Consider the following 122611-nt stretch of genomic DNA (forward strand, 5'->3'; position numbering starts at 1 on the left):
AAGAGGCCTAAGCTGTTAGCAGTGCTGTAAAATCAGCGCTGCTTGCGGCAAGCGATCCAAAGCTACCCCATCTGTGTCATTCATTAACAGGCACGCATCCGCAGAGAAGGATACGTACGATAAGGACGAGCCCCCTGCTAGTCCTGGGTGCTGGGGAGCAGGTCATACTGCAGGCGGGTAATGCACGCTCCATGGCCAGAGGCACGCAGGCTCCTTCCTCAGCCGTTCTATATAAACAGGTACCATTTCTGATTTTATTTCATCATAACATACAGGTAATGCTCATGACACAACAAGATGAGAAACTCACATCTCTCTGAACCATTTAAACAGCTTGCCATACACCAAAGAACGTTATATTCATACTGAACATGTACACATTTCCCCCCTCACATCCTCCACTTTGCTTTCCAAACTTCTACAAACCATTTCCAGCATTGTTCAGGTACAGGACACTAGTTCAGATAGGAGACAGGGCAGCACCCTGTGCAGGACATGGGGTTAAGGCTTCCTCCTACAGGAACCCGTCCCCTAAAAATACTGAGCCTACAGCTTTGATTCATTCAGGGACTATAGTGTATTGGAAATCACGAGGAGCCAGAAGGCCAGATTTCAGTTCCTCAGAAGGCGATTATTCAAACAAAACCCAAACAAACATATTTGTATGTATAGAGAGAAGGGGAGAACACATGTGTGTGAAGGAGCACAAAAGACAGAAATATTCTTCTGGCTCTAGGGACTGATTTGTGTTAACCCCCATTAACTGATTTAAATCAAAGACATGGGCTTTTACTGAAATCTGGCTGAGAGGAGCACTACTAAACCATTTACATAGCATGTATACACACTCTCTGTGTGTATATACCTGAAAATAGTCGTAATGTAATTGCTTTCACTTGATAGGTAAACAGAGACAAGTGGCAGTATGTTTAATGAATAGCCAAGACCTGACATGCTTTCCAGCATGGTGTAAACCTATCCCTTGCCCGGACTAGCCCTTCTTCCAGCATCTCATACACACGGCACAAACACAGCCTCTGGGTTCAGTTACTCCTGGTGCTGCCTCGCTGTGCCTTTTGCACTTTTGAGGATCAAGTTAATCAATGCTGTAGCTTTCAGTGCTATTTTCAACAGTCCGCTGTAGGAAATTAAAGTCACATCCTAGCCACAAAACAAAACAATGACAAAATCTTTTCCACTTTTCAATATAGTAAAACCTGAGATTTGAGTCACAAACAAGCTAAACTTACAGTAAAAAAACCAAACATAACCCAAGCTGCTGACTTGAATTAGGGCTTCAGTTTGCTGCTGACAAATTTTTTTTAAAGCTGTTGGCCAGGGGTAAGTATTTGTTACATGTGATTTACAGTTTTTCAGCTGCCTGCACTGAAACGGGACAAAACAATATAGTTCCCCACCCCTGCCGACACACACGTTCTCTTGTTCTGAGGGGTGCTGGGGAAGACCGAGATAACACGCGCACAGCTCCCATGGGAGCAGGAAGGATGAAGCTTTACTCTACCTCTTGCGGCAATGCGCGCACGTAAAACAATTTGAGCAGTGGCAGCCGAGGTACCGCACGAATGGTGAGCTGGAGGGGAAGCAGCTGGTTCTCTGTCAAAAACAACACAAGAAGGGCTGTGCCCGATCTCCCATAAAACACTCGCGCCGGCAGCAGGGAAGTGACACCTCCTTGAGCTGGCGTGTTCCCCTGGGGCGGTGAGGGCGAGGATGCGGAACTGGCCAGCAGCAGCGCGGCTGCAAGTGTCTGCAGCCAAATCACGCGTCGGCACGCTGGGAAACCACGACCCTGTGCTGGGATGGAGAACGATGGCCAGTATCGAGTTCCTTAGGAGCTGCGAGTGCGGGAGGTGAGCAGGCTTCCCACTAAAGCTGTCCCTTCTCTAACCCCCTTTCTTTCACTATGAGATGGGATGCTGGAGGTCCCCTTCCGTTTTCCTTGGACAGCCAGCCAGACTTCTCTTTCTCAGATGAAGTCAGCAAAACTATTGAGAAGCTTCTCTTTCCAAGTCCCCATGGTTTGGGTGAGGATGTTGGGATGGAAAAAAACATCCACCTGAATTACCCCCAGCCCACACATGACTGGAACCATATATGGTGAGCAGTTCCTTAATGGTACTGCTCAGTTAAGGACAAAAGCCCATCCCAACTCATTTTTAGCTTTAAATAAACAAAACAAAACAAGAAAAAGCCTCAAGAGCCACCTATTGAATTGTCAATTGGCATGAAAAGGATGGTGCAGTATTGTACCAGCCACTTCTCTTGCACATAACCCTAAGTATTAACCACTCCATATAGCTTAGAAGCCAAAGCAGCTACCCCTCTCCCAGAAGCCAGCTTACTATCAAAAATACAAATACTGCTTATTTTATGTTTCAAAAGACTGGCAGAAACAGTCATAGATATGGTTCATTTGTCTTTTTTAAGAATTGCTGCTGAGCCAACTGAAACACTTGTGCGTAGACAGCTTTAAAAAAAAAAAAAAAATCAAATGTGGCTAGTCGTTACTTGTTCACATTGCTTATGAACTGACTACCAGCATCTGGCAGCCATAAAGCCCTAGTTTATTTTTTATATTTTTGAGGTACTGGGTTTTTTTTTTTTTTCTCTGAAGCAGCTCTCTAGCGAATCACCTAAAGCCTATCCATTAGAACAATAGTTACACCAGTATTTACATTTGTCTGAACTGTCTGTTTAGACCAGCCTTGCTGTAACCAGTCCCTACATCCTTTGGAATCGCTCCCGGTCTCCTTTCTTACGAGAAAAAGGTCTTCCTCCAGAGGTTGGCTCAGTGTCAGGGCTAAGGTGCACTGGTGAGGACATGGGGCATGAGGAGGGGAGAACAAAACTAGCTTTGATGGGTAGGAGCATGCTTCAGTGGAACCAGAGAAAGGGTTTGATACCAAGAGAGCTTCCTTTTTAAAAGCCACTGAAAGGATGTGCAATCCATTGCATATAATTGCTTCCTCTGTCAGGGAAAGATCTGTGAAATGTTCTGCCCTTCTCCAGGAAAGGGGAGGAGAAAAACCCAGCGGTACACTTGGTCTCCTCGGGCAGATGCTCACTTGTCATTTCTTTGCCATATTAATCTAGTCACTGTGTTCACACTTGAAGCCTTGCATTTCTCCCCCCCCCCCCCCTTTTTGCAGGAAGTTTGTTCTTTTCAGATTCACAGGGACCTCTCAAACGCTGGGGGGGCAGCCTGGAGGGGGAAGCAACTCCGATACAGTCACACAAGCCTGCTGCCCCTCAAGACACTTCAATGATTTCCATGCTGCCTGAAAAGCTCGACTGACTGCCTACTTTCCCCAGTTCTTCTCTGGATCTGTTGTCCGACATGATGCTCTCCCCAAACTCCATCTGGCAGCTTCTGCGCTTAAACTGCTTTTCAAAAGAGCTTTCCTCATGCCAGCTCCGCCTGGAGTCACCTCGATCGCCCTGCTTCGCCCTCCTGCGCACAGCACAGGCTTGGTCGCAGCCCGTGGGCAGCTGACTACAGCTGTAGGCAGAGTAAGCAGCGCTGTTCCCGTAGATGGCGGAGGCAGAGTAGAAATGCGAGGACTCGGCTGCAAAATACCAGCTGTTGGTGAGGGACGTAGCCGATGTCTGAGGAGCCAAGATGTCCGAGTGCCAGCCTTTGAGGCCCAGCCCAGCAGCCGACTTCGCCAAATGCTGCTGGCTGGTGGAGAGACCAAACAAGAAGTTCGTTCGGTAGTTGTCTTCCATGCTCCCGCTCCGGTGGAGGGGGTACAGGAGCGACCGCTGAGTGGTGGCACTGCTGCTGGCTCTCCCCAGGTGTTGCCGTTTGCTCTGGCTCTCCAGCTGCCAGGGGTTCTGGGGTTTCTTGGGAGGGTTTGCTTCCTCTTTGTCAGGGCTGGTTTCTGGGGTCTGCTCCGAGACCTCCTGGACAGGGGAGAACTGACACAACTTGCTGCTGCCCTCTAAAGCAGTTGCGTGTTTGTAGTATTCCAGGGTGTCTTCGGAGGAGGCAAAGCCCTGAACTGATGCAGTCACACAGTTGCTACTTGCTGAGTAGGATACAGATTTGATATCCAGAGAAAAGGAGCGCTTCAGCCGGTTGCTGTCTTCCACCTTATCTAGGGAGACGTGCAGTCCATTTATGCCCTGTACCAGTGGGCCATCTTCCAGAGGGGACAAGTGCCCGCACGGTGCAGCGCCGCAGTCCGTCGGCTTCTGTTCCACGATCTCAGAGGCAGCAGTAATGCACAGCTGGTTAGCGGAGAGGCTGCTCTGCCCAGCTTCTGGGACCAGCACGTGCTCGCTGCTTTTTTCCAAATGCAGAAGTTTCAGCTTACTGATATGTCCGGGCTGAGCACTCTGGTTCTTGATCTTTTTCTCAAAGTCCAAAAGCTGGCCCAGAAAGTTGAAGTTGGGAGAAATGGTTGGCCTTTTTTCTTTCACAAATCTGGAAAGAGGGGACAAACAAACCCAAGAATTAATTTAAGGACCTGCTGCTCAGACCTGAGATAACACTAGAGCGATTGTTGTAAATGTTAAAAGCCTAATTTAACTTGTCAGGATGCCTGGACTGAGGTTCAGTCATGAAACACGGATGGAAAAAAAAATAAAAAGGCAGCTTTTAAACAAGATAATGCTGGATGCTCTCAATTCTTTCTGTAGCTTACTTAAAGATGGCTAAAAAAGGGAAAAGAAAGCCTTTTTTTTTTTTTTTTTAACTTTATGATGTCCACAACAAGGTTTGAGTGAATCATTTTCCTTATTTTACTTTACCAGTGGGATCTCTGCTACCTTGGTTTCTGACTGGAGTTAAGAGCTGCTCAAGTTCTGCGTGAACAGCATCAGAGCTCTAGCCAAGAGACCCTGGACTCCCCTGCGCTGCAGAAAGCAGACCACCTTCCCCACCGTTCAAAGGGATGAAATCTCATGTTTCACCTCTCTCATGCTGTTGTTACTGCAGTGAACGCTTCCTACCCTGTTTGTCAGGCAAGACAAAGAGCTCTGAGATATGTTCACCTTATACAGTAAATGTCAGTGATTTCTACGATATGCTGGTATTGACCACTGATACGATCATCAAAAAGAACAACAGAAAGGAGCAAATGCAGCATTAAAACAAAAACACTCTCTGGAGCCCTGTAGGTGTTCAGCAGTAAAGGGCAACAGTATTACCAAATCACTACAAGAGTTAACCTATTTTTGAGTCCTGTAGGAAGCAGCCTGACTTGCAAACGTGTGCCAATCTAAGTGCGCACGTACATACTCAGTTGAACATGAAGAAGGTGCAATGCATACTTAAAATGTTTTCCCAAACCAGGACTCTGAAGGTATGAAAGACTTAAGTATTGTAAGTCATGTCATATACTTCAAAGTTAAATACAAAATCATACTTCCTACCTGTCTGACCTGCAATATAGCTAAATAAGTACTCTCAGCTTTTTACAGGCTGTAAAACAGAAAGCTGCCCAAATCCTTCCTCCACTTGTTTGGTTTTTTTTTTTTTTTAAAAACATACCTGGAACTATGATAAACGAGATGACAAGGGAATTAACAAGGGAAGAAACCTTGAAAAGCTAAATCTAGTACAAACACACATATAATGGATCACTGGGAAAAATCAAATATTATTAAAAATAAAATCTCTCTGGGCATGTGTACAGAAGGTGACTGTGCAGTCATTAAAAACAGCACGAGAAAAACTCAAAGGTGTACTTGTGTGTATGTGTACACACTAGCACAAAAGCAGGCAAGCACATGAAAAATATCAAACAAAACTTGCATTTTTGTATTATGTTTTTTTTCAAGTTGCCAAACAATAAACAGTAGTAGGAATAGCTGAGCTGAGATGATAACCTGGAATACCAGGTTGCACAAACTGATAGTGGAAGCTTCCACCATGAAGTGTAAGACTGTCAAATGGAGAAAACTAGTAAGTCTCCTCTGGAGAGATTCTTTAGCTTGATCTCTTAGCATTTCATTTGGGGGTTTTTATTCCAGTGTGAGCAGCTCACGCACAAGAATTCATACAGTCTTCATTCGTTTTTTTCCACTCAAAGCTAGTTGTACTTGTTATTTGGGTTAGTTACTGAAAGCAAGATCCTTATGGTAAACATTGCGATTTCTGGCCTGTGTTCTGCTAGCCTCTCCAAAACTCTGTTCCTTCCACTTTCTCCTCATCGCAGTCCTAAATTTAAAACTAGCTTTTTAAAAAATGAAAAGGGTATAAGAAAGTCTACTGGATCCCCCTGACAAGTGTTAAGGCTTTGCAAACTTTTTCATTTAAAATTGCACACTCTTTTTTTCCAATTGGAAAACATGCATAACATTTAGTTCTGATGTTTATTTCCCCTGTATATAGTCCATTATACAAAAGAAAAGATTAAAAACATTTATTTCCTCAGATCTTTCACTTCAAGTAACAGTGTCACCTTTTTATTTCTGTAATAGTGTCAGACAAACATTTTATCTAATGACTTCCATTAACTCAGAGAAAAGTATTTTTCTTTCAAGCTTTGCCAACAAGAGATCACAAACCAATGAGTGAAATGTGCTGCAGACGGTTCTCACTAAGCCATAAAAAAGGAAATACAGCAAAATATAACCTAAATTTCACAGTAGTTGTTCAGTATCTACAGTGCAAAGAGAAAAAGAGCTAGGATGATTAATCCTTCACACTCAATTCACACTTCTGGTTAAGAAACGAACTATAATTTAATGCAGAGATTTCATGGAAGAATTTAGCAGCAGCACTTTAGAAGTTCCCTGAAGCGTGTGCATTTTAGAAGTGTTCAGTACTCTACAGCTCTAACCTCCAGACCACTACAGCCTGAGACCAGACAGGTTTTTTTAGTGACTCAAGCTCATACCTTGCACAGTATCCATCCACTTCCACTAATTCATCTGTATTGTCTATACCTGTATAACTGTGAGTTTTCAGCTTCGCCTCCTAACCAAACCTGTTTCACCATACATGTTGAAATTACTGCACAACACCAAACTGTCAGCAGGCTCTAGTAAGAAACTATGGAAAATTTCCAAAGGCAACGGGAGCTGGTTGTAGTTCAGGCACCTCTTACACACCATTTTTTCACTGCATACATAATTATGTTCATCAGCTTAAAAGAAAACGCCCCAGGGAAGTCATTCCACAAGGGAATATCAAATGTTCATCCCTCCATCCTTATCGGTGTTTTAGAGACGGTGGTAGCAAACACACTAGTGATTTTGAAGGTGCTCCTCTCCGCCTGGCTCCAGCACAATTGTTCAAATTGCCTCTGCACAACGCGTGTTACAGCGATGTGTCAGCTGTGCCAATTAGCCTATAAAGCCCATCAAAAAGAAAACCATTTTCTGTACAACACAACAAAGCACTTTTTGTTAAATGAAATACAGAAGTCATGGTAAACTGCAACCAAGCCACCTGGAGTGTAGTAAAGTGTTCACAATCCAAATATAGAAAAAATGGTATTTGAAAGGTTAAAAAGCAGGGGAGGGAAGAGGGTCTCCACAAAAATTCCCTAATGACACAAAGAGCTGATACTTCAAAATACTTTCTCCCAGAGTTTTTGGTTGACTTTAGTAGCAACAAAGCAGCTTGCTTAATTCCTAGACGTTTCACCTGCAGGCAGTTCTTTGAGAGCATTACCAAATACCAAACTGCAGTCAACAGATGCAGCCTAGCATTTGTCATAAGCATGTCTCTTTCTTTAACCCTATCCATTCCATACTCTCGCTGACTTACTTATAAGATACTGTTATAAGCGTGCTGTAGCTGTGTGTGTATATGTCTGTACATACACACACATTTAATAAGCAGTTTAAATTCCAAGTATTTGCCTACTTGGAGCAGAGACCAACATCAGCATTTTGCAGGTGGGCAATTAATATTAGCTGTGTGATGTCTACACAACACCATTAATTTGGTTATGGAGGAAGCCTACATTTAAAAGAGTGTGCAGAGGCCAGGGAACTACCAGACAAAATAACATGTCAGCTTCTACCCTTGGTCATACAATCTTTTATCATTCACCTTAAAAACAAGCCAACAGGCACAAGAATTAGTATAAAGGGAAATTTTCTCCTTACCTGTAAGCTTCATCTAAGGACATATCCATTCTCTTCATGATATATGCAATAGCAATTGTGGCAGAGCGAGATATTCCAGCTAAACAGTGCACTAACACACGGCCATTTGATGCTTTTGCTTTTTCTACATAGCAAAGAAATTGGCAAGTGTCAAACTCGGCAGCATTATACCATGATGAAAAGTTTGCAAAGAAAGCAATTTTATTTAAAATTGTTCCAAACTTCCAAATTAACTGCCAATTGCAAATCTCATGGAAGCTTTAAACAAAAATCACTTATTTTCTCTAGCACTGTACAGCACTGAGTATAGAAAAAGCATGCGACTACACACAGGAAACATACTGCAGTTACAGCATACCGCTTTTTAATACGCACATAAACAACCCTATTTAGATGTCTGGGAAAGGTGATTGTTTCTAATTTTATGTGCAAGTAAAAAGCAAGCATTCATGATGGAACAATTTAGCCAGTTCAAATTTGGCTAGCTCACTTCTCAAAGCTAAAGACAGGATCCATATGTCTAATTTTCTAATTCGCTCTCTGCAGACATGTATCAGGCATCTACTAGGTTGCCAGAAAGCAGAGTTGTGCTCTTAAAAAGTGTCTTTGTTCCGTAAGTGCTGGAACATGCAGTGGCAGAATCTCCCTATGTTATTTTGCTTCTGTGTTTATAAAGTGATGGTGATCATGTATGTAGACCCTTAGGGTATTTTCATACCACCCAGAAAGCATTCGGGTCTTCTCCAGCCAAAACAGCAAGGCAGACACACAAAGGAATCCAGAAACTGTTTTAGAGAGAGAATTTAAATTTTCTTCTCACCTATAAAATCAACTGATTTATCCAACCAAGGCAAAATTTTCTCACAAAAGCTGTCGTTCACAGGCACTCTCAGGAAATGGGATTCTGGAATAAAATCAGGCTTTGGACAAGTATTGCTGGCGTTCAGTACGTAGCCAATATCATTCTGCTGCATCAGCTCCTAGGAAATAGAGAAAGATTAAGCCTAGAGAAGTCAAATGGTACCTTTGGCACATTACAAAGCTAAAAACCAAACTAAAATTCGTGTTGGAATTGCTCTAGTTGTATTAGGGGCATTCTTTTGTGAAAAAGACAACTCAGCTTTTAATTCTTCAACTTTTAATAAGATATCCAGTGTGTCCAACTAACACATGAACTGCAGAGCCCATAAAAACAAGGTTAACAAAGAACAGAAATAATGGTAGAATACCTTCGGCTACTATGAAGCATCACTTCCAAGAGATTTTTTGCTACTTTGGTTTAAATTCTCTCTGTGCAAGCTGGCAACATAACCAAACATTTCCCACATGTAGTTTGCTGACCTGAATATGTGTTTTCCGGACCACATATCTAAGACTGAGGTTGCCCCATAACCGATATTGGTGAGAAATATGAAATGAAATGGATGTTTCCTGCAGTCAACCTCTTCAAGTGTCCAGGTCTTCCTTGTTTCTAAGGCAACATGCAAAATTCACTCAAAACCTTGAGAGAAAGAGCTGAGCAAGAGCTGACTGAAGACCTTGAATTAGACCATCTTCACACAGCATTAACTGCAGTTTTATAGCTCTGCTTTGTGGTTTATGATTTAGTTGTTCATATTTCAGTTTTCAGTCTTTAGTTCTCTTGCATGTCAAAGATTGTCACAGGAACAAGCAAAGAGACTCAACCTGTAAGTCAACTGGGCTTTTTAAATAAGTCAATTTTCATGACTGCAAATAAAAAAATAAAAATAAAAAAAAAGACAGACTCTTCTGCACCTTGCCATACTCTTTGTATTTAGAGTTCTGCAAAGTAGTATCTGAGGCAGTAGGCACCTTAGTGCCAGAACATGTGACACAAGTACTAGAAAACTAGAGATGGCTCTACCAAACCCATCCAGTCTCCTGCAAGTAAGCATCTTGACACAGCCAAGCAATTAAGCAGGTTGGAGTAATACTGATCAAACAACTTTTCTGGTTCAGATACGATTTGGCAGTAAGTGACATGCAATACTATGCTTGGACAGTAGTTACACTGAATACAAACATTGGGGAGCTTTTGGCCAGATTTCTATGGAAACTAATGTCTGAAACTAAACTGAAACGTAAAAAAGGCCAACAAAAATCTGGTTTTAATCCTTTTGCTTTTATACCAATTATACAAAAAAGAAAAGTTATGTCAATCCATGGGAGCAGTAGCAAGAATGAATTCTTACACTGCAGATTTCAACTGGATATCTACCAGTATGAAAATACAGTCATGAAGCCAAATGGTCGCTTCTTCCCCATGTGTATTTTTTCTGCAAGCATAAAGATGCTTTAGTGAGGAGAAACAGGGATATGGCTATTTAGCCAGAACTCTTGTCTTATTATTGAGACTGCTCTGGTTTGAACAAGTGATGTTGAGTACACAGGTACACCACACATATGTTACAGTGTGTATGTAGAAGAGATGAACACACACATATATATGCATGCATAAATTAAATGTTCAGTGAGAACAAAGGTCTGCAGAGGAGAATGAAATCTACATCAGTCATTTGCAGAGGAAAGTGCATAAAGTCCAGCCAGTAATGGTTGTAAACAGGGAATTTACATGAATTTCTGCTAGCGAGCTGAATTTTGTTGCCTGGAGCAAAATGAGCAGCTTCTCCAAACTTTGGATGAAAGTCCCTCACATCAGCACATTCAGAGGTGCCTGAAGGTATAGGCACCTTAACCTAATGAATACACATTATATCGTAAACATACCCATCCAAGGGGAACAGGAGATGACCAATTACTCGCAAAGCAAATCATCAGAAATATAATTTGCAGCAAGAGTGAAAAAAAAAAAAAAAAAGGCTTGATGTGTCAAAATAAGTTCTCAGCCTTACTGCTTCTTGCCCTGCAAGTCTCCTACATCACGCTCCCAGTAAAGCTCAGCTTCTCATCAATGACAACAAATTCCAATGTCACTGACTTCCCCCTCTCCCTTCCTTCCCGTCTCCCCAACTCAACCAGCAAGCTCCCTTCAGCCCTGCGTGCCTTTCATAGCCGACTCCGTCGCACCCTCCTTTACTATATTCAGCTCTCATACACCGACAGACCTACCAGTTTAAAAGCAGGAACGCTGTAAGGAAGTAGGGGAATATTTGGAGTCATCCAGAGAGGGAAGGTATTGGGAACGGGGTTCTTGGCACAGGGGACTGGCTACCACTAGACCTGTGGTATCTTACGTGTGCAAGCCAGACCCCCGATCCCAGCATCTCTGCCTTGCTGTCCTGGCCTACACAGCTTCCCCCTTCCAGGATCCCAAGCTCTTCAGCATCAACTTCCATAAAATAAATATCTGCTTTAGATCACTACGTTGAAATACTGCCCCCAACCAGCTCACCTACTGTTGTAACTGCTTAAAGGGGAGTGAAGAAAAACTGAAATAGCAGGTACAAATGTACATGCGGGGTCATGAACTTTATCATGTCTAAAGGAGAGAGGCGATGAAGGTATCACTAACAAATGGACTGCCATGATGCATGTTTGTTCAGAGTACAGCTAAAGAGTGCTACCACGCTGATGAATTTAGAAGAATAGAAAACCTTATTTGTTTTCTTTAAAGCATGAACACTGGTGGGCTGCACAGTCCAACCATCACGATTCCAGAGTTATGCAAGGTTTCTGATGTGGAATTGATTATTCAAATGAGAACAAGAAGGCTGCAGACGCCAAGTCTGAAGTCTCCGAGCCAAAAAACCACCCAAAAATGTGTTAGTGCTTGTCTTTGAGACGAAGGCTAAAGAAAAAAGTTATGCTTCCTTCTGTTCTGAAGTATCAATCATTCCCTGTGCAACACGCTCCAATGTAATAACCATAACAGTGCCTTCATTGTAAGGCACCCAAGAGGAAGAAGTGAATTACGATGGGAGGAAGATCCAGAAATCCGAATGCTAACAACTTTGTGAAAAGAAGGTAAATGCTCTTTTGTCAGCTTATTTACATTTTATGACTTGTTTAATCTGAAAATTAATGGCACCCTAAAATGTTATTTTGTTCCAGGAAATAAAATCCAGGTCTGGAAGAAAAGAAAGAGAATAGTTATGTAAGTAGCAAAGCAGAAAGTTTTACAGTTTAAATGCTGGTACAAAACATGAGAAGTAAGTAGGAGGCTCATTCAGGCCCATAATCACAACACAGATCAGTTTTCTGTTACGCTAACTTTCAGAACGGACACTATCACTCCCGTGTAGGTTAGAATTTAGTTTGCCTCTCTTTCACAAAGAGCGACAAAGATCTTCTGTAAAAGTAAGTACCTTCTTGCAATGCCACCAATATATCACACTGAGACCCAAAAACTGAAACAAACTTTTCGTTAGAACTTTTAAGAAGACGTTTTAAGAGGTTTTTAGTATTTCAACACTGCAAAAAAATATTATGAACATTTTCAGAATTAAGCATTTAGAAAGAAATCTGTAAAGCAAAAATATATAAAAAAATCTCCTAAGACTTTTCTGAATTAATCAATTTTGCTAAAGGACACAAACCAAGCATTTGTGTTGGCATCTCTTTCATAAATAAAGCGTTATCAGCAGAGGTATTAATGGCAAATAGCGTTAGTATTCTTAAAAGGTCATGAATACAGACTGTCCTGCAACAAGATAAGCACTTCCCTACCCATGCACTCAGAGATAAGCTTATAAAGATCCTGAAAAGATAAGCTCATCTTGATAAAACATCTTTTAATCATCAGGTTGAACAGTAGTGCAGATTAAGAGTTCTTTCTGCAGATATTTTTGATACATTTTAATTTTAGAGAAATCAGTACGTCAATGGAAGGAATCACAGGAACTCACAGATAGCATCTGAAGGCAAAAATAAGGTCAATCAACTACACCTTAATAGTTTTGGGAATCTTACTAGAATTTTTCAGAAAATTATTTTTAAAAAATCTGGACTTGAATAAAAAAAAAAAAAAAAATCTTAACAGAAAGCTGACTTCTTGTCCCCAGTAGCCAACAAACCAGCAAAGCCATTAAACCAGAGCATGCAAACTTAACCACTTACCAGCTTTCTGGACTGTCCTAACAGAGACAGAACTTTGCTACTTATCCCTGGTTTTCGTTTCTTGCCCTCCTCTTTTGAACGTTCTTCACTTCTCAGCTTTCTTACCATGGATTGGTATTTCTGGGCACTCAATGTAGTAAGTGTCATCCTCCTTGCTCTCCCCAATATCCCTGCATAGGATCCAGGCTTCCCCAGAAGCGAAGCATGTTGAAGGGACAGCAGCAGAGATCTGTTGTTCACATTTCTAACATGCTGATGTCTAGCTACTGCTAACTTTTGGTTGAATCAAGAAACTGATTAAACCCAGGAAACTGGGAGTTGCCAATAGTTGGGAAAACGCTGACTGGATTTTAAGAGGTAGACATCATAATTTGTTCCCACAGCTTCTTCAGGTTAATAAAGGTAATAATATTAAGATGGAAGCCATTTTGAATTTTCCACAGGCAGTCACTGAAACTGAAGAGGGAAGATAAGCTACCAACACTAAGGTCTACTTCAGTGCAGTGAACAAATGACATGCTCAGAATAAAGCATTGCCTGCGTTTGTTCAAAGTAAGAGGAAAAAGGTACAAACCCCAAGTAGATCTGAAATCATACGATGTGTATTTCTCCTAAAATGGGTAAGAAATCTAAGAGGTTAATTTAGTCATCAATGGAAGAACTGCCAAAAGATTGACTATCAAGGACGACACCAGGCAGTAAGAACTCACTGAACTTTCTGTGGATTGTATGCTGTCATTTTTGTGGTTCTCCAAATAAAATGGGAAACAGTAATCCTCAATCGTAACTCCCAACAGTATGTAAGGAAGTACAAATCTGACCAACTCCTGGGGGCCTTACATTAATTCTAAAGTATCTGCAGCTGCAGGGCTTCCTTCAACAAGTGCTGAAATAATATGAAATAAGATTGTAGATATAGGCAAGAGAGCCACCACCAGGTCTAAACTCTTTCTGTAGACGGCTCTGCCACACTCAGGGCTCACCAGTACTAATTGCGGTTTTAGCCTCCTCCAGCCTTATAATGAAATTCCTGACTGCTGCTACCACTTGGATTCCTTTCCTGGTAAGGCACACATACTGTGCCTGGGCCCAACACCTATTCACAGGCACCAATTTACTGTAAGGAAAGGGAACAGCCTCTTTCATCCCTCTGGGATTATTCACCACTTAAGAGCCACAGCACTGGAGTTCCAGTCACATCCCAAACGAAGTAGCACATCCCTGGCCCTGGAGGAGAACGAGGAGAACAGGTTGCCCCCTCACTCCCACTGTGACCTCGGATAGCACTTGCCATTCACACATTGAAACAAACAGCGTAAAAGCATCTTTCTAATACTCTACCACTGAAAGCAAGGAGGTTTGTTGTTGGGTTTTTTGTTTGGGTTTTTCTAATTACTTGGTTCCTGCTGTCTTTTGTCTGGGGACCACAAATTACTTTTGTAGTAGGAAAAGTAATAAGCTGCTTTGACACCTGTCATAAGTGAATCAAGTTTGAATTGCTGACTTGCTACCTGGCAGGAAAGACACGGAAGATTTTAAAGGACACAGTAAATACAATGACTGCTGACTATTCCCCATATAAAAGATATTTCTGTGCACTCTATTAAAGCACAATTACCTTCTACATGATTGCTTGTGTGTCAAAAATTCCCTTAAAACAATTGTGCAAAATCTAAAAATAGCCTATTAATGGCCAGACTGGGATGGAGTGAAAGTAGAAGAAACCAGTGAAAAATATGATAACGGTCAAAGCATATGAACTTGATCCAATTATAGGACTATTAGGATATTTCCTGCCTTAAGCTTTATACATGGATAAAAACTATACACATAAGCCTTGCACATAATTAAGGCAATATGCTAGGGCAAAGCACTCCTCCCCTCTCCCCCATCCATGTATTTAATGCCAGCTTATAAAAGCTGTTGGAGATTCAACTAATGAATAGGACTGTCAGATGACATGGGAGGCAAAAGGGCACATGCAGAAGAAGTAATAAAAATTTCCTTGTGAAGGGACCCAAGATGTAGATTGTAAGCAATATGAGTTGATCTCATGGAAGCAAACATCTGTGGATATACATAGGAATATAGAACTGTAGCAATCTGAGACAAGTTCTTTTAGACATCTGATAGTCCAGCACCCTACAAGTGCTATATTTGATGACTTTGCTGACTATTTTAAGTATACCAAAATATCCTGGGCTATTCTTTAAGAACAGAAATTATTAAATGCACATGTATTTAGAAACAGTGAAAGTTTTAGTGCAGTGCTGCCATAAAAGCTCATTTTAAATGACCCCACTGATTATCCAGATCTGAACATTTTATTACAAAAATTTGTTTGCAGTAGTTCCTCATTACACAATTCATGGTATTTAAGTGCTATTTTTTCCAGCACTTGAAGGATATACTAGAAAACAGACAATCTTCCTTTGTCCTACTGTAACCACTGATATAATTGTGTTAACATCCAAGACCTGCCAAAACAAACCAGTCAGAGCTATACACAGGAAAATACCTGACCTGCTGTAATGGCAGATTTGGCAAGTTTCCCGTTGGTTGGTAGGTTCCCGAGGAAGGTACCGTATCGTCTTCTCCGACATGAAGGAGAAAGGAGACCGAGTTTCATATTACATGACACGTGAATTAATTATGTGGTCTGTGTATCATTAGTTGTCACATAGCTTTCCATGGCTTATGCACAGACAGCTATTATCTGTATCTACTTTAGGTGTTTTATAGCTGTAATGATGCAGCATGACAGAAGCATGGATGAAGACACATGGAGATTATATACTCATCCAAGTAAACAACATGACGCCCAGAACACTCACCTTGTTGAGGACATCCCGCTGACACCCAAGATAGAGATGAGGCAGGATTCTGGTGGGGCCAATGTTGGAGACAGGTAGGCAGGGTTGAGAAATGCAAGTAGGGATGAGCGTGGATTTTCCTTCACAGAGACCGGGGAAAGAGCTGGAGAACTCAGCAAATCCACCTGTGAGAGGAACAGTATATATTTAATATACATGCAGTGTTGTAGGCATTGGTGCCCGTTCCAGTTCTCGGAAAGTGGCATTTGTTGCAGGAGATGGGGAGGCATTAAGGGGCAGTAGGAAAGCCTTAACAGAGGAACTGTACGTGTGCCTCTTCCAGAGGTCCCATGACTGTGTACTTGCAGCAGGCAAGGCTTGGCTGTGTATTCCCACTCTGCCTGGAACATTTATTTCTCTCTCTCTCCATTCCTCAGAAGTTTTCGATGCTTTTTCCCATTCTTAGTGATATGGGGAAAGGAGACTTGAAAAAAACAGCCACAACACCCACCACACCAAGAGTGCACACAGCTTTTCCTCTCTGCCCCTGCAAGCTGTTTTCTAAACACCTCCTGCTCCTGCATTAGGTCTATAATTAGACTTAATTAAGAAAAAGTCATGTTTACTCAATTTGGTAAAAGCATCAATATGTGGTTATTAACGTTTGCTTTTAAAATCCTGCATTATTATTTTCTATGCTGCTCCGTAATTAATACATTTCATCCAACACACTGGAAGAGATTTCACCTTTCAAAACCACACCAACCCAAGGCTTCTCCATCTCAGGGGAAGGCTTCACCCAGCCGTGGACTTCCCATGCAGCTCACCACAAGTCTCTCCTCCCTTTACTGCTAGCTGGTTCTTCATCTGCACCAGTTATTAGGCCCCATCCCTATTATGGCTCCAGAACATTTTCATTACTGTTTCCCACCACTGCATTAAACCACTCAGGAAAACTAGAGTGGAATGACTGGTAACACACTTAAATCCACCTAAAATCCCAGTGGCCATCAAAAATGCTCCCTGGCTGTTTCACCAGCAGCATGGCACAGCTGCTATGGAACATTAAGGGAATAAAAAGTGAGGCTGAGACTGCTCTAGAGACAAATAGATACAACCCAGCTCAAGCTCTATTTCTTTTTCTTGCTCGGCTAGTTCCCAGCTTCCCTCCCATCACAAGGGCTGCATTATAAATCTGTGCTACTAACTGTGGTCCAACTGGCCTTAGCCACAGTTAGAAAACAAAACCAAAGAAACCTCCTGCAACAAACTTATACTTTGACAAAACACGTTCTGAGAAAAGCTAGCTAGCTTTTTTCAAGCTGAGCTAAACCCCAAGCTCAGGTCATTCTCATACTTTATCTTCACAAACTAGTCTGAAGAAGAACTGGAGGCAGCTGCTTAAATCAGTATGTTATAGGCTTTTTTTGACTGTTTTCACCATTTAACAGCCAACCAGTAAGGGTGAAAGTCGCAAACTATAGTGAAAGTCCCCAGCTATTTCCCTACATTACAGCACAGAGGCAAGCGGAATTTTAACTGAAGGAAGCTTAATTATAGCCTGTTCAGAACGAGGCACCTTTTTATCATCACAGAAGTGAAGTATTAACATGCTAAATCTGCCAAATGCTATGTTCACTATTATTACAGTTTGAAGATGTGAATTAAAATTATTCAGGAGTAAGATAATGTAATGTTTTGTCAAGGCTTGCATTACCGTTGCCTGAATTATGCCTATTCTTTGGATTTTAAAATCTGTATCTTTAGTAAATATAGAAAAAAACCAAAGTAATAGCCATGTGTGTAACAGCCCATTTCATCTGATAAACAAAAAAGCCAGCAAGCAGATTTCAGCACAAAAGTTTTATGAACAGCGATTCCTGTTCAGTCTCCTGACTTACAAAAAAAATCCAAAAAATCACTTGTCTATTTTGTTAGGCAAGTGATTTTAGACAACCATGACAATGTTCATCAGGAGAATATGAGCGTGAGGTTGGACTGTATGGGACGGGCAGGGGGGATACTAAGCCAAGGCACTGCCCATCACAGAGCCATACCCCAAAGGACTTAGGCTAGGGACACAGTAAAGGTTAGGCTCTGACATTTTCTATTCCTATTAGCTGGGATTCCTCCTCCTTGCTTTACAACCTCCCTGTGTGTTCAGGAGCACAAATGCTGCTTGTTCAACGTCTCAGTCAAATGACAGAAGGAGTTTGCAAAACAATTCTCTCTCATACTTGCTTAATTTTCTTCTGTATGGCATAACGTTTTCCCTTCTGTTATAGGAAGCAATCCTTGAATTTATAGGCATTATATACCTCTCAGATTAAATTTAATGTAAGATACAGTGCCCAGTAGTTCCTTGGGAAATTGGGGGAAGAAGGGGAAATCAAGTATCGGTCTTCGGTTTCATTTGCTTATTCTTTATTTCTTGGAAAGCTTTTTGGCTGCTTTATGGATCCTCTCTCTGACACAGCTGGAAATAGAGAATTGACTCTTCTTCCTTACAAAGAAGCAGCACAAGCAAATAAAAGATTTTACATCTGTGCTTTCTTTGCAAGAGACTACATGGGCAAAGTTCAACAACAACAAAAAAAGAATTTTCCCAACTACCTACAGATTGGTCTCACTTTTGTATGAACACTGCAACAAGAAATTAAGCAAAAAGCTAATATGCAAAAAACCTGAGATTTTGGCAGATGGAACCCACACTCTGTCATCATAAGTGCAAGGAGCAATTTTTAATTTTATTTTTATTCTAGGGCTCTGTCAAGGCAAATTTGAAGTGATTCAAGATTAGATGCTTCAACACTTCCTCTGGGACATTCATCCTTTCAAAGTCATGTTTCTTCTTTCTACTCACGCTTTCCTAGTAACATGTTGCTTCAGTATCTTTACAACATGAATTACAGCGGCAAAACTCTCAAATCGGGTAAGTCTGACATTTTATTACCTATTTTTACACATGCTCCCAAGTGAGCCCTCATTTCCTTTGAATGTATTTTAAGCTGGTATTAGTATCAGTAGTGAAATTACTTGAAAAAGCATGAAATCGGTGACTTGTTTCAAATATTAATCTATCTTCCCTGCCATCTTCTATAACCATTTCAAAAAGTTAGTAGCTTTTCAACAAATCTGGCTTTGATTTATGGCACTCCCAATAGGAAAAACACATTCTAGATCAGCATATGTTGAAAAGTTGTTTTAAAAAAACCCCACAAACAAACAAAACACATACCAAAACACACTTGTATATGCATCCTGCTAAACTACAGATTTCTTCTAGTGCAACAAACATAGTATCAGGGATCTGGAACAACAGCATCCATGCGTACGATCACTGAGCTGTCGTGTCATTATGCGACTAACTTCTATTCTAAGGAACTGCACTCATCGCTATTTGCTTGCATTAACTTACAAAATTATCTATTTTTTAAAATATATAGATATATTAAAAAAAACCCCAGCATGTAAAGATGTGTAGAAAAAAGGTACTTATTTCACGTGTCTCTGTTTTCTAATGCAGATTATGGCCCCCATGAGTCCCCAAAGCTGAAGTGTACGTACAGTCTACATGAGGACCCTCTTAAGAGAAAAGTGCTTTAAGCACTCAGGCTACCTGTACACTTCTGCTGTAAATGAAGCAGACTGTCTTCAAAAAAACAAACTTTAAACATTTGGAAAAATGAATTTAGTCTACAGGTGGGAATGCAGAATAGAAAATTGAGCCTTAAAAGAAAGATGGGATGGGTTTAGTTTCAAATTCCATAATTTGAGGATGACCTTTGCATCAATGCAAATTTTGTCTTTAAATCTCCTTACCTACCTCAGTTGGAATAGGGCTATTGGCAGCACTGTGCAGTTTGTTTTAATAAGAGAAAATACACTTTTCTTCTGGAGCTAGTTTCTAAACACCACCCCTTCTCCCACCACTACTCCAGCCTCTGCAAATAATAAATCAATCACAAAAGCATGTTTAAACTGTGGGGAAAAAATATCTGCAGGTCATTAACAGAGCTACTGGGTTACTAAAGTTTCACTGAAGTCCTTGATAATATAACTGGGCCCTGGAAATAGATGACTGACAAACAACTCCAAAATATTCTCTCCTAAATAGCTATGAACCATACAGGTTTTCTGTTTTCTTGATGGTGATGCTCAGCTGAAACAGCTCTCTTGACATTCCACAGGATGAAACCACTTCTTGTCTATTTGAATGTTATGGACAGAGGAAGGAGGAAAGGGAGTAACTTTTATGTATTATACATATATCTATAAAATTTTGCTTGTGTTTAAAAAGATCTCCCCCACCTCCCTGAAGGCTTTTGAAGTTTTTCACTCTACTTTTTCTGATATCAATGAATTAAATGGAAGACTCTTACATCACCACTCACGGAACAGTTCTACCACATCTGAAAACCTTGATGGTCAAGCACGATAAGCAGCACAATGCATCTCCTTCTTCAGTTTTAAATAGACGGTTGCTTGTTGCTTCTGTCATGACTGCACATATGTAAGTCATCGTATCCTCTGGCTGGTAGCAAGTAGCTAACAGTACTCTTAAGTCTGTCTTACTTGAGTAACAGGCCCTACCCGAGTCTGAAGGAAAAAATCTTTGGGGATGATGACTTCCATCATTACGGGAGCAAATTAAAGCAATATGAGACAGAAGTCATTTCAGACTTTTATCATCCAATATATTTTCTAACATGAAAGCAAAAGGTATCAAAGTAGCAGTGGTAAACTGTGACATTCAACTGGTTGTCCCTTATGTTTCTGAGACAAAAATCAATTCATTAAATTTGGCTCTAATTTTAGATTATCCATCAGGAGACTGCAAAGTTCTGTAACTGTCCCAAGGTAACTCAGCTCTTGCTTAGGTAGCTTGTTAAAATAAACAGACCAGTGAAATTATTTCAGTTTTAACCGAGTGGCAAGCATCCCCTGGCTGCAGCATGTTTAACGAACAGCGGTACTGTACCGCATTCCAGTGCTGACTTGTTCTGTTCACTTCTTGTGGCTGCGACTCACACAAGAGTTTTTACAAAACCATGTTAAGGTGCCAAAAGCCGTCAGTGGTTTTGCAGCCTAAGCCCTCATGCGTGTGGCAGACAACCCAACACCTCCTAGGTCTTTATAGTAAAGCCTGCGTTTCTTCCTTACAAGCCTCCACATCCATTAGCAGAAATTTGGCAAGATCCGGCAAACAACTCAATTACCCTGTTGCTATGGTTCTGCAAAGTGGTGACGACAGACTTTCCTTTGATCAAGACATTACCGTTTCCTAACTACGATTGTGATCGTAAAGGTACGATCGTTAAATGAATCTTGGTATCAGAAGTTTCGGCTCCCTTCTCAGCCAACTCAGGAAACAAAATAGGGCCAAACCCAGAAGGGATGAAAAAGTTTCAGCAAAATTCCACAGTCAAAGTTATTCTTTCTTACAGATTCACTGCATAAATCCTCGTATAAATAAAACTCCCAACTACTTTGCCAGCAGCAGGAAGAGGAGAGGGAGAGAAGATGGGATCAGGTGGCAACAAATGATAGCCAGAGAAATGTTACTGGTTTGGGAAGAGCTACCTTTCACTGAGGGAATGGAATCCATTCAGATCCTTATGACTACTTAGTTTAACTACCATCAGACACAAATCCTAAATTAATACAGAGGAATAACTACTGAGAACCACAAGCATTTACATCAGCTCATCTCTTATGTTCTATGGAAACAGACCAGGAGCATTCCATAGTGCTGCCAGTTGCCACGCTGTAGTTGGAGGGACAGTAGCTCTGTAAACTACTATGGAGGTTTGCAAGTGAAAGGCCAGTTAAGCTCTAAGGTCTTGATTTGAACACTTAATACAGAGTTGTGAAGTGCAGATAACATTTTACTGGTTTTACCCAATACTCAGTAAAACCATTCCAGTTAAATGACACCATAATAGGACATAACACTGGGGGGGAAAATGGTGGATGTTTCCTGTGTTCATTCCATGTTATGCTGGTTTCTCTTCCTCCTCCCTATTTCCTTCAAATGGGTCAAACCACTCAGAGATGTAACCAATCAAAACTAGACAAGACAATGTCACAGGAAACATACCAATTCTGAATCAAAAACTAAAAGCATTTTTCTTTGCTTATAGAAGGCCAAATACTTGTGCGACTGATCTGGCATGGGGAAGAGCAAAAAAGTTAAGCAGAAACAGCAATCTACTAAAAATTCAGTTTTCAAAATGCAACTGTCATTCTTCATTCACATCAACACACATCCCTTCCTTGCACAAACACAGGTTACTCGGCTTTGGCTTTAGGCTATCACAGCTGGTCCGGTGAAATTTCGTCTGTTATTGAGCAGATCAATACCTGCATCTACCCTGCACACATCCCCCATCCACCAGCCCAGTACCCCTTTGCTCTCCTGCCCTCCACCTTCCCCAAACACCGTTCTTTTCTGCAGGGTGCTGGAAAGAGAGGAGAATGCCATTTTCTCCTCCTACTAGCTTTCAAAGTTCACCTTGAGCAGCTCACCGATGCTTACATGACATATTACAGTAACCAGGCTGTTGGCTGGTTGTAATTACCAACGGTTATGTTAGCCAAACAGGCCTGCTTCAGTGACATCTTCCCCATCCACGCTTATTTGTATGTCCTTCCTTTGCATGCATGTTGAATACAGCACAGATGTTCCCTCATACATTCATCCTATGTCTCAACTTGCATATATTTCTAACATACAGAAAAATCAATCACGAGGCAACCTAGTATCTCTTTAAAGTTGCTTTCAAAATTACTGTTGAAACAGCCAATTCTGTAATTCCTTTCCATCCTCATATGTTTGCAGAGATCTGCACCAGAAGTTTTATCCTTAATCATCTGGAGATAGCTGCTCTTGCTATCAGGCAAGTGCATACTGACAAAGCGCAGAAAGGAACAGAGACCTGACTATACTTCAGAGACAAGGTGGATTAAGGTTGGGTATGAAATTGAAGTGCAACAACTGACGTGCCCACAAGTCTGCAGTGAAAGGGAAACATAAAAATAGGGGGCCTCCCCTTTAGGTGTAACTTCCTTTTTCTATGTAACTGTCCAAGTATGGAGACAACTCCTACAAAGACGAGAGCTCCATGCATATACAAATTCTAACAGTAAAAACTTACCAACAAGCTTACACTGCATTTGTTCTGGGAGAATTTCTTACTACTTCTTTGTAGAGGCAGTCATGAACCATAACTTGGAATGAAAGCAAGATGAGAAAATAGGTGTTCACATCACTTGATGTGTTTCCTATAAGCCTGTCAGCTAAAGCTCAAAGGAGAATGCCAGCAATTGCTTTTCACGCCCAGAGCCTGGCAGCAAAGCCGAGGCAGAGAGGAGAAGAGAAGAGATTCAGCTAGAGAAGAGGTTGCTAACCGAGATGAAGGTGCCGGCCAGCTTCTCTAACTAATGGAGACCGATCCAAAAGGCCGGAAGAGCAGCTTTCAACTTTCACACTAAGCAAACATGTTTTTCAACCAAATAATTCAAGGGGCTGTAGAAACCGAAGAATCCCACCTGCCACCAGTGCCCATCTCTTGGTGGATCCTCGGGCGGCTATCACAGCCTGAGCTCCCCAAGGGTCCTTCTTGCATTGCCAGGGCCCACATGGCACTGCTGCGTGGTCACACCAGCAAATCCACAACCAGCTCAGCTCAACCTGAAACTACTTTTCAGGGGGAGACGCTAATTTGAGGCTCAGTACTGTACCAGTGCTCATTTCCATAGGGCTTACAAGAACTTCCATTATTTTATTCATTTCATTGCTCCTTTTGTCAAACCTTACTGAAGCTGACCAACAAGCTTAAACATCTTTTGTGGGTGACAGCAGAGAGACAGAAACATGGCAACTCCTGTGAGCTTGGCTTCCCTAAAACTTCAGGCTAAGAAAAGCCTATGAAGTGTTTTATACAACATCCCTGCAGATCCAGCTGGCCCTGCAGCTCTGCACGCTTCAGACAGGATGCACAGAAAGATCCCGTCTTGCGCTCATGATGGAGAAATAAGAGACAGTGAACGTGTCTGGTTTTCACAGGTCATGGAGTCTGCTGGAAAAGCCCAAGGACAATGCACACTGGTAAAAGAACAAACTTCGGCATTTCTCTTAAGTGCCATTCAAATCAGATGCTTTGCCTTCCCCCGCTGCCCCCCCTTTGGATTCTGACCATTCAGAAAAGGCCAAAGGGAGAAATTAGCTTTCTTCAATGAATTCTTGAAAACAGACTAGAAGCAACTTCCCTCCTTTTCCCACAAGACCTAATTGTCTGCCAGTTCATCAGTGTTAACTCAGCGTCAAACACAATTATTTTAAAGCAGGGAGTGGAAAAGGTCTAAGACCCAAGTGATGAGTCAAAAACCAAAGACTACATGCATGTACTAGGAAAGGATTGCAAGAAGAAGACTTTGAAGCTCATGGATTTGGCAGAAGATGCCACCACCTTCGTTAAATCCAGAATTGGCATCTTCATTAATGGCACTAATTATTCATAAATTTTATATAGCCATATACAAATAAATATTATACTGGTATCCCTTTTTAAAAGAAAAGAAGAATAAAAAAGCAGCAACTACTTCTACAACATAACATTTAGACACTGTCATTTTAAGTAAGCCTTACCAAACTCCTGTGTTCACCAAAAGTATGCAGTGGAGTACATTCATGTTTAGCTTTTTTTTTTCTTCTCCTGATAGCCATTTAGAATTTGTTACTGTAAATACTGGTTAGTGCTAGGCACATAACACAATGTTACTGAAAACTATCCTAAAAAAAATAAATCAAATTTAAACAGCACTACAGCAAAGACAAAAATATACAAAACTAACTTTAACGTTTACTTTGCCTCAAATCAGAGCAGAGGCTCTTAATGCTGTGACTTAACAGCACTTTCACAGTCACATTCCCATCAAACATTAAAATGTTTATCTAAAAGCTGCAGTATAGATTTTCCCCTCGCCGTAAGGAAGGAAAGTTGTAAACTTTCTGACTCACAAGTTTTATGAATCTACAATGTTTCCACTCTGTTTAAACGAGCTGCAGACCTCCACAGGCCATTACAATTCACGCATTCCAGCTCAGCTCCGCAGGGATGCTTGCCATTTTCCATTACATAAGCTCAGGCTGGAGAGCCCCGTTAGGAGCGCTGCCATCCCCGCGCCCGCCCTCCCATTCCCGTCCCCCCTCATCAGCCACCGGGAGTCCTTCCACCGGATTCAAGGTTTCACGGTTTGGGAAAGCTAGGGGTGTTTTTATTACGGCGGTGTTCAGAAAGTGGCCCCGTTATGCCAGGTGTTTTACAAGCACAGTAGCAAGGGAAGTTCTTTGCCCTCGAGGGTTTGTGCCTTTGGTAAGACAAGGTTAACAGGCAGGTTAAGCAAACAAGGTTTTGGGGGGGCGAGAATGGGGTCAAGCCCGCGCTCCCACCCAAGTGGTGTATAGAAAAGTCAGACTGACAAGTAAAGAGAGCATATTGGACACTGACACTTGCCTTTTCTGCCTTTAAAGAAAAAAAAAAATAAATACCTTCATCTTAATTTCAGTCAATTAAGTTTCACAAGCATCCCGAGGTATCCAAAACAAAAGCAAACTTAGCAAGTTATTCTTGGGTTTGAGAAATGTTATGAGAGCTCCACACTAGTCAAACTTTGCTCTCTCTCAAAAGACAGCAAGTGGATACACATATGAAAGTAATAAACCCTACTCCCATTCTTCAAGTGCTTAAAACAATCATGGCACTAAACGAACACTCAAAACTGCATTTTAAGTACAAAGGGTGGGAGGATATTCGCAGAGGACTGGCTGTAGCCAAGGGTACTAGTTTTTCTATGCTCCCATTAAAATTTGATGGAGACTTTTGAAGAGGGCGATTCAGAGCTAAGCTCCGCTCTCGCTCTCGTCTCCTCCCCACTGACGCTGGCTGTACTCCATGGGTTAGGGGACCACTTGGGGAATACTGCACTCCCTCGGCAAGATTTTCACCTCTTTTAACGGAGACTTGCTTCTAACAGCATCAACCATTCAGAGCATCAAGATAGCTGGCATCATAGTGCAACTATCCTTCCTTCTCTAAACACTGGGAGGATATTTAACAGCTCGTTCTCGCTAGAATTATTTCAACTTGCAGATAACTTGATTATTGTAATCGATGACCGTCATTTGAAGGCGTGCTCTTCTCCTTGAGGCACTCTGCAAACACTTATGTATAGGGAACGCTCAGAACTTCAGCCAGCCACAACCAAAAGTTACTAAGCTCCAAATCCAAATGTTAAAAGGTGTCAGGATGTTAGACAGGAATTTATCAGACACCACAAACCACAGCTACTTCATGCCATCTTTCAGTCCACACTGGGTACCCTCCTACTTGGCATATGGGACTACAGAAGCAGGGAAGAAAGCTCAGTCTCGCAGCCCTGGTCACTTCAGGAGATAGAAATGACCAGCTCTACCTATATGAGAATATTCTCAAGATTTCCTGCTCCTCTGCCACAAGGCATGTTTTTTCTGGTGACAAAGTGGGGAGAGAGCGCTGGGCTTTTTTTCCATCCAGCTCTGCTTTAGGCAAGTAGAGACAACCACAGTGGTAAACATACCCTCAAGATACTGGCATTTTTATACTAGGATTCCTTTAAATGGGCTTCCAATTTCAAATATTTTTAAGAAAAATACCAGCATAAACAAGAACTGTAGAAGAGTTCCTGACTTGTTTCCTTCTCCTTGCATGTCCCATGCAAGTCTTCCATTTTGTACACACACTTTGTTAGGTGAGGGACAGGTCAGGGGGAAAACAATGATTTGGGAAGTTTCAGCAAAAACATACCTTTTGCAACAGTCCCTGGCTAATCACTGACTATTTCGTTTCCAGGACCTTTGCCCAATGTCACTGAACTCATTCTGTTTGCTGTTTCTTTACATACTCTCTCAGCTTATGACTTCATTCACTGTCCACTGCAAGTCCCCTGCCTTTGTCACTGAACAGAAAATTAATAACTTACGTCTTTCTGCTTATCACGGTAGCTTTGTGCTCTGTAGAAGCTTATCGGAGAGCTCTTGTGAAAGCAAAATCCATTAAATCACATTACTGCTGACATTTCTCACAGGCAGAAGAGTAGCAGAGATTAGTAGGCAATTCACCACTTGGGCCTTGATTACTTGTCAACACCACTTTTTTACATGGTGACTGTACCCACAGTCCAACCATGGTTTTGGGAGGGGGGCATACAGCTCCCCAGCTCGGTGCTCAGTGGTCTGCAAGTCAGATGCGGGCTTCATGCCTGGAAAATCTGTAATTCTCTACTAGTAATTCTCCGAATTATACAGATAACCTGCGTAGTAAGGAGCACGCAGAAGTTTATGGACCCCTTTTCATGACAGCTGTCATCTGACTGAAGGATGGCAGCTTCATCTCCAACCATGAAGCAAGTTTTCTACAACCAAGATTTAAGTATACACAACCCTGATTACATCTATTGATCAGGTGGATACTATTTAACGAAAGGCATGGCTCCAGTGGAATAGTCACGTACAAATCTACACCTCCGTGTACAGGCACTGGGCAGCGGGGGGGAGCGTAGAACTGTACAGGCAATTCTAGAAGCTCACAAAAGGCTTCCAGTATATTTAACTCCCCTTCTGTCCGTACACTTTATAACCTGGTACATTATGTAAGTTTTCCATATTGGTTGTTCTCAGTGGCATTGAACACCACAGTACATCGAGTCTAAGTGGCAATTCAGTGACTGACAGAAAAGTATGTCCTTCGTGGTTTGCTGGCAAAATACATTCTGGTCTTGCAGTGCTAAAAATTTTTTAGAGTTCAGTGAAACTGTTTCTATGATTCTGCATTACAGTACTCTGAAGTTTAGCTAGTCCTTCTTGGACATTTACCATTGCTCTGGATCCACCCAAGTACAACAACTCTTGCTTTTGGTCTCAGTTCAGAGCCAGTACAGTGTTTCTGTGTTAAGCTATTACAATTTTTAATGTCAGGTTGGAAATACAGAAAGGTAGGCATTTCTGTTTTTTCAGAGATCCTTCTGTTTAGAATGAGTCTTCTGTACAAAAAAATAATTTAAAAACACCACCACAAAATAAAAAGCTGTGCTTCATCTTCTTCACAGCCAACATTTGAAAGGTAACCATCACGAAGACATCTGTGCTTGCATGGGTAGGAGTATGCCAGATTAAGAGAAACAGGGAAGAGCAAGTGTTTTAGCAAAGTAGAACATGAATGATTTCCATTGGCATAGTGGAATAGAATTTAAGCAAGACTCTTGACATTTACCGCCTTAATAATGCTAATTCAAGCAAGAATTGCTAGCCTCTCTTCACTGTTTTTGCAGACCAAGCAGAAACATCATAAAAATACTGTAACTAGGAAAAGGACTCCATGAAAGTAAATCCAGTTCTCAAAGAGAACTCTGGGAAGAGAAGGAATCAAGTCACATCCCTGTGTTTAAATCTTATTTAACTTAGCGGAGTAGATGCAACGATGGGAGCGGGGTTAAGCCTTCAGTACCCACATTTCAGTATTTTGCACACTGTTAAAAATTAAGAACCAAACCAAATATTTAAATTCCTGAAAACATTCCCCACCAGATTATAAATATTTTTATGAGGCTAGATCAAGAGCTTAAACTAATTGCTAAGGGTTCCTTTGAGGTCTTTACATTAGTTACTTCAATGAAAAACAACCTCCAGGGTAGAGCATACCTTTACGCACAACCTAAATAAAAAGCCACCTCACTGAGCGCTCAGTAATGGGGGGAGGCAGGAAGAACAAATGCAGGAATTTCAGATATTTGTTAATTGCTTCTTATTCTATCCCAACAAAAAAATATTTTCCTACCACAAAATGTTTACTTAAGGTCACTATTTTAAATAAACCAGATTGAGTGGCATAGGGAAAACTCAAGTCCAAAGGTTTTTCTTTTTACGTGGGGCACTGACCCCTACTCTCATTATAGGCTATAAACATTTACGAAAGTTCGTCATCAGCTTGCTGAGACAACACATTTTATCTAGTTTCCTAGAGCCACGTATCAATAATCTCCAAGAAACTTTCCGTAAGACCGAAACTAGCACCTTCTCCTTCACCCCACATCTCAAAAGGTTTCTTGTGTGCATTTGTTTGTCAAGTAGCTAGCTTTTTAGTAGATGTAAGAAAACAACAGGACTGTGAAATATATTTTCTTATGTAAGGATTAAAATCAGAGCAAATTCATTGTAAGAGAAGGAAGTGCTAGAGAGCTGAAAGAATAGAGTTGACGTTAATTACTTTACTACTGATTCATCTTAGTTGGGTATATCTCCTGAAATAAGAACTTACCCGTAATAGATCAGTTGTAAACACTTTCCTTACATTTCCCTTTTGTTCTTATACTCCTCTACCACTGGTTTTAAAGCCATCAGTTGTTTCTGCATTCGTAAATATCCTCCTCACTGTCTATTTAACCAAAAATTAAGATGAAATTCTCAAATCTTTGCCAAGAGAAATGCATTTGACATGCTAAAATTAAAATCCCCCTTTCTATAAGGAGGGTTTTAACACATGAGATTCCCTTTCTCTCCCCCTAACACCCAAACTAATCCTTACCAGCTGCACGTGTCTAAGTTCACTTCAGCCAGCTAAGGTGCACTATTACCTTGCACGTGGTTTAAGTTCCATTTTCAGCTTGAACAAACAACTACCACGTGCTAGAAATAAAAACAAAACAAAACAATTCCTCATAGTATCATTATGCTACACGCAACTGGTCTTTGCCCAGACTATGCGCTGGGGAGCTGGAGAACACTCCCTTCCTGGTACTGTCCATTCCTACAGGAGCCACAGGCAAGTCTGAGGATGGAAACACTCTGACCACCTCCTTCACAGGGTCCAGCAGAGGAAAAAGAAGATCAAAGCCATGTCTCACACAACTAATCTATAGAGGGACAGTAGAAGGAAGGGAAGTTTTGTGATACTCTCCTGTGCTTGGCCTTATTAAGGATCCCCCCCAGTTCCTCCCTGCCATGAGGTCTAATTCTCAGTTATTAGGAGACCTGTGTCTCTTTCGATCATGGAAATTAAGTTGTGAATAGTCTGTATTGCTGCATGGGGCTGTAATATGCTTCTGGTTATTAAACAAACCTCAAGACAGATGAGCAGAGTTGGATATTCAAACAATAAAAGGATTTCTTAAGAGACATGAACTGCTTCTAGACTGGCCTATTTTTTAAATAACAGTTTTAAATTTAAGGGAGTATTAACCACATATTTCAGCGCTCTTGCATTAAGCATTTACTGTGTCTAGACACCACACATTTACTTGGTGGCTCATATGGAAGACGAGTTACTTAGTCCAATATTGTAGTCCACAACCCACAGGTGTAATTCTTACCAAGACAGCAAAGAAAACAGAAGCACCAAACATGGCCAAAGCAAAACCCTACTTAGTTTACTGTAAATACAGCTCACGTGAGCACCAAACGCACCTTTCCAAGTGCAGAAATGATTCATTTTCTCTGTACTCACTTTCAAAATAGTTTGGGGAAAAGTTCTCTCAGTAACACAACCACCTCCCTATCACCTTCATCTGAAGTCACTACAAACGCCAGTGAAACCTTCTTGCTAAAGGGAAGCATCTCTCCCTTTCCCTCATCATTATTCAGTCTCTGGCTGTAGTTTTAACATTTCTCAGAGACTATGCATACACTTCATTAGATCACTGATCGAGTCATTGCAATGGGTTTCCCACTTGTATTCGTCATTCCCTCTTCTTTCAGCCCTGGATCTACTTCATGCCCCTCCTTGTTCCTCCTTGTGAACACTGGGTCTACTGTTCCATGACAGAAGTAACAACACAAACGCATGTTAACACCAACAAATCCTGTATTAGCAGGGCTTGAGTTTCTATGGATGCTTTGACCTGGGATTAAAAAAAAAAAAAAAAAAAAAAAAAAGAGGGCTGAGGGAGAAAGACCTAAATAGAGTACTACCACTTAAGGAGCTGAAGTTTAAAAAGTCATGCAAAATAATCTCCATAACTCTGGGAGATCATTTCTCTTGTTCTTATTGTAGTAAATACCAATTCAGCAAGGAAGAGGTTTTCCTCCTAGCTCATACAATACTTAAAAGACCAGGGAAGCACATTTCTTTTATTATTTTTGATCCTAAAGTAGCAGACATATGCATCTAGAAAACCCTGCATTGCTCAATTTCCATTTACGTAGCACTAATGGTGTAATATATCCCCTGTAAGATGCAATTTCTAAGCAGTATATGTATTACGAGTGTCACTATATGCATAAAGAACTACAGAAAAAGCTATGCTATAACTGAAGTTTATACCAGCACAGCTGCAAAACTGTGTACACGTTTGCTATAACGATAGCATTTTCTATCTTCTCCTTATTCAAGTGTTTCATTTTTTTTCTTGGTACATCATACCTGAAAGCAGATACACGAAGCTGAAATTCTTCTCCAGTTTGCCCAGGAGCACAGTAAGAAAGCAGTCAGATGAGAGAGAGGTCACATCTTTAGAGCTTTGGTCATACACCACCACTTCCTGCTTGCAATCAATTTCAATCTGAAACACAAGTAATTCAGAATAATATAGGAAGCAGGGAGATGATTAAAAGCACCACATTATCACCTGCATCAGGGTTCCCACGTATTTGCTATGCAGCAGTTCAGATATATAGATTTCTTACAAAGCTGTACACAAAACAGTTTTTATTTTATACTTAATATGCCTGATCAGATTTAATTCCTTTGAGAGTTTGTAAATTGATTATTTGCTCCAGGTTGGAGCACACTCTGCAAACTTCTACCATTAGGTAATTTTATGTCACTTGTAAAATGCTTTACCTTCAGCTAGGTTGGTTGGTTTGTTTAAAAACTAAGCTTTTTAAAAGAAGGCCCCACCTCAGTTTCTGCTTCTGGGTTTTTTTGCATATAAATAGGAGACACCTTAAACTGCCTAAAGCCACACACATTTTATCCATCAATAGAACTTTATGTATAAAATACAGTTTAGATAATCAATAATAATAATAATAACAATAATAATAATCATCATCTTCAGTTTTTAACATGTCAAAGCAAGAATGTAATAGATTATTTTTGTACCCAAAGCATTTGAAACAAGTACCAATGGATTAAAAAAACGAAAACCCCCCCACATAGATACACATTAAGTTTAAACAGCTTAGCTATCTTCTTTCCACTGATAACACTACTAAAATAAAAAAACCAAAACAAACAACCAAAACCCATCAAACTACTCAGAAGAAAAGCATTTTAAACAGCAAATAGGAGCCAGGATTGACACAGCTACAGTTTCTTTCCAAACTGTATGACCACTTGCTAAGAAATCCCTACCACCGCAGATCCCAAAGAATCCTTTGAAGTTTAGAAGGAGAATGTTTCCTGCCTTAATTACATACATTTTAGGGACTGTACTTTACAAGACATACAAGAACCCTGAGAGCATTCTTTCTGAGTTATTTCTAAATCCCTCCCCATTACTCTGTCACTTATGACAAAGATTCCCAAAGATAAACTTAGTAGTAACCAATAGCCTCAGACAACAGCTCAGCAAAACTCAGTCCCCTAGTTTAAGTTTTTTGGTTTGTTGTTTTTTTTTTTCCAAATGAAATACCTAAATTATTACAAGTTGCTTTCCAGGCACTCCTTTAAACAAATACAAGGAATAAGAGGAAAATGACCCCTACCTTGTGTTTTGCTGAATGCTGAATGAGCTCTGTAATCAAAACTTTGTCCTGCTGCAGCCTCCGCTTCATAAGCTTGGAGCAGTTGATGTTGATGGCATCCAAGATGTGGGACGTATTGTATTCCACAAAGGGGCGGCTATCAATCAGCAGCAATTTTTCTGTACCACTCTCCAGCAAAGCCACCAACTTCTCGGCGACAATGGGTTGAGTCCTGATCATCTCATCGGCCATGACAACAATAAGGCCTCTTTCACCACCTCCCTCTCTAATTTGCTGCGATGATGTAATGGCTGTGTACTCAAAGGCTTAGCCACACCATTGTACTAGAAGTGTATGAGGTCATGCTGGTAGTGACTGGCAAAAGAAAAGTTAAACCCATTTTCAGAAAGAGCTCTTCAACTGAATGTCTCCTCCTGCTTCCAGTTGATGTGCTGTTACAAAGGGTTCATTCCACAAAGCAGCCCCTCACATCTGATTCATCAGGAAGATGACTATGGAGTAGCCATTTCACAATTCAAACAAAAGATGCTTTCTGGCTGCCGCTGCATTACATCATTCTTTACCTTTGCTCCCACCCATCAGCTTTACACCGGACTAGGAGCCTGTAAGAAGGAGAAGATTAAAAAAAACAAAAACAACCACCCACCCCCCCCCAAACCAGTTGAGGCCATGAAAGTTTGCAGAACAAAACAAAATTCAACTCTGGGGCTAACTGCACAGTGGTCTGTACCATATAATACATACACTCCTGAGAAGTTCCCCTCTCTGCTGTATATGCCAAACACCTAGAGAGAGTATTTGCAACTACAGTCTCTGAATCTATTCCAACTACCTTGCCTGGACAATTATCTTGTATTTCAGGCAACATACCCTGTCTTAATTGCAGACTTTTGTTGCTACTAGCTCTGCCTCTTCACAAGACTTTGTTAGAATATAATTAAGAGATACTGCCCCAAAACACGGTATTCCTTTCAATAGCAAAACTAATTAAATGTGTTTCAGCACTTCACCACTTAGTAAGGAGTTGTAAAATTAAGTTAGGATACACTTTTAAAGTTTAATGCCTTGGAAAGTATTTTACAAACCAGCACTGCAAGTTGGGGAACTGAAACTGTACAAAAGAAAGGACAAAACTTACATCCACCTCTCTCCTTTAAGAACATGGTTGAAGAGAAACCAGAAGAACAAGATGATACATCAGGACACAAGCATTTTATTTGAATTAATCACCAGACATGGAAGAGAGGCCTCGTGAATATACTACCGAAAGGTAAAGCAGTGAGCTCTGTCTCTGGTCCTTCTGGAGCAGGTGGGACAGTTACATGAGGTGCATTACACTTTTCATACATGCTAAATAATGTCTGAAGCAAACTATACTTTTGTAAAATTAGATCCTGACAGCATCCAAACCACATCAGCCAAAACGGCAGCAGCAACAGCCGAGCAGTAAAAACACCTGACGTGTTTCACAACCCATTTGTATTACTGCCTCACAGGTGTCCTCAGGCTTTTCAGAGCCTCCCAAAACACAGTTGGATGGAACAAGTCCCTGTAGGAACACTCCTCACAAGGGGCTTTGTCCATGAGAAGTTTAGCTGCCTTTTAGTGCACATAGTGCCACAGCTACAGATGCAACAGAAAACACAAGACAACTTGCTTTGCTCCCACAGTTCAAAACACGGTCTCTTAGTGCGATCATGGATATTTACAGAGACAGCTATCTACGTAAGGCTGCAAACAACCACTCCGGAGAAAACACAAGCCACAGGTTCCGCTGCCTTGGTAATCAACTCCAGCAAGAGGGGACAGCTGAGGGTGGTAATTTCTTCAGCCGAGGTGGTGGAGCTCACAGGTTAGAGCCTGGACATGAAAGGACAGGCCTGACAGAGTCCCTCACCTCGTTAGTGTGGCAGACCTTTTCAAAATGAGCAATCCGGGCTCAAATCGGTGCAGGGTAAAGCCAGCTCAGCAAGAAACCACGTTTCTCCAGTTTGCGTGTCTCACGCTATCGCATTCCCTTTTCCTGTTTGGGGAAGCGATTTTGGGTCAGCAAAACTACACACCGCCTCTTGCACGAGGCCAAGTGTGCCTTCAAGTGACTCTTGTGTCAGTTCTGGCCCGTGCCACCCAGCCTATGACCCAAGCAGCCTTTCCACCTCTGCTTTCTGCTGGCTGGGACAAAGCAAAGTAACACAACTGTCACAAAACTGAAGTGGCCAGATGAAGAAAATAAAAATCCAATTGATTGACACTCTTGAGGCAGCGAAACATTTGTAAACAGAAGCAAGTTATGAGAATACATTTTCCTGGATTCTTAATGTATGTATGGGTACAAATGGGATGAAGATTTTTTATCTTAAAAAAAAAAATAATTTTACATCTTCAGCTTAACAGGTTCAACTGGAAAACCTACAGTCTACTTACAGTGTTGATTTGCTGCTTCAGTTTGAAATGTTTATTGTCTATCTTAATTGCAAGAGAAGTAATGAATTCAAACTAATTTATAGATAGTTTATTAAAAGTCCTGTTACAGCAACAGGTCAGTTGCATTTAGCAATGGGAAATCCCAGGTCAGCAGATGTTTTACTCATTAGGTATATTATACAAATCTACCTATACAAAATCTTAAATAAATCAAATTCTGAGAAAAGTACAAACTTCACTTTAACCACACACAAAAAAAACAACCTGAAAGAAACTTATTTTGTGAGAGTTTCATGTAGCAATACAAAAAAATCACCAGGTTTCACATAAACAGCCATTAGGTTGACAAAATGTGATTTTCTATTTGCCTTGACTCTAGTGCTATAGAGCCAGTGCTTTCAAGCTTGTCCAGATAAATCGAAGTGTATAGCAGGGAAATGCATATTGCTCTAAATGACAAGAATTATTGGAAAAATTACTATACTAAGTCTTAATTAAACCTATTAAAAAACCTCCCTATCTTTGCAACGTGGTTGGCAGGTGTGCTCCCCCTCAAAGAGCAGTCATTATATACTGGCCTCAGGAAGATATCAAAAGACTATTGAGTAAAAAAGTAAGGGGGGGAAAAAGTGAAACTTGATAGTTGTGTCCATTTTTTTTTCCAGACAGAAAAAAGTATTCTGCATTTTTTTTATTTCTCTGTACATGTTCTGTCATGAATTTTGATTCTCTTTTATTCGTATCAAAGGCTGCCAGATACCAAACCCACTGAACTCAGTGAAAACTTTTCCACTGGCTCTAGTGGGAATTGGCTCTAGCTCCTTTGTGAGCTAGACAGTTTGTTCGTGAACTAGACAGTTTGTTTTGATGGGTAAATTGCTGACTTAAAATCCAAGTAATAACAGGAAAATAAAGCAGCTGAGAAACTACAGAACTCTAAAACGGAGGCTGTTAAAAACACATAATTTTTAATTTGCAACTTTCAGTCTGGGTATATTTCTTATCTGCTAAATGCTTACTGCTCGCTGTCTCAGCCTTCACTCTCGTATGATAGAAGTTTGTTTCAGAAGACCCTTAAAAAGAACTGAAACCAGTCACATATGGTGACTGGGTAAAGAGCATGTAAAGAACATAAGGCAAGTGGGCTACCAGTCAAGAATCCTTTTAAATAACACTATTACCTTAACATGTAGCTATGTGTTAAGTTTCTGAAAGCATTCTGCCCATGGCTTGAAAGTAATAAACTTAACAGTAATGTCACCTCAAGTTATTGTGATTGAAATCCTATTTTGACAGGAGCAGCTACGTTGGGCGGGGGAGGAACAACATTTTTATCAATTACAGGTTTTTGTTTTATTTTAATTCTCTCTGTTTCTGGTATGATCAGCCTTTGGGACTCTTCCTTCAGACCTATCTAAACAAGAGAAACTGGCAGCCTCCTGCTTTAGGTAAACACTAGAGCTCTCTTCCCATTCCTGGTGACTGCTCTTATCATTCAGCTACTATGAGGTGTTGAAATATGTTTCATTTCTAATCATAGTCTGTAAAAAGCTAAAATTCAATTTCTTGACCGTTCTCTTTCTGCTGTGCTACTTGTGACTTGGATAGCAATGGTATGTATTAACACCGTACTGTCTCATAAAATGATGCAATATAACACTTTGCCCTAAATAGGTCATTATGTTGCTGATCTGCAAGCTAGGAAACCATCTTAGCCACAGGATGTTCTACACTGAAATCAGGATTACGGAAAAGTGATCTGTAATTGAACTACAAGAATACTGCATGAAGTCATTCACATACACACTGGTAATACTGCATGGCTTCTTCCTCCTTGTAGAGGGACTGCAACATGTGGCACTTCTTGTTACCTCTTCTTTTAAAGAAGAAAATTAAACTTTTAACTCACTGTAAAACTAAAAAGATCTGTTCCACGCTTGCCGAGTATCTTTACAGTTTCTCCATACTGTTTAAAGAACCAAAACAAAAACCATACCATCTTCCATACAAACAACGGTGGATCTCTAATATGTATGTGTAATGCTGCCACAGAACTACAAGATCTCTCTTCGCCTCAGGGGTTCCTGTCCCCATCCCAAATGGCTCAGATGGAGCGAAGCAGGCAACCACATAACTGGAAACCTGGCACTTAAGTTGTGTGTTTGATTCTTCAGTCAAAATAACTCACATTTTGTATGCACTCCTAATTTCTACTTCTACCACTTCGACTCCAAGCAATTCCCTTACATCATAGCAGTATGCTTGTTTGAGTTACCTCAGGTTTTGGTTCATATGATAGCAACCATTTTTAAAGAGGCAGATGTAGCAAGAATGTATTTTAAAAACTCTCAGAATGACACTCTAATTCTATCTCAGTTAAGGAACTAGCAAAGAGCTTCTAGAAGCCTTGCTACAGTCTCTGAAAGACTTCTGCCTCACATAAGAAGATAACCTTGAAGTTGAACCTTGGTGTCATAAATGCTCAGCTGTTTTGTTCCTGACTTCACTAATGCCTGCTTTGTCAGGTGCCTACAGCAATGCTCCCACATACGTCACTGCTGCATGGCAAAACACCAACAAAGTAACTTTACAGCATCTGAATATCAGAAGGTCCTGAATGGCAGCTTTGCATACTCAGCCTGAGACACCTGAAAGAGCTGATTTTTTAAAACCCATATATTCTTCTAGAGGCAAACACATGCACATATGAGAAAAACACTATCCTCCCCTCTAGTCAAGTTCCCTTTCATGTTTCTCAGGATGCACACCAGCATAAAAAAGAAAGCCAAAAGCTGAATCAAAACACAGAGGTAGGAGATCCTAAGCTGCAGGACACATGCCACTGCTGGCACATCAGGTGTTTTCAAAGCAGTATTTGGCTTCAGTGTTACTGAGCTGGGAGCTGCCAGTGGTTCAATAGCTGGTGCCAATACCTTCAGCACCAGTCCCTATCGCCACAGCCACATGTGATACTCAACAGACAGGCCTACGCAAACTCCTGCATCAGGGAGGAACTTCTGATCCAGGGATCTCAGGGTGAATTCCCACTCCTGCAAGATGTTTTTTCCCCCCACAACATCTATGATAGCCACAGCATTCCCTCACCAGCCTCAGAAAGATGGAAATAAAAGTTGTTCTGGACAGATGCTTGTAACCTATGCTACTAGACACTGAGTGACAACCAAGGAGAGAGAGGGCTGATCCTTGCTCAAGTTGCTACTCATCAGTAGCGAGAAACACAAAGTGTCTATGGAGCTCAAGAGAAATAAGATTTCTAAGTGACAGTGAGGAATGGCTATACTTCTGAATTCAGCAAGTAAGCCAATAAATTCCAGAGATAAACAACTGTGTAATAAAGTGTAAAGTCTGGGAAAAAATACGTAACTGAGGTTACAAGAAGCCTATGTCTTGCCTGCCATTGTGCAGACCACACAGGAATGAGATTAAAAATGCTTGTGATTTAAAAGAAGAGCTGTGTTAACAAGGGCTCGTGTTCCTCAACTGAGTGGAATGAGGGTGTCTTTTGGTTTTTCAGATGACTCAAACAAGTGTCATCATCTCATAAGCACATCATTTCCTCACATTGGTTGGGGGGGTGGAAGAACACAGACTTTCCTCCCAAGCACGCTCCACTTTTGTGCAAGAGTGGAGAGCAGCAAGAATTCACTCAAATAGAAACACATAGATTTAAAATAATTTTTTTAAAAAGTCACTTATGTACCATGTTCATAAAAAAGAAGCAGTTTTAAGAATTTCACCCTGCTTTCCTTATCTGTATGATCAGAATGGCTGCTCTCTCCTCTCCTACTTTCAGCACATCTATACTTCAGATCTATGCAGTCAAAACAGATAGTGTTAATTTTCTTTTCCCTGTAGAAACAGCAGCCACATGCATTTTAGATTACACGGTGTACATTCATGAGAAAGGCAAGTATGATCCACAGGAAAAAAACAAATGAAGGAGAATTTTCTGTTCATTACTCTATTGTCCTTCATCCTACTTGACTAATTGCTCAGTTTTGATTATTAGTTCTAAAGAAAAGTCACCCCTCTTCATTGTGCTCACCAATCTGAAAACTGAGACTTGGAGAGAGTCAGAAAGCAAATCAACTTCCCATGAATAAGCTGCACAAAAGACCTCCAGTTTAGATTTCTAAGCTCGCTCTATTTCTACACCTACTGCTCAGTGACATTTTTACCACCAGCGATCTACAACAGCTGGGCCAAGCAACATGAATGGACCTTACATTTAGATAACAGCAAGATATTGCTTTTCATACAAATAGTGGTATTTGAAGTAATATAATGTGTTCTACTACCCAAACAAAACCAAAAAACACACCACCAAAACACCACTTTTTGCTGACCTACTCAACATAGCCCTCAAATACGTGCAACGTTCTTGCAAATATCATCCATGCACCATCACCAACTCTAAGCAATAAGCCAGATTATCATCACTTGCATTTACCAAGAAGCCAAGCTTTGACATTCACTTGTTCACATGGAACAATAAACATTTATTAAGTATTATAGCAGGGAAACCTGACTGATCGAATGTGAGCTCATGGGAAATGTTAGAACATGCTGTTGATATGTTACATCACTCTATTCAACAGCTTAGAGACTTTATCTGGGGACTCCCTTCTCCACCCATACAAGCAAGAAGCTCTTTCCATTTCAAAATACTTTTTTGTTGCAGGTTCACAGCATATAGTTCTGTGACACCCAGAATGAAAGCTTACCTAATCCACTCCAAACAAATACTGTAATACATAACATTTTTAGTTTCCTATTGCCTGGGACACTAGGCAACCAGGAAAAGAGTCAATGGATTTTTAGAAGATGATTCTCCCTGTATGACTTTCAAGTCAAAGCAACTGAAAATTCTGGAGTACTTTTATATGAATTCACGATTGTTTCATGTCAAAAGCAATTACTCACCTACATTTAAGTCAAAATCTAAACAGGCTGAACAGGACAAAGGGTGGTCCACATACAAAGGCCAGCAGAGGGAAATACCTAAACATTGGAAAAAAAAAAAGGAAAAAAAAAAAATCCTTATTACAAGACAAAAAAGCCCCCAGAAAATAGATTTCACACTTTCAGTGCAGTCATTTGCTATAAAACTCCCCCAAACACATGAAAACCTAGGTGAGAAGAGATTTATAAATGCTACCATTTGTTTACATGGAAAGGGTCTGAAATAGAAAGTTATGTTATACTGATTTTCTAAAAGAAAAGAAAAATCCCACAGCAAATCTCTCCACTATCTTTAAAAAGAAGAAAGAAAAAGGTTGGAGATACTTAAAAAAAACAACAAACAAACAAAAAAACCAACGGTAGCCTTCCAAGCAATTTGACACATCTCCCTGCTAGAAAACTAATCTCTAACTAGCATTCAAGGGTGATGCATTTGCATGAATTCAAGCAAATTCACAAACTCTTGTTCAGTATCTACTAATAGAGGAGATTGCCATAAGTAAGTCCGATTACACATATATTTTGTATGGACAAAGACTAACGAAACAGAACATCTCAGGTAATTAATCCCACCTCCCCACATGCTAAAAAAGCCAACACTGGAAACTGGTAACGCTGGCATCACCAATCATTACGTATAGTCATACCTGTACAACTTCTATACAAAGCACCTGATGTTCCTATGTGAACAAATTAAATAATAACCTTTACATGAGGAAGTAAAAATAAACACATTAGTGTCAATTCCAAATGGTTTCCTGGGAAGGTAAAAACAAAATTCAAATCATCACTATCAAGAGATGACAGCTACGCTTAATCACTGTAACATAAACCATGACAATAAATTATTGCCAAGCACTGCCTTATTACAAAATCCAGGAGTGGCTCTGAACCACGTAGTAAACGACACGACAACCACGAAGAGCCACCACGGCAGAGGGCTGAGCACATTATGACGGCGAACAGATGCAAAACCCACGTCATCTCGCAAGGAAAGGAGCTACAAGAATCGCCTCTCTGTCTTTAGGCAACAGTTCTAAAAACCTTGCAAACACCAACAGCAGAACATGGGGCTAGAGCCCTTCAGACAGATAATTAGAGAGTTTGCTACCCAGAACACGCTCTGTTCACTGGGACAGACACCTTGACTGTGACCCATGTGTTTGTCCCTGGGAGGTCCCAGGCTAGAGAGCTCCTCACTTGTCCACCATTAGCGCACAGGAGCATGTACTCCTACGAGAGCAGCGGGGTGGAGAGGTGGACAAGATCTGCGGAAGATTGTGCCAGGTCCGTTTCTTCCCCTGCCTGCTCCGGCTGGCAGATACCCCTTCCAGCCCCAGGAAGAGGCTCTGCAGATCTCCCTTGCTCCTGTTCCTAGTCCAGCGGCAGAAGGCAATGGAGAACGAAGAGAAAGCTCATCCTACTCATCATATTTGTTGCTATCCGCTTTTCTAATCTAATCCCTGGAAATTAAAAATAACCTAGTGCTGAACACTGATTAGGCTCTGCCTAGAGACAAGACCCTCTGATCAGAGACCACCTTGTGACAGTCCAAGGAAACAAAGTACTGGGACAAAAAGCATCTCCCTTTTTGTTTCTCAGTGCTTCACGTGCAGTTTCTGAAGTCTCTCTGAAAACTGCCAGGTAGTCTTCACATTCACTAGTACCTGCCATCCATGCCTCTCCAAAGTCCTTACAAATAAACTAGCTGCCACCTCAGGAAACTATATACTACTTTTTCCCCACTTTAATGAATAGAAGTAAATCAGGAGTTTAAAGCAGCCCATAAGAGCCCTCATCTCACCATTGGGCGGAACTAATTCTGCTGAAGTGCAGATGAGAAACAAAGCATATACTTAATTTCAACATAGTTTACTGGAAAGAGGTGTCACATTTTTAGAACAGGATCCACTCATGATTGAAGACCGAGCTGCTGCAAGTTCAGCCATAAGCATTAAGTGCATTTGGAAATTCCCTGGCAATGCTGTTAAAGGAACAGACATTTCCTGTAATTTTCGGAAACATTTTATATCTCCCCTCCTCCTTTTTAGCCTTGGTGGTAAGAAGGGGGAGGGAGAGAGAGGATACCATATTACCATTAAGTGAAATATGAATGAGCCACCCAAGTTTAAAGTGGAAACTTCAGCTATTTGTGCTTAGGAGAAAGTTTAAAAAAAAAGTCTTTCATCATTAAGAGGCCAGGATTTTTCTGCTGACTTTAGGAAAAGAAATATACATCCTTTCAATTAGGGTGAATTACAAAAGGATATAAACTTGCCTTTTTACTTACTTCTGGCAAATAAGAAGTCCTCCAGGCCTTATTTAAATACCTTTTTCCATTTTCCAGAATTAGAAATGGAAGCCTTTTTTTCTCCTCTCTTGCTCAGGGCCTTCCCTAAACTGCAGCTAAACGAACCCAACCAGTTGGGTCACACGGAGCGTTCCTCCCACAGCTACGGACGGCATTGTGGTGCCAAGCTGGAAGCCAGGAAGAGACTGAACAGCCAAGCGTGACAGCAGCCTTCCAAGAACCTCAGTACCTACCTCTCCTTTCCTAAAAGTTTAATCCTGTCCTTTCCTAAAAATCTAATCTTGTATGAAATACGTGGCATAAAATTTATAAAGTTTGCAATAAGTTATAAAATGATTTTATTTATCTACATAATCTGAGTATGAAGAGGTCCAACCCAAAGCCACAGCATGTAACATAAGAATTCACAAACCGAATTAAAACCAGAGGACAGCTGCCTATCCTTACAAAACACATCACGAGTGCTATTTGGGTCCTGTATACCGAATGGTGAAGATTTGTCATTTAATTGTGACAACTGGCAAAGTCCACGCTTGCCAGTCTCTACCAGCAACTGTATTTTAGTTTTCAATTCAAAGACACAACATACAAAACCAGAAAACCTTAAAGGGTTGAACTACTTTATAAATCCTCAAGCTGTTGAAATCCCATCATATCCTTACTCTTTGTAGAACAAGACTGCTTTACAGCAGCCCCTTTCATGATACCAAGGTTTCTATCTACTACACAATCCACACATCCCAAATCGACTGACCGCGTTCTGCAGCTCTGCAGACCAATATGAATGGTGACTTCTGTATTTTACATGATCATCTTTTTGCTGAGAAACAGATTAAAAGGAGGAGTGCCCTGAAGAGAAGTGCTAACTAAATATCAAGCACAGCAGTTGTTATAGTCCATGCTACTTCTTTAAAAGGCTTCCCATGAAAGAAGATAAGATGGGACCTCAGAGTCTTCAAATAAAGTTTAGCCTTTAAGTTTAAGGCCTTTTGCCTAGTGAGAGAGGGGGAGACATTCAAATATGGGTCTGCAAATAAGGAGCCAAAAATTTAGAATAAAAAATGCAACTCTGATCTGCTTTGTGGTCACTGTATGATGCAAACAGAAGGTGGATCTGAAGTCTTCATACAAGAACCAGGACGGATTAAAGGCAGAGGATAATGATGGTAATTTTATTAGTGAAATAAATCAGAATAGCTTCTGGGCAAGGCAGGGGTGAATTTCTTGCAACAGACTTGTTAATGACTCTTAAATTAAATTGAATGACTAAAGATCACAGTGAGTCAATCTCCTTTAAGAACAGAGACCTGTAAACTGCTTCTACCGTATGGTATGCTGTGGGTTAAAATGTTCTGGTCTTTCACCCATTTGAGGAAATGACACCAGTTCTCCCGGAAGGCAACATGCACATTCAACCCCTCCACATCAGGGCATGAGAAAGTTTGGAAGGAATTTCTTTTATTTTTTTCTTTTTTTTTTTAAACTGTCAACATTAATACTTTGTTTCTTCCTGCTTGTGCCTGAAAATACAGTGCTGCATTGCGCTGCATGCATGTCCTGTCAGCTGTACAGAGAAACATCTAAAAGTTTAAAAAAACCACAACAACCTACTAAGTGTTAATTAAATCCATTGTCAAACTCATTTAAAAAACTCTCTGCATGCTCAAAACAAAATCAATATTGTGAGCAGTGTGTGCCACATCGTGATAAAAGCACACAGAAACATTTTCAGAAGGGATGTTGGGCCCAACAAAACATTGACATTACACATATGTAAGCTCAGCCCTACTCAGTAAAGCAGTTAAGTTTAATTGGGTTTCTCCTTAAATGATGTTTATATGTCAAGGAGACAGAATAGATGGTGGAAAACAGTGAGTCCACACTGTATAGCCCAAGTATCTCAAGGTGGGTGTAGAGAAGGAAACATAGAGGTATATGGTATACAGCAATGGCTCCCCATTAATGTGGTGGAATAATTCCAAGTTGTTAGGTGTTCCCAGAAATTAAACAGTTGCAGTAATCCTGTTAAGAGGTCTTCTATTCTGGGCTGTGCAGAGTAGGAAGGGGTTCGGGCTATGACATGGAGTGACTGCTGAATTGCGGATGAGGCCCAGAAAATAAATTAACAAACTCCTAGATCCAGACGATTGGGACCTAAATCTCTCACCATGGTGTAAGACTCCTGACAGCTCACACACACTGGGAACAGAGCATATTTTCATACCTAATTTGTACCCACAAAGGTAATTCTGACAGCCTGCTTATTGCAATTGCTTTCATATTTTAATTTGATTGACAAGACGGTACCAACAGGGCCTCAGTTCAGGAACAAAAGCAGAAGTCATGGTATCTCACTGAGCTACGCTCCAGGTAACATGCCCTGGTACGTCTTTCCCAAAGGATCCCACGTGTTTCTCTGACTTTGAATCATGTTATAGAAGACCTGCAGTAGTGCTAAAGCCACATTTCTAGCATGGTAACTACACATCTGAAAAGAGAAGCCATACATATCTTTACAACAGAAGGAGAGAGGAGAGGGTGACTTATGTTCCCCAGTTGTGCCTCTTACATCACTATAAATATTACCATTTAAGTGGAGGAAGGAGAGTGACATAACCACAAAATATATTAATCCCCCTTAAGAACAACTGACAAAATATGACCATCATTACATCTAGTTTGCAAGAATTAAAAGGGACTGGGATTTTTTAAATTTTGAAGAGCAAAAGCATGCACTACCAAATCAAAGGAGTAAATTCTGTTACTATCTGATACGCACCTTAGTCAAAGACCAGCATCAATAAGAAATGCTCTGTAGCAACCTCGCCGGGCTTCTAACTGGATTTGGAATAGCAAAGAGAAACAACACGTACTCCCTTAAAGTACATTTGTATTATCTTGTTTGAAGTGTGCTTACATGTATGCACAGCTCCGTACGAATCTATAAACAAGATTTTGTATTTCTCCAGGCATTGTAGAGGTGCTCTGTTTTACACGGTCCTCTAAAAAGCAACCAGAAAGGCATTGATTGTTGTCAAAGTAATCCCAAGCTAGGAGAGTTCAATATACTTTTGCAATAACTGAAGTAATATATCAACAGAATGGATCAACTTCAGTGCACACAGAGCCAACTAAAATACTTGGAAAGAAGAGTATCACCTGCTGACTGCAAGACCCTCGTATTTCTCAAGGTATTCAGCAATGGAAGAAGCATCAGTTATATTTACAATCATGGATACATCAATAAATAATACTGATTAGTTTTATAATAACTTACTGATTATACATAAATTCCTGTTGATACCACTGGCAAGTGTTCTGATCATTTTCAGACAGACTTCCAGTCTGCATGTGAGCAGCCCATAGGAATGAGTTAGGTTTTGGTACGCAATCCTGAGGTTTTTACCTCCAGGAAACTGATCCTGAAGGATAAAGGTATATGATGGGTGGTCCTTAATCACTTCCTTTATGTGAAGATTGAGGTCAGAGTGGAAAAAGAGCCAAGGAAGGAAGTCTGCAGCACCCCTCAAACACACACACACACCTTCCTGAACAACTCCTTCGACAGTTTAGAGGGTTAACTCGTAGTTTAAATTAAGTAGTCAGAGGTTGGGATAGAAATAAACAGCTTGCACAAGCAACACACTGTGCTATTAAGTTTTTAGAAGTGACTTAAAAATTAGGTCAGTCTAATTTGTGGCTGATACTTTGTTCTTTCACTACTATGAACTCACAATGATGTCAGTCTCATGTTCAAACATGCCACATTTAGCAGCGTACAGGCTTCCTGAGAGACTCTCTCAGCCTTCCTTTGTGCAAAAGGCTTCTGCCAGATTCTTAGCTCATACTTCACTGACTCAGGCATGCCACTCCAGTTTCAAGGGAGTTACACTGGCTTCCCGTCAAATACTGCACAGTTTGGGGTTTTTTTTTTTTCCTTTTTTTTTTTTTTTTTTAACTTTACTGACTAAAAGTTTAAGAATATGTGGCCATATTCAGGTTACCATTTTAGGCCTCACCTTCATTAGACAACATCCAGAAGAGACCTACCCATTAAAAGGTGTGGGAAACAGGTGTTTTTAATTAATTCAACCCACCTTTCAACACTTAAAGAGGGCTTATAAGAAAGACGGAGAGAGACTTTTTGCCAGGGCCTGTAGTGACAGGACAAGGGCCAACCGTTCTAAACTGAAAGAGGGCAGGTGTAGATTGGACATGAGGAAGACTTTTTTTACCATGAGGGTGGCAAGACACTGGAACAGGTTGCCCAGAGAAGCTGTGGATGCCCCATCCCTGGAAGTGTTCAAGGCCAGTTTGGATGGGGCTTTGAGCAACCTGGTCTAGTGGAAGGTGTCCCTGCCAATGGCAGGACTAGATGATCTTTGAAGGTACCTTCCAACCCAAACCATTCTATGATATTTTCCCATCCTTACCTGACCTAAAGAAATCCTAGATGTCCCTGTATTCTACACAAATTCAGCTAACTCTCAAAGATGCAAAGCATCCCACTGAATTGGGACTTCATACAGAAATGCTTCTCATGCAGCCACCCCAAAAAAACGAAGCACACTCGCATACAGAAGCTAATCTGCCTGCATAACTTTTGATGTTCAAGGAAGACATCTTTTCATTATTATTTCTGACACAAAACTTGCTGCAGGGTTTTTAAGCATGTTAGCAAAGACGACAGCTTGAAACGCACAAGGATAGTGTAAGTTTGTCTAGCCATAAAACTTCAAATGAGCCTTCAACCCAGCAGTAAACTTGTGCAAGCATCTTTGACTAGACCCAAGCGAAGCAGCTCTTTGAACCACCACTGCTGCTTGTTTTGCCTGAATGGCAAAATAAAACTGAAAAAGATAAAGGAGAGATTTTAAAACCAGTTATTAGTCCCTTCCACTTCTCACCTGTCAGCAGGAGACCCACTCCGAGGTGCCACCCTACCTCTTCCCCACTGTTTTTCCCCTCATCCTCTCAGACAGGCCCAATTAGTCTTTTCTGCTCTCTTAACTTAAGGGCACAAAAAAAAAATCTCAGGTGGGAGTAAAGGAAAGCCATCTAAAAATAGAACGGTAGGTAAAAAACAGGTCACTGTTTGAAAATGGCCATCTGTAAGCTCGTTCTTAGCGATCCTAATTCTCACCATTTAACTCATGTTTGTGCCTGCCACTAAATATTTATACTTCACATTGTGTGCATCTCAACCACAATCGAGTCCCACTGCAGCAGCCACCACTGAAACTCTACCTCACAAACACTCAGCTGGAGCAGAAGCAAAAAAGGAAACAAGGGTGACCATTTGTAGGCTGCTAAAGCATTTCTCTTGAGGCTACACTACGAGACATATAATACTAGCCCAGACTCTCCCACTCTCTTGTTCATGATGCCGTGTTTCCCAACCGGTACAGATATTTTTATTTATTTTTTGTTTGTTTTAAACTATCATGTCAGTATGTTCAAACCTGTATTACACATCCATGGAACAATGTTATTGCATGAATCCTTAACACGGCTAGAAAAGCATCCCACTCTGTCTCAGGAAAAGACGCGTTATCTCACAGTCATTTCAGCACCAAATTAAATTCCAGCTACTCTAATAAAGAAAACATACAGACATGGTTCACAAGAACTGCATATCCAACAGATCCCCACTATTACTGCTGTATCTGCAACTGCCCAAGGATACAGGAAAGGCAAGTGTTGCAGGGAGAGGTGACATTTTTTGTGAGACCAGTTAACGTGGAGCAATAAGAAGAGGGAGGGCACGAACTCCAGAATGCACAAGCCCTTCCTCGCACACACGGACGTGAAACAGAACCAAACCGTGACACAGAAACAAAAGCCAAGGCTTCCAAAACATCTCCACATCCAGCCTGTCCCTCTTCCCAAACAGGAAAAGAAGAAGTCCAAAGCACATCCCGAAGTATGTCATAAATTACCCAATGAATCATATTCCTCATGGAAACTGTCTGGCTGAAGCCACACCGCTGAAAATATGCAATAAAAGACAGAAAGAAACCTAACAGATACCCTCAAAGAAAGAACATTCCCTCCTCCCCAAATTCTTGGGAGTTAATACCAAAACAAGAAAATCCTGGAGTCATCATAGAGTTACAAGATTTGTGGTACATTTTTCCCATAAACAAACTTTTCTCTGGATTATTAAGTTGTTTATTATTGTTAACTCAAACTTGACCTAGATTTAGCCTTATATTCACTGCTTTTGTTTCAAGTGGGATTTGTGTTCCTGAAACTTTGCCTCTTCCCCAAAATAATCAGTTTAAAGGGGGGGGGGGGGGGGGGGGAATCCCTCTCCTTACAAACCTTTCTTATAGCCTGTCTGAAAAAAAATTTTGTATTTTCTGGGAAAAAAAAACACCAAAAAACAAAAAACCAACAACAAGAAAAACCCAAACAAAACAAAGCACACAAAAACCCCATATAAAAATGATAGTTTCTTTAAAAGTATTTTTCAGGTTACTGAAAAACTTTGACCATTTCTAGCTACAACTAAGAATGTACTGCATTACTCAAAATTATAGAACTAGAAGTTTCATTCTACAATGCTACGAGGAGGCAATAACTTAGCTCTTTTAAAGTAAAACAAATTTTCCTTCAGTTCCAAGCTGACTTAAAGGTATCAGTGACAGAGATAGCAGATGAGATTAGACACACTTGCCTTCATAAAGTCATGACAGCGATAGATGTAGTTGATGCGTTTGTTACCTGGGAGGTTTTTTGTTTGTTTTTTTTTTTTTAATTTTATTTGGATTGCAAAGAAATGTTAGCTAGCTATTTTGCCACCTAGAGTGGTGTTTGCAGTTTGGTTCTCCACAGGAACTCTGAGCGGCATGGAAAGACTAACCCTGGTGGTCTGAACAATGGAATATGAGGAGTCATGGCAAAAACACACCTGAGAGAACCCAATTTCTACCACCAAATGCCAAAAGCATTTCAGACGTGCAGACTTAGGAGAGAAATCTTCCAGAAAAGACTTCACCCCTGACTGCAATTGCCCTCTCTGATAGGATTATAGCACAGGTCAAAATGTGCAGGAAAAGAGCTGAACGCAACCGCAGAAGCAGAGGTCACCAGGAAAGAGGGGAAGGAGCAGCACTCCTCCCAACCCCTTCAGGCTTCTTCCTCTGCAGCCACACCACCAGGCTCAAGCTAGAGCAGTAAATGCCTAGGGCACACGCTTCCAAAAATCAAATAATCCATAACCTGGGAGCTGGGCAAACTCCAGCACAAGCCCAAATAATTTTTTAGAACATCTAAATTTTAATTTAGCTTAGACTGCTTTGGAACAGGCAAAATAAAAAACCCCTATTACTTAGATCTAGAAGAAGAAAATGTATCTAGTCTACCTGTAGCTACAATGCCCATCCAGGACTAAAATATTCTTCCTAATCTTGTTCTCGCCATCAGCTTAAAGCGTAGTTTTGCCAAGGTTCAGCTTTCTGGCACTCTATTGAAAGCATAACCACATAAGATCTTCTTGAGAACCAGCTTTACGTTTGGCAGGGAGACCACCTGGCATCAAAGGTATGCCTATTGGTATGCCTACGGCTATATGCCTGAATTTTAGTCAAAAAAGTAAGAAGCTGCAGGGGTATTTTTATTTTTTTTTTACATGTGTTTGGCAGCTAAATTCTCCTGATATTCCATGCATGCTTCAGTGCAGGGACAGGCAGTGTGCAGAGATGCTTAAATCTAAGACTCACAAGCTAGCTCTGAACCAAACCACCAACTTGGTGCTCAAACTAGCCTTGATGGAAAGGAGGGTTATTTGTGCAGGCTCACCCCATGGCATGGCTACAGAGCTTTCAATATCCAGGCTAAATACTTTCTCCACGGCACTCCACAGCGTAGGGCAGATGGACTAGGCTGAGCATATCAAGCTGCACTGTCCCCCTCACTGCCATATCCAGAACGCCATTACAGTACCAAACACCAGAGAAAGCAGATGATCTCTTAAGCTTGCGTTATTACTTTTGCTCTGACACACAGACAGCATAAGGAATGGAAAATAATCTTATCGCCAGCACACAGAAGTTCCTGCAGACAGCAGGGGTGGTCTCTATACAGAATTGAGAGAGAAGTGTGCTGGAATAACTGAAGGAGAGGAAAAATACACTAGTGCCCCAAAAAGATGAACCCAGCCACCAGATATTAATCCACAAAACCTACAGTTGTCCCCAGGAGTTGATATACCTTTGGTTTTAAACAAAGTATTCACTGCTTGGATGGGAATGGGGGACTTGTCCACAAATAGTTCCTGCTCCGCTCGTACAGATGGTGCCTGCTGCCTGGGTCTAAAGATCCAAAGCCCCATGACACAGTTCAAAGTGCACCATTACCCCTTATGCTAGACTGCCATAGTTTTTTGGTGTGTTTAAGGTAAAACTCAAGTTAATAACTTCTTTCAGCACAAGTCTGTAGAGTCAAGTATGAGAAAGCACCAGCGTGATGATTGCTCACACAGTCTCAGCACAGCGTCCTTGTTCTTATGCAGCACGATAGGGACGTTCCTTATATAAGCACCTTCCTCGGGGCGGTACTCGCTCAATCAAGGAGTAATTATTCAACCACAATCCCATCTGCTTTGCATTCCCGTTAAAGAAAATCTTATGCAAAAAGGTAAGAGCTTGGCTACGAGTCCTTGGCCCAAATACCCTCTTACCAGTGGTGTGCTGCTTGCCAGGTCATCGCTGTTTGTACTTCAGAAGTTTGCAGCAGACAGACCGTGCCAAATCCTAAGAACTGTCATTAAAAGAAAAACTTTAAGCTTAACAGTAGGAAGTGCTCTCCATGCTTCCCTAATCTTGTCAAACTATACTGTACAGACAATTACAATTAATAAAAGTATTCTTAGGAAGCTTTAATGGCAACTTGGGAGCCATGGTTTCTCTGCTTCAGGTAGACTGGAATGAGGAAAACAGCTGGGAAGAAAATTTCTTTTGCTGTACTTTAGACCCTCACAAATGCAAAAAAGGACTCCCAAGGGAAACTGCTCCACTACAGACAGCAATTTAAGAGGTGCAGATCTACCCAGGAACATCAGCTTCTCTTTCTGCCTACCAATGGAAAATACCTTTACTGACAGCACCTGAGCTTGTAAGCACAGAAATGCATGATCCTGTTCTGCATTAGCTACTTAAAGGCATTTGAGGTGTTTCTTCCAAAAGGAGTGAACAAAGTTCGCCAGCTCCAAGAAGAACATCTGAAAAAACATTCACGCCGTCACCACTCAACAAAGATAGAGATGTGCAATAAAATGGCCCACTCCTTCACTGCATTTTGCACCTACTACTGTATATATAAACTCCCATGACAAAGCAGTAACTCCCAGACAGGCTGCTGAATAGTCCAGGTAAGGATCTTTTAGCACATGTCTATTTCGACAAAACCATAATCATATCCAAAATCCTTTTGGTGAGCAAGTGACATCAAGGAAATTATTTACTGACTTAGAATTCATGTTTCTTTTTAGGGATAAATGATCACAGAAGACCAGACCAACTAAGAATCTAAATATGGGTACCTTCTTTTAGTATTTTTAAGGCACACTCAAATCCTCCTGAGGCCTTTCACAGACTGTCTATCCATCCAGCCAGGTTAAAGGCAATTCCCATTGTACTCCACCCAACCCTTGCTCTTTTCAGACGTTTAAATGCATTCAGGTTTATCCACGAGAAAGCTTTTCTGAAGAGCAAGCTCCACGTCTGAACCCAGCAATTAGATTACCAATAGTTTCAGACACAGACAAACTTGCAAAAATCCATCTCTAGACTACTGATGCCCCAAGCAGGAACGGTGTGTTGCATCCACCACGGCAGAAGCATTCAGAACTTTACAAAAAGAGCAGCCAATGTGCAAAGAGCCTGGAGATAACAGTGCCATCAGGTTTACTGAGATAGGTATCTTCCGATTGTCTCACAATGATTAAGAAAACCTTAAAGTTAAATAATTACAAAGGAGAAGAGCAACTCTGGGCCACCTTTTATGCTTCACAGGTTTCAACTAAACCATAAAGAACAAGAGATTAAGCCTCCTGGAAGGTCTGGTAATTTTGTTACCGTATTTATATTATTATCATGATCGATTGTGTTTTGATTTTAATTTTTTAATCCAGAGGAGAGTTACTTAATCCATTATAAAACTATAAACATGGCTAAATTGTTTGAGGTTGACAGCCATGCTAAGAGATAAATGAATTTGTGGTATCCTATACAAACAGCTCAGTGAAAACCCAGCATTACATATTAGCACCTGATAGGCCTTTTAAAGACAACGTCAGATCTGAAAATTCAATCAGAAAACTTGCCAGTTTGTTGTAGCTTTGGGTTTCCCAAAAAAAGCAGCCTGAATGTTCTGAAAGCAAATCTCAATTTAACACACACACATGCAACTCCTTCACTAAGTCCACAGAGAACACAGTAACAACAGTGGTCAAAGGGATGTGTCCTGCTGGAGCAGAAACAAGTTTACATGAACTATGTTTTGGGGACTGCCAGGAACCACCATATGTAAGCCCATCACTTTGACATCTCATCTCATCTTAGGCTGCTGTCTCAAAATTTAGCTCTGTTAAAACCTCCACAGCAAACCTAATCATACATTAAGGAAACAAGCACTGCTTGTAACAGTCTCAAGAAAAAGTAGAAAGACAGGAATTAACACCAGGAGTTACAGAAGAAAGGTGGTTTTGTTTGTTTAAGATTTACTTTGAAGATGTCATCTTATGCATGCCAACTGTTGGCAGTCATCAGCAAAAATAAATTCTTGCTGTTAACAGAAGTAACCGAAAAGACAGGCAACTTAAGATGTTACTACATTTTCTTCTGGTTTTTAACCACCACACATTGCAATAAAAACCATGACAGAAAGAAAACATGATTAACTGATGACCAATCTAGAAAAACACATCACTAGCTAATGGCTTCACCTACAAATCAAGTCACTGCACGTTTAAATAATTTCTAGTACCCTCCTGAAGGAGCTCAAAAATCTGCTACAGCCGAGAGGCTCCCCTTTTTGCATTCCCCTTTCCCATCAACTTACTTCATCTCATGATAGATTTCTCCCTAGACTTCTACATCAAAGCTAGAGTTGTATCCTGTCCATTTTTCCACTTGGTATTATGACAATTTAAAACAACACAGATGGGTGAAAAATGCTCACGTAGGCACACAATCTCTTTTTGCTAGTAGCACAGTAGCATTTCCTTTGGCCTTGACTATGCTGCTCACACCTATGCAGAACACTGAAGCAAATGTAATTTTCCAGTCCTGTTTCCTTGACCAGATGCATCTTTATTTTCTTCTTAAGCCATACGAGATTACACGAGACCCTTAGCTGTCTCGCACTCCTTCCAAACACTGCCTCAAAACCACTACTTCGCCACAATGTCTACAAGGACTTTGGCATCAGTACTAAGACTATTGTGTTGACCAGAATTGCCTAGGTGAACACCACTCCTCTCTGCCTCTGGGACCACCAAACACAGCAGAGTCCACAGTCTCTGATTAGCATCCTGGGTTCTGTAATAAATATCTGTATTACTGCATGGAAGGGATACTTTAAAAAAAGTGTATATTAAGTAAAAATAAGCGGTGACTTTGGTTTTAGATGCCAAAGCAAACAAGATTAGTACTCCATAAAGAAAATAACTGAGTTATTTACCACTTTGGAGTTCTACCAAGTATTTGATACAACTAAGCTAAAGCTGAGGATTTTAGTCTATTTTCACTACAAGTTGTTTTTGAGTAATTGGGTCTCAAGACAGCACTGGTTTTTGCAGAAAAAAGATGCAATCTCCAATACCTTTTCTCTACTTCTGGAGTAACACTTCTTAATCACTCCATTTCACAACAGCGACCTTAACAAAAAAAAATGAAGAAACAAGTATTTTGTTATCAAGTCCTCTGTGCTTAGTGTTTCATAACAATTTTATGTATGCAGAGATGCCATGTCATTCCAGACAGAGTGTATTTCAAAATGGAAAACTATCAGCAAGGAATTTAGACAATCATGCTCTCCAAATGAAGGGAAGACAGCTGATAAAGACGCAGAGAACACCCTCTACTATCGGTCCAGCCTTCCTTACTCCTTCAGTTGGTAAAATGGCACTGGCATTACATTTTAAGTCAACTGAAGCACTCTGTATATGAGGAACCATACATTGCCATGAAGACTGATGAGGAAGAGTCTTTTCCTAGGGGAAAATAAAAACAAACCAACCCCCAAAAGAGGCTGTATGTGGCTGTCGGGATGAGGGGAAGAACAACAGGAAGGAGGAAGAAATCACTACGAATCTGGCATCTTTAATTCAGGAAAACATCAGAGCTCTTGCAATGCCCACAAACTAAACAAGACATCACACAGTTACTGTGGAAAAGGGGGAAGAGTCAAGCCAGTTCTGTTTAGAGAAGGAAGTAAGGGGAATACCATGCCAAATGCAAGAGGAATTTAATTTGATGAAGGAGAATCTACATTTCAATTTAGCCTTTGAATCACAGCAGGACATGCCAAGGGCTGTTTTTTGTTCCGTGTTTATTCTTTACCTGGAAATAAGAAACTAAGCTTTTCCGCTGCTCCTCACTAGAGTGATCTTAGTACTATGTCAGAAAGCCAGTTTACTGTTTGCATTAGCTCACCACTAAATGACAGTGGCTGTAACACAACTGAGTTCACCACGCTCATGGAAGGAATCCTACCAAAACCAGTACCATGCCGTTACATTTCAGAAATGGTGATTAAGACACCGCCGGTCCAAAAGATCCTCAATTCAAGAAGGGAGAGGAAATTAAAAGCTGCATGTTTAGCTCCCAGCTGAGTCTGAAAGTTGCGGAAGGTATACATACCACTTCACAAGGAAAGGGAACAGGAAGCCAGGGAAGAAAAGAGTCATTATGTTCAAATGGTAATATTTTCGTGAGGTTACACAGGCCAAATGAGCATATCCTAGAAAAATGTGAATCCAAGCCTGGGTAAAAAACAGAAAGCAGAATAAGTGACAGCAGATGGGGGGCTGGGGGTGGGGGGGGGAAGCTTTAGAAGAGCAAAGACTATTAGACTGGAAAATGTATCAAAACAATAGGAAAAATCGTAAGACCTGGTGCACAAAAATGGAAGGGTGCAATTAAATTTGATACTAGCAACTAGATAATAATAGCTAAGAAAGCAAAAATAGGCTTTGCAAGGGCCTCTCCCACACAGGATGCTGGCAAAAGATAAGTTCAAGATGGACTAAGATGATCTACTGTCAGGACTGACACATCAAAAGAAGAGAAGAAAAAAAAAATTGATTAACTAACAGTAAGCCACCATCTCCTCAAGATTTATGAGGGAATTAAAGAACGTAAGGGCTGAGTAGAAAACAGAAATATGTAATACTTACTAAAGCAAGCTATTCCAGCACAGGTACAAAGTGTTTGTAAAACATGCTATAGGTGACAGAAAAAAAGAAAAAGAAAGAAAGAAAAAAATGAGTGAACTTCAGTACTAGAAAAACTTATTTAAAACTAGCCACACAGACCCTCTGGCAGACCTGATGATGAGCATAAAGGAGCATAAGGCAAGAAATGAGAGAGGACGCAAACCCACCCTTTTCCATCTGACCCAAAGCCACCATTAAATTTGCCCATGTGTCTTTGAGCATGTCAACTGAATTGTTTAAAGGAACTTTATGTAGACTTACTAGAAAGTCCATTTTGAAGTCTATAACAAAAAGTTCCAAAGAATCTAAATTTTAAGATAAACATAACATTTACAGCCATATGCACACAGCCATTCCTCACCACTGAGGAGATGGAAAAAAACCTCAGAGGAGTAGTAAAGGAAAAAAGAAAAAAAGACAAATTGATGTCTGTTGATAGAAACAACATTGGATGAAATTATTGGACATTAACCACTTTTTCAGTTAATTCTTTAGCTTTGCAGCTGGCTGAATGGCAAAGCTGTGTCAACAGGCAGGCCACTTCAGTTGACTTGTTTGCACAAACGCACATGCAAATTTGATGCAAGTCAGCAAAACTCAGTCTGCCTGGTCTGGGAAAAAAAAGCCTCTTCCCTGAATGACAAAAGCCCTCAGCTGACAAAATGCCACCAGTAACAAGACTAGCGCCGACATGCTGTAGGGACAGCAGTTTCATCAGTAGGATGCTCTGGATTCCGATCTGCCCTACACGTGATCTTCTGCAACACCATCTCTTCCAGTGTGGATGCCATTGCGTTACAGCAATGCAAGCAGACATACAGCGACAGGAGCTCTGCAAAGCTCCCGTTGAACCAGCAGAACCCTTTTACTCTAGGCAGTACCCCAAGATGACGATCCTGGTATCAGCATACTATTACTCAAAGTAAATGTAAAGAACACTCAAAAAACCCAAATGATTTTGAGATTGGAAGTATACAAAAAATACAGTGTTATGATTAAAAAGAAGCCAGAAACACCCCCCGAAGAGGAACGGGAGTACTATATCGGGTTGTAGGTTTAATCAACACCTCCCCCAGAGCAGCAGGCAGAGATGACACAAGCAATTAACAAGTGAGGAAAATGAGAGTTCCATATGACAACTCTGAAGATACTAATACCATTTAAATTAATATGAGGAGAAAAGGAAAAGAAGAAAAATCAGACAGGGTAAAAAATAAATAGACATTACTAGCTATCCATTCTCAAAGCAGAACAGAGATTTTTTCATTTTACCAAATAAGTATGATATCAAAGAAACGCTTTCAAGTTTTCAGTAGAAAGGGATGAGGTTTTCATTTCAATTTCCTTTGAAAGACCAAGTAACGATCAGAAATCACAAGCATATTCGAACAGATACACCATAAGCTACCAAATGAACAAAATTTATCTGCCTACTTCAGAGAGCTATAACCACTAAAACTACATACCAAGTGTTCCATGAAGACCATGTATCCAGATCTTCTCAATTCATCATACCTAGACATAGCCTAAGAAGGCTTATCTTCAAGGCTGTTCTGGTTTGCTAGCTATTTAATTGCTTTTCTTATCACATAAAACATCAAGAAATCACTCTGAATGAAGGCTTTACAAGATATAAGCTGATCTGGACAGAGTATGCGTGCATATATACATATGTGCATGTTCATGTATGTATAGATACACAGTTTGTATGTGGATGTATGTATATGAAAACACACACACACACATATATATATATGTGCTGTCACAGTTTTAAAGAAATAGCATCCTGACAGAACTCAAGTTCTAAACTTGTCAGGTGGCAGACAAGCAAGAGTTTCCAATGGAGTAAAAAGCTCTTGGGGCTCCAGGAACCCAAGCCAAGCCAATCCAACTTGAATGCACAGCTGCAAACAAACAGCAACCAGTTTTTTAGCTTGAATCAACGCTTCCAGCCTTAGTTTCCAGTGGGTGAATCCACGTAATGAATATACTTCTTGCTGCCTCTGCAGAGGACGAGCTTGGAAAGGAATTCCTCCAAGTTTCAACAATTCCTTTCAAATTGCCATGGGCTGCAACGGGCGTACCTGCGCTGCAGGACAGGGGTAACTTCAACTCAAGACTCGGCTCGTGGGCCAAGCGCACAGGAAACCCCCGAAGATGGAAGACACGTCTCTGGAACAAAAGGAAATTCTCTTGCTGGAGCACACCTGGCTACCAAACCACGAAGCCCGTTCCTACCCCCTCAACAGGCAGACATGTCAACAGGAGGCAGAGCCCATCATACCTTTGGCTGCTCCCCGAACTGCTGTTTCAGAGCCTCAGGCACACGCACACACCCAACCGATGGGGCAGACTGAGGGGGTATGCTCCGCGACAGCTTAAAACAAGCTAAGTCAGGGCTACCAGAGAGCAGCCACGTCCCTTACGCCAGCTCACATGTTAATTCAGTGAGCTGACTCAAAGAGCTAAATCAGTCACAAACTAACTGTACAAACAAGTAGAATAAACAAACACATAAATAAACCACATCCAAACAATTTTCAGCCATCTCTGGTTCCCGGCTCTGGCTCACTGTGGGATCCTGAGAGCGATTACGAGAGTGAGTTTGCGACGACGGTGGCTGGGAAGACAAGAAAAGAATCACAGTAACTGTAAGCATTTGGTGTTACCTGCCATAGAAATGCACACTACGTTGCACTAACTTGAGAGCGCTCCACCAGTCTCAGTGGATCCACGCTAACATTCTCCTATTTCACTTTTACTGCTACTGAACCTATTTCTTTCAGACAACAAGGGTAATGGCAAGTTGGGCAGTAGGCAGAAGAAAGGAGAGGATAGTCTACAGAGTGTTTTACTTCTAAGGTTTGTCTGTGTGTCAAAAAGGCAGGCAATTTAAGGTCTGGCATGGAGCGAACGACCACCTAGAGCCTACGGAGCAAACAGTATGATGGATTTCTGGTCTGCTTCAAACAAAACACAAACAGTTTAACTCAAAGAGCAGAATAGGCTACTTGTGAATTCATTCTCTGACTTGGCCTCAAGTGAAGTCTGAACAGTCATAAAAACTACTCTAAGCAGCAGACTCAGGGCAGCAGCTAGAGGCAGAGGGACTGTGTCAAGCAGCTGGACTCAGTAACCTTTTCTACTAGCACAGCTGGAAAAAGATACTTTGTCAATAGCCTTTAGACTACTGTTCTTCTACTTTGTGTATTTAGGTTAAAGCTCCTTGTGGCACTGACTAGTTGTCCTCACAAAGCACTCACCCCCAACAGCAGTGTATAACATAATCCAAAAATGTTAGAAGACAAACAGCAGGGGCCTGAGGAAGCTGGACATATTCTAGAAGCAAACACAAAATTTGCCAACTTTTTTTTTTTTTTTAAAGATAAAAGCTTCTCTTCCATCTAGAATAACTACATACATATCTGATTTTTAAAAAGCCAACAATAAATTACAAACAGCATGAAGAAAAAGAGCACCTTGCAACAGAAGCATTCAGACAGAACATTTTCCCCACTCCTTCCCATCCTCTCAGTTACACTGAAAGACACCTCTTTCCCGAGTGGACTCGGGAGCATGCTACTTGAAGCTTAAGTCTCTGAACCTTACAAATTTCCAACATGAAGATAAGGTCTATAGTGCAGCATTCTGAAATCAATTAATTCTTAAATATTTACAAATGCTTAGTGATAAAGACCAAATACACAAACCCACCCAATATTATTCTCTCAACAGCTGGCATATATTCTAATCCAGCATTTCTAGTTTTAATATGTATGTTCAGTTACATGAATTATAAACCAAAATACAGACTCAGAAAGGCAAAATGCACAACTCATTAGTGATTAACAATCCTCAGAAGATATTTTCTAGATGCACAAATAGTATTTACTAGTATGAACCCACCAGAAGGTACACCTTTCCCTGTACTTCCTATAACTTGTCATTAGACTTCATTTAGACAGGCTGTCAAATGGCTTTTCCTCATACACACAGAAAATAACTCTTTTGTTATCTACTACTACAAGCTTAGTATTACTAGCCCAGGTGGAATGATCCTATCCTGCTGTTGCATTAGAACTACGTTTTCTGTGATTTAAAGGCTCATTTTCATGTGCAGCTAATGCAGAACTTCTCTCTTCCTTTTAAAAAATATTCTTCATCTCTGTTGCTCTACTTTCTTCTTTTTTTCCCCTTTTATTTAGCCCATATAGGTATATTTTTCCAACATCTGATCAATACCTCTTCTTTTCCATTATTCCCTGTTCTTTCTCTCTCTCCAGTTCTGTTCCTTACACACGTCTCCCTTTTCTAGTATTTTCACAATGACAGAAGTTGACCCTAATATCCCCCAACTTTTGAAACCGGACATACTGTTTGAAACTTCAGCTCCAGAATGTGATAAGCCTGAATATTTTTCCACTGTAGTGCAATTTAACCACATTTTGAGTAAAAGCAGAAGGATCACAGCTCTGTCCACAGACATCAGAAGACAGTACTGCATTTCAAGTTAACCATTTAAACATAAATGAGAACAAATTCTGCAGAATTCTGAATTCAAGGAAGCCTATTTTACTGCTGGTGGAGAAGCTGAAAGATGTGGTTATATGTTGGTGGTTTAATTACTTTACCTTCATCATGTCCCAAACAAGCTGATCTACTTGACCCTCATCCCACTCAACCTGTCCAAAAAAAGTAATGCTATTTTCTACCAATAGGTAGACTTCTCCAGCTGTGCTTTGATGTATAACAATTGACATTTGAAAGGGAGAGACCTTTCAGGGAGGAAGTTACACTTGTAGATTCTTACTTTGCCAACATAAACAGAAAAAAACAGGTAAATAAGTGATAAATAGTTAAGTAAGAATAATGCTTGACTGTACTGAAAAGCAATGCCACCGGTTGTGCCAAACATTAAGCACTCAGTAGAAATGCCTTACTCTGGTGGATATAACAAGAAGATTTTTGTAAGTGTACTTTATAATTTAGTTAAGCAAAGATATACGAAAGTGTGCTACTACTGGATATCTACTCCAGTATCAGCAGGTTCCAGGTCAGGGAAAGCATAATATTAAGTGAGGTTGTTTTTTTTTTCCTTAGGACCTCTAACATCTATCATATGCTTAAATATTTGTTTTCTTTCTTTTTTTTTTTTTAAAACCAAAATTGAACTGGAGACCATGCATGTCAATACTGAGGTATAACTGTTTGCTGAGCATGTACACACACAAAAAAATAAGTGCTCAACATCCCTCTGAAGTTAATCCATAACGTAAATTCTTGGCTTTGAAACATTCGAAGACTTAAATCATCAACACAGTCTTGAATATTTTTTTTTTAATTATTCATCAAGCCATGAAAGCCATTTTTCTGCCAAAGTAGACAGCCTTTTCAAGGAAAAGGGAGAAGGGAAAAAAAAAAAAAAAAAAAAGAGGAAAAACCACCATCGAAGGACTTGGCAGCCTTTAAAAATTCCAAAAACAAACACTGCATCTCTCTAAGCTAGCATTTGCTTAGTGTCACTGTATTCGGGTTTTTTTGTGTGCCTGCCACTAACCAGCACGTACGAACTGATAGTTCCAAAGCTTTCTGAAAGGACAAGACCTGAACCTTTAACCTGAATCAGTCCCCCCCTTCCTCACCCACCCACCTCCCCTATTGCATTACCTCCTTATTGTTGACTGAAACAGTAGACAAAGTCAGCGACTGAAAAGAACATTCTGCCTATTTTAATGCAAAATCTTTAAAATCCTCACCACAGCTCTATTAGAATGATTAGATGATCATCGGTTGAACACTCTCAAAATCCTGTAACTAAGAGAAAAAGATTTAGTGTTAAAGAGCAGCTGTATTTTCACTTAGCTATGCAGACATTTCATAGCCACTTTGCCATACTGGCTTATGTCTGGGCGTTTGAATAAAAATAGCTAATGTGCTTGCTTGTTACGCCATTAAATAAAGTGCACAAAGGAATTGCCAGTACTTTTTTTGCCCATGAAAGGCAATGGTCATTAATAGCTTGTATTTGCAGAAGGCTGTCAGAGGAACAGCATGCCTGAGCTTCCTCCGCAGCTTTCTATAGGCTTAACCACACATGAGGCAGCAGGGGAAAAGACACTACACGTTTCCTCGTTCCAGGACAGGTCCCACCTGCAGGAGAGTTGGCAAGTCATGCAAGCCTCAGTTGGAGAAAAAGATTCGAGTCCTGTAAATTTGAGGGGTCAGAAAGACATGGGTCTTCTCATGGAAAAAGTACCTTGGGAAAATGTGCAATGATAGTATGTGTTAGTATTTCGACACTTTCCTTTTGCTGTCCTGACTAGTATCTTGGAGATTTGCACTTGTATTACTATTCTTTTTTCATCCATTTTATGCTTGAAGGAGTTAACTAACTTTCAGTAATATTTCAAAAGGAAATAGGCAACAAATGGGCTACTCATACAATCATGTCTGGGCTGGATAAAGATTTTTCAGGCATCTTCAAATAGGTCCACCTGGAAATCACAGCAGACAGGTGAAATGAGCCACACTGAGGAAGCAGACTTTGTCAACTGGATGGTATCCAAACATGGATCACCTAACAAGCAGAATGGAGGACTGAGAAGCTGACAGCATGCTCACAATGTGTCAACCATGAGAAGCCAGGGATTTTCACAAGCTGGACAACGGAGCTCACTCCACTGATCAGGAAAAATGTATCAACATACATATTCAGATGAAAAGTTACATGCAAGAAAAATCAAACCAAAACAAAAAAGGGAGATAGTAAGAAACAAACAAGGTAGCAGAGGGAAGTACAAGTACAAGCAGCTTTATTAATATGCCCTAAATAAGTCTCCTACTAGCTAGGAGAACATGAAGTTCATGAGCTCTCATAAGGACGATGCCTGTTTGCCTTCAGCTGCCATGTCTTCCCGAGATACAGGACTATGAACCTATAGACCAGGCATTGTTGATTACCTCTCTTCAGTAAAGCCTCAGAGCACTCACTGTGTAAAGCTTGAGAGCTTTTAGGAAATTGAAATGACATGGGAGTAGCCTGGGAGAAAGGGGAAGAAGGTACTGGGTCCTGCTGCTATGAGAAGAGACTTGCCATCAATGCATTCTCTCCAAACAGACTATGGGAAGAGAGATTTTCACAGCCTATCCTCAATTTGGAGCTCACCTGCCTTGCACCCAGGGTCTTGGAAAGGGCAGAGGGAGCCCCACTAAACTGGTGACACCACTTGCCTTCTGCTAATCTGGACTCAATCTAGTGTGTACTTTCAGATTTATTTCGACCTAACAACATGTCAGGCCAACGCACTAAGATTACTGCTGCACTTATTTGCTGGAATATTGTTTGTCCTTGCTTAAAAACTGGCAAAACTTTATGAATCTTTGTTGAAATCAAGATGAAGTTTATTCTGTTTGCTCCCCAAGTGTTCCTAGCAAGAGGCCTCTACCTAAGTTCTCTTATTTTAGAAAGGCACTTCCGAGTATGATGGGGTTAGAAGAGAGACATGTAACGCAAAGTTTCTTCCCGCCCCAGCTCTCTTCCCTCCCAGTTTTCCAGAGTTCAAACAGACTCCCATGAAACTGTCAGGGACAGCAGAGCTGGAAAGCAAGAGGAAAACACTGAGTCCGAAACATATTTTTTAAAGAAAGAAGGTACGAAATCCCAACACCTAAGCAGGTTCCCACCTGTAACAAAATACTTGTGGGAACTGTGTAGATGATAGGTGCTATAATTATTCCACATAGCATTAATACAGTAAGTGGAAAGTAATCTCATGCCTGTTCTTCAGGGAAACATTCTTGGTGCTTACGACCCACCTTTGAAATTAAGACTTGTTTCAGTAGTGGGATGGCATGCTGAGAGAAGCCCTTGGAAGTGTAGTTCAGACTCTTTGCGTGTATTTGGAAGATAGTGTTTAGAAGATGGATGGCTTCCATGCTTAAGGGACTGTATAAACTTGGTGAAATATGCACTATTGAGAAAGTCGCTCCCCTGCAAGCACCATCTTGCAGGTAGAAACCCAAGTCCTGACACAAGATTTGAGTCTTTAAGGTCTGGGGTGAATGATTCTTACACCTAGCAATCAAGAAGCAAAACCAACACACAGGCTATTAAAAGTGTGGTGTTTATATCCCTAACATTATGAATTATTCAGCCTTTAAACATGCTTTACTAGGGGTTCAGTAGGAGTAAAACACAGTACCGAATCAATTTTATCCGGAGTAGTGTGGCAGGGAGGGAGAGTAGCTTTCCTACTTTGAGAGCAACATCTACGCTACACATGCAGAGCCAAAGCCTTCTAATCCAGCAGGCTGAATACATACTAGTTATTCAAACTCAAGAACGTGTGCATAAAAGGAATTTCATACAATTAGTCTCTGTTGTCCTCCTCATTTTATGCTCTCTGTAAAGTTCTCATTCCAATGTTGCTACATTACACACTCGGACCCATCTTTTTGCCTCCCACAATGCCTTCAGTAATATAAAAGAAACATCAGACAAGCAGGCAAGGATGTCTAAAAAGTATTTCTACAAGCCACTGATCTATCATTTAGTCAACAAACAGGCTCAATTCATAGGTTATTATAGCAAAGCAAAATCGAGTGAAGCACAATGAAAACAGGTAACACTATTTTAGTCTCAATACTAGAAACCATGTGTCATAGTTTTCTGCCAAACTAATGTAATGGAACACAATTACGATTTTGTGAAGAAACATTTTCATACTGCTTTAGCAGACTATCACTCTGGATAGCATGTAACAAGATCTTATGGAAGAAAAAAAATTACTCTCAACTAATGAAAGCCTCTGCACACCTCTGCTTGCGTATCTTGATTTGCTAAACAACCGACAGAAGTTTATAACTTAAGCTTGAAACCAAATCAGAGCACACATTTGCCTGAGGAGGTCTGCGCAAGGAACTGATCCTAGTTTCTGAGAAACAGGATGAAAACTTGTACTACACAGGGCAAAATTCATTCCAAGAACACACTAAAGAGAAGCTGTATAAGTTACTGGTGACGTATGGCTCATATTGTGACCAAGGAAGAGCAGAGATAACTGACTTCCTCTCAAAGTAGGACCTTGTTTCAGCAGTTCCTTTCATATATTCACACAGCACAAACATTACAGCTTCGGACAGTGCAAGCGCAGAAAAGCAGCAGCGCAGGAGCTCGGGAAGGTCCGTGGCAGAAGAGATCATTCTGCATCCCCGCTGCCCCACAGCAAACCTCCTGTCGCTGAGGCAACACTCTTTCCCCTCTTTCCTAGCCTGCCCAATTATTAATTTTGGGGTTTTTTTTTCAGCTGCCGGAGCATTTCGTAGGGACACAACATGGAAAGCTGCCAGCCTTCCCAGAGCCAACTCTGAGTAGGTCAGTCTTGGCTCAGCAGCAGACCACATAGCGCAGCAAAAGGAAATGCAAGGCCTTGAACTCACGCCCATCTTCCCTCTCGTCCTCCATACACACACCCTAGACGCAGATTTTCTTTGATCGCAGAGGAATAGTAATTCACTGGTGGCCAACACCATCTCCACTGGAGACCGCGATAGCTGCCAACAGGCCCTATCCACAAGCAAACCGAGAACTGCTCAGATTGAAACTATGCAAACCCAGAAGTTAAGATGCCAAACTTTACCATTAATGTGTATTTTTGGCTTCCTTCGGGTGTTATGGGAAGTTACAGAGTAACTATAACGGAGATTTCTTATTTGGAGCTGCCAAGCTAATACCAATCTAAAGATCGGGTCGGGCGACGGAGAGAAGTGGCGGTGCGAACTTCCCTGTTCCCACGGCCGTCTTCAGACGGCAGCAACACCGTGGTCACACAGGGCATCTGAGCCTCTAGCCTTGCTCCAGAGCCAGCTTCATCTTAATTAGCTTTGATATCAGAGTGGTGATACTATTATACTTGTGCTGAAGAAAACCCTGAGGATAGGGTCCCCCAAGTAAGGACTAGGAAGTAGCCTGAAGTTACAGCGTTCACTTCACCTTCATGCAAATGACTCCTGGTCTTCAGTTAATTGCTGGCTTTAGTCCAGACCGACACCCTGATACACATCACCAGGCCACCCACCACCTATGGCTTTTGATTCATGGAGAAAGTAGAGGCCACGTATGCAACTGACAGCCCTAAAGAATGATGCGTTACCCTTCGTTTATGCCGGGGGACACCAAATAAGACAGCCCTAAAGAATGATGCGTTACCCTTCGTTTATGCAGGGGGACACCAAATAAATCAGAGAAATATTACCAATACTGGTATGATATGTAGTTACTGATACTTAAAATATTCCACAGAAACCCTCCATGTCACTACACCAAATCTGGAAGCAATCCCCAAGGAATTGTAGGGAAAGTGAACGTACCATTCAATGCGTCAGGGACACGGCTGCTTCCCTATGACCCAGAAAAACAGTTTCTTGATAATTCTTCTTAAATAATCATGGAGGTACCATTACGCAACCACGCACAAAATACTACAAGATTGCAAGAAACATTTAGTGATTTGATCAGCTTAACAACAAATCTGTAGAGACAGATACACAGGAGTCGCTAGCCAAACCCACGTTTCTTCCTAGGGGTGAAACAAAAGTGAAAAAGAAAAAGGGATGTGCCAATCCTTCCACACCTCATCCTTTGACAGTAACTACTCCGTGCCATCTGGCTATTAAGGATTTGTCGGCATCTGAAGAATATCCATGATGCTTTCCTGACTGCAGGAAAAAGGAAAACGGAAAAAGGAAAACGGAAAAAGGAAAACGGAAAAAGGAAAACGGAAAAAGGAAAACGGAAAAAGGAAAACGGAAAAAGGAAAACGGAAAAAGGAAAACGGAAAAAGGAAAACGGAAAAAGGAAAACGGAAAAAGGAAAACGGAAAAAGGAAAACGGAAAAAGGAAAACGGAAAAAGGAAAACGGAAAAAGGAAAACGGAAAAAGGAAAACGGAAAAAGGAAAACGGAAAAAGGAAAACGGAAAAAGGAAAACGGAAAAAGGAAAACGGAAAAAGGAAAACGGAAAAAGGAAAACGGAAAAAGGAAAACGGAAAAAGGAAAACGGAAAAAGGAAAACGGAAAAAGGAAAACGGAAAAAGGAAAACGGAAAAAGGAAAACGGAAAAAGGAAAACGGAAAAAGGAAAACGGAAAAAGGAAAACGGAAAAAGGAAAACGGAAAAAGGAAAACGGAAAAAGGAAAACGGAAAAAGGAAAACGGAAAAAGGAAAACGGAAAAAGGAAAACGGAAAAAGGAAAACGGAAAAAGGAAAACGGAAAAAGGAAAACGGAAAAAGGAAAACGGAAAAAGGAAAACGGAAAAAGGAAAACGGAAAAAGGAAAACGGAAAAAGGAAAACGGAAAACGGAAAACGGAAAACGGAAAACGGAAAACGGAAAACGGAAAACGGAAAACGGAAAACGGAAAACGGAAAACGGAAAACGTGTCCTAGAAAATTCAGTAGGAATTGCTGTCACCCTGCCTCCTTTTTCTTGAGGGGAAAAAAATGCTTCAACTGTGCTTACTGTATTTCTTAGAAGATTTGTATTTTGAAAACGGTGGATATTCCTGAACAGGTCTGGGGATTAAGGTGTCGAACTTTGAAAAGACAGGTGACTGAGCAAGGCCCTCACCCGGCACACAGCTCTTACTGTACAACGCACTGGAGCAGAGCTCACTTGAAGACCAATGCAACTAACAATCAATGGCTAATTTGCCTATTTGGCATTTCTTACAGCGGTCTAGAAGAGAGCCTGAATTTGCCCTCCGCCGGCTTCTTAAGGCCTACATGAATCACGTATCTTAAAGGCAGAAGAGCGGCTGACCCATCCCACCATCCGGTCTCTAGTAACTCCGCACGACGTCACTCACCCCATCTCCAGCTGCTGGCTGTGAATACAGAGGCACAGGACTCCCAGGGCATGTCATTTTGCCAAGGAAGGTGCACAGGCACATGGCAGATACAACCACAACTCCTCCCACGGGCTGAGGGCTGGCCCAGACCCCAGAGACAGAGCTCCCAGTGAAATCCATTTAACACATTCCCGCACAGCTTCTGCCGATACCGTTCCTATGGACGGTTGAAGCTATTCTAGCTAAAAGCAAACATCCTTGCCAGGCTAGCTGCCTTCGCTGAAAGAAGAGCATGCATTTTACAGAAACAAAGATAAATTGAGTTCACTTTCTTCTACAGAAGTTTTTCTGGTGTGATTTTGTTCATTATATCTGCTTAGGTAGCTAACAAAACCAGAGCTACTAGAGCAGGAATGTATTTATGTATCTTTATAAAACATGTTGCGTTTTTAAATGCTTGGTTGGGCTTCCTGGACCTTTGCACATGGATTAAGCATACAGCGCTTTGCAGGTACCACCTCTGATTAGCACAGGAACTGGCACCTTCTCTGCTGCTTTTACTTATTTGTTCATTTAAAAAGAGACTTTGAAATGGTGTATTAAGATATACTGAAGCACTATTGTATTAAACAAGCATAACGACCAGAATTTATTACACCTCAGACATCTTTTATAGATTCCTTCCTAAACTTTTTAATAAGCATACTTGGTAAACGCAGGATTTACTTTTGAGTGTCACTATTCTTTGTATCTTTTGTCATTAAAAATTAAAGCTAAAAATACGTGTACACCCCCCCCCTTGCATACTTGCTCCACCTTCAAATAGAAACCCCTAGACAACCAACATAAACAACTGTGATGAATGCTTCAATCTCCAATGGGCAGTGGGATGAACACCATAAAAAGAAATTAAGACTTACTATTTTTCCACCTCCCCTCAAAACACAAGAGTCTAAACCAACTCCTGTTTGGTCAGTTGTGACTTCGTAAACTCTGTATCTACCAAACCACATGCTGCCAGGAATAGCATAAATCTCAAAGCAAGGATTACAAAATCATTTTGGGGTTTTGGTTGGGGTTTTTTCTTTTAAGAACCCCAGTACGCCTCCTTACAAGGAGAAACAGTTCGATCTGCTCTTCACTTTCAAAACTAGCAAAGATCTATTTATTCTGCTGGGTATACACCGAATGTTTGAACAAAAAAAAGTTAGCCACAGGTCAGACAATACAGCTCGCTATGACTACACCCTTCACTCGAAGGAAAAACGGAAGATCGATTTTCTATTTCAACCAGCTGAAATGACAATAAAAGAAAGTAAATTCTCCTGGCTTTTCTTTTCTAAAAAAACCAGCTTCCCATCTGACATCTAACCAAATGTTTTTTGGCCACTGAAAAAATCCTACCATTGGTCAGGCTCTGCAATAGGCACATCCCATACACCTTGTTCGGCACGCAACTGATGCGCACTCAACTCCTCATCCCGCCGCTTCTACGGGGGAAAAAAAAAAAAAATAAAGTCAGAAGAGGGTACCTGTCAGGCCGCATCCTGGCGCCAGCCACGGAGTTACGAGTTTACGCCAGTGCAATACCAGGTTAACAATTTGCAATTTGCTTCACTCCTGGACTCCACAGCAGCCCTCCATTTTGTCAACTGCCTCAATTTAAACGCTTTCCAAGTTGAAGGCAGAACTTCAACATTTCTTCGGGAGCCCTTCGGGGCTTTAAAGCATCCTCGACCATTTTAAGCAGCGGAAAACCTACTGGGAGCCAGCACCGTTTGCTAAGTTTAGAAAGGCAGGCGCGCACGCCAGAGCTTATCGACAGCCTCCCCGAACATCCCCTGCAGACGGTTTCGGGGCGCGCTGAAGAAGTCAGCGCGCTCTTGCTCATCCCTTCCAGCCGGCGAGCTGCCTCCCCTTCCCCGCAGGGAAGGCGCCCGGCTTTCCCCCCCCCCCGTCCCCTGCCTTTAGGAGGCGAGGCAGGTGGATATCGGGAGGTGAGAAAGGAAGGCAGAGGGAGGAGAAGGAGGAGGAGGAGGCGGCAGGAGCCGCCGCGGGCAGCAGGGTGCCGACCGCCCCGCAGCAGGTAGGGGGAGCGCGGGGCGGCCCGCCGGTGCCGGTACCGCTGCCGGTACCGTACCGTACCGTACCGTACCCCCCTCCCTCTCAGCCCCGTTCCTTACCACCCGCCGAGGCGGCCGGAGCCTGCCTGGGCCCGGGGCAGCGACCTGTCCGCTGCGGGCGCTCTCCTCCGGAGGTGAGGGGGCGGCGGGGAAGGGCATGCGGGAGGAGAGAGGGAGAGAGGGAGGGAGGGCTCCCGCCGCCCGCCTCTCCCTCACCTCCCTCCTCCTCCTCCTCCTCCTCCTCCTCCTCCTCCTCCTCCTCCTCCTCCTCCTCCTCCCCGCCCAGCCCTACCCGGCCCCCCTCCCCGCGCCCCTCGCCCCCCTCCCGGGCTGGCTTACACGGGGCTGCCCCGGGCGAGGGGTCCCTGCGCTCCTCCCGGCACTTACTGTGTCACCCCCTGTCTGTCTGTCTGTCTGTCCCCTCGGCAGGGATAAAAGTTGTTGCCACCAGCCTCGCCGCTGCCGCCCGAAACAACTTTGTCTCCTTCCAGCCGCTGGGAAAGCTCCTCTTTTTCCTCCTTCTTCAATTAAAAAAAAAAAAAAAAAAAGAAGAACAGAACAGCAATTTAAAAAATAAAAAAGAAGATAAAACCTATATTCGGCTCTTAATTGTAAGAGGGGGAAGCGTGAAGGTGGGAGGGGAGAGAAGAAAAAGGAAACATTCGGAACTTTTTTTTTTCCCCTCTCCTTCTCCCCCCCCCACCCCCCAAGATGGCTTGAGAAAATTAAAAGGGGACAGTGATGGGGGGGGAGGAGGGACACACTGAAGAGCTCGGGAGCGGGGAGAAAGGTTTGGGGTCTTTGGGGGGAGGGGGGGGTTGGTGTGGTTTTTTGTTGTTTTAAAGCCTTCGGTTCCCTGAAGGACCCAAACGATTGCAAACAAACGGGCAGAGCAGGCAGGCACAAGGAGGGGAGCGAGCGAGAGAAAAAGAGTTTTGCTGGTCAGTAAACTTCAAGCTGCTGCGATGAGGTCATTGGTGTAAAAATAAAGCGATGGCGTCATTTGAAACCAATCCCAGTGAATGAACTCAGCCGGGGGGGGGGTGTGAAGGGGGGGGAGAGGGAGAAGGAGAAGGAGAAAGAGGAGGAGCGGGGAGAGAGGATCCCTGCGGGGAGACGGAGGCAGCCGCCGCCGCCAGCCCCGGCAGCGGGAGGCGGAGGAGCGGGATTTGGGGGGGGGCTCACCCCGTACCAAGCTGTCACTGAGGGCGAGGGGGGGGGGGGGGACGGGGACACGACACACGCGTCCGCTGCCCCCGGCCTCCCGCTGGAGCCGCCGGGCCGGCCCCTGGGAGGAGCCGGGGCCGCGGAGCGATTCAACCGAGCCGCCGCCGAGCGTTTCCCGCCCCTCGCCCGGCTGAGGAGACAGGCTCCGCCCGCCCTGCCCTCGCTGCCCGGCGCCGGCCCTCACCTCTTTCCCGCCCCTGTCAGCCCCGGCCCTCACCTTTCCCGCCCTCCCTCAGCCCCGGCCGTCCCGCCTCAGCGTCCCCTGCCGTCTCCGGCGGCGGCCTAGCCCTTGCGCTCGGTGCCACCGGCTGAAGGGCCCTTCAGTACCTAAAATACTCGTCCGGCCTTTTAAATTAAAAGCGGTACGTGCGGCTGTGGCGCAGAGCCGTCGAAGAGTTACGGCGGCAAATCCTCCTGGGGTAGCGTTGGTGCGGGCAGAGCGCTCTGTTGGGCCACGTGGCGCGTTGAGGGCCTTCACCCTTTAAATAACCTTGTTAAGTAAAAAAAAAACTAAAACCAATACCTCGAGGAAAGCGAAAGTTAGGTCTAAGCAGATGCACAGAATTATTTTTGCCTAACTCGTACCTCTTCTGGCTAGTACCGATGTCAACTAGCGAGGTGCGTCCTTCAGGGGTTGGGTGGGACCTGCCTGTCCTACGCATCCCTCTTCCAGGTACCCCAGACTCTTCTGCAGCCCTCTTTCTCCTTTGGAGGCATCGTCACCAAGGGGAGCCCGCCGGCGCTGCTGGGCACGCGGGACGTCTTACCCGGCAGACTCCAAGCTCCGGTCGGTCACCTCTGCCGGCTTTCGAATCCCTGTGCCACAAACCCTCGGAAAACAGCACGGGAAAGAGGATTAACCGCATGGGTCCTTACGCTCTTGGTGGCTGTCTCTTCAAAGTGCGTTGGGAAAAGGCACGCGGCTATCGCCCCACTCACAAAACGGTTTGTGTGGGTGGTGTTTTCAGGAAGCAGGCAACTCCAAACAAATGATACGGTGGTGGGCTCTGTCCTGACAAAACTGACCAAGAACCACCTTGGTGAAGGGCCTGGCGTTAAGGAGTTGCGAGCTGTCTCCCACGAGGAAGCCTTGCTGGCACTCATGCTGAACAGTCGCGTCCTCTGCAAGGGAGCGCAGAGCGTGCGGGGGAGAGAGAGGTCCCGAGAGAAGCCCGGTCTCCATAAGGCAGTGACAAAAGAAAGATCAAAAGCAGTGAAGAAACTGCGGTAAAGCAATTTTATGTCAGTACATTCACTATTTTGCACGTGTCCGTCTTGTAGTAGCTAAAGACCATTTTTGCCTTTTTCGTCTGCTAACCAGTGGCCCTGAAGATACCTTTCGCAACCCCCCAAAGTGCTCACAGTATTGAAAGCCTGCACAGTTAACTGCTGGTTAACGGAGCTAGAACTGACCCATTTCGACGAAGGGGATCAGAGAGCGTGCCAGAGAAACTCGAGGTGACAGCCAGTGCCCCAGCTTATTCAGACCAGAGAAGTGCAGGAACAAATAGTTCCAGCATGGTTATCCTCACAAAGAGAAGTGGGGAGCAGCAGAGAGGGGCGCGTGGTGAGGAGGAAAAAGACATTTCAATTCTCTCTTCCCTTTTGTCGTCTCAACTCGGGTAACACCTTATGTAACTGGTTTGTTGTTTTTTTTTTTTAATTGGGAGACTGAAAAAGTTTCCTCAGTGTAAAACTGTAAGAATAAAAAGTACTTGTGATCTTTTTGGAATATTTTTATTTTTAGCTGAAAAGAAGGATATATACAGAAAAGTCTAGGACAGCAAGTTAAAGCTTTTTCAGTGTAGAGTCAGGATATTTCTTTTCCCTAATGTAATAAAAGGTGCGACTAAACCACAGTGATATCACAATTAACTCCTGCAGGTTGAAGTTATTACTAAGAATAACTTTTTATTTTCGGCTGAGCTTGAGCTGAGCATCTGATGTGGGAGAGCATTACAAGGTGAAACTGTACAAGTTTGTTGCTAACCTAAAGACACAAATGGAAGGAGTCTGGAGGACTCGAGCGCGGCAGCATCTGACCTCGCTTCATTGAGATTAGCGGCCGCGTCCTTTACCTCCTGTTCGCAATGGGCAAAGCGTGCGCGTGTTGGCAGCTGACATGCCTCAGCTGGCAGGTGGTCACTCGTGAAGGAGCAGTAACTCGTTTGCGTGTCAGAGTCCAACTCCAGCTTAATTTTTTTTTCCTTGAAAGCCTTTTGTTCCTCCCTACCACTTGCACAGCAGGCTCCTGGAAACGATCTGAACTGCAGGTGCAAACCAGGGAGGGAGTCAGGCCTTAGTTTGGTAAAGGAGAGGAGAGCTGGGTCCCATCTGCCCATCTGGGAGAGGGACTGCTTGGCTTTGCTGGTGTCCCTGGCTGGTGACCTTCCCTCCCCAGGTTTTCAAAGGTCCGTCAATTCTATGAAATGTATTTTGCTACATTTCTGGCAATGGATTTTTTTGGCCTCGGCACTCACTGCCCCTTTTTGGCGAAACAGTACTGAAAGAGTTAATACATTAGCATCCCTTTCTTGTGCCTCCTTATCAAGCTCATGAGATAAGAAGACCTGAAGTGCCTATATGGGGTAAAACAAGGGCAAAAGACTTTATGGTGGCTATCCAGCAGGCTATGCAACAGCACTCGAACTTTGACACTCCACTATGTCCTACGAGTTCACATCGTGCTTCTGGCAGGAGCGGCTGGAATTGTGTCACCCCTCGCTGCCCCTATTGCTGGGGGGGTGGGAAGGGGGAATAGGCGGGTACTTCCAAGAGCTGGAGGTCATGCACTTTGTTTACGAAGGTTTCTCTTTCTTTATTTGTAAAAGCTAGCATACTTTTTTGTTCCTTTTCCAGCTACAGGATTTTGTGGCACTTCACTTGGTTAATCAGTTAGCAGTGGTTAAACAGGGGAAAGATGAATGGCAGCCTGAGTAACATCATCATGCTCTCTGTGCAGAGGAAAGGAGCGATTTGCCAGAGGAACCTCTTGCAAAATAAGTGAGAATTGAACTTAAAGCACAGAATTTACCATGCTTTAAAATCCCCTTGTGGGTGCTCACTTCCTCCACAGGCTGAAGTGGGGTTCTTGAAGAGGTTACCATTCCCAGACAGCTCCCAGTCACGGTCCCAGCTGTCTTCTGCCACAGGTTACCACCTCTCCTACCTACCCGCAAGCTGCTCACGCAATCCCTCCCAAACTTGTTTCGGCCAAAGCCAACCAGAGTAGCTTAAGCAGTTTAAATAGTAGGTGTCAGCTGAACTGGTCTGGTTTGGCTGAAATGGATTAGGGGAAACACAAGTCAGCAGATGGGAAGTGAGGTGATGACCTTTTCATGGACGGCTTCGGGGCAGTGGGTAGTAGTATGGCCTAATCTGCTTTCAGAGCAGACCACTGTACCAGACATAACTGCTACCGACAGCTCTTCAGGGTATTTAAAAATAGAAGGGTTGCCGAGATACCCACATTCAAACATTGATAGCATTTTTAGATAGTACCGGCTTTGCTGGCATAGACAGCAGGGTACAGCAGTCGGAGCAGCGCAGGTTTGTGGAATAGCAGCAATGGGAACGTGAGGATTTGGAAACCGGTAGGAATAGAAGATGTAGGACCGAGGGTGGGGAAAGAGCAGAAGAGAGAAATGTTTGCAGATGGAGATCAGTGGGAGATCACAGAGCTCAGTCTAGAGGGGAGGAATTTGAGTAGTGTGAGGAACGCAGGCACCAGAGACACAGGCTGCAGAGTAGCAATGCTGAAGGGAAACCAGTGAGTTGAGAACAACCAGTATCTCCCCATTCTTCCCTTCCATGTGTACATCAGACCTTGGGAAGCTCTACCCTCTGGAAAATGCTTAAATGAGAATAGCCTCTCCAGTCTGTCACTGCAGGTAGTTTTCATACCTCTACTTCCCCGTAGCTTCTCGAGGACTGCCAGATTCACAGCATGTCAAACAAGCTGGAGTTAGTATGCAATTGGAGAGGTCTAGGTTCAATGCAGATACGTGTTTTGGGGCTGGGAGAAATGTAAGACAAGACGGAGCAATATTCTTGTTCTCTGTAGGACAAGAGTGGATGATTTGGAGCAGTGGAAGAGAAAGGGAGAGTTACAGGAACCAGAGCAGCACAAAGTACAGAGAAAAAGGAAGGAGACCATCGGCTGCCTGCTTCCCTCTCTCTCCTTACTTCATAAATCCTATATCCGTTACTCAATAGGAATTTACATGATCCCTATCTCTATAGTTTCTGAGTACCCTTTATTTTTGTAAGTCTTTTGTGGGACAGAGGAATATCATGATACCATGTTTTACGGATGTAAGAGTGAGTTACTGAGATGAAGTAACTCATTCAAGGTAGTATAGCAAGATGGCTGCAGATCAGAGAACTGAACCAAGTTCTCTTAAATTCCAGATCTAATCACTAATTCATCCTTCTCCCTCTCCTCTCTTCCATCTCTCGAAAGAAATAGTAACTTTTCTTACTTACCTGAGAGGCACATTTAGTAAAATTAAGCACTTGCATGAAAGTTTGTTGGCTTCGTTTGCAATTAGAGACACGCACACACACAAAGAGGCTATAAATGAGATATAGACAACAGAAGACAATAAGAAAAGACAAAGGAAGAAGTAATAATAATTTCTGATTCTATGGATGGGCTTTATAAAGCTTAGGGGCTTTTGATCGATCCTCATCATCTTAAACAGAAAAAAAAGCAGCTATTATTTTGATGGTTAAACCACTTCTGTATGAAACAGCAAGATTAAGTTTTGAGAAGGCATTTGAAACTGGAGATCATAATAAATATTATTTACAGAAAAGGACCATAATAACATGTTGTCATCAGGAAACAGAATAATGAAATACTGTTCTCAAGAAACAGCAAGTTCAGACAAATCTACAGCAACTGAGAAACTTAACTAGTAACATTTCCCACTTTCCTGTATATCTAAAGAGAAAATATTTAAATAATAACAACGAAAAGTGATACATTAAAAAACAAAATCACAAACACATTCCAGAAATTAAGATAATTGTCACAATAAACACCCCCCTCACCTTCTTTCTTTTCGCTCTTACTCACTGCTAGTCACTTGTCTGTAGGCTGGTGTACTTGTACTGAAATCAACTTGTAATGGGCCGTAAGCACAGATGGTGTAAATCATCATTGCTCAACTAACACTTAAGTTGCTATGCCAATTTATACTATCTGGAGAGTAGCTTTGTATGTTCATGTTTTGTTTGTGGCCAATGATGAATCAGAACTAAAATGTATTTGTGTTTATTATGAGGGCAACATAAAATGTATGAGGTCTTTGACTATTCATATCTTTCTTTTTAACTACTTGAATACTTTAAATGATGTGAGAGTATAGTAATTACCAACCTTAAATACATTTTAGACTTCTTTTTTTTTTTCTGATAATGAAATATTTTCCTAAGTGTACCAAGGATACAATGAAAAAGGACAGCATCCATAAAATGCTTTAAAGTTGTGACACGTGAAACGTAACCTGGGTCAATATAAACCATTAAGTACAAAGTTACTGTCTTGATAGCATGCTAAAGTAAGCTCACGATCAGCAAATTCATTTAAAAGTCTGAATGTAGAAAGTGAATGAATAACCTGTGGTATTAAAGACCAGTTTATTTTTATTCATATTTATTTATTTTAAAACATTTTTATTTTCAAGACATGTACACAGGAGAGGAAATTTTCTGACAGTTTTAGAGTCTTCACCATTTCTCCTAATCCATTTTGTTGTTTCTGCCTACCTTTAACAGCTCCTGACACCTACAGATATCCTAAGCCTTGTGGATTTGATAGGTTGCTGTTTATTTTATTTCTGTTTCTAAGGTGCAATTTGGGTGTTGCAGTAATATGCAAGCGAAACTATGTGGTTATTCAAACGGATTGTGAAAGAGGTGGATTTCTCTTCTGTGGAATCATTAAAATGTACTTCATAGATAAAAAGAGCCTCATATCAAAAAAAGACAAGACAGACAAACCCATAATGGAAATGAAGAAAACTTGAGTTCTAAAAGGGAAAAGAAAATCGAGTTAATTACTATTTGTTGTTGCTGTGGGAAAGAAGGGCATGAGCACCACAATGACCTGCATTTATAAGCTTTCATTGGTATAAACCTTTAAGTGGATAACACCCAGAACATCAATATTCTGGCCTCACAGTAAAAACATTCATAGAAAAGAAAGACTGTTAACTCTGAGGAGTGTCTTGTTTTGTTGAATGCAGTGGTCAGAAAATTGCCAGTCTGGTACTAGCCCAATTGTCAACAACAGACAGCAGAGTTTGTTGAGAAGGACAGGTGAAAATATCAGGTTACAAGGAAAAGAAGCATGTGAAGATTTCAGAGCGTGTCATTTTTATTTTTTTTTTAGGATGCAAGGTTAGAATATACCTATTTTAGTAGCAATCTATCTGAGTTCAAAACTCTAAGGTGGAGGTGAGGTGAAGGACTGCTAGTTTATTTTTATATTGCCTTCTTGACTACCCTTCCGATGCTCAGGAACAAGCTGGCTTCTGTGTATTAGGTATGGGTACAAGTCTTTTAGCTCTACAGGGGTGGGGGGGGGGGGGGGCTGAAAATCTTGCAAGAACATTTCTGCTTCAAAGCAGTTTGCCACTTGTTCTCCTTGTAGCTGGGGGAAGAATCATTGACATATTACAAATGTTTAAAACCCTGGTTTATGTTCAGCCTTCAAAAAGAAGGGGAAAAGATCAATGAGGGTAAAGCACAGGGCTGCACATCCAGTGTTTTATTTTCTATGTGAAGGTCTGCCTCAGACTTCTCATGATTTACTTGCAGCTGCATCCACTTACCTCAGATATAAATTTGGCTTGTTGACTCTCCGGTCATTAAAAAATTGTTTCAAGCCACTGATCAAATGATGATGAGTTCCAGATAAACTTATGCTGAAGAATGTGCATCTTCATGACCATTTAAAATCTAAATGGGATATTATGAAATCACACTGGGCAGAAGGTTTTTTAAGAGGGGGAGTTTCAAGTAGAGGACATGACTTTCCAAGACATTATTTCTTGGCAACTGTGTAAGCTCAGAAGAACTTCATAGACAGGAATATATGAGGACACATTCTTTTGTAAGGCAGTCAATGGAGGCATTTATGGGAAAATGGTAGATGCAATTTGAGTTCCAGAATATAAAAGGAAAAAGAAGTCCCTGTTAGAAGGGCCTGTCTAATTACTAAGTTGCAGAAATTGTATGTTTATTCATCAGTTACTTTGTACTAGGACTTACAATTAAATGATGTCAGCTACAGTTAAAGAAAAATGGTTATTATAACCGATGATTCATTTAAAATACCTTCTTACCATATAGTGCCAGCAGGGGATCAAGATGCAGTTGCACAAACGCTGTAAGCTGGACATCACTGAAAGAAGAGCTTGGTCCCCCATTTGATTTACAGCACGTAAATGGACAAAGGCTTGAACTGCTGCAGAGGAGACGGCAACATGGGAACAAGGATGCACAGCAAGCAGTAGGGAAAGAGTGAACCAACGTGTGTCAGTGGCAGTCCCTACTCACAGGGCTGTACAGAGCTTGAGAAGATGCAGACAGATGACTTGGTTGAGCCCATCTAACAGGTTGCCGATGCCAAAAGGAGGTGCTTTAGCTCACAGTTTCCTACCCTCTGCTTCTAACTGTGAGCTCCTGCCACTTCCCTTGCTGTGGATCTGGCATTGTTGTAATGCAACATGGGTCGATTCAGCTTGCTAATCCAGCAGAAGTAGAGTGAGTTACTCTTTTTGACAGTCATTAGGTTTGCCGTCCGATGATATTAGAAAAGAGCTCTTTGCAATAAGGCTGGTCAAACACTGGAACAGGTGCCTAGGGAGGCTGTGGCTTCTCCATCCTTGGAGACGGTCCGTGCTGGAATGGACAAGGCCGCGAGCAACCCGATCTAACTTTGGAGTTTGATTTAGTGTTGAAGTTGGCTCTCCTGTGTACAGGGAGTTAGACCAGCTGGCCTCCAGAGGTCCCTTCCAACCTAAATTATTACATGGTATAGAGAGGGCAGTCATGATTCCTGTATCTTGTATCCTTATTTTACACTGAGAAATCTCAGTGCATCAGTATACCTGGCTGAAAATTTATCTGTCAAACATTAAGGTAGTCCTGTCATTATTATGAAATTTCAGTGTATAAATTTCTATGTATAAATTTCTATGAGCAAAGCTATTTCAGGAGGAAGTTCCGTTGGATGGTATAAGTCAGTATGTTAAAAATATAGATATTGTAGGGTTGATCTCATTATTGCTAAACCAAACATTCTAAAGCCAGCTTATTAAATATGAATTTATACTGTAAAAATTACTAAAGTAAAATGTACACAGTTAAAGTTTACAAACAAGCTTAAATTTATGTTGAAGAGAGACTCTACAATAATCATATGATAATGCATAATGTATTTTAGCTGGTCCAGATTAATCTCAGTCGATGTTAAAAACTTACTCAGATTCTGTCTCTACTCTGTCTCTCCGTGGCATGCCTGCGATGCAGCATGGCTTCTGGATTTTATTGGACCAATAAAAGTTGTTCTTGTGCTTAGCAATTGGACTTCTTTATGGTAGCAAATTACATTTACATCCATTTAGAGGCCCTTTCACATTGGTAGGGGTGTGAAAAAAGGCCCTGGAATAAAATGTGTCAAGGCTGTATATATGTAATTGAAGGAATGAAGGTGTGAAATCCTTCAACGACAACAACAACAACAAAATCCCTAGTAACAAGTGCATATGCAAATATATCTTTAAAAAATCCCATAGTCTTATTCTCAATTACATACCTCCCTCTCCATAGCTGTCCATAAGTTGACAGTGTAGCTGCACAGGGTATATTTACTTACAGTTAAATGTGCCTCAACACTTCCAGAGTGGTGCAAAAAGGCTGTATTGTGCCATTCTCTTGTTTCTTCTCAGTTGTGCAGCCAAATTATGAACTTTATAAGCCAAAAACATACAAAGACAAAGCAACAAAGCCATCTAAATTGTTTATGAATTATTATCATGCCAAGGAGCTTTATAATTTTTTGAAATTATTTCCATTTTATACAGACTGTCAGCACTATGGATTCAGGGACATCTGTCTTTTCTGCATTTGAGGACAACTCAGTACAACCCTATCCTGATCAGTAAGGCACCTACCTTGTTTTCAGTGGTTTACGCAGGTATGCTTAAGTGGTTTGAGACTCCAGTATTTCAAACAGACTTTTAAGTAGGTATGTGCTTCCTCTGGCACTTCAATGTATTTTGGTGGGAACACGGCCGTAGACTCCACATTGTGTTCAGAGAGGAGCGCAAGCACAAATGCAACCACACTGCAAATGGTCTGGCACCAGGGGATTTGGACCTCAGATGCGCTGAACAGATCATGCATGTGTTGCCCTACAGTGCCCACTAAAAATAAATGTGTTGCAGATAAATTTGCCTCAGGGTGCTTCCCTGAGCAGGTAGTTTCTGCACGGTGAGAATCTGTACCGCACTGGCAGCGACTGCAACCTCTCTGGAACTACATGTTCTTTGCAGAGGGTTTTTTCTATACCAGATGTTAAGTGAGTTGCTCCAGGTATGTACACAGCAGCACTTTTCTAGGATTCCTGGATGCCCTGAGACACATCCGTTAAAAGTAGTAGTCTGCTGCCAAAACCGATGCAAGAAAATCAGGAATTGAGACAGATGAGACCTCCAGTGTAACTCACAAATTCCAGTTTCTTTCTTTGAACTGATGTGTAGGACACCAGTCACCAACTTAAGTGGTGAATCAACCATTCTTTCTTGAAACTAGGAATTAAAAAATCGTTTGTTTTGTTTGGACTTCATTTTCAAAATCCCAATTGTCTCTAAAACATGCTGGGTCTGATTGCTAGTTTAGAGCAGCTGGAGGTCTCATTCTTCAGAAGGGTATCTGCGCTGCCTCGTAGCTTCTATACTCAGTTGAAAATTATGTCCAAGTGGGAGTCAAATGCTGACACCAGAAAGAAGACAATTGCAGCTTGGCGGTATTCTACATTTGTGAATCTCTCTTGTGGCTGGCCAAAGCACCTGTGGAAGAGGAGTGAACTTGTAAGAAATTCTGCCTCTAAATCTCCACATGGAGCAGAGCCAATAAGAATCCGGCTTGCTGTTTCAGTACATCTATCTGCAAATAGCTACAGTATAGTACAAATAGACATAATAATCCAGTTTATTTTGGATGATTGATTAATGGGAACATTACTCATATACTCAGTGCATGACATTTCCTATTACTTGTTCATATCATTTGAGAGTTAAAAGATATAAATACTTAGGAATTTGCCACCAGTTGGGTCGCCACCTGTCTGCTGAACACATTAAAGGGGGAAAAGGGTGAGTTGTATTCCATTTAAGAATGCTGTAGCTATCTGAGGGACTCTGAATAACATTTCTGACACTGTCAGGGGAAAATTTTCCATGGCAGTCTCAACACGCATTCAGCAATAGGGTCTTTTCTCCCTGACATAGCTAGACGTTTAAAGGACATTAAGAAAGATGGAGGTAGAGGGACGGGAATGATTTCACTGAAGCAACTTAACAGCGCTCTGGGGCTGACGCTTCTTTCAATGAGACAAGTCACAAGACAGCTAAGGATTATATATATGCAATCAAAGTGAGCATTTAGCTCACAGCTGTCCATTTGTGTATAGATTCATCGCTTCCTTGGTTAATGTTTACACCTGACATTGTAGCAGTTGGTTAATAAATAGCTCATTTGCGTGAAGAACTGGAGATGGTAAAACATACAAAAAAATCTATAACTAACACACGCAAATCTCCCACCTGCATTTCTTTTGGTAAAATACCTGTCAAACTGATGGCAAAGCTATTCTGTAGCATGACATCACTTGGTCCTATGAAATGACCACTGACGAGTCTATTCACAGCATCTATAATTAGCTACTTACCTCAGTTTCAGTGATTTCGAGCAGCAGACTGATGTAAATGCTTTAAATCAGCCTCTGGAGACGCCTTTGAAACCAAGCAGACTAACGCCTAACATGGGCATCAACCCTACATACGTATGTCAGGCTTTCTCCTGCAGCTTTACCTGGGCCTTAAAATCATGGAAAATGCGTGGAGAAAACTCATCGATGTCCTGTTTGGAAACAGACAGCTGTGGATCTCAGAGGATCCTGGGGAGGATGAAAGCTCCTCTTGCTATGGGTTTACTGCCCTTGAATTGCCTCACAGCATCATTTAGCTCTTTTCTAGAGATATGTCCCAGTAGACAGAAACCACTAATGGTCCCTTGCGGAGTGCTATAGAGGGAGAGCCATTCAGGAATTAATAAAGCTTTAATGTACGCTGCTCCTGGGTCTGACAGCAAAACTGTTGGAGAACATGCAGGAAAGGGGCACAGTGCCACAGAGAGCTTCTGCCACACGCAGAACCACACCACACACTCTGACCATGAATGGTTTGTAACACAAGACAGGGGAGACATAAATGGAGCAAGCTATTTTATATAGTTTTCTGAAACTTTAGTGTAGTGTCAGTCCCCAATTCTAGGTGGACAATATAGTCCCCAGTCCCAAATCCTTAAGGGAAATCCTGAGGTAGAAGTTAGAAAAAGACCACCTGCTTAAAAAACAGGTAGCTTTATTTCAGTGTATATTAGCGATTCATAGAGCCCATTTCTTTCTTACCTTGGGTCAGTCTTGTCTGAAAGTTGTTTAGCAGTATTGTAACATTCAAAAGAAAAAAAAATAAAAGTCCACAGTGTGTTTTTTCATTTAAAATACGGTCCTTTTAGACACGGGGGAACCCCCCTCCTCGATCTTATGCTTTAATATTTTTTGCAAAGTAGGCAATATTTTCTAATTTTGATCTTATAATTACAGTTAATCCTCCAAATCTTCAAACAGTCACCACAAATCAATTGTGCTTTCAAGTCAGAGATAGTCTTACAATTATTATATATATATTTATATGGGAATGAGAAGGAGAAAATTAGTTACATTTTTCATATGATACATTTTTCATAAGATAGACTGCACTAGCAGTCTGACTTGTCGATTTAAATGCCACTTCTTCCAGTGAAGTCAAGACTGAAGTGGTCAGAGTAGAAAAGTAGCAAAAGGCTAGAAGTGCATGAGATCCTCCAAAATGGCTGTATTGTGCTGCACCTCTGGGGGCATGCCCATGTCTGCACTAAGCTGGTGTCACACTTGGGCAAATTCTGGTCCCCCATCACAAAGCAGGGCACCCGAATACGACACAGCTTCCGTCAGGAGCGTGCATTCAGGTTCCCTTTGCACAGAAACTGGAGAGGAGAGAAAAGAGCTGGCTGTTACCTATGTCTCACCCAGATACTGGATGTGATCAGGGTATGTGCCTGACTGAGGAACTTAACAGAGCTTCTGGGTCTCTCATTTTACTTGTTACCTAAATTACTTCAAATGCCTGAGAAGCCGTTCCAATTTGCTGTGGGCTACCAAGAGAGAAGCATGGCAGTATTTAGATTCATTGTTTAGGTGTCAGTAGTACGTCCCAAGGAAGGTGACAGAGCATCAGGTCGTGTGAAACTAGAAAGAGCAGTTCAAGAGTATCTGCACTTTTTTACTGGGTCATACCTGGTCGACTCGATAGGCAAAATTTTGCAACCTCAGTGAACTGAAACACAAAATTTGATCAGCCTATTTTGTAAATACATGCTTAGAAGTAATTTGCTCTAAACCCAACCTACTCAGGTGAATCAAACCATGGTAGCTCCAGCCATGTTAAAAAAGTGTTACCTGGTATTGTTCTGCCCCTTTCATCTGACCCATGGTCGCTGAGCATGATCGTGTCCATCTGTAACTACTGCCAGGTGCCATCATGGACATGTTTGTCAGCAAAGGTCAGTCAGCTCAGCAAATTCAAGCAAAGGCTCATTCAGAGAATTGGAGTAGATCATTGGCCGAGGGGAAGGGCAGGAGAGGCAATGTAGGCAGGGGAAGAGAAAACTTGGTGTTTTTTTCAGGAGATATTGGTGGAGTAGGAGCTCAGGGACATGTCAGGAAGATTTTGAGAGCCAGCGAGAGGGGAGCTGATGACAGGTTAAGGATGCCTGTGCTTTGTTCTGTATCTTTCTGAAACAGCACATTTTTATTTCCCCTGTATGGATGGGCGAGGCAGGCAGCCTGCCAGCTCCCAATAACCTGCTGCTTGTTTTGCCTGTTGCCTTGAAATAGCCCTGCAAACAAGTTTGTGTTATCCAGGAGTGTGTTCTAGTTTTACATCCAGTTAATAGAACACTTTTCGTGGTGCAGCCTTTGATCCTGTAAGTCACTTTTGTTCACATGAGCAGTCTCATTAAATACAAGTCCCGTTAAACGCAAATACAAGGCTCATCAGCAGTTACAACAATACTCGGAAATCCAATATGCTTAAACACAGTTGCGAAACAGAAGTTAGCTGATATGATGCTGACTTAAGATGGAGTGAGCGGTGCAGACCAGGGCAAAGTACTGTATTTGATGACCTGACCCTTCACGTGAAACACAATGACATTTCTGAAAGTAGTCAAGGTCATCATGGAAGTCCTCTGACCCAGTTAAAATGCAGATCCAGCTTGCCGTACGAGTCCTCCATTTTGTGCTCAAGCTATGCAGAAACCTTGTTTGTGCCCTTGAGCAAGACAACAGTTATCAGACTTAGATTAGTAAATGTTTTGGTTGTGAGCACAGTCCATGCCACAGAATCTGGGTCTGGACACAACTGTTTAAAATTATTTTAAGTGTTGTGGAAAGCAACCAGAAATACTCTTACCAGAATGGCCAGCTACAGGCAGCAGTTTTTGGCTGGCTCTAGTAGGTATGCATATGCAGGCATATTTGTTTGCGTAGGCCAAAGGGGAGGAGCACGTTGCAAAATATCTTAAGAACAAAAAATGACACTGAGCTAAAGTGGATTTTTAAACCTCTTGAGAATGAACAATATGCTTTTTTACTAAACCAGTTGCAGATAGAGATCAATGTACACAATTAAAAGAAAAAGACTAATCCTGCTGTAAGTTCACCTCAAATATTTCATGAATTTCACATGATCCACCCACTTTTTTCTGTACCTCTGCAATTACCATATCATCAGCAATAATTCTCTGTTGTTCAAGTGCCAGATACAACATGGCTGTCACATTCCTGAATGTGGCATATTTTGCTGCTCTGTTTGTTTGTTGTTTCAGAACAAGATTAAATTTTATTCACTTGCGCACCGCATTGAACTTTAACCCACTCTTCGTCATCTTCTTAATCAGTGATTTGTTTGTCTTGCTCTTCGGTTCTCAGTTTTTTATATTTAGTTTAAATTCTGCATGAAATCCATGTTATTCAAATCCCTTTTTGAACCATTTCTAGTTTTCCTCTCTTATCTTATTTGGAACTATCAATCACATGCATGAAGTATAGGAGCATCTGACTTTTTTTTCTGCCTTCTACTAGCTAGAAAATATGAAGTAGCTCCTTTCCAACTGCAGCATGAGCATTTTCATGCAATATTTTAATTCACAAATAGTCTATCCCTTCAGCAATATAAAAGCTTCATGAGCACTGTTTCAAGATTTTGCTTCCGTGGGAAAGTTAGTTTGGCTAGATAAAGCTGTAACTTTTCTGTGTGCGTGTATGCACAGGACAAGAGCTGATTATTCCAAATGAACTTATTTTGAGTCCATTTTACTTGAGAAGTTAATGTGCAATAGCTAAACAGGAAGAACTCCCCTTGTAGATGTCACTTCAAGCATTTGTAACTACAGAAGGCACTCATCTTGTCACAAAGTAGAACATTTAGCAAATATGAGAGCAAACCCCTTATCAACATTTAATTATACGGTGTATAGCAAGTAGTCACCGATCAGGCTCCCAATGTGCTATGCTTTGTTCAAACACTGATTAGATTTTAAAAATCAGCTTTCAAAGAGCTTTTATTTTAAATAGAATTTTCTTTTAATGCTTCCAACAAGGTGATCAATCACTGTACTTGTGAACATGTGCTGTCCCTGTGTTTACCAGGTCTTTCAGAGCTTTAGCATATCTAGCTTATTTCTCTAATGTAAAAAAACCCCCAAAGCGGTATACTTTTATCATAGTTATATAAGCGACAATAACATATAGAATATTATGTAAATAAACATTTTTTGTCACTCCCCAGTGACAAATAATTTAACTGATGGATATAAATAACAAGTTGAGGGTGTTCTCTGTCTCAGTATCAACAGAGTCTAAAAACTGAAAGACAGAGAGTTTCTTCTTGTATTTCCAGAAATGTTTCTTGGGTATCAGATTAAAGGGTATAGGAAAATGCAATTCCTTTATTGGTTCTACAAAAAAACCCCAAGGGACTGAAAGACAGGCTGTTCTCGCACAATCTTTCCCCCATGGCAATTGAGTTAGCATCTCTATTAAAGCAATTGGCATTTTGGTACGTTTGGAAAAAACCAAGAAAATATCTTAACTGCATCCTTGTTTTCCCATCCATGAATGAACTGATCTCAAAGGCTCTGAATCTGCAAAGACTCCACAAATGGACAGTGGAGCAATTTCAGCAAAATGTTGAGTATTGATACCAACAGGTTGCAAGATTTATTCTTATCTCAGGCAGGCTTTCAGAGGAACAGATTTCCATTTGCCCAAATTAAAACATTTACAGTTCTAGAAAGAGAGAATAAACACCTCTTTGGGATGTGTTGACATCACTGCAAATACAAGCACATGGTGCAAAATCACCCCATGAGCTATTATCTCTTTTTTAGTCACACTGACATAAGCAATGATTTTTAAACTATTGCCTGATCACTGAACTCAGTTTATTTATATACCTCAAAGTCTCTCTGGATCTCAGAAGCACAACCCTTCTTTTAATATATATAATTCATTTGAGCAGGGAACTGCCAACAGTTATTGCGTAAGACGATTTTGTGACATTGGGTTTAATACAAGGCAGTGTTTCCTTGGTGTGCATCACTATGGTTTAGCAATAAAATCATCAGGATGTCTCAGAGAATCGCTTAGGAATGATCACTTACTAGGAAAAACAGTAACCTGCAGTTAGTGAGGATGAGTTGGTCTAGTACACAGATCATCTGCCTTTACTTTAACCAAAGAAGTTTTACTTAAAAATCCTAATTCACTTGTGAGTCTTTGGGGGTCAAAATGGTGACCTGTTAGACAACGTGAAAAAAAAAAAGCCCCACGGGGTCAGACCATGGTTCCATTTAGTCGAGTATTCTGTCTCTGGGAGTGGCAGGAGGAGATGCTTTTTAGGGAGAATATGTGAACTTGGCCTTTTTCTGTGCTCTGCTCCTCTCATACATCCCCAGTATCCCAAACTGTTAGATTAGGGATGGTGGAGAATACATCCCTTTAATACCTCTTTATGAAATATAAATCTGTCTAATCCTTTTTTTGAACAAGCTGAGCTCTCTGCCTTACAGTGTCCTGTGGCAGTTAAACTCCAAGAGTTCACTATTTGCTCTGTAAAGTACTTTCTTCTAGCTGTTAAAATCAGTTTAAAACATTAGAAGCTTATGCACTATATATGTGCATATATATAATACTTAGTTCCATTCACAACTGTTCTTTCTGACAGACTCCTGTTCAATTTGCATGTTTGTATTCATCCAAGAGGACAGCATAGCCATAGTGGAAAAGCAGACTGAAATGCATATTTTGAGTTGTTTGTTCCATGCTAAAATATGGAAGATCTTAAGTCTTTGGGCAGGGAACTTGTGCTTATCCTGGTCAGAAGCTGAGCGCTCTGCTTCTTAAGTGATATAAAGCAGAATGGGTAGTGTGGGGTAATCTAGTGGAAGGAAAAGATGCAGCTGTAACTCAAATTTGCTGGTTAAAAGGATTCTGGCCTTTCTGAATCAGTATCAGGGCTCTGTCTAATCTCCTTCCTCCACTCATGTTGCAACAGAGGGTTGCCTAAGTGAGCTATGTTGGCTCTTTGCCACTCAATATTTCCCTTCACCAGGGAAACCCCCAACTGACTTTTAAAGCCAGCTTTATGGCCCCAGGATAGAGCCAAAGGTGGTACAAGGCGTCTCACCACCTTCTTCAAGAATTTGAAGGCAAAGATGGGGGAGGGTATCACGGGAGACAACCTAGGCAAGCTCACAGCGAGCTATTCCTTCCACTTTGTTAGCTGATGCCTGTTGCCTAACGTACTGATCATTCCTGCCTTTTAATATATTTCTTTTTTTATTTCAGGGGCACAGTCACAAGAAACGATACAACTGTTTTGGACAGGCAAATAGGAAGCAGCGTGCAAACAGCCTTGTCTTCGACAACTGAAAAGCATATAAGCTTATAGGGAAAAAAAGCTTATAAAAGTGCTTTGTCTCTGCCATCCAGAAGCATATCCCTCCAAGAGGAAGGTCTGTGATTCAGGGGGAAAATCCCATGACAAAGCCTTTACCCCTAACAATTGCATGTAAGAGAGATTAAGTCATGGGAAACTGTTGTGAATAGAGGTGCATGAATAAAAAGAAACATGCAGCAACATGAAACATGCCTAGCTTCGGGTTTCACTGCGAACTTGAAACACGGACCATGTTTACAGCGTTGTTCGCTGGGGTACATGTGTCTTTTGAGCAAGCAGCGGCCTAATTTCCAGGGACCTGGGGGGGGGGGTCACACACGTGTGGCTTGGCTTTGCATCAAAAGCATTGAACATTAACCTTTTCCGGTGCGTCAATGTGAAAAGGAGAGGAAGCACGGTACTCTCAAAGGATAATTCTCAAAAGGACTGCCTTTTCGGACTCGGGGTGGCTTGGGATCTCAGTCCCTGTACACCAGGCAGCATCCAAGCGACCAGGAAGACTCGGTTTCAGGAACTTGAAGGGCAAAGCGAGGCAAACGGTAGCAGAACACTTAATCTGTTGGTTTGGTTTTTAGTGCTCGAGCCATTATACGGCTGCTCAGCTGGAACCTTAAGGTCTCTGCAGCTAGCACCAGAGGCTGCGGCGGGGCAGGGCTGCAGTCAGGCAGGCAGGCCGGCTAGCTCGGACATGGCGGAGGCGGCGGCACTGGCGGTGGTCCCGTCAGCGGCAGGAAAGATTGGGGTCAAAATCAGGGCTCGGCGCTCGAGAGAGCCTGTGCGAGCGTCGGAACCGGCGGAGAACGGGACACAGGTGAGGACTGCCGGCGGCAACAGCTACCTCAGGGCGGCCGCCGGCGCTGAGGCAGCTGCCCGCCTCCGCCGGCGGGCCGGACGGCGAGCAGCCCACCCGCGGCGAGGCGCGCAGGCGCCCGGCGCCTTCTGGGAAATGTAGTTCTCCCTCCCGGCGGGGAGGGGAACCAATCGCCGCGCCGCTCCCCGCCTCACCCCGGCGGGGCCTGCTGGGAGATGTAGTTCTTCCCGCCCCTTCACCTCGGCAGCGGCCAATGGCGGCGGGGCCGGGCGAGACTACTCTTCCCAGCGCGCACCGCTCGGCCGCCGCTCCCCCGCCCGCCCAGCGCGGGGCGGGGCGGGCGGCTGTAAACAAACAGGGCGGCGGGCCATGGCGGCGGCCGCGGGCCGCGCTGGGGGGCTGTGAGCGCCGGTGTCCGCCGGGGCGGGCGGCTTCGGTGCGGTCCCCGTACGGGGGCTGCGGGGCCGGGGCTGGCGGCACACATGGATGACAGCAAGGTAAGAGGTCTGCGGGGCCCGCCCGGGGGCTGGGGCCCGTTTGGAGCTGAGGGCAGCCGGTGCGGGGAGCCCCCCCCCCGCCCTGCGCCTGAGCCCGCCGGGTTCCAGGTCCAGGCGGTGTGCAAGTGTGTGGTGTAAACCCCCGCAAAGCCTCATCGCGGTTAATAGGCAGGGAACCGCGAGTGAGGCGAGTGCTCCCGCTAAAGGCTTTTGAGGTCAACTTCTGTGACATCTTCTCTTGAAGGCCTCTGGTCGCTGCCGCGGGACGGGGGGCTCGTCCCCTTCCTTCTCCTCCCTTGCTGCAGGTAGTGGGGCACAGCGCTTGGATGCCGCTTCTGGCTTTTCCTTAAAGCTCCGGGCGCGGGCCAAAGGCTGGATACGGACCAGAGGTCTGATCTGGTGCGGTGGATCGTGTGCCTGTAGCACCCGGAATTTCTTAGATAAAGAGCAACTGCGGACAAATGGTGAGGTACTAGGGTAGGAGCTCGGGTTGCAGCCTTGTGATGGGCGCTGGTGCTTCGATTCTGCCTGCCTCTTGTTATGAGAACAGCACAGTGGCATCCCTGAAGGCACAGGGCTTCCATTTAAGCAGAGCGAAACATCGGAAGATGCATAAGGCACGCCTCTTATGCCTGCTTGCACCGGGCTGCACCTAAAGCAGCACCTGCACGGCCAGCCTGAGGACTGAGAAGATAATTGCCGTGGCCACTCGGTGCATCGTTTCACAACTGAAATTCCCGGTTGAGTTTGGGTGTTCCAGCTCACCAGAGTGGTGGTTGCGGTAGTGGCCTGGGTTTTGTGCCAGACATAGCTTAAGTCCCCAGGAGCGAGCTAGGTGAAACCATGCTTGAGGTAGGCTGTGAGGCAGCCGTCTTCTGACTTGTAATAAATTCTGAGCTTGGCTTGAGTATTAAAACTGGTCATATGGTAGTCACGTGCCTGTGGTACCTTATCTGTTCTCAAGCTATCTGGTGTTCTTCCCACTTAAATTTTACTAAAACAAAATTGCACTGCCTGTGCTGATCTGCCTTAATTCAAAGGGGGAAAAAAATACTGATGTAATTTCTTAGGGAATGAATCTAAGAAACTTAGAAGTGATCAATAATTTGGAAGTACAAAGGATCCCCAGAATGGATCATAAGTATATGAAAGTTTCATGATGATTTGCCAATTTAACGTGTATACTATTTGGTTTTATTGAGGCCTTGTCTGAAAGCTGCAAAGGAAGGTGGGGGGAATCTGCATCACTGAAGTAACCAAATGATCACAGCTGTGAGAACTGCATGAACGTTTATGTCATCAGGGCAGCAGTTTAGAATATCCAGAAGATTTAGTTCTGGGGGCATATGTAGTTCATGAGTATTAGCTGATTTTTATTTCTGTTAAAAACATTGCATTTCTCCTGTATCAAAATTAACTTATTTGTAACAGATGACTTCCAGATTTTTCATTTAAAAACCAATTTTTGATCTATTGTCGTGTCTTACGAAGTCCTGATAATCTGCCTTTTTTTTTTTTTTAAACATTTTTGGATGCATGTACTAAATAAACTAAATCTTTTCACCCAATCAATATGACAAGTCTTTGCTCTTTTTTTCCTTAGAAAAATTGATGTTGAGTGAAGAAAAAAAAAAATGCAGAGTGGAATATTTACCCTTCCTATATTCAGTCTCAACTACAGTTTCCTAGTATGATGTTTTTATTTAAAACTTACTGCTGAGATACTTGCAAAGACAGTGGCATTGAAAAGGGTCCTGCCTCGAACTGCTGGGTGTGGCTGTACCTAAGGAAAACCTTGAAAATCTTTGTTACCTCAGCAGATTTTTCATAAGGTAATAATCTCGGGCGATACTGGATCCTCATATCTTCTACTGAAAACAGCTGATACTAGTCAGTAAGTGCCTGCTGCTTTGAAAGTCTTTGCTGTAGTTGTTTTGAAGGGCTGTGGTTCCTTTATGAACAAGTTCATGAGGCTGCAGGTTGCCCTAAGGGTTTGGTAGCCCCCATCAAGAGATCCCATTTCTCTTGGGAGGGTTTTTCCCATTGCATGTTGCTGTGTTGGGATGAGGTGAGCACTATTTATACTTCATTTTATAGCCAGTGTGGTCTTACAGCTTGAGCCAGCATGTCCTTGAAATCTTATAGAAGTTCCACTGAGTTACATTTTCCTCCTTATTGAGAGGGTTGGCCTGCCTGATCAGAGAGTCTTATCTGTGAATTGAACGAGTATGACTGTGAAAGGAATTTCCCTGTAAAAACTGAGATAACTAAATTACATTAGTAGTGAAGTAACCATTCTATAGCTGCATCTACCCTAGTTCAGTGTTTTCCTTCATCTACATGACATAAAGAATTTAGAATTGGGCTTGCAGGCTGTAATGTTTTCCCTAATTCTTAGTGCACTATAATTTAGCCTTGCCTGGTTTAAGAGAGCGTTAGAAAAATGGTTCATTGTAACATATTCATCAAAATGGGAAGGAAATATTAAGGAATAAAGGGGGAGAGAGAGAATATCTGAGCATCAGATCTAGAAAACTTTGATGTTCCGGTCTTAAAGGATGTTCTTATATTATTCACACAAAAACCCCCACCCAAACCCAAAATGTGACCTGTTCTTCTTCCTACAGAGTTGCTCTGAAACTAGGGCTTGTTCAGATACTGGTCTCACTTCTCCTTGCTGTGGTTTGAGCTGTTGGTTGTGTAAGGGAAAGAGTTTAGTTATGTAGCTGTTCCTTGGCTATTAGTCTCTGTTAAAGTAACACTTAGTACCTCTGAAGTATTTAGACACAGGAAAAAGGAGAAATTCTGTCTCTGTGATTTCAGCCTTTATAGGTGAAATTACTTGGTTAGTTTACAAGACTACATATAGCTTATTGTATATTTATTATATACATTGGGAAGCAGGGGGTTTGCATTAGGGTAAGAAGTAATTTTCACATTTGTGTTAGCTGATAAATAACTCTTGTTGGTAACTGTTAAAATACAGTTCTACATAGCTAACTGCAATCTTTTGTATTACTTGTAGAAGTTTTTATAGGGAACACTCTGGCAATACTTAACGTAATTAACTTGTCAGTTTATGGGTAGAAATGAGAAATAAAAAAAATTCTCAACATTAGATCACTTTTGTTATTCCAGTGAAATAAAAAACAAGCAAACAAAAACCAAACCAGCACCACCAACAAAAAAGGTTGGGGTTGCCCTCTTTTATTAAAAATATTCTTTTCCTGTATGGAAAAGATAGCTTTAGTTTTCAAAAAGTTTAGATGAAATGTATTTTTCTTCAAAAATAAGCTGAACTGAGCCAAAACATGAATAAGTAGATTGAGTTTTAAGAAAAAGTGCATTTTGGAGACAAATATTATATTTAAATGGTATTTTTTAATTTAAAGTGGGATTTAAAAAAAAAGTATAATGCATCATTCTTAATCTTAGCACTAGAATGTAGTAATTGATTACTTTTTCAAATGGGAATGAAAATTTAGTGAAATGCACCCAACTGCTTTTTAAAATGCCTTGCTAGTTCAGGGCAGCTACTTATGCATGTTGGATATACAAAGGAAGGTAGAAAAGCAGGCTTAGGAAAACCTTTGTTACCCAGTTCTGGTGACAATAAACCAGTCCACTCTTCAGATTTTTAAAAGGGTAGATCTCAATCTCTTGCACTTGTTTTAATTCCAAGTTAGTTTCTCAACTTTGAACAGACTGATTCTTGGTTGTGGCTTTCTTCTGCTTGTAAATAAATTGCCGTGTCCTCTACATGAAGCAGCAAATTCCTTTATACCTGTAAAAGAGGCTGTGGCTGTTAGAAAGCCGGGTCTCCAGCTCAGATTGTTTGCTCTCCATCAGGCTGGTCCCAGGGCATTGAGCAAGGACGCTGGTCTTGAGGTCTGACTATTTCTAAACTTCCACAAGCTTGCAATGTGTGAAGTGAAAGAAAAGCCTTTAAATAGGTAAGGCCAGAGTGTTTTCAGGTGTTAACTGAGTTTGAAGAAGCAAGCACTCAGATAAACTGTTCGTATGGGGCATTTATGTTTATGGATCGAGCATCTGTCAATGTCTTGGTCTGGTGTTTGTTTGTACAGCCTTTCCATTTTGGTGGAGCATTTGGTGTTAGGGCAGGGGCAGGCCCACAGTAAAAGGCTGTGCACAGGATTTGCGCTGTTTTCCCCACTGCCTAACATCAAATACCCAGTCGCGTGTGATCCCAAGGGGAATTTTGCTGGAAGTCATCATTACAGGGATGCAGATGTCCCTTGGAGGGAGTGTGGGAGCAAGTCAGAAGTGAAATCTTGTGCTTAAAATAGAGAACTTGATGGGTCTTCATTCATGAGATGTCTTCTCACACATCTCTGCCTGTGACCCTCGCTGTTGTGGGTGACCAGGATCACAAAGAGAGGGGCGATCTCCCAGGTGATCCTGGAATCAACTCTGAGGAATGCTTTGAACACCACAGCAGGGACTGAGAGCTAGTGTGGAGAGCAAAGCACAGGATCTCTTTTCATAATGACCTCAGTTGTTAAGGAGGTGGGTTACTATGTTTTCATCCTTCAGGGCTTTTTCAGAGTATGCAGGTTTGCAAAGTGCTGGAGAAGTCTTCCACCCAGGGTCAGGTCCAAACGTAAAGTGTTCTCATTGCTGCTTGCTTGGAAATACAAAACCTAAATAGCTTTGGTTATAATTTGAGACAGGCAATTTCAAATCATCAAATGTTTTAACAGGTTGCTGCTCAGCATCGCTCAGATGATGCGTCTGCATTCTCACATTTGCAATGAGTGAGTAAAATGGATGAGCTTAAACTCTATAGAACAGCTAGAACAGTTTTATTTCACTGTTGCAGTGGGCTAGGAGGATATACGTGGTAATGTTAGTTGACCATCCCTGTTCCCCGTTTAGAGTTCTAACAGAGATAAGTTTAAAGAAATGCCTGGGTTCTGTTAGTGTAAACTGGGAGAATGCATATGGCGTGTTGGTGGATGTGCTTCCAGGCGTGAGGCTTTAAGTCCTTCCTGCGGGGAAGAGGAGGGCTCTCGCCTGTAAGGTGGCATCTGGGTGATTGCTACGCAGTCTTAAGTAGCAATTCCTGCCCTGAAACTTAATGCTTACCCATCTTGAGTTATGGATGCCTGCCTAACACTTTATGAAAGCTTGATATTTATGCTTTCTCAAAATAGATGTTTCAGCAAAGATAGCCTTCTTTACACATCTGTGCTAAAGATTACATTCTTAGTACATTAATTGCTTTGTATGATTAGAGTTTTAGGATTAATTTCTATTGACATATCTGCTTAAGACTTAGAAAATGTTTGCTTGCTAAATAATATCTTACATTTTTTTATCATTATTGAATGCATTTTGTCTGCCAGTGAAAGTTAACTAAGTTATCTGTGTGAAGCATGTAAAATGTCATGCAATGGAGGAATAACCAGCATACTTTCTAGCTGGGTTGTGTACTGCTGCTGTGAATGTATGCTGTGACTTAGCAGATCAGATAACTTCATCTTTATTAGGAGACTTGTGACTAACTTCATTTGATTACTGATTTTGAGAAAAAGTTTGTAAGCATGAATAGATTCCTCCCCCCTCTACTGTAATGAATGCAGTGCTTAGGTATTATTTCTTTCTAATAATTTTTATAGTTTTATATAAATTCTGTAGATGATCATCAGCTCTGTGCTAAGTTAAATTCTGCAGACCTATACCTTCAGCCACTAATGCAACCAAGAGTCTGCTTAAGATGATTCCTTGAGCTGGATCTCAAGTACTGGTTGATGGAGCACTTAAGAGCTACTTGTTTATCTGTGAATGAACAGAGAGCTGCTGGAAGATGCTGAACTGGTCAATGCGATCAGCATTGCTGATCTGTAGTGCTGAACAGTTCTTCAGATAGTGTTTTAATCTGCCAAATTGTTCAAAAGCCATAGATGTCATGGTGAGGCCAGCTTTATCAAAATCTTCCATCAGTTCCTTGGGGGTGTGAGTGCTAGTAGCTGTGTTATGTATGTATCTCCTTCCTAAGTAGGACCTCTCCATCATGCAATCTGGCACTGCTTCTGTAGAGATCTGCTGAATCCCTCTAATAAAAAAATCCAGAAATCTGAGGGCTTTTTCTATATCAGGGCAAGTAATTGCAGCTATTTCCAATTCCAGGTCAAATAATTTTGTACCTGAACACTGATGCCAGGCAAGAATGATCTTGTGATCTAAGTACTGTATTAAAAAGGGAGGGAGTTATGTTTTTCTATTTTCTGAAGTCTGAGTGAACTGAAGTAGGAGTTTGGTCAGACTTCTGGCAAATGCATGTCATTATTAATATTTCTATGACAAATTTTATGATTAATGTTGTTCTGGGTCTTGATTGTATATGACTCCCTGAAAAAAACCCAAATCCCTACTGCTGAATGCTAATAGATCACATCCCTTTATAAATTCGGGGGGGATAGAAAGGGAATAAAAAAATGTTTGCTTGCTTGTTTTTTCTTGGTCTGCTGCCATGTTCAACATCAACTAGCACTTCTGCTTTGTCTTCTTTCTGTCACATCAGCATAGCAACTGAGTAGGCAAACATGACTAGAAGCCAGGGAGATATGGTAATGTGGGATGGTGGCAAAGGATTTATCAGGGCTTTTTATCCCCAGCTGTGCTGCTTAAGGTTATGGCAGGAGCTTCTAAATACTGACTTATGAGGAAAAACTGGTAAGGATGCAGGATTTGATTAAATCTCTTCCCACACTAGCTGTGCAGGGTGATGCCTAATTGTATGGTGAACTCCAGTTCAGGAGCCACAAAGACAGTATGAATCTTTGGGGATGATGTGAAGGCAGATTGTTAGGGTTTTACTGTTTAAAGACAGAGTTAAAAAGGAAAGAAGCATTTCATTATTTCCATAGTCCTGGTGGTTAGAGCATTGGCAAGAGATGATCCAAGAGATACAAGTCTTTTTCCTTCCATAAGAGAGCTTGTGTGCGGGGCTGCTGCAGTGGTAAAAGATCTCGGGGGAAAGACAGCAATTAGTACACCTATCTGTAGAAAGCTCTACAGTGACTAAAGGGACAGCAGTTAATTGACAGTAGTGGATCCAGGATGTATCTGCAATGTGCGCAGCAGTCTACACCAGCGTCTAATTTCCTTGCAGACTACAAAGTGCCTTTAACTGTTTTATGCCCACATCTCTACATCTGTCCATAAAAACACGGCCTATAAACTTAGAGTTTGTATGAGCTCACTTGATATCTTAACTGGTGTAAAGATCCACTCTCCCTTGCCCTTTGTATGTTTTTTGTGTTGATGTGACCCCTACCTTAAAAAAGGCACCAGCTGCATATAAACATACACAAGATGCTTTAAAATAACAGGTCCTTAAAAAGAAATTATTTTGTGAGATTGTGGTGTTGGATGTATTTAACTGCTGTGAAGCTGTGCTGCTTGTGAGTGCTTTTCGTGGCCAGTGCCTGCCCAAGATGGTGGCTGTGGAAAAGTTGGGTGCTATTTGCCAGTAGCTTTAACTTGCTGGTTGTGAGAAACAGTGTGGTAGCAACTGTTCACCTGCCTGACGTTCTGGTGAAAGGGCTTGGCTGTGACATGCTCCTGTGCAGGACTAAGACTCAAGTTACTCTTTTGTTCATAGGGCAGTACGTGGTGTGCTGGGACTCCAGCCTTGAGTGCTAGCTCACTCTTCTAGAGGGTCAGAACTCAGAGTGGCAGAGGTTTTTTGAGAGAGCTGGAGTGTATGTCTCTACAAGACCTTATCTAGCTCTTGAATTCAAAGATTTACTTTAAACTACCTTGCACAGGCACAGAAAAGCCGCAGGCACTAGATGTCTTTGAGAACTGAAGTATTTTGGCTGTTGTGTGTAATGTAATATACAGAAATCTTCCAAGTGCAGGTAATAATAGAGAACAAATTGTGAGTGCCTACAGCCCCTCCTGGGAAGACTGTGTATTTCTAAGTCCTGCTGAGCTAGGAGTGTAAATCACACCACACCTAAATAGGAGTGTGGTTCCATGAGAGGACAGAGCCATGCTTGTCATGCCCAAAAGGGGACAGTCACTTTCCTTTCTTTGGAGCTTCTTTGCCCCTTGGCCATGGTGGGTTAGTTTTATCCTACTTTGGTGAATATAGTATCTGAACTAGAAGATCTTAAGGAGATCACCTTGGTGGAGTGAATGGATTATTACAGCTGTATTCAGCAGTTCAAATGTAAAAGAGCTTGGGGTTTTTTTTCTTTGCTTTTCTGAATGTATTGTGTTTGTTTCATTATCACTAGATGTCCATTAAGTACTTTCTGTTCCTCCATTTGCTATGGTAGGCAGCTACTCCTGAATAAATTAGGAAAGGCAATGTAGAGAGGGTAGGATTATGTTGGCATGTGATTGTTGACTCACGTTCCAAAGAAAGAATAGGCTCAATTGTATAATCCTTTTTTTTCTTCATTCTAGCACATAAATTCATTATGTTATTGTTTTTATTGCAGCCTGCTGAGTTTGTAGAACAAGTGACTTCTTGGAATGTCAAAGCCACCTTATTTTGTAGTATCACACAGTAAAATGCCTTTTTTAATGAACTCTGATATTTTGAACACTGCCTATTAGAAGAAGTCCTGTCTGTATACAGTATGGTGAAACACCTCAGCCAGCAGTGAAATTCTTGTATATAGGTGTGTCTTTTAGGTGTGTTTCTCCACACCCCCTCCATTTAAACAGTGTGGTCAGAATGCAAATAAAGAGAAATCCTCACTTCAGAGGTGAGGTGGGGTGTGTGGCTGACGTAATGCTTACAGGGCGATACTACCCAATGGCCAGTGTACTAAGTTTCAGACCATACTGAAGACTTTCTTGTGCTATGCTCTCATGTTAAGAGTGAAATATTTGGGTGGGGAAGCATAGAGTAAACATTGAGGAAGCTATTCCCTTTTTTTTTTTTATTTTTTTATTTGTAGCAAAAGAAGCTTTCAGACCTGTAAAAAAGGAGCCACAAAGAAGAGGGGAAAATGATTGCAAAATCTGCATTCCATAGGACAAGAAACTAGGGGGTCACATTTCTGCAAGGGAGATCGAAATTAGGGACTGGGAGAGTTAACACTGGGATAGGTTGCCTGAGGAGGTGTGAGGAGAATTTTCCAGGCTGTGTAATAATGTTTTGAAGGTAAACATGGCCAGAGTGGTTAGATACAACTGGAATAGAGGCAGCAGAGGTAGGACTCGGTGTAACCGAGTTCCCTGTTTAGTAAAAATCCTCCAAAGATTCCTTTGAAAGAAATAGGGACTGAGGAATCTCAGATGGCTAGTGAATAATTCCGACAAGTTTCATCTTTAGAGTTGGCTGAAACTGTGGTCGTTTCATTGCCGCAAAACTAGGTTTTGGATTATATTGATACAAATAAATATTTTTTTCTTCCAAATTAAAGTGTTAAACTCCATAATATAATATTTCTAGGGCTGGCAAGTATTAGGGCAGGGGTTTTTGGTAATATTAAAACAGTTTCACTACAAGTTGACTATCATGTCTGTCTCCTCAATGTCCCAGATATCCTCCTAGATATCCGAAGTAGTGTGTCTGGTTCTGGGCTCCCCAGTACAAGAGAGAAATGGAGCCACTGGAGAGAGTCCAGCAAAAGGCCACTAAGATGATGAAGGAACTGGAGCATTTCTCCTATGAAGAAAGGCTGAGAAGGCTGGGACCATCTAGCCTGGAGATGAGAAGGCTCAGGGGATGTCATTACTGTGTACAAATACCTGAAGGGGAGGGTGTAAAGAAGATGGAGACAGGCTCTCTTCAGTGGTATCCAGTGCCAGGACCAGAGGCAGTGGGTAGAAACTGGAACACAGGAAGGGCCCATCTGAACATCAGGAAATGCTTTTTTACTGTGAGGGTGACTGAGCACTGGCAGAGGTTGCCCAGAGGGCTTGTGGAGTCTCCCTCCTTGGAGAAATTAAAAAGTCATTTGGACATGGTCCTGGGCTGCTCTAGGTGGCCCTGCTTGAGCAGGGAGGGTTGGACCAGATGACGTCCAGAGGTCCCTGCCAACCTCAACCATTCTGTGGAGCTCCTCCAAATCAGATTAGTAGTGTTGACGATAGGACTGCTTAAGCACTGAGCTCACTATGAAGTCATATCCCTCCCTTTTGGTTTTGATGCCATCACTGAAAACTTCATACATCAGACCCCTTTCCTCTGTTGCTCCAGAATCAATGAAAGTATAAGCAAGATTTTCTACTTGAGACACCTAGTAGGCAGAATGACATGGATACAGCATTACCTTTGCAGAACAGGATCTTTACTGTACCCTTCCTTTCCAGGTGGTTGGAGGCAAGGTAAAGAAACCGGGCAAGCGAGGTCGTAAACCAGCCAAAATAGACTTGAAGGCAAAACTTGAAAGAAGTCGTCAGAGTGCAAGAGAGTGCAGAGCCAGGAAGAAGCTGAGGTACCAGTACCTGGAAGAGCTGGTTTCAAGCAGAGAGCGAGCCATCTGTGCTCTCAGAGAAGAGCTTGAAATGGTAAGAAACTATCATTTAACCTAACCCTCAATATTATTTGGGACCTGTCCTCGTGGACATTTGTTCTCGAAATCACTGTGACTGAGCGTGGGATTTGGCTTGCCGTAAGGTATCAAAACATCAGTAACAGATGCATTCAGCTGTTTGCCTACTTTGTGTGTTGAATATGAACCTCATGTCACAAGTTATCTGCTGGTTTTGAACTGGAAGCAAGCAAAGAAAGTGCCATTACATACGAGTCTGTTGTCTTTGAAATGTTTGTTTTGGAAAACCTCTGACAGAGGTAGAAAGAGGTAGAGGGTGGAAAGAGATGTGTTTAAGTATCAGGGGGGGAACATATATCCACAGTGTGTCATTGCTTCCCACAGACCTTTGTCTCTGTTGGGGAGGTTGGTTCTTGCAGCATACTTTCTGTGTAGATGGTTGCACAGCTGTCCTGTGTTCCAGCACATGTAAGATGGGTGTCTTGGCCAAATAAGCGGCATTAACCGAAGAGAATGTTTCATCTGGAAATACAGATTCAGCTCTTCAGTGATATTGAGATGCCGTTGAGATTTCACTGGAGCTGAGGATATTGCCTTGACCGTGCCTTAGGTTTGTTTGAATAGGCAGGGCTAATCACAACTGAATAGGGTTAGGGTTGGGTGGAAAGTCAGCCAACTGACCACAGGTTTTTCAGTGTGCTTCAGGGTTTCCCAATGATGGTTTTAAGATGGGGGAACTAGGAATAAGGCACGTGTGCTGTAACCGTGCCTTGCACAATCAAAAAGGACCTCTTAATAGTCAATCAGCCCCAGAGTCATGTGAAATATTTGTTTTTAATAGGCCATGAACTGGAACGGTATTCTGGCATGCCAGCAGCGAGAAAACGCACAAAGTGTTCCATGTTGTTTAATAATTACAGTATTGTGTCTAGTACTGCCACTGAGTAGCAGTTTATTGACTGAAGCAGGATTTACTGAGGCCAGGTATGCAACCATGGACACGTGCTTAGCTCATTAGTGCTCTGCAGTTTTGTAAGAGGCTTCAACCCAGTAAATTCAAACTGTAAATCAATGTACCGGAAGGTAAAGATTACAGCTCTGTTTTGTCTGCTAATGTGATCCTGGCAGTTTGCTAATGCGTAATGTGTTTGCATATTTCAGTACAAGCAGTGGTGCATGGCGATGGACCAAGGGAAAATCCCCTCTGAAATAAAAGCCCTGCTAACTGGAGAGGAGCAAGGCAAAGCACAGCAGAACTCAACCAAACTTGCCAAGGCTGGGAAGACAGAAGCAAACAGCAGCAATCCTTGTAAGTATCCAGCCTATGATTAATTCCTATTTTGTTACATCTTTTGTGGTGTAGGAGGATGGCTGCGGTGTGGGAAGAAACATAAGGATGTGCTTTTGGGCACAAATAGTTGATTGAAGCAAAGAGCTTAGTGGGTGGTACAAAGACTCTGTGTAATGTTTACATGGACAACACAGAAATTACACCAGCTAGGAAGCTGGGCAGTTACTTTAAAAGAAGACTCAATCTTTGTGTTTCACCAAGGCCTGTGGAGACCTGTGAAGACCTGAGACCGTAATCTTTTACAGCGTTTTCTGTTTTCCTAATGCAAGGTAAATAGAGCACATAAAACATAATTAAATTTTAAAAACTCAATCAAGAAAACATTCTAGCTGCAAGCACTCAAAAGTGAGAAATGCTGGACTTGGGATCTCCTATGGAGTATTCTTTCTGCCTCATTAGTGCTTGTCCAGGGAATGAAATAAGGTTCTTTTGGGGATTGAAAGGTGAAAAGATGACGTGATATAAAGTCATATTCCTGATACGTACATGCAAAGGAACAGAGTTAAGGTGTGGCATGGGCAATTCTGTATCTCGCATCTTCTAATTTTGTAATATTTCGTGCTACAGGTTAAATTACACTCAACTGTAAATTTTTAAAAAATAAGAATTCCTAGCTTTATGTTTTTAAGAAACAACATGAAAAATCACATTCGTAACTGTAACAATCTTCCCCCATGGTGCATCATTCACAGGAGACCAATGCAGAACCTTCCGCACTGCAGCAGAGATAGCTTGGTAGCTAGCAGAAGAACACTGTTGTGAGAGAAGTGGATGCATCCCCAGATGCAGGGGGAAGTATCCCAGTCCGCTGTCTTCTCTTTGCTCCTCCCCACATGAAACTCTTTGATTGTGGTGTTCCTAAGCCTGCATGGAGTGGGGCTTTTGGGGTAATAGGTGTTTGTCTAAGCGGAGCCTTGTTCTTCCTTTCTCTACACCACCCTCCCCAAATACAGCTATGGCAGCTTTTGGGCATTCCCAATAAGAGATGGGGGCTGCTTTTGTGTCAGAGCCCAGAATTAGACTGGGTTTGTGGTCAGTAGTTATGTGGCTGGTAACTGTTGTGGGAGTCTGAGAGGTTCTGTAAAATAAAAGCAAGAGGAGGATCTTGTAAGAGCTTTGCTAAAGCCAAATGGAGTACTACAGGTTGAGGACAAGGAAGTGGATCAAAAGCTTTCAGTAAGAAGGTTTATAGTAATGTAATTTGTAACCTAAATAAAGATGTTGCTCTCGGCATCCTTTTATAATACGGCATGTCTTTTATGTTATTGGGACTCTTTAAAAGACCTACGAGATATATTCCCTGCTTCTGCCCATACTTCTCTTGCAGGATGCATTTCCCACCCCCCACGCTCCCAGTAAGACAGTCAAAGCATGTCCCTCCACCTTGCTTTGAGCAGTGGAACAACTGCCATCCCATCCTACCCACTGTGCCCTGCTATCTATCTTTCTGTATCTACCTACCCTTTGCCCCTAGTATATTTCTGGACTGCAACTTAATATGAATACAGCTGTGCTATCCTGGTTTCCCAGCTAAAGATAATGCCAAGAACTGGCAGCAAGGAAAACAAGTTGCATCAGTTTGGTTTTATGATCAGAGAGGTGATGGCAAAAGTCTTGCAGGCTGATTGACCTATCCCAGATATTGACAGATAACCTGCTGCTTTCCTTAGACCGCTCTTTCTCCTGTATATGCTTTTTGCATTTATATGATGCAATGTGGAGAGTGGAGCTCTTGGGATTTTCAGTGGGAGTTTTGCTTGCTTATTCTCTGTTTCGTTTGTGACAACGTCTTTCTCTGTATTTTATGAAATGCATGAAACATTTTTTAATCTTATGTTTTCTTCTTCATTTCATAGAATAAATATTATAATGAATGACTTTGCTAGACTGAATGTTGCCTTCTTTTTATTGAATTGAGTCTGTAGCATTATCTCAATTCAGGATTAGTCAAAAGCATTGAAAATAACAAAGTGCCATATTTCAGTGTACAGCACAGTTGCTTTCAGAATTCCATTCTGAGCACTTGTATATTAATCCTTAAGGCATGGTTTTAAGTTTATTCTCTAGACCCTCTACACATGTACTTAGTTAGCAATTGCTAGAGATGTTGCATAGACATGGAAAACTATTATGAAAGGTTAAGTAACACTGAAGCAGAAATGGGGAGGATATGAGGGGTCTGTTGTCCCCCCCCCCCCTGTATTTTAAGCTCTGAACTGCAGTTTGTGCTGAAAGATAGCAACAAAGCCAACCCATAAGTTTTGGGATTTTTGTCTATGCTGAATGCTTGTCTTTCCTTTTTCTGGATTCTCTGGAGGAAAGAAAAACTAGGCCAGATGTCCAGAACTATACTCTGTGAACCTTGCAGTTGGATTTTGTAACATGATCATGCCAGAAGTGCAATATATTATTTTTAGTTAGAATTAGATTTACGCAGTCTAGTTTCAAATGCAAACTATGTATTGTTATTAAACATATATTTCAAATGTTATGTGTATACTTAAGTGTGTTTCTGAATCAGGGATGTAGGAACCATCCAGAGGAGTTATGGTATGTGTGACCAGAACAGCTTCACTCAGCACTAGGTAATGGGACAAACACAGCTCTGATCTCACCAGAAATACCCCACTTGCTCTCTTCCCTCCACTCCTTTGTTTCACTTTCTGTGATTCCAGACAGGAAACTTCTCAGAAGTTTTCTTTTATGGAGGAAATGGAGAGTTGGAATTTCTCATTGTGATGAGCAACAGTTTTCATCTATTCCCCATCACAGTGGCTCCTGCTTCTTGGCTTAGCCAGCAGTTGGCATTACAGGATTGTGTTTGGCAAGCCTGGGCCCAGCTCTGTGGCAGAAAGAGCAGCATCCATGTTCTGACAGGTTTTTTGTGCTTCATGCAGATGGGATAGGAGGCATGTTACAGCCTACGTAATTTTAAACAGTTTCCTTGTTTGTCCTGCAAGCCAAAATACATGTGACACATAGTTAGAGGCTCTAACTGCAACTTTCCAACCTGCTCTAGATGCTGTAGTTGATTATGAAATGTAGGATTCCCAGCAACAATCATTAGATAAAGTTCGTGGCTTCTGTCACGTGGCAGATCGTGCTATGGTATAAATGTTCTGAGCTTAGATGGATCTCCGGGAGTCCTTTATTTTGGAGTTTGAAGTTTAGCAGTTCCTCTTGAAAACTAACAGAAATGTTTGTGGTTCATGCTCATATGATACTCTAATGCTTACAGTCTTCATCCACGTTGAGGTGGCTCCTAGAAGTGATACAACCAGGTCCTCTGACTAGGAGTCTTATATAGTACCCTAAATAATGGAGGATGGTTTAGTCGTATCCTCCCTCTGTGTAAGATGGGTACAGCCTTCCACCCATTTCTCCTGCAGTGAGTGTGTGCAGCTGGTTCTCTCTCACAAACATTGAAGAAAGGAAATAAGCCTGGAAATGCTTCATTTTCCCACTTGCCATGGAAATCTAATGGTCAGCTAGAACCATTTGCCCAGCTAAAGGTGGGTATCTCTTGGAAACTATCCACAGTCTTTAAAAAATGCTGTCTGTAGTATTTGGCGTTTACAACAATGCTAGAACTCTGTTACAGTAAGGTGTAATAAGACTGAACTCGATGCTGATGGAGTAAGCACTGTACAGTTACACTAATCCTTTTGGAGAATGTAACCGAAGGATTTACCAGAAAGTGGAAACTTCCTAAGAAAAATGAGCAATAAGTCTTGTCTTTTTATATGCTGTATATATGCTTTGTGCATAGAATCCTGAAAAATGAAGTGGATACATTTAATCAGCTTGTCATTTAACTGAGAACATTTTGTAATTATATGTAAAAAAAAATAATAAAAAAAAATCAGTCTGCTTTCATAATCTGATGATAATAAGTGTTTGTCAAAGAATCTGTATTCTATTAAGCGCTTTTCAAAAGATTATAACATATCAGAGGTGTTTGGTTTTTTTTTAATGTATTAGATAAATTTCAAAAAGCTTTTCTCTATCTTGACAGCTGAAACCTCACTAGCTTTGTGAGAGTGCCTGTGACTGACTTGTTTTTCCGTTTTTTCCCTTTTACATTTTAGGGTGAGGATTAATCTACATCAATAATGAATCTAGTTCTTCCTGGCATCCCATGAGGAGATGGAGAAGATTTGGCATCATAGTTCCATTTGCTACTTCCCAAGAAATTATAATCTCTATAATTAGCTATAAAATTACTGTTAATATAAGGACCAAATGTTTCAGACTAGTCTAAAAATGCAGAGAAATCAGAGGAAAAGCTGAAATAAGAACCCTAGTCTTTCTCATTATGCTTAAGAGTTACAGCATGAGTGGCAGAGGATCATCTGATGTAGTAATCCCTGTTGTAGGTAAGCAAGGCAAAACACCAGCTTGTGAGTGTCCTGCTGTTAGTGCCACTGAGCATTAATTTCCCTAAGTTATGTCAATAACTGAATTTCTTGTATGACTCTGGTGTGAATTTGTATGAGAAAACAGAAGCTTCTAATACACAGTAAAATCTGAGGTATCCCATACTGACTAGTGCATCAGTGGACTAAAATTCAACTGATGCTGTGTTTATGGAATGTACAAATTTGTATATGTAGATACAGAAGTAGAATTTGTAGTGTCAGTTAGAGCCATTGCCTTAAGCAATTTCTGCAAAGGCTGTTGCTTGATATTATTTATACCATTATTTGTATTTTCTTTATCTTACTTTAAATTGTAACTAGAAAATGCAGTCCTTGTTCAGCTAATGATTTTCAGCAACACTTCGTTTAAAAAAAAAAAAAAATTAAAAAACCTGAACAACTGACTTTCAGTTTCTTTTTTCCCCACCATAAAAAGCACTTGGAAGGTGGAAGTTTTCCTTCCATAACTAGTGCAAGATTACCCCTGCTTTTTTGTGTGTCTGCCTGTAACTGACAACTGGCTTAATCAATGCTACTAACACTAACTGCTATTTCAAGCAATTCTTGTGTATGATCTCTATATATTAGGGTGGGTAATGGTGACCTTCTTAACTATGCTGCAGCTGATAGGTATTCTCATGATGAAATAAATTTGTGAGTAAAAGACTACAAGTGGATTATAAAATGTGTGTTTTCATGAGACAGGGTGTTCAGTGTGAATAGAAATAGCCTGCTATGAAAGGTGATTTTTTCCATACCTTCTTTCTCATTACAACTTTCAAAATACATTTTGATGAAGTTATACATACAGTGCAGGCAACAGCAATGCTTGTATAATCCTGTGGAAAGGCATACCAGCAGTGTCCTCCAACTTCATCATCTCCTTATGTGGCATGCTCTGAATGCCTGCTGATGTAAGAACAATTCTTTCATATTCCCTATTGAACACAGATCCTGCCGTGTTGCTAGGTCAGTGTTTTCTGTTTTGAATTTCTGGGCTGCTTCTTTCCTCTCCCCTAAGCAGTACTTTGAAATCTCCCACTTTTTGGTATGCATTCCTTTTTCCCTACAGAAAGAGAGTCTTCTGTGAATCTCCTTTCTTCCCTAAGTGGTCTGGCAGCTATTTTCAAAAGCTGTCAAGGGTTCCTTTTCCAGAGGACTATATAAAACCATGAGTTACTCAGGGGTTCCTCTCTGCCTCTGCACACGTGCTATACTACACCCACCAACTCACACTGAATACCCTGTCTGCATTTTAAGCTCTCAGTAACGTCAGTGTAAATACCCCTTCTGCATTGCAAGCTCTTAATAGCGTCGTCACCCTTTGTAGCTCAGGACCCACTTCTTGTTTCTCTGCATAGCCTAGCGGAAGCAGTGCTGATACCAGCTTACCCCAGAGTGGTTTTTAGCTTGTTCAAGCGTTCCTCTGTTTAGCTGTATGATCGGGGGAAGGCAGCAGGCAGCGGCAGCAGACAGCAATGATAATGTTGCGCAGTTGTAGGTAGATGTTGGGCTTGTGTTCAAGTGGTTCTGCTACTCACAAAGTTGTAAGTCTTCTTTCACTGAAACATTGAGATTTGGATTACTCCGTTACTTGTATTTCTGTAAAATTCTAGGTTGCCCAGCATTTTCACCAGTGATGGTGTTTTCAAACAAAAAGGTAAGTTCAGCTTGGGTTTATGTACCTGAAACGCTCTATGGAACTAGGGAGGAATTCAATTGTGAGACAGAAAATTTTGGCCCAAGGGCCTTTATCCCATGAACATCAGCCAGAAGAGACTTCATTGGAATAAATAGAATAATAGTGTTTTTCAAGGTTTAAACCTCAAATCCTGTCTGGAATCTCAGAGAAAGGGGAAGCAATCAGCTAATTATTCCTGTGACATATTGTCCTGGTTTAAGCCCAGCCGGTAACAAAGCACCACGCAGCCTGCTCGCCCCCCCCCCCCCCCCCCCCCCCCCCGCGGTGGGATGAGGAGAAAATATAAAGGCAGCCTCGTGGGTCGAGATAAGGACTGAGAGGGATCACTCCCCACTTATGGTCCCGGGCAGAAGACAGGCTCAACTTGGGGAAGAAACAAAATCAATTTAATTTACTACCAATCGAATCAAACCAAGGATACTGAGAAGTAAACCCCAACCTGAGAACACCTTCCCCCCAGCCCTCCCGCCTTCCCGCCTCAGCCCCACTCCCGGTTCTCTCCCGCTCCTCCCCCCGGCGGCGGACGGGGCTGGGGTCGGTTCCTCACACCTTGTCTCTGCCGCTCCTTCCTCCTCAGGGGCAGGACGCCTCACTCGGCCCCTGCTCCAGCGCGGGCTTTCCCGGGGAGTGCCGGCCATCTTGGGGGGCCCCTGCTCCCCCGCTCCCCTCCACGGGCTGGGGGGGGACAGCCTGCCGCCTCACCACGGGCTGCCGAGGCATCAGCCTCCTCCGGCGCGCCTCCTCCCCCTCCTCCTTCACTGATCTTCGTATCTGCGCAGGGGTTCCTCTCACATTCCAACCCCCCCTCCCTGCTGCAGGTTTCCCCTCAAACCCGTTCTCCCAGAGGCGCTACCTCCATCGCTGAGGGTCTCGGCCTGGGCCAGCGGCGGGTCCGACTCGGAGCCGGGGAAGCTTCGAGCAGCTTCTCACAGGAGCCGGCCCTGCGGCCCCTCCGCCGCTGCCAAAGCCCCGCCACACAAACCCAAAACACAAGTATTTGTGTAAACGTTCGCAAGGTGATAGCTGGCTTATACTGCAGGGATCTGTTGATGAGATCAGAGAACGTTACCGTTCTCACTTCAGCAAGCTGCATTTCTCATGACTTTATTCTTACGGTTTCTCGCCTTCTGAAATACAATAGCAATTAGCTTTTTAATTACTGGTATACCAACGGAACCAAAGTAGATTGCTGCGGGTGTTTGAGAAACAGCCAGTTAACTACTTCAGCTTTCCGGATTTATGTAATCCTGTGTCTTTTTGCAGTGGCCGCTTAATGTTGTCATCGTTTCAATCCATGCCACTAAAGGAGTGGCACTGTTAATGGAGCTGGTATTGTCTACACATGCTGGCAGATAAAAAAGGCTGACTGACAGCTGGGGAACGATGATAAAGGTTGTCTGTTTTGATCCCTCTGCCATGAACTTCTCTCTCGTGGAATGAGCACAGTTGCAGTTTTGTGGGTATATTGATAAAAAAATGTAGGCAGAATGATGAATGGCCTCTTGTGATTGCTTGCATTCACCCTGCATTTTTTTCTGAATCATACTCTGCATGAAATAAGTCCTATAAACAAAACAAATGTGCCTGTTATTAACACAGCTTTGCCTTGGTCTGTCAGAAATACTACCACCAGCTTTAACTTTAAATATCACTGGTTAACATGGATTAAAATGATTGTTACTGTAAAACCTCTTTTCCCTGTCTTCATTAGTATAAAGTGTTTTCAGACATCAGTGAGAATTTTATAAAGTAGCAGTTTCAAGTTAATTAGAAGAGGATGGAGAGAAGTGCAGGGATTCCTAGGGATGCTTCTAAGCATAATTCCTTCCATGTATGCCATTTTTCTATCATGCTTGATTTGAAGCTCTACATGGAGGTGGTAAGAGAGCGGAGGATCATTACTGATGCACTCCAGTTTCTTTTCTGTAGTGGGGAGCTCACCGCTAGCCTTCCAAGGAGCATTGGGAGCTTATGTGGTCACAACTTTATTATATATAGCAAGGAGCAGGGAAAACTCGGCTAGTAGTGTTTCTCTTGCAGTGATCAGGCTACAAAAGAGAATCAATTGTGGGACCTATGCTTGGCAGCGATCATTTGTCCTGAGGGTAGCTGACAGTTGGAAGCCTGGACCCCTGCAAACTCCTCTTCTGCCCTCCAACAAAAAATGGAACTTGAGTTGCTTTCCATTAAACAATCTAGGGTTTCAAGCTCTCCTCCTACCTGTACACCAGCTTTTCTTTTCCCTTTGAAGTTTTCTTGTAGAGAATTGTCACTTTAGCTCCCTCCTTTGAAGATTAAAATGTTGTTACCTGTGTCAGAGAGTATTTCTGATATTGCTGGGGCCACTGAAGGACTGTTTTCACAAACTTATTTTCCTTTGGCTTTGATTGGACTGGGCCTATTTAGAGTCAGTTTTTGTTTCTCATCTGAAAGGCAGAAACTTCTTAAATTGCTCCAACCTGATCACTTGTAACCGTACACTGAAATGACACAGATGCTCAGAGCTAGTATCACTAACATCCTTTTATTTTGCTCTGACGTTTGGGTGAGGAATGAATATATAGCACACTTATTTTCTTGCTTTTATCTTAGCTTTAATAATGCTAATATATTGTTATGCTTGTGCTGTTTTCATATACTGAAATTACAGGAATGTTTGCATGGTAAAATCTCATGGGAAGGGATTTTGACTGTGTTGCTATGAAGCAAGTTGTTCCATTGGTAAAGTCCCTACAGTCTGATTTCCTTTGAGTTTGTGATCTTTGCCTTACTCTTCCTTTTCCTTCGCTCAGTAACTGCAGCTGCACCCCTTTTGACTCCCTGAGTCCTGCTGATGGGTAGGAGACAGCCGGCCTGTGGCTGGCCTTCAGGGATGCTTGCAAATTGACTGGTGAGCAAGGACACGTGCTGGCTGGCTGATGCACTGCTTTCAGAGTACAAAAAGGGTGATGGAGGTCTCTTTTGCTTTCCCATGCAAGTGGATAGGTTAGTCCAATCAGCCCTAGATTTGTTAGATGTCCAAATTGCATTAGCTTTATGATTTCCCTTTCAAATTGAGTTGGAGTTGGCAAAGGGACTCGTAAGTTGCTGATACAGCCTGACTGCAAACGCAATTGCATAAGCCCTGGTTCCCCAGCAAACCAGGCTGGTGATAAACAAGTCCCCAAATGAGGTTGTGTATACTCAAAAGTCTGAGAGATTCTTGGTTCCAGTTCTGCATTTTGGATCAATTTTGACCAGATTCCATGTAAGAGAGAAGACTTCTGTATAACCAGAGTGGTTGAAGAATCTGGAGATTGCCCTGTAAAGCTGAAATGAATAGCTCACTTATGCTGGGATTTCAAAATTTACAGCGGTGTTATGTAGGTGGATGAAAAACCTTTTCCTTCAAGGAGTTTTAGACATGTATGGCATGTGATAAATTTCTCAACAAATGAAAAATAGATGATTCTCTCAACTAGAACTTCTGAGACATTCTGTAAAATAATGTAAAATAATCTAAAACGATCTGTACAGGCTGGATCTATGGGCCGAGGCCAATTGTATGATGTTCCACAAGGCCAAGTGCCGGGTCCTGCACTTCAGTCACAACAACCCCATGCCGCGCTACAGGCTTGAGCAAGAGTGGCTGGAAAGCTGCCCGGCAGAAAAAGACCTGGGGGTGTTGGTCAACAGTCGGCTGAATGTGAGCAGGCAGTGTGCCCAGGTGGCCAAGAAGGCAAATGGCATCCTGGCTTGTACCAGAAATAGTGTGGCCAGCAGGAACAGGGAGGTGGTTGTTCCCCTGTACTGGGCACTGGTGAGGCCGCACCTCGAGTCCTGTGTTCAGTTTTGGGCCCCTCACTACAGGAAAGACATTGAGCTGCTTGAGCGTGTCCAGAGAAGGGCAACCAAGCTGGTGAAGGGTCTAGAGCACAAGTCTTATGAGGAGCAGCTGAGGGAACTGGGGGTGTTTAGGCTGGAGAAAAGGAGGCTGAGGGGAGACCTTATCGCTCTCTACAACTACCTGAAAGGAGGTTGTAGTGAGGTGGGTGCTGGTCTCTTCTATCAAGTAACTAGTGATAGCATGAGAGGAAATGGCCTCCAGTTGTGCCAGGGGAGGTTTAGATTGGATATTAGAAAAAATTTCTTTGCCAAAACAGTTGTCAGACATTGGAACAGGCTGCCCAGGGAAGTGGTTGAGTCACCATCCCTGGAGGTGTTCAAAAAACACGTAGACGAGGCACTTCAGGACATGGTTTAGTGGGCATGGTGGCATTGGGTGGACGGCTGGACTCAGTGGTCTTAAAGGTCTTTTCCAACCTAAATGATTCTATGATTCTGTGAAAATACCTAAACTGAGAAAGTGGTTTCTGAAAGTAGGATTAATTAAAACTGAATATGTGAATGGTAAAAGTCTAGTCAGGTGAGCTTGAAACCCTAATATTCAATTTTGATGTCTTTGGCTTGGAAATAGGAGCATTTCCACTCATTTCTTACACAGCCTCTGCCCCTATAATATTTGGAAAATTTTCCCATGTGCTATTAGTTTTAAAGGCCAGATTTTTACCAGCTGAAGATTGTATATAAATTAAATGAGAATATAAATTAAATGAGGATTGCAGCCTTTTTACATAAACTCTCCTGCTGCAAGTGTACAGCAGAAAGTTTGGCACTGTGGAGGTGTTTTACAGGTGCCTCCTAAGAGATACTTGTGAATACGATGTCCTAATCTAAATTATGCTCTATGTTTCTTTTAAGCCAGAAGGTTGTTATTTTAAGTTAAAAGCCTGAGAGAAATAAAGTGTGTTTTTAGAGAAATTGAGAAGAAAGTCATCCTGAGGACTAAAATGATAATGCTACTCGTCTTGCAATCACAAGGAAATCACAGGGAAAAATATTGGATGTAAGGAATGAGTTACAGAGAGTGCTCTGGATTAATACGAAAGACCAAGTCCATAATGTGGCAAGATCTATTTCAGCGTCTGCAGAAAGCCTGACAGCAGATCAGCTTCAGGCAGTGCTGTGAGTTAATATGAAAATCAGGGCTGCTCCTGCTGCATTTACAGCTAACTGGTAAATAATCTGAAATCTTGTTGACTCTGGATATCACTTAATCGTTTTCCTTCGTGTATTTTGATCAATATGAAGACAGACTCTACGGAGTATGTATGGTAGTGGAGATGGTAAATCTCCAGGGCTGAAGTGCTGTAGTGCCTTTGGAAATAAGATGGGTAATTACACCCATATGTATGTGGCCTCTGCTGTCTAATTCTGCACGGCGTCAAAAAAATGGAAGTTGTTGATCAGTCTCTCCTCCCCAAACCATGGAAACAAAAGCGTCTCTTGCTCTTACTTGTACATGCAGTGAAAAAGCTAGTGTCTGGCCAGGCATGAGATGAGGACAAATTAAATTATTTGGTGATGTAATCTTTTTTTTTTTTTTCCTATTCCTCTGCAAATGTAGGACCAAATCAAGAGCTGGTCTGAAATGGTTGAGATGCTGAACACAAAGGAATTAATGCTGTCTATGACACTTCTGAATTTTATCCAGCAACCAGTTTCATAACAAAACTGGAAGACTTTGTGTGTATTAATGGTAGTGCAGAATAAATCTGTGTTTTAGTTCAGACTGCTCACCAGAAGATGACATTTATATAACAATCCTCCAGTAGGTGTGTTATGTTTTACTAGAAGCCAGTTCAAATAAAGCTTATGTAATTTATAATAGCCTATTCCACAACACTTGCTAGGTTGAAAAGAGCCAACTAATAAAGACATATTCACTTACAGAATCACTTAGGGGGCTAATAACCCTTCCTTTGAGTGTATGGGTCTGGCTTTAATAAACTGCAAATCTGCTTTTTGTTCTTTTAAACAGGAAGGATCTGATATTGAGAATGGCTGAGCACTTAGAATTTCAGCTAAAATCGATGGCGTGCATTCAACACCTTGGAAAACCAACTCCTAAATCAATGTCAATTAATTCTGAAGTCAAACTGGTTGAGTTGAGGAGACTGAAGAAACTCAAGGGATTCTTAACTGGGCATATGGAAACTCTTAAGTCCAATTATGGGTGATAGCCACCTTGCTGTCACCTCTAGGAGGCTGGCTGAAAAATATGTTCAAGTGGTGTGTGTCTGTGCTTCTCAGTAGCCTTCACCCCTCAACCAAAAATTTTAAAATATTTTTAACCAAAAATCCAACCTTCTGCTCAAATAACAAGGGGGGACGTAATTTGACAATTTGTAATAGTAATTCGCAAGTGCAAGCCACTTAATACCAAAAGTAAACAGCAATGATGGAATTTCCACTTAATGGGTGTCCGCTTAATGGAAAAAAAAAGTTTAATGGTTGGCACTGTGTCATGTTGTTATACAGAAAACATTTAAGACTAAGCGGTAGATGGGCTAGAGATCCAGCAGTCCTCTCTTCCAGAACTGGTCCTTTGCAGATAGGGTTGAGATGTGTTTGTGAACTAGTAGTTTTTGTTTGCTCAGTGCCAAACCTGCTATAATAACTTCTGCCAGCTTCAGCCCATGTCTGCACGCTGGTTTCCTCCTCACTTACACACGTGCTTACGGACACGCATGTGTACTCACGCAGGAGCAGTGGTTGGCATCCCGGGCACCTAACCAACCTTTCTGGGGTACAAGGGTGTCTTGAGAGCTGTATGAAGCTCCAGGGGCAGTCGCTGTCTATTCCCACATTAAAGTGTGTTTCTTCACAGTGCCTTTATCGAGTAGCATTGCTTGGTTTAGTCCTAAATTTTCCTCACCCCTCTGTGTGAGCCGGTGCAGGCAGGATGCAGGAACAATCACAAAACCATGGATGAAATGCAGAGAGTAAATTTATCTTCATTACCTCACCAACTGGGGGACCCCCAAAGCAACATCTGGGCAGAAGCACACACCGCGGAGCTCGGTCTGTGCTAGAGGATCATTGAACCTGCTGTTTTCGCCTGTATTTCAGGGATTTGTGCAGGTGTAGTTTAGCACTGTGCTTTGATCTTTCCCACAGCAGGGCAGGAATCTGAAGCATGTTTGATAGGGTTCCCCTATCGCGGGCTTATGTTATCGAAACACAGATGTTCTACTTGTCCAACACACAAGGCTAAACAACAATTAGTATGATAGATGTGTTTTTCTACACCTCAGCTGCAGGTCACTTGAGCATGTTTATAATCCTCCTCACCAATCTTCCATTATTTTCCCACACCCTCATTAACTTTATTGTTGCGTTAGATATATCACTGAAACAATCTGTTGGCAATGAGGAGTTGTGAGGGAGTGTGGAGAGATTTGTTTATATTGATCAGACAAATCCTGCAGCATTTTCCATTTCTTGCTTAGATAATCCATCATCTTCCCCCTGAGTCTCTGGCACCTCTGGGGCCTTGGCAAACTAGGAGGTACCTGGCGGTTGGTGCTATCATACCCATCCATCACCTGTCCTAAAATGATGGAAGGAGTGGAAAAGATTTCTTCGTGCTCTGACGCCAGGTCAGCACTTGTCAGTCTCCCTCCATTTCATTACAGGTTTCCGAAGTGAACCCTAAGCATGGAGTAGCTGCCATTTCAACTGTGAAGCTGCCAGATATTTCCATCTTCAGCACTGCTGTAGCATGGTGTCTTCTTCAGCTCTCACAGTGGCAGCACCAAACTGCCAGTGGCTCGGTGTCATCTGAAGGGCTGGAGGTGCCAGGGTGGCTCGGGCAGCCTTTCCTCAGGCACCTCTCCCAGAAGCAAAGTGTTCACCCAGACATGAGCCTGGTCAGCAGCCATAGCTGATGGGAGAAAGGATAGAGAGGACTGGCAGGACTTGGGAAAAAGGGAAAGGAAGGAGGTAGGAGTGAGCATGTATGTGTGCACCTGACGTACAGGTACATCACTGCTCTTTTTGCTTGTGCTGCGTGGTGAAGGCTGGCTTTTCAGACCGAGGGATCTGTCAGCTAGCTAGCAACTGAAGCAGTGGGGTTTTTTTGATTGCTCTGGATAATTTTTTTAACCATACTGAAAGCTGCATTACATGGAAGTAGAAATCAGGAAGGTTTATCAGTATAACTGCATAAAGGGCAGCTGCATGGGCAAATTCCTCCGAGTTCGAACACAGCTTATGTTAGTGAGAATGTGTTTTTACCAGTATAGTATTGGCTAAAAGAAGCTACACAAGCAGAGTCACGCTTACTCTGGTACAACTGTCACTGGACTTTTACTGATATGGGAAGGTGGTTTAGGAAAGCCAACCTCCAGTCTTTGCTCATGGTCACAGGGCCGGTTAGCCCTGTGATTTCAGGGCAGAACTGCCAACTGTTTCAACCTGGGGACATTGTGTCCCTAGCTGTTGTGTCATGGCAGTCCTGGACTTTTCCTTGCCAGCTTGTGTAGTTTTACAACTTCTGAGAGGTGGAGAAATGTAGTTGAGTTCACAAGAGGGAAAGTTGCACAGAAGTCTGTGGTTTCACACCCACTGGTGTGTTCTCTGGGCTTTGTATGTGAAATGACATCTGGCAGACTGCGGGTCTGCAACGTGGTGCTAGTGCCTTAGGGGTGGACTGCCTCTCTCCCTCCCTTCTGTTTCAGCAATGGAGCAAGTCTGAAGGTAGCAGCTCCTGCACGTGGTGGCTGCAGCAGTATTTTCCTTTGGGATCCATAATGGTCTGACTCCTGCTCCTCATCTGTGGGCTGGAAGCTGGCTGTGCACAGGCAGCATCCACTAGAAGAACATCTCTGGGGTCCGACTGTACAAGGACTTACCATCTACAGCCTCTCTGGATACACCTCAACAGAACAGTGACTGTTACGGTCTGTCCTGTCCTTGATGCCTAGATAACAAGGCTGCCTCATGCACTCCCATTCACATAGACTTGAAGGAACAAGTGTCCTGGGTCCCTCTGGACTCAGACCTAGTGGGAGGTGGGTAACCATGACCCTGTGGTCCTCTACAACCTCAGGGCTCATTCTGTTCAGTCCTGTTTCTTTAATAAAACTACTAACCAGAAGAACAACTGTTGGGTTTCAGTCTTGCAACCCAACATTAAAAATAACATTGCAAAGTTGACCTGGCTTGCTTACCCTAGATCTGATTTTAACTGCCTCAGAGGTAATTAAGTGGCAAAGAAAAACTAAGCATACGGTGATGTTTCAGGGAGAAACAACCTGCTCGGAACATGAACAACACAGAAAATTGGTCTTGTCTCATTTTCAAGGTCCTCTCTCCTCCCAGTTCATGGGAATTTTTGCTAATGGCTTTAATGAGAAATACCAGATCCTTATTTAATGGGGATTTCTGAATTTGTGAAATACGTACTGGAAGTGTTCCTGCAGTTAGTAAGGGTTCTTACAACCATACTTCATATGGTAGAGGAGGAGGAAGGAAGTTTTCTACCATACATGCAGGAATATTTCTCAACAAAGGAGTTTCCCCACCCACAATGCCAGCATGAGAGTCTCGTCAGAGGATGTCAGCCTGGGGCTCCACCACACGTGTGCTTCTGCTCCCTGCTGACGGGAAAGGGAGATACTCAAGTATGTTTAATACACCCTGTAGCACTCGCTTCTCTTGTTCTATTAACTTTCATTACTGCAGCACTTCCAGGCCCCAGGCATGAACAGGAACCCAGCTGTGCCACATTTGCTCTGAAAGCAGAAGAAAAAGATAATCCTTCTCTGAGGAGGTTGTGGATGAGGATGTCTCTTTCAAACATACAGCAGGGAGCTTAAGATTTTGAAATAGGAGTATGTGGAGGGATAGCTGACACCTGCACAGTCTTCTATTGCCTAGTTTAATGCCTGGGATCAAAGTGTCCACAATGCTTTTAGGATGACTTGAGTGTGAAATAGCTGCTGGTAGTTTGAACTTGAGGATGCTTGGCCATGCCCTGGCTGCTACATCAAGGTGCTCCAAGGAGAGCCTGGTCTGGAGCTGGTTCTGTGCAAGAAATGACTGAGTAGGATGAGACATTAGTACAGAAAAGAAATAACTGAGATAATACGTGATAGAGGTTTACAAACCCAAGACTGGCAAAGAGAGAGTGGGTGGGGATCAACTATTCACCATCTACTGACTTTGTCAGAGCTAGGTGAGAAGTAAATAGAGAATAGGAAGCAAGTGCTTGAGATCCTCAGCTGAAAAGAGGTCAAATCCCTGAGTCTCAGGCAAAAGTCTCCTGAAATCCGCTCAGATAGGGCCTGAGCAAGCAGGGTGGGGCTTCTTGACCAGTCTTTGGGACTTTGTGACTAGGCCCATTCTCGATCTGGTCCGGATTTACTGAATGGCACCACTTTTAGGCAGCTACCCTGTGAAGGGTGTTAATTCTTAGCAGTGACTGCCGGAGGCTGGAATGAGGTGTCAGTAGAGTAAGTGCTCTGTAGCTTCCCTGCTTCCTACCCTGCTTCCTACGGTCTGTTCTCAAGTACCAGCTGATGGCTATGGTCAATGATAGGATACTGGGATGGACGGAACTCAGGTCTGGGCCCTGCAGGACTCTCCTGTCAACATTGTAGAAAAGACAAAATGGAAACTTTCCTGGCGAGGAGTGCAGCAGCCTGGGCTGGACATTCCATGGCTCCAGCTCACGGGAGCACATGGATCCAGCATAGTAAGGGGAATTCACCAGGCAGATGCTAGTTCTGACTTCATTTTATGGATGAATACTTACCTGTGTTTTCTGATGGTGTGCTACTGTACTGCTGGACAGTATTATGGAAATTAAGAAAAGAAATCAATATTCCACACACAGAATCTGTCCAGTTATAATTAATGAGGTTAATAACTGCAAAAAAAAAAAAAAAAAAAAGGCTGTCTGTTTCGAAAGTATAGATGGCTTTGGGTGGTTTTATGCATTTATACATCATAGCCCATGCACAGGGATGAAAAACAAGCAGTGTTTTCCGTTTCCCTTTTCCCCCTACATTTAGAGAGTGTAAGAACTTTTCTGTTTTGTGAAAAGGTTATGCTCGTGATGCAGGGAGAGCGGTTCCAAAAAGCAGGATGTAACTGAACTGAAATGAAATAGACTGGATGCATCAAAATCAAGGCATTTAATAAAATAAAACATCTTTTTTTCTTCCCTAAAAGCTACATTAAAAACACCTAAATAAACATTGGTTCAAAACTGAGAGAAAGCTCCTTGTTCTGGGGGTATGTAGGAATTTTTCAAAGCAATGAAGCCAACTAGATGAGATTATCTGGGGGATTGGGCTCAATAGGCCAGGCAAGCTTTTTTCCTTGTTCTTCTCTGTTAAAAGCATCGTAGATGGAATCGTTGGTGACAGTTTTGGCTGGACCTGGGATATCTGCGATCCCAACATGATTTTTTTTGGCTATCCTGGAACTGGTGGTGATGGTGTATGCGCTGCTTCTGTAGTATTTCATGGCGGACATGCAACAAATTTCTTTCATCCCTCTTCTGAAGTTGGCATTATACACGGAGTAGAGGGTTGGCTTGGAGGCTGAAGAGCTGAAAGAAACCCAGGTGACGGCCAGGAAAAGCAAGGTGCTCTTTCTGTAGTCTGTTTCCTGCGGGTGCCACAGCTGTACCACGTAGAAAGGGAGCCAGGAGAGGAGGAAGACCGAGTTGAGCGTTAAGAACATCTTGATGGTTTTCACTTTTGTTCTTGGGACAATATTCATTGTCCTCCTGACAGTCCTGCCATCGGTGCCTGTTCTCCAAATGTACCTGATGACCTTCTGGTAGAAGAGAATAATGAGGATGGAAGGGACCAGAAACACCACCAAGAGGTGGATGGCACCGTAGAGGGCTCCTTCCCAAGAACTGGGGAGAAAGAAGTTGCAGTGGTCGTCGCTGTTGGAGCCGTAGAAGAAGAAAGCCGGTGATGCCAATACAGCGTCAAAGAGCCAGGAGGCCAGGATCATTTTCTTGGCTTTCTCCCTGGACACTTTGAAGCTCAGGGGGTAGAGGATAGTGTAGAATCGATCCACGCATATCGAGAGGAGCACGTATATCTGAACGCCAGGGGCGAGGTACTGTATGTACCTTACCAGCTTGCACATCGCGTTCCCCAGCATCCACCTGCCATAGGTAAACTGAAGCAGCACGAAGGGCACGCTCGCGACACTGATGAGAAGGTCTGCGCAAGCCAGGGAGACGACAAAATAGTTGGTGGTGGATTGCGTCCTCCTGCTCCTGTGGATCACTAAGCAGACGAGGGAGTTTCCGAAGACGGAGACCAGCCACAACGCTCCCAAAACCATGCTGGCTGCCGCAATTTCCCCCAGCCTCAGTTGATACTGCAAGACAGTGTGGTTCCTGCTTGAGGGGGGTCCTGTGGGTGACTCGGTCACCCTGTGGCCAGCAGGAGGGGTGGAGGTTTCAGGGTAGCTCTTGTTCTGCAGCAGGAGCAATAAGGTAGGGAGAAGGAAAGGAGCGCTGCTGTTATCCATGCTGTGGACAAACATGGCCAGGTCTTTTGCTCAGGCTGCATAAAGAGAGAAGAGAAAAGGTGCTGTTTAACAAGCATGTGTGAAAAACCTACCTTAGCCAAGGAAAGGTAATTTTGAGTAGTATATGTGCTACTTAAAGCAGTAGATTTCAGAGAAGCGGTCAGAAATATACGGTGAGACTGTCTGGTACAGCAGAGGCCGTTAAGGTTCCTGCGGGTTTTTGTTACTGGCTTGACTATTTCAGGACAGGCACTTCTGTCCTCTGAAAGAGAAATGTCCCTTTCACAGCTAGAGACTGGGGTGCAGTTTCACCAGTGCTGGTGACCTGCAAAGCGAGTGAGCGGAATATGCCCCACCGAGCCCCAAAACGAGGTGTACTTCCCAGTGTCCGTGGGGGTGGCAAAACCCCAGACCATCAGTGTCCCTGCTCCCTTGACTGGACATAAATGCGTCAAGTAGAGAGACAAGGGAGGTGTTTCCTATACCGAGAGGTGGAATGGGAAGTAATATTTTCCACGATAAGGACATCTTCATCGATAAGGATGCTAGCAGCCCAACCCTCCTCCCATCCTATCGTTAGTAACTTTGGTGTTAATATCCCTCCTATCCCTGAATCTTTGTGTTTCTGGAGGTAATTTTGGTAGGTAAGCGAGGTCTGGGTTTGAAGGCGAAGGAAAGAGGAGCACAGTGGAAGGACTGGCAGCGAGCTGGGTGGGTGCTCCTCACCGTGAATCCTCCTCAGCCCTCCCACAGCGAGGAAATTTTCATCAAGAGCGGGACATTGTATACCTTGAAGCATCCGCCCTGAACATCAGCGCTGTCCCCGCACGTCTTTCTGCCTCTTAAGTTAGGCGCCCCATCGAGGGCAGCATTTCCCTCTGTCACCCTGAGAACAAGGTGGCACGACAGCCTCTTCCCAAAACCCGCAGGAGACTTTTTTATCAACGGCAGAGTTTTGATTCGGAAGGAAGACTCTGGGGGAGGAGGGAAATGTCCTCGTCCAGCTGAGATGTGGGGGGATTTCCAGCCGCAGAGCCTCGGGTTGTGTCGGTAGAACTGTCGCTACTAGATGCGACTGCCGTGTCAGCCGTCGAGGCTCTCTGTGCGCTGGAGAAAACCCGGGGAGAGGGTTGATGTCCTTACCTTGGTCAGGGACCTCCCAAGCAGCAAGTGTGACTCTTGGCAGCTCACCCTGTCGAGGCCGGCTGCCGAGCGAAGCCCGTCCTCCACCGAGCTGCAGGTTCTGCAGGTCTGTGGGTGACCCAAGGGGCAACTGAAGGGTTGCCCTGAGCAACTGACACCCACACAGAACACGGAACCTCTGCCCACAGCTGTGTCACGGGGAAACCCTTGCCCAGCTCTGGGAAGGGTCCCAGTCGCCTTGTCTGGGCCTTGGGATGTGCCAAATTTCTAAGCTCAGCAATCCTCTGTCGACACGACCTGTGGGTTTGCAGAGGTGCGGGGGTTGCCAGCCGAGTCCAAGCCCTGCTGTTCTTTTTAAATGTGAATGGCTCAGCTTCCAGTCCCCCCTTTCTCCTTTTCCTTCCCAGCAGATCCCCTGCTTTGCTTGCCAGACCCTTGCTTGCAGTCCTTCCTCCTTCTTTCCATCCCCCGTACAGACATTGCCTTGCCTGGGTACTGGTAACACATAGCCTTCACGGCTCTGAGGCTGGGTAGTGAACGTCACCAAGTCAGTGAGCGCGAGGCAAGAAGGGAGCTTGAAACTGGGTTTAAAGGAGATGATGGCTCTGTTTGTTAGCTGCCAAACAGCTCCCTAGGACCGGTGGATAGTAGTTGGGCTTGGGGGCCCTCAGTGTTTACCTCTCTAAAGCAGCACAGAGCAGTCATCCAGCACGGACTCTCATTGCTGCTGGCTACAACGCCTCCCTAATGCTAACGGGGTCAGCAATCCGTCTCCTTTTTAGACGGTGCTTTTCACCCACCTGGCCGCTCGAGTGACCTCTGTATTTCTGAGCTAGCACTGAAATACAGCTGCTGGGACCTGCCGGTGTTGTTCCCTCATCCTCATGATAGGAGTAGACCTACATGCCCTGTGGAGCAAGCCAAATTCACCTCCAGAGTAAAGTCTTCAAGCTGGTGGGCCCAAGGTATACATGCCCACGAGGCAGAGGTGCCTACCCCCTTGTTCAGCTGGGACGTAGGGCTTGCCACCAGGACCGAAGCCCCGGCCGGTCCCGTTGGGTTGTTTTCTCACTGCGCTGGCAGAGAAACAGCAGCAGGAGCCGGCTGCACCTGCAGGCACCGCTCCCTGCCGGCTTGTCTCCTCTGGAACGCCTGTTGGGACCTCTTCAAGCACGCACCCGTGGAGGATGCCGTCAGGCGAGCGTGTGAGCGCAGAGCTGGTTTTCCTGCTCCTGCCTGGGAAACAGCACTGCTTGCTGCAGGTGCCACAGGCGTACCTGAGAAGAAGGGGCTCAGGCCAGGAGACGCACTGAATTTAAGACGTGAGGAGTCCCTGGGTGCCTGGTACAGCCGTGGCCCCTTTTCCTTTTGATGAGCAGGTCTTTGAACGCGGATTTGAACGTGGCGTAACGGTCAGCAGCGTTCAGTCAGCGGCGA

At 42.4% G+C, this 122611-nt stretch overlaps 3 protein-coding genes across 16 annotated transcripts in view; 1 reads left to right on the top strand and 2 right to left on the bottom strand.

Annotated features, from left to right (window-relative positions):
- Window positions 1-225: 225 nt before the first annotated feature.
- DUSP16 (dual specificity phosphatase 16) lies at window positions 226-70325 on the bottom strand. Of its 11 annotated transcripts, none has more exons than XM_052791001.1 (9): window positions 70191-70325; window positions 40045-40122; window positions 34574-34699; window positions 32677-33278; window positions 31391-31529; window positions 15957-16120; window positions 8906-9065; window positions 8086-8209; window positions 226-4447 (listed from the first exon to the last, which is right to left on the bottom strand). In XM_052791001.1, exons 4-9 carry the CDS (start codon window positions 32905-32907, stop codon window positions 3271-3273), a joined length of 1995 nt encoding a protein of 664 aa, XP_052646961.1. In that variant the 5' UTR covers window positions 32908-33278; window positions 34574-34699; window positions 40045-40122; window positions 70191-70325; the 3' UTR covers window positions 226-3270. The 11 variants fall into 11 exon arrangements, with proteins under 11 accessions (XP_052646961.1, XP_052646966.1, XP_052646958.1 ...); XM_052791006.1 differs by lacking the exon at window positions 34574-34699 and adding an exon at window positions 69085-69170 and having other exon boundaries at window positions 32677-33030; window positions 70191-70286; XM_052790998.1 differs by lacking the exon at window positions 34574-34699 and adding an exon at window positions 69085-69170 and having other exon boundaries at window positions 70191-70286.
- A 19203-nt stretch (window positions 70326-89528) lies between these two features.
- Window positions 89529-106617, top strand: CREBL2 (cAMP responsive element binding protein like 2). Of its 4 annotated transcripts, XM_052790119.1 has the most exons (5): window positions 89530-89695; window positions 99995-100192; window positions 101338-101485; window positions 104917-105039; window positions 105616-106617. In XM_052790119.1, the coding sequence occupies exons 1-4, from the start codon at window positions 89681-89683 to the stop codon at window positions 104964-104966; spliced, it is 411 nt and encodes a 136-aa protein (XP_052646079.1). In that variant the 5' UTR covers window positions 89530-89680; the 3' UTR covers window positions 104967-105039; window positions 105616-106617. The 4 variants fall into 4 exon arrangements, with proteins under 4 accessions (XP_052646081.1, XP_052646079.1, XP_052646082.1 ...); XM_052790121.1 differs by lacking the exons at window positions 104917-105039; window positions 105616-106617 and adding an exon at window positions 101729-102205 and having other exon boundaries at window positions 89529-89695; XM_052790122.1 differs by lacking the exon at window positions 104917-105039 and having other exon boundaries at window positions 89531-89695.
- Window positions 106618-118801: 12184 nt separating this feature from the next.
- Window positions 118802-122611, bottom strand: part of LOC128143509 (probable G-protein coupled receptor 19) — an 8804-nt gene continuing 4994 nt past the window's right edge. Inside the window, exon 2 of the mRNA XM_052790809.1 lies at window positions 118802-120066. Within this exon, the coding sequence (XP_052646769.1) occupies window positions 118802-120046 (1245 nt within the window). The 5' untranslated portion in view covers window positions 120047-120066. The remainder of the gene's footprint in view (window positions 120067-122611) is intronic.

The sequence above is a fragment of the Harpia harpyja genome, chromosome 6, assembly GCF_026419915.1.
Source record: "Harpia harpyja isolate bHarHar1 chromosome 6, bHarHar1 primary haplotype, whole genome shotgun sequence".
NCBI classification, from domain to species: Eukaryota; Metazoa; Chordata; class Aves; order Accipitriformes; family Accipitridae; genus Harpia; species Harpia harpyja.

Excerpts from the sequence above, each read along its gene's own strand:
- DUSP16 (XM_052791008.1), bottom strand. The coding sequence starts at position 32,907 with ATGGCCGATGAGATGATCAGGACTCAACCCATTGTCGCCGAGAAGTTG. Across the intron at positions 31,530-32,676 it reads AGCATTCAGCAAAACACAAG|ATTGAAATTGATTGCAAGCA; the intron begins GTAGGGGTCATT and ends CTTGTGTTTCAG. Across the intron at positions 9,066-15,956 it reads AGCGGGATGTCCTCAACAAG|GAGCTGATGCAGCAGAATGA; the intron begins GTGAGTGTTCTG and ends TCTATTTCCTAG.
- CREBL2 (XM_052790119.1), top strand. Across the intron at positions 100,193-101,337 it reads TCAGAGAAGAGCTTGAAATG|TACAAGCAGTGGTGCATGGC; the intron begins GTAAGAAACTAT and ends TGCATATTTCAG. Across the intron at positions 101,486-104,916 it reads AGCAAACAGCAGCAATCCTT|TGAGTGTGTGCAGCTGGTTC; the intron begins GTAAGTATCCAG and ends TTTCTCCTGCAG.